At 49.4% G+C, this 121896-nt stretch overlaps 1 protein-coding gene and 1 long non-coding RNA gene across 8 annotated transcripts; one reads left to right on the top strand and one right to left on the bottom strand.

The window, feature by feature from the left end:
- Window positions 1-3919: 3919 nt before the first annotated feature.
- Window positions 3920-43221, bottom strand: LOC143651916 (uncharacterized). 2 transcript variants are annotated; one of them, XR_013160331.1, is made up of 5 exons: window positions 42958-43221; window positions 26342-26515; window positions 25034-25176; window positions 18155-19172; window positions 3920-4452 (listed from the first exon to the last, which is right to left on the bottom strand). It is a non-coding gene; the product is annotated as an uncharacterized LOC143651916 (long non-coding RNA). The 2 variants fall into 2 exon arrangements; XR_013160330.1 differs by lacking the exon at window positions 25034-25176.
- Window positions 9779-104383, top strand: ACTN1 (actinin alpha 1). 6 transcript variants are annotated; one of them, XM_077122823.1, is made up of 22 exons: window positions 9779-10184; window positions 60226-60345; window positions 63726-63840; window positions 69954-70040; window positions 72274-72361; window positions 72956-73034; window positions 75726-75807; window positions 78119-78204; window positions 85410-85502; window positions 86793-87023; window positions 90064-90211; window positions 93576-93726; window positions 94286-94394; window positions 94905-95045; window positions 95841-96023; window positions 96449-96583; window positions 97745-97924; window positions 98623-98769; window positions 99785-99865; window positions 100359-100424; window positions 101641-101799; window positions 103420-104383. In XM_077122823.1, the coding sequence occupies exons 1-22, from the start codon at window positions 10080-10082 to the stop codon at window positions 103576-103578; spliced, it is 2745 nt and encodes a 914-aa protein (XP_076978938.1). In that variant the 5' UTR covers window positions 9779-10079; the 3' UTR covers window positions 103579-104383. The 6 variants fall into 6 exon arrangements, with proteins under 6 accessions (XP_076978938.1, XP_076978940.1, XP_076978936.1 ...); XM_077122825.1 differs by lacking the exon at window positions 99785-99865 and having other exon boundaries at window positions 9780-10184; XM_077122821.1 differs by lacking the exon at window positions 100359-100424 and having other exon boundaries at window positions 9780-10184.
- The last annotated feature ends 17513 nt before the right edge of the window (window positions 104384-121896 follow it).

Here is a 121896-nt window from a genome sequence, read left to right as displayed (position 1 = left end):
AATAAATAAATTTTTAAAAATGAATCGTTATTTATTCAAGTTGTCAATAAGCCTATGAAAATATTAGCCTCACAAAAAAAGGCTACTACTCACCCACTCTAATAGCTAAAATTTGTTTTAATTGGCAAAATAAGTCTGAGGTTCGAAAGGACGTGGAATTGTTCGGCAATATCCACCTAAGCTAATTACATGCCTACCCTATAACCCAACAATTCTACTCCTGGGTTTACAACCCAGAGAAACGAATGCATATGTCCACCAAAACCATGCAGAAAATGCTCTTTTTTTTCATTTAAATGATTTTACTTTTTTTTTTGAGCTTGGCATAATGACATAAATATGATGCTAGCCAAAAAAGTTCTGTTGTGTTTAGAAAATTTTATAAAGGAAAAAAATGTAGAAGTCACTATGGTAAAAGGAAATAAAAATTCCATTGATATATAGCCCATGAGATTAAGGAAAGTATGCATTATCACTGACTGGTATGTGTGAATATATTCTAATTTTTTTTAACTTTTTTTATTGTATAGTATATATATTTTATACTATATATAATGTTATACTACGTATATAGTATAATGTACTATGTATATAGTATAAATGTTATACTATGTATATAGTATAACATATATACAAAGCAAAGAAATAAAAAAGCCATAGTTTTCAAAGCACTCTTCGACAAGTAGTTACAGGACAGATCCCAGATCATGGGCTACCATACGATCCTCTCGGATTTTTCCTTCTAGCTGCTCCAGAATATAGGAGGCTGGAGGGCTTAAATACTTTATCATCACAATCGACTTCTTTTCCCTTCTTTTTTTGTGAACAATAGCATACATACAAAAAAGCTATAAACTTCAAAGCACAGCACCACAATTAGTTGTAGAATATATTTCAGACTTTGACATGGGTTATAATTTTACAATTTTAGGTTTTTACTTCTATCTGCTCTAAAATACTAGAGACTAAAAGAGATATCAATTTAATGATTCAGCATTCATATTCATTTATTAAGTCCTGTCCTTTATGTATAATTCCACCATCACCTTTGATCTTTCCACACCTCTCATTGGGGTTGTTTGGGCTATGGCAATTCTAAATTTTTGATATTGGAAGGGTCTGTCACTAATATGAGGAAGGGAGATGGAACTATCTGATGTTCTGGAGAGGTTGGGCTAGGTTTCAGGACGACAAGGAACCCAACTGGAGGTTGTAGGTTTCTGGAAAGTTACTCCAGTGCCTGGAACCCTTGCGGAATCTTACAAATTGTCCTAGGTTTTCTTTAGGATTGGCTGGAACGGTACTGGTTGGGGGTTGGCAGGTTATGATAGGTAGCAAGGTCTACCTGAAGCTTGTGTAAGAGCAACCTACAGAGTAGCCTCTCAACTCTATTTGAACTCTCTCTGCAATTGATACTTTATTAATTACACTTCTTTTGCCCTATTTGGTCAGCATGGAATTGTTGATCCTATGGTTCCAGGTCTGGATTCATCCTTGGGAGTCCTCTCCCACGTCACCAGGGAGACTTTCACCCCTGGCTGTCATGTCCCACGTGGGGGGAGGGCAATGATTTCACTTGCAGAGTTGGGCTTAGAGAGACTGAGGCCACATTTGAGCAACAGCAGAGGTCCTCCACCAGCAACTCTTAGGCATTCCTATAGGTAGTTTAATCTTCCATGCTACCTACATAAGCTTCACAAGTATAAGATCGAGGGCATGGCCTATTGATTTGGGTGTCCCTTTCTCCCTCAGGGGAGAAAACAGCTTTATTCATAGTAAGTAACTCCAAACAATGCAAATGTTCATCAACAGGAGAATGGATAAATAAATTAGGATATATAGTGGAATACTTATAACAAAAAGAGAAAAGAAAAGTGAACAAACTACTGATACAAGTTATAACAACATGAATAAATCTCACAGGTATTAAATTGAGCAAAAATATCAGAGACAATACTCTATGATTCCATTTATGAAATTAAAAACATAAAAATAATCATAGTTGACAAGAAGTCAGAATAGTGGTTACCTGTGTGGGATGGGGTACAAATTGGGACAGGGCAAGAGAAAACCTTCTGGGGTGCTGGAGATGTTTTATATCTTGACCTGCGTGGTGGTTACATGGGTGTATGCACGTGTAAAATTTCACTGAGTTTAAGATTAGTGCACTTGATTAGTGCGCTCTACTGTATGTTATGTCACAATTAAAAACAGAAAAAGAGAATGGATGTTATAAACTTGGATGCAATTTAGACCACCTAAAAACAATCAACACTTTTAATAACTATATCCTGGGTCAAGAGGCTACTCTGGAAGTTGCTCTTACGCAAGCATCATTTAGACCTTGCTACCTATCATAACCTGCCAAACCCCAACCAGGACCATTCCAGCCAATTCTAAAGAACACCTAGGGCAATATATACGATTCCACAAGGGTTCCATGAACTAGAGCAACTTTCCAGAAACCTACAACCTCCAGATGGGTCCCTGGTCCAGATAAATCCTGAAACCTAGAAGGCCCAGTCTCTCCAGAACTTCAGATAATTCCATCTCCCTGCCCCATATTATTGACAGACCTTTCCAACATGAAAAAGTTAGAATGGCCATAGCCCAAATACCCTTAAACAGATGGCTAGAAAGATCGAAGGTGATGGTGGAGTTATACAGGAAGGATAGCATTTTACAAAGGAATATGAATGCTGAATCATCAAACTGATATCTCTTTTAACCTCTAGTATCTTAGAGCAGCTAGAAGTAAAAACCTAAAATTATGGAATTGTAACCCTTGTCAAACTCTGAAATATGTTCTACAACTAATTATGGTGCTGTGCTTTGAAATTTATTGTTTATATATATATATGTTATTTTTCATCAAAAAAAGAAAAAAATGATTGTGATGATAAAAAAATATGTCTTCTTTATAGCCTCCTATATTCTGGAGCAGCTAGAAGGAAAAATCTGAGAGGACCCTATGGTAGCCCATGACAAACTGTGGGATCTGTCCTATAACCTCTTGGCAAAGAGTGCTTTGAAAATTATTGCTTTTTTATTTCTTTGCTTTGTATATATTGCTATATTATACAAAAAAAAGTTATAAAAAAATAGCCATATTCCCTTAGGTGGGCTTCAAGGAGACCTATCTGTTTACATGTGTCTATAGAAGGTAGCATTGTAGTGGGATCTGGTATCACCAGTATCCTATGACCAGTATGAAGGTCACCAACGAATCCCGGATGGAAAGATTAGTCAATTCATCACCTTCAGTCCACCCGTCAGGGTCTCCTCCTTTACTGAGAAGACCAAGATTATCAGGTGGAATTTCAGCCCACTCCTTGACTCTCTTCCCACACACTTATGGACATCCTCCCCCATCCTTTTCTTCCTTCTTTCTCAGAACATGACAGTCCTCCCTCTTATTCACGGCCCACGCGGGGGCCTTGGAAACATGGTCTTGTCTCCCCAGGGACCTCACACCATCCCTTCAAGGACCTCACACCATCCCCCAACTTTCTTTTGCTTACCTTTTCTCTCTCTTTTTGTTTTAACTTTTTGAAAATTTTTATTTGAAAAAACACAGACTTCTTTCACTTCGGTATGTGGTGTGTTGCATTTTCCAGTCTGTTCAAACGCTTTAAAGCTCAAGGCTGCCTCTGTTTTCAGTTGTGCATAGGATGCACAGGCCTGAAGCATCCTGATATTTGGCAAGCAGGCAGGAGACGCAGCAAAAATCAAAATAGGAACAAGGCAGAGGAAATGCAGGGCACATTTGTAAACATATTATACATTTGAAAATTACAATATCAGTAAAAGTGACACAGTTTACAGGTAAAATGAAACTATCTGGCACTGGTCTAGGCAAGAACCTGGACTGATACAATTAGAATAATATGTGTACATTATGTATCAAAAGCTCTGTTTCCATCACATGGAATGGGTAATTCATGCTATAATTTTAAAATCTAAGCACAGCAGAAGAAATCCAAAGTAAAGGGATAAATTTAATTTCTCTACTCTATGTTGAGTTCAACAGCTTCTTTTATGAGCTGCTATTTAAAAGCCTTAACCAACAAAACAAGAGAACTCAGCCGTGCAATGCTCTTTCAAAATTGGACATTTCTTAAGCAAATGGGTAGAACAGAAGTCGTTACCTTCTCCCCCGAAATAGCCCGGGGGGATTCAGTCTACTTTTATTAGAAGACTATACCTCTCTGTATAAATGCCCTGCTATTTTAACCTGTATTTGACATACATGTATACACTAATTTCTGCGTGTGTGATGTGATGCTATGCCAGGCCAGAGAACTTGTTTTTTATGCCACTAACATCGCTCAATCCTCATTTGGACCCTTAGTTTCTGCACACATAAAAATTTTATTTTAGCAAGCTCTATACAAACAGCAGTGTAACAGGATGGAAATGTGATGAAATGACAGGGTTTCTGCTCTTCTCTGCCTAAAAGAAAAAATTCCAGAACCTCACATTATTTTCCTTAAAAAGAAACCATTTTATTTAGTAATAATATGTATTTGTTAAGATATAATTTGAAGCTAATGAGCTCAGGAGTATAATTTGCTTGAAAACATACCTTCTACAGGCAGGATCTATTGCCTCCTTACCAGATTAAAAATATGAAAACATTTTTATTTTCGTGGGCTTTTTCTTTCTTCTCCTCTTAGATTTTTCTGAGAAATTAAGACGGAGAGAATTTACCGAAGCATACGGAAGTTTTTCCTTTAGATGTTTGAATAAAATACAAGGAAAACAGCACATTTAGTCTTAGTGACAGAGAGCAAGTCTAGAGCCCCTACAGCTGAAAAGCAGAAAACATTTTTTGCTTCCAGTTACACAATTATACTAAAGTATTGGAAAAGGAGAAATTGTTTTATTGAATACCTAAGCCAATGCTTGTTCTGCAACTTTTCTTCAAATGACATTCATGGATTTTCTTCAGTTGTAAAAGTCCCATGTGTAACTGAAGTCAAGTGAACTATGTACAACGCACTATTCTAGAATTGTAGAACATCAATGCCCTCCCCCATTTCCACCCCCACAAAAAATAAAAGGAAAGGGCAGTGTGAAGGTGGCTCAGTGGCAGAGTTCTCACCTGTCATGCCAGAGACCCGGGTTCAATACCCGGTGCCTGCCCATGCAAAATAAAATAATAAAAGGAAAGAAAAGGTATTTCCCCGAGACCCCACAGAGGCTGCTTAAATCCTGGCAAGACATGTAAATCATATCTGCTAAAATAAATAAACAAATAAATCATCCCTGGCATTTATCCAACATTCTTGCAGGGTTTCAACGTAAAACCAAAAGATCAAGAGAGGAGTGGGGAAGATGGTGAGTCATTCTGGGTTCCACGTGATCAGTGTATCACTTTAGTCACAGGACAAGATACAGAGATCTTTTCTGTGGATTTGCCTGTCCAGTGGGTCATTTATTGTCCAAGCTGATTACAGCAGAAACTTAAGTACCACACTCGTTGGGGCTGCATCCATTAATCACTTGCATTCACTCTTCTTATTATTTTTTTTTTGAAATACCAAAAAACACCAAACGCAAACATTCGTAACTTTTGATCATTCCGTTCTACGTATATAATCAGTAATGCGTAATATCATCACACAGTTGCATATTCATCATCATGATCATTTCTTGGAACATTACTTGCATTCACTCTTAAAAACAAAAACTAACAAACGCAAACAAAAAGAGCTATTAGTACTGGATATTAAATAACCTTGTGTAGTCTCTCGAAATAAATTTTGATTCCTTAAGAAGTCTAATTACTTTCAGTTGCCATTTTAAAAACAACTAAATATATGTATCTGTATATATAATCCGGCGATTCTACTTACGGTTCCTCTGCTGCGTTGAAGGCTGAGGGGCGTAAAAGCCTCGGGGGTCCCATCAATGGGGGCGCCAATGCTGCAGAAAGGTGACGAGCAGGCAGTCTGACCCTGCCACCCTTCGCTGACCTGGACTATCATTGGCTTCATCGTGAGGGACTATCTTTTTGGGCTCTTGCTTCTGCAGATCCCAAATAGATTCCATTTCTGTTTTCTTCTTTCGGAGTTTCCTGGTGTTGCTGGAAGATGTGTTTCGGCTCCTGTTTCAGAGGCTTTGGCCGGGCCCTGGGGCTGCCCTTGGCTCCGTGCTGTATGGACGGGGACACGGTGGGGGACGGTGGTGGCCGGGTGGCCGTGATGGTATTGAGACTGTGGCTGGCCAGCTTCTCCACTGAGAGCAGCTGGGACCCCCTGGCTGAGGCTGCAGGATGCTGCAACGTCAGAATCTTTACCTTTTCTCTTAACTGAGTTGTTCTGCTCATGTCTCTCCTATTCTAAGGAAAATCCTCCTTTGACCCCAGCCTCCCTCTAGCTACAGTCTAATGTTTCTCTTTCTTGTCTTTATTTTTCCTTTTCTATTCATTGTCTCCATTTAGTCACCAGGTTCTAGCATCTCAAACTCATTGCTTTGGCCACTTTACTAAATTCCGCATGCAAAGGTCACCAAAGAATTTTCCACTGTCAAATCCAACAGACACTTTTTTAGGCCTTACTTTCCAGACCTTTAGATATATCTGATGTTGCCAATTGCACTCACTTGGAAAATTTGCTTCTTTGACTTCCATGACAACATATGCCCCAGGGTCTCCTTGCTCCTGGTTGATCAGGGGTCCTTGTTTTCCTTCAGGGGTTTTCCTTCGTTTCCCTCCCTTTCTAAGCTGCTGCTCTTGAGAGTTCTGCCCTTGGTTCTCTTCTCATCTCCATTTGCTCACTCTCAATGGATGGTCTCGTGGCATCAGTCTCTTCCTTTATGTGGATGATTCTCAAATCTCTGTCACTCCTGAGGTCAGGTCCATACAGTCACCTGCTGGCTAGGCAACTGAATCTGAACACCCTGAGGGCACCTCAAGTTCAATGTGTTCACCCTCAGTCGATGATTCTGTTCCCAAATCTGCTCCTGCTTCATTCTTTACCTCAGTTGGTTGTACTTTCACCACTCACCAGATCATCCAAATTAGAAACCCATGGTTAAAGCAACAGCAGCACTATTATCATTTGGGGCTGGATAATTCTTTGTCATGGGGACGGACGGTCCTGTGCAGTGTAAGATGTTTAGCAGCATGCTCGGTCTCTACCTACTAGATGCCAGCAGGATTCCCCCATTCCCCACAGTTGTAACAACCAAAAATATCTCCAGACATTGCCAAAGGCCCCTGGGGGTGGAGGGATGGGAGAGCAAAACAGCTCCCTGGGTTAAAAGCATGGGCTTGGGAGTCACACATGCCTGTGTGACTTTGGGCTTGTTACTTACCTCTCTGAGCCTTACTTTCTTTTCTCTGTAAATGCAGACAATTCTCACCATAGGTGAAACTAAATAAGATGGTAAAGTGCATGGACTTCCCCATATGGACCTCTCAAAAGAAAAAAGGAGCATCTATCATCCCTTACTCCTCCCTCTCCACCTCACATCCAGTCAAACACTGAGGCTTCTGTCTTACCTCCTATCTCTTTTGTATCTACTCATCTCTGTTCCTACCTAGATTATTGCAACAGCTTCGTAACTGGTCTCACTGCTTCCAACCAGCCTTGCTCCCTTCAAAGCTACCTTTCCCATGCACACAAGGCTTCCATGGTCTGACTGTTGCCCACCTCTCCAGCCACCCCTACCTTGAATTTCTAGTCCAGCCACACCAAAACTCTAAGTACTCCTTTGTAAACCAGGCAGTTTCCTGCCCCCACCCCTGGCGCATTAGCTCACACTGTTCCTTCTGCTTGGAATAGCCCCCTACATTCCTTTCAACTGGCTGCCTTTCATTCTGTCGAGTTTCACCTACTCCAAAAACTTATACCTGGCACCCTTCTTTCCCATGCTGGGTTAGTTGCTTCTCCTTTATGCACTCACAAAATTCTGGTCAGATTTCTCTCCTTGTATGCATTGCACTGTGTTATATTTTTGTTTCTGTTTCTAACACTGCTGAGCTGTGTGGGCCAGGGATGGTGTTTTTTTCATTGCCCTATCTATAGCATCCAGCACATTCCTTGATACAAAGGAGATGTTCAGCGAATATTTATTGAGCGAATGAATAAGTACCACACTATCATCACCTTCTATGTTAGGTTCAGAGTCACAGCTTAGATAGAAGTGGTTATAAAATAGTCCATAAATCGGCTGTCTCTGTAGCTCAGAAGATGGTTTCCACAGCCAGAGACCTGTGGCAGGCACAACGCTGCCAGAGAACACTTGCATAAACGCTTGGGGTTGACTAACAGCGTCAGGGAGCGATGGACGTGTGCTCACATCAGTGTCAGCCTGCTTTCCTGAGAGCACTTTCTTCACCTTTTCCCATGTCGAAGACTGCAGCTTTTCAGGGTCCTAATTCACCGCCCTTCCTCTAATTCCACTGTCTTCTGCGCTGACACACCTACATGTTTGCATTTGACTCGGGGATTCATCCTGAAAACGTGATTAAGCACTCCTACTGTGCTAGGCGTTAGGCGCTCTGCTACGGGATTAGCAAAGTCTGTGGTGGGCAGTGTGTTACCTACCCGAGGTTCACTTGCTACGATTCTTCAGATCCCGGATCCCTCAGGGGCGCCCACCAGAACGTGAGGCCGGCCTCTTCCGGGCATCTGTCTCGGCCCCACCAGCTCTTTTAAACTCGGCTCTTATTGAGCCTGAAGAAGGAAGCACAGGCCGCATTCCCAGAGAGCAGGGACAGAGCAGAAGTGAGAGGTGTTCTGTCGATCTTTCCCTCCTTCCTCCTCCAGTAACAGTAAAGCTCTGTTCGTCAGACAGAAGTTTACAGGGTTGGGCTGTGGAGTCTGAGAATGCGCTCAATCCCTTTCCCAGCTCAGCTCTTTGAGCCTCAGTTTCTCCATCTATCAAGTGGCAGGGGAAGGGATCAGAACGGGGGCTTGGAGTAGGCAGGTCACCCAGGGCCTTTCCTCCTAACTTCCAATATGCTGCTCGGGTATGTAAGAGAGGGACAGGGGACACGAAGGTAGCCTCGGGCCCGCGGGGACCAGCAGGGGATCCCGGGAAGCCGAGCGACACAGCTGCCACCGCGGCGCAGCGATCCCCTGAGCCCCAGGGCAGTTTGGAAAGGACCCCGAGGCGAGGCGGGAACGGCCGGTGGCTCTGAGCACCGTTTGCTGGTGAGAAACGCGGCTTGTGGTGGAGAGGGGTCGGCAGAGTCGCGCCGGGAGCGGGAGGGGGCCTGCGGCGCGGAGTCAGGAAATTCCCAGGACATTCCTTTCCATTCTGTCCTCTCCCCGCCCCCTTTCCTTGGATGCCGACCTGCCGGGACCCAGAGCTCCTAGGGAAAGAGAAAAAAAATGCTTTTCGGGTTTTTTTCGCGTCCCTTCACCACCTGCCCTCCCGGGGACTTGCAGCTTGCGTGGGAGCGCAGTAAGGCCAGCGCGCCGGAGTTCGGGGCCTTCCCGTGGGCGGGGAACCGGTCCACCCCCCCGGGGCTCCTGGGGCTCTAGAGCGCGCCGCTCAGTCCCCGAGCTCGGGAAGGCGTCCCCCGGCTTCAGTTCCGATCAGCTTAAGCTGGTGTCACATGAGCCTCGGGGGAGTGGGAACCTGGGGAGTGGGCGGGGGAGTGCGCACAGGGAGGGGGCCGCCAGGTCCACCTATATGTGCTGCAGCCGACCTGATGGATGCCAGGAATTCCCAATGAGAGGCGATGGGGGGAAGTTTGGGCAACTCGGCCTGGCCAATAGAGAACCTTGGGAGGGCCCTGCCCCTTCTCCCCGCCCCCGCCCGGCACGGCTCTCGCAGCGAGAGTGTGTCCGCCTAGCTCACTGTGCTTGGAGATTAGGTCGGAGCACCCGCCCGCAGGCAGGCAGTTGGCGAGCTCTAGCCGCCCCTGCCGCCGTCGCCTCTAGCACCAGCCTCCCGGAGCAGCGCCGCGGCGGAACTGGGCGCAGGGGAGTTAGCTCGGCCCCACCATCCCAGCCCAGCCCGGCCCGACTCCCTCCCGGCGCCGGGGCAGCAGCAGGAGCAGCCGCCGCCGCCCGGAGAGAAGGTGGAGGAAGAAATCCAGCCCCTAGCACGCGCGCACCATCATGGACCATTATGATTCCCAGCAAAACAACGACTACATGCAGCCGGAAGAGGACTGGGACCGAGACCTGCTCCTGGACCCGGCCTGGGAGAAGCAGCAGAGAAAGGTCAGCAACCCAGCTCGCCCGCCGCCGTCCCCAGTCCCAGCTCCCCCAGCCCTGGGAGCTCCCGGCTCCAGGCTCGCGACGGGTCCGGGCGCGCACCGGCGGGGGCGGGGATGCGCTGCCGCTCTGAGGTTGGGGTGTTGGGTTACAGGCGCGGGGCGGAAGGGGGAGCGCCGCTGCCCCAGAGCCCGCGAAAGCCGAGTCCGAGCGCGGAGAGGTGGGGCCGCCGGCGGCCAGGTCGCGGTGGGGACCGCCATCCGGCGTCAGGGCTCCTGCCGCACCGTTCCGCAGGGGTAGGGCGCGGGGGCGGTGCGCCCGAGGCTGGGGCTGAGACCCTAGCCCTGGAGGCTGCTCTCCCCGGATCGATTTTCCCTTCCCTTCCCCGCCCCTGGGCCGCCTCCCCATATGGCGTGCGGTGGCTGCGCGCTTTCCCGGCCGCCCTGGGCTCAGTACCTGGAGGGGCAGGGTGCCCGGGACTGTGCTCCCCAGCCCCGGACCACAGGCCGAGGGGACAGCCGGGAGCGGGAAGCACTGACGGCAGCCTCAGGGTTTTGTCTAGTGGTGGACCCGCTGGCGTGTCTTTGGAGCCGAGAAACCCGGGGGGCAAACGATGTGCCCCATCCTGCCCTGTGGGGGCGGAGTCAGGACCACAAACCGTTTATTGCTTAACTCAGTGGTTGGTAGCTGCGAGCCGCGGTTGGACCTGCCTCTGCGGCCTGCGCCTCCGACCCTCACCCCTTCCCCTTGTGTTTGATCTGAATCAGGGGGCTCCAGAGCAAGGGACTGTCCCTGGGGGGATCTGCGGGTCAGTCACTGGGGGACGGGGGGAGGTGTCCCTGCATAGCCACCACGCCGCGTCCCACGCGCCTTGTGCGGGGTTCGCGTCCCACCCCGGGGGCTGGACTCGGAGCTGGCAGTGGAACTCGGCACAGTGGCCGCTGGCAGGAAGAGGTCAGAAAACCACTCGGGGTGGGGAGAGGGAGTCCCAACCCTGCCGCCGCTTCCTGCCTTCGCTGTGAGCCCTTGCCCCAGGCGGCCACGTACCCTGAACCTTCCCTCCACCCCACCCCACCCCACCCCACCCCCGCCCCGCTCCGCTCCGCTCCCATCCGGTCACTCCCCACTTCATTTCGTACCCCCTTCCCCCCCCCCCCCCCCCGCTGATCTGGGAATGGGGGGGACAGGATGGCGCGTCCTTCTGGATAGTGCGGTTAGGGCTGGGCTTGAGGGAGAACGCTCATGTCCAAAAATGGTAACATTCATCCCTTTTTTAAACTTGAAAGGGGGGGAGTTTAGGGAGCCGACTGAAGTTTTTTTTTTTTTCTCTCAGCCAAAGGCATCCTGTATTAGCTCACTCAGGAATCCTAAGCCCTGAAACGGCGCCCTTTTACTCACTTCATCAGACAAGCAGAGGTAATTTAAAACACACGCACAAAGGGCTTCCTCAAAGCCGGCGTCCTGGGGCCCCGCGGCCTCTACCCCACCAGGCTCTACGCAGCTATGTCCCCTGGCTTTGAGCTGACTTCTTTGTAAAGACATTGCTTAACACACTGTCTTCCTGCTGGTCCCCTGGGGGAGAGCTGGCCTGGGAGGGGCTGATCAGCAGCCCCCAGTCACCTGGCTTACTCCTAGGAACCATTAGGCTGTTGGTGGTGTTGAAAATTGAATGGGTTATTTGGAGATGTCCATGAGGGACAACACAAGGGGGGGCTCTTCCCTCTGCCCCCTTGAAGAAGCGTTCTTGAGAATAGATTTTGAATTGGACAGGATGGGTGGGATTAAGGTGGATGTCCTGGGACCTTCCATGAGAGTGGAAAAGGAGCATCTAGTGTAAGCTCAGGCAGGGTGCCTGAGCCCCCCGAGAATCACGTCCCTTTAAGGACTGTGAGACTAAGTTCCTGAAGGGCAGAACCTCTTATCTCCCCTGTCTGACAGCCTGGCCTGCTCATAGGAGGTGCACAGTACTACTGACTGAATGAATGCAATTGGGGAAAAAATAAAGACCCTGAAAATTCTCATCTGGCTGGGTAACAGGCCTCTGGACAGCCAGGTAAGAACAGGGTCATCTTGGATGTTTGATTATTAATGAGCAAACTCAACAGTTCCAGGGAACTTGTGTTTGCTGAGCTCTTTCTGTGTGCTAGGCACTGTTGTAACCACATCATGTATATTGTCTCAGCTGATATTCCCAGCGGCTCTGTGAGCCAGGCACAGTTGCGGAGGGGGAAATAGAATGGCACACAGCGTGGTGTGGCTGGGACAGGCATCGTCTCCTCAATTGTCCCTCGGTGGTGAGGGAGGTAAGAAAGCTGGGCCAGACCGCCAGAGCCAGCGAGGATCCCTGGAGCCAAGACCAGCTTTGGTGGGATTGATGGAGGAGAATAGAGCAGAAGGAGCTCCACGTGCAAGTCAGGAAGTCTGGTCCCAGTTTGTTTTTTCTTGCCCTTAATTCTCCATGTTACCTTGCCGGGGCCTCGGTTTCCTCATCTGTAGAATTTCTGCCCTGCCTATTTCTCAGCAGAGCACTGGGGGTATCAGGAAGTGGTATGACATGTGGGGGACCAGACGTTGAGTAAATTGTTGCTTTTGACACCTTCTCAACTGACTGTGGGAGGTGAGGGTTGAGTAGAACCAGTGTCCTACGAGCAGACAGAGGCCGACAATTTCAGGCAGGGGTGTGAGTGTACACAAAGAGGAGGACCCAGTGCGATGTCATGTATAAGACCCCGTGTTTAGCCATCAGCGGCTATTTGTGAGACGGCCGGCAGGGCATTTCACTTTTCTGAGCTGCTCTTATTCATTCATTCAGTAAATGTTCTGTGAGCATCTTTGTGCTGGACACAGTTCAAGGTGCTAGGAGTAAAGCACTGAATGAGACATCCATGGTTTGTTCTTCTGTAAAGGGCCATAAGTCTGCCCTGCTGAGCCCTCAGGCTGCTACAGGATCAGCTGAGATGACGTGGTTGGAAGTACTTCCTTGGTGCAGATGCAGGCAGAAGTCCATACAAGGAGGAGGCATGACTCAAGAACCCCAGAGGGTTGGCCATGGCTTGTTACTTCTTCAAAGAATGTTGCAGTGCAGAATTTGTGGGGCTGGACTTGATGCCTCCAGAATTCCAGTTATTTTATGGGACAGAGCACGTGGATTGGAGGAATTTCCTGTCTTTTTCGCAATCGTCCCGACCTTCGAGGCTGAGCTCTGAAGTCATCTTTTCTCTGGCCAGTGGGTTTGAACGCTCACCTTTTCAAGATGCCCAGAGTCCCAGGTTTATTCTCTCATGGGGATCTCGCCTTCTTTATGATGATGTGTGCGCTGGGTAACAGCCAGTCTGGCATGCTGGAGAGAGCTTGGACTTTGAAGAAGACCCTGGCTGTGCATTTGCAGGCTTGTGAGCTTGGGCAAGTTACTTAACCTCTCCAGGTCTCCAATTCCTCTTTTGAAAGAGTCTAATACCCATCTCTCGGGGTTGGCATGAGAAGATATGTAAAGTAGTATATAATAAAAATTTATTTATTTTCTCTCTTCCTTCTTAAATCCTGGAGACTGTGGCTTAGGGTGTATCTCACAGGTGCCAGCCTTGAGGCTTTTTGCATGTAGGAGCTTAATCAGTATTTGTTGAGCAAATGAATGTTGAAACAGATGGGCTGGTGGCACTGGCTGGTGAATGCAGGTGGTTGTAAATAAAACCCGCATTCTGATTGTGCACCCATATCAGGCCAGGTCAAAGGCTTCCTTGTTAACAGACTCTCTTCTGGACATCGTGACCATCACAGGAGCTGACCCAGGCTACCCATCCATGGGGAGGACTGTAAGGAGGGGAGGGGAGGGGAGGGGAGGACCTGCTGGGGATGGGCTTTCCTGGGGAGGGGCTGGGCCATCTGCTCATGCTGATGGTTAGGCCCCCTCAGCCAGGGGTGATGGATGGGCTTGCCTTCCTGGTGGGAATGGAACTGAAAGAGGAGAAAATTGGCTTTACTTTCCATTCCCCCCCACTGTTCTGCTTTCTGTCTGTTTCATCATGCTGGTGGCCATAGGGTCAGGGGCCCGGCCAGTCCTGTTCTCTGCTGTATCCCTCCCAGGTATCTAGCACAATGTCAGACCTGTTGAAGGTGATCAAGTCATAACTACTGAAAAGTGGAATAAATGGCATCATGCATGTCTCCCAACTCTAGGCTGGGGAGTGGGGATAGGGCTGAAATCTGGGACTACACCCTGGCTCAGTCGTCTGCAAATAGATGAACTCTGGGCACACTGGGGGTTCCTATCCTGGACCTCCATTTACTGGCTGTGTGATCTTGTAACTTTTTTTTTTTTTGCGTGGGCAGGCACCAGAAATCGAACCTGGGTCTCCGGCACGGCAGGCGAGAACTTCTGCCACTGTGCCACCATCACCCCCTCTGGCCGTGTGATCTTGAGTGATCCCTGCTCTATGCCTGATGATGCTAATGGAGATTGGGGATAATAATAGTTCCTTCCTGATCAAATTGTATGGGGGTTTAGTGGCATAGCAGTTAGAGCATAGTGAGTGCTCAATAAATGTTAACTATTTTGAGGAACCAAAGTTTCTATGGCTGTTCCCCAATGCACTTTGGGTCAGGGCATATTGTATAAACACATCTTTGAAGGGCCCAACGGTTGCATAGGGATCTATGAGGGGTTTGTTATCTGTGATTTCTGACCCTGAGGCTTAGCTCCGGCTCGTTCTAATTCACTTGGCTGCTCTGGTTTCCCAGGCCCCTTCAATGTGGAGTGGGGATGAATCCCTTGTCTGTCCTTCCCCTACTTCCTGAAAAGTCCAAGATGAAATGACGGACGTCCAAGTGTTTAAAAGCCTTGTCAGCTTGTACAGGTAAAATTACCACAAAATACAAGTTTTCTCCGAAAGAGACTTAAAGCTGTGTTTAGACCCCACTGTTAAATAGCCAAGGACATTCTTTGAAGTCCACCCACACCTCCCGGCAGCTTAGCCTGTCCTACTTAACACAAGAACCTGCTGCAGCCTCCTTCTTTCCAAAGCCCGCAGCCGGTGGGAGAGCTGAGAGCAGGTGCCGCTCATGTTGAAGCGACTGACGAAGCCTGAAGGCGAGATGGAGGCGGGATGGAAAGGCCCTGCTGCTCCGTGAAGGCCAGCTGGCCCTGGACGGGGTCGGCTGGGGCTGCCTCTGGCTGTCTCCTAGGCTGACAGATGTGAGAAGGCCTGGAGAGCACTGAAACCCAGACTCTCCAGTTTTGACTAACAGTGGGAAGTAAAGGGGGCTGTTGGAAGATGGGCTTATAGGAGTAGGAGGTTAGCTAGCAGACTCCTGCAAAATCTGTGGTCACTGGCCTTTGCAAAAGGAGAGGGAATTCATTTCTTTAAATCTGGCTTTTGGGGGGAGGTGCTGCGATGCTGTTTTGGTGGTCAGTGGGGTGGGGTGAGTGGGTCAGGAAGCCCCTTCTCTGGGGGTTTCACAGTGTGTGTATGTGTGTGTGTTAGGGGGGTTCCATGCAAATGGGTGTGCTGTAGTTTGGGTTTCACGCAAATGGGTGTACTGTAGCTTGGGTTCCATGCAAATGGGTGTGCTGTAGCTTGGGTTCCATGCAAATGGGTGTGCTGTAGTTTGGGTTCCACGCAAATGGGTGTGCTATAGCTTGGACTTTCTGGTTAGAAGTTTGGCCTCCTCTTCCCATCTTCTTGAGAAAGTCCTGGAACTAGGCAACTGGTCAGGGGCCACAAACCATAAACCTGGCATGAGGATTTGTCACATAAGACCTGGTATCTTTGGTCGCTCTGGAGCCAAGGCAGGGCATAAGGGTAGCCTAGAAATGGTCCTGCTACTGGGTGTTGCTAGGAAAGAGCCCGGTGTTTCTGCTCCCCACCTTAGTTAGTCTAAGAATGTCAATGATTTCTCCTTGAGGAGTCAATCAGTAAATGTTAATTGAACACCCATTAGGTATCAGATGCTGAACTGGTTGTGTTGGAGTTACAGAAACCATGGTTTAGGTGGAGAGGGAACCAGAAAGACTCAGAGTTACACCAGGCTGTGTCAATAATGACCAGGGGTGCTGGCTGAGACAAATGTCACTCTCGGGCATGAGCCAGCACGGCAGCCCGGGGAGAACAAAGAGCGGGTGGAATTTGAGTTGGACCTCAAAGGATATTCAGATTCGAAGAAGGTTCTGCTGGGAAGTCTCATCTTTCTCTGGCTGATGGGCTGTGACTGTACAGGAGAGTAGGTCAGGGAAGGGAGGGGAGAGGCAGGAGAGTAGAAAGGACGGAGGGAGAAGACTGCAAGGGCAGAGCAGGGCTCGGAGTGAGTAACCCATGCAGGTGCAGGGCTCAGCCTTCTTGGGATTGCAAGCTGCTCTAGCTGGTAACTTTCCCTTCCATTGTTCTCCGGTTTTGTTCTTCTTTTCCATTCTTGCTGCCCTTCCCAGAGCTGAGCTCTCCCCCTTCTGGGAGGAAGTTCAGGCTTAGCTGTCTGTACAAGTCCCAGGTTGGCTCTGAAGCCCCACCCACCCCTCTGTACAGCTGCCCCCAGTGTGTAACCCATTCGAGGTTGGACAGAGTTTCCTGGGACATGACGAGGAGCCAGGGGCTGGAGTATCAGGGCATCTTCCCCGCCAGCCCTGCTTTTATCCCCTTTTGAATGTGGTTAGTGGGCCACGTCTCTGCAGGAAGAACCCCAGGGCCGAGAATCCTGGAAGAGGGTTGCTGGCAACTCAAGACTATCCATGAGCCGGGCTGAGTTACTCATCAAGGATACCGGAGGCATCCTGGAGCCCACTAGCCTAAACAGGAGAGGTTATGGGCAGTTCCAGTCTACAGGACAGGCTCCCCAGAGAGGTCATGGCTGAGAGGGTATGGGGAAAGGAAACCCCCTTATCCTGGCTCCTTAGTCTTGGTCAGTCTGGGTCAGCCCCGGGTAAACTCATGATTTAGCTCATGTCTCTCTCTGCTAAGTCCTGTTTACCCAAACTTGGCGCTGACTGAGGCAACAAGCCATGGGAGTGTACGGGGGGCAGGAGACCCTGCAAACCAGGGCTCAGAGCCACCCTAGAAGCCCACCTTCTCCTTAAGACATGGCCACAAATCTCCCCCTTGTTCCCAGGCTGAGTGGCAAGTCCAGGCTCCCTGGAGTCCTTCCTTCTCAGCTGGGAAGGGGCATATGTATTGTGGGTGGGGATGAGAGGGTCAGAACTACTCTTCTTTGCCTTGTCTGCTATTCCTTCCTATTATCTCCTGGTGGGGGGGTCATCTGGCAGGGTGTGATATGTGGGGCAACTTGAGTCTGGGCTTGCCATGTGTAGGCAGGCCCTAAAGCCACATGGGGCAGCTGCAATGGCCCCAACCTGCCAGACCCACCCCCCTCCCCGAAGAATGAGCACAAACTGTGGCAGCCTGTGCAGGGTCATCTTCAGATCCGGAGAAGCTCGAGACTGGATTTATGTTAAAGTAAATTATTTTTCTCATAGTAATGACAGTGGCTTGCCTGCTCCGCATGCGTAGTAGGCGTCAGGCACTGTCCTGGGTATCAGGCATTGTTCTGGGTGCTCCGCAGCTGCTAACAAGTCTGACCCTGGGAGGTGGCTGCTATCATTATACCCATTTTACAGAAGAGAGAGTTGGCTCAGAGCCGGTCACTAACCTAGCCATCATCCCGCAGCCACCACGTGGTGGAGCTGGGACTCGAAGCCGGTCAGTCCAGCTGCAGCTTCCACTCCTTACCACTTTGTTCTACTGCTTATACAACAAATTCTCATCTCTCTGGGAACATTTAACCAAAGACAAACATATACAAAACCAAACCCCAGTGATGAGCGTGTTCTGGAATTAGAGCGATGATGGTAACACAAGCCTGTGAATATCTTTTAAAAAAAACACTGAATTCCGCACTTTGAGCGGGTGGATTTTATGCTATGTGAATTATATCTCAATTAAGGAAAACACCTCAGAAAATACTAAATATGTAAGGGACAAAATAGCAATTACCTGCCACCCTGTCTCCTACAGTGGACATTCCCTGGCATGGCATTCATCATCCCTGAGCCTCTTTCTCTGATTTGTGTGTCCACCTGTTCTGTCTTGCTCACTGGCTGCTCTCTGGTCGAGTCTCATGGTGAGTGAGTGGAAATCAGTCAAGAACTTCAGCGTTCATAAACAGTAAGATGCATAATGGGGCCCTTTTCTTGGAAATTGCCTGCAGATAGATCCCACATAAGTACAAGCACACAGAAGTCGGGGTGGAGAAGAGGTAGGTTTCATTGGTTACCCAAATCTAAGTCCTTGGGGAAATGCTCCCTGGCTCTGCACCTATCAGCCCTGTTGGCCTGGGATGGCTTTTGCCAACACGCCCTCTGCCATCCCAGTGTTAATGGTGGGGCCCAAGTGGGGCAGCCTTTTCCCCAGGGCCTGTGAGGCAGCTACAACATCCTTGGAGGTTGCCTAGCAATAGTGGGGAAAGGTGACTTAGCCCACTACAGAGGCGGAAGAGAATAAAGGAAGCTGAGGATGGAAATCAGGCATAGATGTAGATGATGCTGTTACCCTGGAAACTGCCTGCCTGGTCCTTGGCATATGGAAGGCCACTTCTGGGCTGGGTTCCATTCTTCCTTGAGAGGGAACGGGGTCCTCTCCAGGCCTGTCACCCTGAGGGTGCGGGCGGGGGACTGGAGAATGCAGACAGACCCTTCTTGCCCGTGACCTGTGTGTTACACGCATTCTGTTGGTGACCTCCTTTAATGTTTGCAAAGCCTTGCAATGTATGTGGGGTGATCACACTCTATAGATGAAGAGCTTGAGCTCAGAGATGTAAAATAGCATGCTACAGGCTGACAGCGAGGAAGGGCAGGATTTGAAGGTGCTGGTACCTGGTCCTTAGAGGGAACTTTTCATTTTAGTTCAAGGCATATCACGAGCTCAAGATAGTGGGAGGTGGGGTGGATCTACCTGGCTCAGCAGGTAGAGTTCTCGCCTGTTGTGCTGGAGACCTGGGTTCTATTCCTGGTGCCTGCCCATGCAAAAGGAAAAAAAAAGATATTGGGAGGTGAGTGTAAATGTTGTGCATTTCCTGGGAAGAAAAGAAAAGAGGAAAGATGCGAGGCTGGAGAGGAGAGTTGTCTGTCTGACATCCAACTAAGAACCAACCAATATTCATTAAGAACATCTTGGTTCCCCAAATAAGTAGAAAGACTAGTCACTGACACTGATTGAAGGCTGAATGGTTCAGATTACCTCAATCTGTCAAACAGCCCTTTGAAAAAGGTGCTATTTTTTACCTTGTGTTACAGACAGGGAAATTGAGGCTCACGGAGGTTATGTAATATGCCTCAGGTCGACCAGCTGATAAGCCAGGCTATAAATGAATCCAGACCAATAACCGCAGAACTTGGCTCTTAACCAGAAGTACAGATACGTCCTTTGCTATTAGAGAGTTTATTCTTAATTCAGAAACAAGGCTTATATAAATGAATTAAGAAGAGAACAATTCAAGTGGCATATAGTAAAATACTTAGATGTCATGGTTTTTTGTTTGTTTTTTTAACATTTATCTTTCTCGTGTAGTTTTCTCCATTAATCATGACAAGCAAACCTGTGAGGCAGGTCTTATGCCCATTTTATGAGTGGAGAAAGTAAGGCTTAGAAAAAGTAAGTGACTTTTCCAGGGTCTCCCTTGCAGCCTGAATGTGGTAGCGCTGATTTTGAATCCAGGTCTTTGACTGGTAGGTCTGTGAGGCTAAGGGAGTGGGTGTGAGCCTTTGTGAAGTTATTTTTCTTCATTAAAAAGGAAATAGAGTAAGTTAGTTGTATTTTTTCACATTTTTCAGAAGTAGGAGTAAAAGTCAGGAATAAACCTTGGGACCCCAGTGCCTGGAAGCCCTCGGGTGTACCAGATGGTCTCTTTTAGGGCTGACTCCAGCTTTTGGGAACTGGTCTCCCCTGTTTAAGGATTCAGCAGGTCCCACTCCTTCTCTGCTGTTTCTGTTCCTTCATTTTTACCTGTTCCCGCCCTTCCATTTGTTTGGAGATTCTTCCTTTGTTGATTGTAGGGGAGCCAGGCAAGCTTTTGAACCAGGTAGGGCTGGGGCTCTGTTTGTGTTTATTTTGATTTTAAAAGCCTGTGCACATGAAACCCACAAAGATTGAGGCTGTTGTTTAAGCCTTTGAGATTGTTAAGAAAGTAGGTGAGGGAAAGTGGGGTTGGGGTAAGTGGGTTTGGCTTTCAGTGCTGCAGGGCTGGGAAGTTTTTGAGCGGGGGAACGAACTAAGGATAAATAATACCCTCTCCTGACCTGCAGTGTTGAACCTTGCAGGGCCAAGGGTCTAAATAAATTAAAAATTCGGCTCAGGGTGGAAAAGCAATCTTACGTGCAGGCACCGCCTCCTCCACCACCGCCTTGTTTTTCCTGTTTCTTGGTAGTTGGTACTCTGTTTGGAGCAAGTGTGGTCAGAAGCATGTGATTTGAGGCCAGGCCAGGGCTTGTAGGGGGAGCCTTTTTATGTGCCCAAAGATTTATTTTTTTTTTAAAGCCATCTGCAAAGCTGATTATAACTGATGGGAGTCAAATGGAATGGTGCTGAGCTCTATTTTCAAATTATCTGTAGGTGCAATGACATGATGGGAGGGAATGCTGAGGTGGGTGGCTGCTTTCAGGAGCCTCTCCTGATGGAACCCGGCTTTATATCTTGGAAGAGAAGCACCGAACTTTGAATGTGGGTGGGAGGGGGTGTGTGTTAAAATCAGACTCCATCTCTTCTCCTTATGTCTGATGGTGGAGATGTCCGTGCATAACAACTTGTGGTTTGGGGTTGGATAGAGAAATGCAGCTTTTAATTCTTCTAAATCAAATCTCAACATCACGAAATAGGATCCCCACCACCCTGCAGTTAGAGGACCTTGACCCTGGAAAAGGAACAGCCGCTACCACCGTGGTCCTGCTGCTTTGTGTCTACCAGGACTGCGTGTGTGGTGGTTTGTGTGTCCACCGCTGCATGCGTGCACCAGCACGTGTGCAGGCACATGTGTGCATGTGTATGTGGGGCCGAGAAGCCCCTCTGTTGGTTTTGGCCACTGCCTTCACTTTAGCAGGGGAGTGGTTCCCTTTCACACATCCTCCCGATGATATCTAATGGCACTTTCCAGTGGAGTTCCCGATATTTCGGAAGGGCCTTTCTTTCCAGGAACCCAGAGTGCTTTTCCAGACTTGGCCCTGGGACCTAGGAGCTGGAGGCGGCGGCGGCTCATGAATCCTGCTTTCCCGGAGGAGGGGAAACGGGGCCAGACCCCCCGGCTTCCTGCCTTCTGTCCCGGACAACTGGTGGCTGGGACTGTTTTGGAGTTATCTTTGCATGTATGAATCCCAGAGGCCCCTTTAAAATTTTTGAATATCTTTTCCCAAACTTGAGCTCCAATGAAAGCCACCTGTCTTTTGTTTTTGTTGTTGTTGTTAAGCAACAGTAATTTTAGAGATTTGTTGTGTATAATTAGCTCTTTAAAAAGTTAAGGAATGCCACATGGGGGTCTCAGTTCGGTGGAGCCCCAGAAACCCAGCTAGGGAAACTGCCCCATGCCACTCTCCTTGGGTGCTGCTGGGTCAGGAGAAGACCCAGCGGGGGTCCACCTTGCTAGCCCGGGAATAGGTCCTGGAAAACAGAGCTGAGCATCCATTCTTCCCCCTTCTCTCCCCACCACCCAGCAGGAGCTAACCTGATTCTGTGCCATGGGTCAGGCACATTTTTAAGTGTTTTACAGATATTAATCCATTTACTCTTTGCAATCCTTTTTTAAGATCATTTACCAGGAGGTAAAGGAAATTTGAGGGTATTTGGAAATTAGTTTGCTCAGGTTTGAAACACTCAGGCAGCTACAGCTAGAAAATAATTTCTAGATTTTTTTTTTGTAATTTTAAATTTTTTACATTGAATCCAGTTCCCAGAAAACCCTGTTGGCTTTAGGTTTTTATTTTAAGAAAATAATACATTACAGCTAGAATTGAGGCCCCTGCATACTTCTCCTTGATCCCGACTTAGGAGTTTTCACTCCTGGGCACTTGTTTATACCATTCCTGCATGTGTGGGTATCTGGGGTTTGTGCCTGTTTTTAACATTTTAAATCAATGGAATAATTCCCCAGGCAGTGGCCCTGCCACTCGCAGCTTTCCAGAGCCCTGGAGCCGGGGATATGGGCTTGGCAGGAGCTCCCCCCACCCTTTCACGGAGAAGGTGGCCCAGTCCTAGGGGATTGGGAGACGGAGAAGACACGTGGGCCGGTCGCACAGCTCCTTGCAGGAGGGAGGTGGGAGTGGACCCCTGGCTTCCTGCCCCTGGGGGTTTCCTTGTGTTTACACCTGCTGCTCAGAGCCCTGCCTGAGTTCAAAGACTTGCTGGTATTTGGTGAGGGCAGGCAGAACGAGTCAGCCTTCATTACTTATTTTCTTTCTTCCCACGTGTGTTTTTGGCACCTGGCTCTCATTCCTTGGGGGACCTGCCCCCTTGCCTGTGCCTTCTTTTCCTGGGGTCCTTGAGAGTCAGGTTCTTTGGGGGAACCCCACACAGCTTTGCCGTTCTTTCCCCTCCCAGGGTAGCATTTGTGCTTTTAGTACCCCTTGATGAAGCAAATGCGTAATGACAAAAAGCCACGGTGAGTTTGGGAATACTTCTAAATGAATTTGTGTTTTATGCATCACAGTGGCATCTTGCAGCATTTGGAAGCTATTTGCACTCTAAAAGGCAGAAGACTGTGCTTCGTTTCCACATGTGGCTTGGGCTGCAAGTAGAGGTTTGGAAGGGACAGAGGTTGGGGGTTGGGCAGAAGCTAAGTCGTCGTGTTCCCCCCCCCCCCCCCCCGGTTTCTTGGCTCTTGGCCACCCTGCCAATGCCTTGCTTACTTAGCACCTCAGCTACAGGATGGGCTGGAGAGAAGTGGAAAGGACAAATCTGTTTCGCTGCCTGCTGGAAGGCTTCAGAAACACTTTCTTTGGGCACGGTTGTGAAATTCAGTTCTAAGGACATTCGAAGGCATCTCAGTGGATTTCACTTATCTGAGAGTGGCCTGACTCTCCTTGGATGATTGAAGGGGTCCTTGGTTTGTGGCGTCTATTGGGTATCCTCCCTATTAAAGGGTCTGTTGTCCAGGCCCCCTAGAGGCTGTGCTGACTTCATCCAAGTGCCCCCAGTGCCCAGAAGGGCTAAGCAGCGTGAGATGGGGTGGTTTGTGGATTAGAGCAGAATTCTCTGGAGGGCTATTTAAAACACACTGCTTGTCCCTAACCTCAATTTCTGATGTCTGATGTGGCTCCTAGGAATTTGCATTTTTAACCAGTTCCCAGTCGAAGGGAGAAGGCACTACGGGGTGCTGGCTTCACTAGGCAGAGGTGAAGAATTGGAGCCATTTTTGCAATCAACTGTAAAGGTCTTGGGCTAGACTGTGACTTTGCTGGTATTTACTAGCCCCTCCCCTTGCTCTACTCCAAATCAATAAAAGCTCTGTTCTTTCCTGATTGGAGAGGCCCAGGCTTTGGGGAGGCACATGTGTACTTGAACCCTGACCAAGTGTGACCAACGCGTCCTAGCACCTCAAAGAGTCAGCAGGCAAGGGCTTGCCCAAAGTGGATGCTCACCAAATACCGGAGGTCACTGAACCACGATGGTGGGTGCCTTTGGACGGGGAGTGTGGGCAGCCACAGATAGAAACATCCGGCAGATGCTGGAGGTGCTGGGGAGTGATGGTTAGAGTCACCAAGGGCCACTCTAGCAATGGGCTGGATGGCTGGGCCCGGGACAGAGGCCCACGTTGGTTCCCCAGAACTCAGAGGTGTGTCCTGCGGTCAAGAGGAGGCCAGAGGCCAGAGAAGCTGGCCTTAAGTCTGGGATGGGTGGAAAGCCTAGGGTGGTCTCAGCTCCTGCCACACTGCTCGGTGATCGCCCCGGAGGGCCAGGGAGCCAGCCCATGGCCTCCCAACTCCCTATTCGGCGGTCCAGCTGCATCTTCTCCTTTGGCCAGCTGCCCACTTTGGATTCCTCCCCAAGGTGCTGGCCATCCTGACACGTCCCTCCACGCCCTGCCCTTTCCTTTCTGGAAGGTGGGGTCATTGCAGTTGATGGGGGCCTTACGTCAGAAAGTCTCAGGGAGTTTCCCCGTCCCACATCGAAGAAAGTAAAACCTGGGCTTCAGTTTTCCTTCTCCCTCTCGCCCCAAGCAGAGGGTTTGCTCTGGAGTGTTGATGTCTGAAGCCCACTCTCTTTGGCCACAGCATCCCGGGGCTTCTGGAAGCAGACAGAACCTCGGCTCTTCCAGCTCACCAGGAAGCAGGTTCCTGCAGGATGGTGGTGGACCTGGCTCCCCACCCTTCCTGTTGCCGGTGGAGAGGTGGCATTTGGAAGAGGGACAGATGTGGCACGAATGTCTGTTATGAACTCTTAGGCCAGAGAGCTGCTTGGTACAGACCTGTCCCCTGGGAACAGGGAAGACGACCATGCTTTTGCACCAGGCCCTGAGTTTCTGACTTAGTGCTGCCCACTAAGCCACCCAAATGACTACTGGGTGATATTGGACAGGTCACATTTGACCCTCACCTATAAAATGGGGGGTGTGAGTTGGGGCTGAAATCTATGATAATGGGGGTGGTGATGGCTCTGCTCTAAGAGTCCTACTTGGATTATCACATGGAGATGGTCTCTAGGGTTTGGCTCAACAGCAACATTTGGTGTTTCTGTCCCCTTGGTGAGGGGGGGCTGGGGGGGCAGGGGTATCCACTTAGCTGGGACAAGCTTGAGGCTTCCCAGCCTGGCCCACAAGCTAACATTTCCTTTACCCACATCTCTTATCCTCCTAGTCTTCTGTATCCTCAGCTCTCAGGAATTTGTTCCTACCCTCTGGGGAGAGCATGGGTGGGGTCAGGTAAATGAGCTCCCTTTTTGAACCCAGAAGCCACTTCTCTGTGTCTTCGGCCTCTTGCCTTCACTCTCTTGCTCTGAAAATGCCTCCTTTGGGTGTGGTCCTGGTAGTCCGAAGCCTGGAAAGGAGGGTGGGGGAGGCCGGGTTTAGAGTTGATGAAGAGTCCATAGGCCCTGTCTCCAAGTCTTCATGCTCCAGGCATGGTCTGGGAATTGGGACACCTGAAGACTCAGGAGGAGTGGGCAGAGGTGGCCACTGCAAGGTGGATCATTCACAACTGGCCCTTTGTGTAGATTTGGCTGACCTGTAGGCCTGGTGCCAGGGAGGCAGCCTGTCCCAGGGCTCCAGTGGTAAGAGAACTCTAGCTGGACCCAGGGAGAAGGATTTCAGCCTGGAATCTGCCCAAAGGACTGGTGTCAATAGGCAGCCTTGTCTTTCAATTTGTTTACTCCCAGAGCTCAGCTCTATCCCTTCTCTCCCTTGCAGAGATTTGAAAGAAATCAAATCATAGAATGCCTGAGCCAGAAGGAATACAAATTGTCACCTACCACGCCCCTGCCTCAGATGAAGAGACTGAGGGCCACAGTGATGATTTGTCTTGCCCAGGGCCACTCTGCTATGAGTTTATTCCTTGGGGAACTGGAGTTTTGGTTTTGTTTTCCTTTTAAATGGAGATCTAGTTTTCCCAGTACCATTTGTTGAAGAGACTATTCTTTCCCAATTGGGTGATCTTGGGGGAGTGGTGGCTGGGCCTCGCATTCCTGAGGGGCCAGGGGTACTGGCTGTGCCTTCATTGGCTGCCCTGAGCAGGGGGTGCCTTCTTGGCTGCGTCAAGGTTGGGGTGATTCTGTGACCAGAGGGATGCTTCAGACTCTGCCTTCTGAAACAGTGTGGTAGGGTTTCCCCCACCTCTTTGTTACAGGTTCTGTGCTGGCTGCCCCACTTGTGTTATTTTACTTCATCTCCACAACAAGGTAGGAGGTCTTAACCCCACTTATAGGTGAGACACCAAAACCCTGAGAAGGGAAGTCACTTGCTGAAGCTAGCAGGTGGTAGACAGATTCCCACCCAGGTCTATGGGGTTAAAGTGCCACCCCACGCTCAGGGCGAGGAGAAAATGACAGGCGGCTCAAAATCACAAAACCAAAACAACCACCACAGAACACCTCCCAGGCTGCCGGCCTGGTGGCAGCATCCTGGGCCAAGGCTGGCCAGGAGTGTCTTCCTGGTGAAGTGCCTTGTGGGCATTCCCTGGGGGAAGAGGCCAGATGGAAAGCGCTTACCAGACTCATGGGCACCTCTGACCTATTAGGCAGTCGCTGGATTTGGGACTGGGGCATTGTTCGGAAAAGCCCAGGCAGGTCAGCAGCAATGCAAGGACAGCCAGAAACTAGTCTGAGTCTGTTCTCAAACCTGGCCTTCCTTTCAAGGTGCGTTTCAGTGCCCATTGCAGGAGCCTGGTGGGGAAAAAATACGTAATAATAGTAATGATAACAGCAGCAGCAGTGTCATATGCTGACTCCTAATGCTCTCTGCCTGGCAGTGTCCTCAGCTTTCTCCATACAGGCACTGGGACAAGTGCTTTTCCTGGACCCATTCATGTACTTCTTATACAACTCTGTGAGGCAGGCACTAGTGTCCCCATTTTACAGAAGGGAAAATGGAGGCCCATGGTGGTTTAGCCCAAGGTCCCACAGCTGGTAAGAGGCAGAGCCAATGTTGACTGCAAGGATTTCCCATCAGTAGGACCGCGAGTCCCTTGAGAGCAGGGGCCTCCACGTGGCCTTTAGTGCCCGGCATAGCATCTGACACTGGGTGGGCTCCCAGAAAAGCCCACTGTCATGATAGACTGCAAGAGGGTTGGATCCTGCCCATTGAGGGAAAGTTGTCTTTAAATCAAAGGGATCCTGGCACAGTTTCCTGTAGGGTGTGAGATTGGCAGCTGTGCGGAGGCCACACCCATGGCTTCCTGCAGCCTCTTTCTGCCTGGGTGGAAGCCCCAGTGTACGGGGAGCTTCAAGTGTAGGTGGAGTCGGTACAAGTAGGGAGGCTTCCTGCTTCCTAATGTCCAGGAGACTTGGTGCCTGAAGGCGTCTCCCTAGCATTCCTTCCTTTGGAGAGGCAGCCATTGCCTTCATGTCACAGATACTATTAGGTACTGAATTCCCAAGGAGGAATAGGATAGCAAGTAATTTAGAATTCTGCAAAGTTATTAATACATGTGGACAGTGGGTTTTTAAAATTTCTTCTCGTTTCTCTCTTTAGCCATAGTGCCTGGTATGTTAAGGAATGTTGCACGAATAAATGGTTTTTAAAAACTTATGGAGGGCGGGCCGCGGTGGCTCAGCGGGCAAAAGTGCTTGCCTGCTATGCCGGAGGACCTCGGTTCGATTCCCGGCCCCAGCCCATGTAACAAAAACGGAGAAACAGAATACAATAAAACAAGAAAATGTTTAAAAATGTTTCCCTTTCTTCCTTCCTTCCTTCCTTCTATCCTTCCTTCCTTCTCTCTCTGTCTTTCCTTTAAAAAAAAAAAAAAAAAAAAAAAAAAACTTATGGAGGTTCTTGGCCACACGGATGGTTCAGTGGTAGAATTCTCAACTTCTGTGTGGGAGACCCAGGCTCAATTCCCGGACCATGCACCACACACACAAAAAAGCTTATGGAGTTTGTATAATTGTATAATGACATAGGTTTTGCAGTGTGACTGTGTGATTATGAAAACCTTGTGGCTGATGCTCCTTTCATCTTTGGTATGGACAGAATAAAAATATGGATACAAAATTAACAAATCATAGGAGAAACAGAGGTTAAAATGAATTGAGTAAATTGAAATACTAGGGGTCAATGAGAGGAAGGGGTAAGGAGTATGCTATATATGAATTTTTTCTTTTTTCTTATTTCTTTCTTTTGCTGGAGAGATGGAAATTTTCAAAAAAATGATCATGGTAATGAATACACAACTATGTGATGTTGTGAGCCATTAATTGTACATCATGTGTAGAATGTTTGTTTGTTTACAATAAAAATATTTAAAAAAAGAGACTTATGGAAGATTCAGGCACAGAAGAAGAGAGAGTAGTCTAGTGAATCCTCACGAAACCACCCCCCAACTTCAACAACTAGCAACTGAAAAAAAATGACTTCGTAATATTTAGCCATCTAGGTTATTTTACAGTGAGATTGGTGTTTGAGTACTGAATTGCCAGGAACTTCTCAAATGAAAATAGACAGGCGGAGATGAAAAGATACTACACTAATAATAAAACACACCCTTGTGTCACCAGGTGCCAGGCAGGTTGCCAGAGCTCATGTGAAGGATTGAACAGATAAGTTGATAACTGGCCAAGTGGTATACGGCTTCAGCTCCAGGGTTTGGGGGGAAAGTTCCTGAAGGATGAATTCAGCTGGGTACATGAAATTCTCCAACATATACAGTGGGGCTAAGGGTGCCACACAGCCAGCAATAGTTCATCCACCCACCTAACATTTACTGTGGATCATCTTTCTCTCTCTCCTTTTTTAATGACCTTTAAAGCATAAGAAAGAGTAAAACAAATACCCATGTGCCCACCATCCAGATTTAAGAGACATTAAGCCCTGCTCTTTCCACGTCCATGTACTGGCAGTTTCCCTGTAATGGACAAAGATGCCCCATCCAGTACAGCCCAGGGAGCCCCACAGAAGGGTCCCACCCCACCCTGGAGGAGAGAGGCAAGACTTCCCTGAGGAGGTGATGATGTGAGCTAAAAATGAAATTGGGCTGCCTGGAGGGATGGATGAATAGAGACTGATGAAGCAAGCAGAGAATCCCTTGTATGGGTGTTCATTGTACAATTCTTTCAGGTTTTTGAATTTTTTCCTGAGAAAATGAATTTGATTTGAATTTTTTTTCATCATGAAATGTTTTGGAGAAAAAGAAGTCTAGAAAATGTAGAGGTGAGTCAGGCAAAGAGGGCGGTGGTGAAGGGCGGATGGGAGGAGAGCCCTGTAGGCATGGGGCGGAGGGGGGCCGACCGGGTAGCTGAGGGAGGCCGCGGGCTGCGAGCCGCTGGCGGGGAAGGGGCGGGCGGGCTGCGCGGTGCGCGCTGGGCTCGTCCGCCGAGGACGCGTCCCGGCCATCTTTCGGGGCTGAGGCAGGGGCCAGGCTTGCCTGAGTCCTGCTCCACATGCGGCCCTCCGAACCGGACGTCACGTTGAGAGGGTCATTGGCCGGCGGAGACCGGTTTGGAGGGCGGGAGAGGGAGGGAGCCCGGCCCCGGGAGTTCTCGGGGAGCCCGAGCTGCTCGGAGAAGCCGGGCACGTGGAGACCGGCTGCGTTAGACCCGCTCCTGGGTGGGAGTTCTCGGTGGAGTTGTGCGGAGGCCGGGGGCTAGCTCAGACTAGAATTTCCCGAGTCAAAACTTTCCAGAGGAGGAATGAACCGTTGGGTTGTGAGTTCCGGGGTCCTGCATGTGTCGGGGTAGACCTGGAGATGTCCGAGCAGCAGGGGTGGGAGGGCTGCGGAGGGAGGAGGGCTGCGTTGGCCTGGCCTGCGAGGGCCGTCCTCCTGCCGCGTTCTGAGGATTTAAACTGGGGTGTATGTGGGGGGTGATCTGAGCCCTGGGTTCAGGCGAAAGGGTGCTCCAAGGAAGGCGGCAGCGGAGGAGGTGCTGGTCCGTCGCCATGGGAACCGCCTCTGCTGTGGGTTTCCAATTCAAAGGATGCCCTGGAAGGGAGGGAGCGCCCTCCACCTGCGAGGTGATGAGTCAGCCCTGCCTCTGAATGCTGCCGGGCTGTGGAGGCAGGAGGTGCAGCTGCAGACCCTACCTCTAGGCCCTCCTCGGGGCCCCCGGTGCTTCCCGGCCTGGGAGTGGGGCCGTTGTCATTCGAGAGGAGGTGGAGGCAGGAGGCAACCCTGCTGGCAGCCCGGGATCCAGGTCCCCTCCTGATGTGGGGCCCTCAGCCCTCAGCTGAAATGTCCTGGACCCGGGGCTCACAGTCCCGTGGTTGGATGGAGAGTAAGAATGCAATTACAGGTGTGCTGAGGACTTTTCGTTCTTTTTTTTATATATATTTTTTCTTCAAAATTCATTTCTTTCATTAGAAGAGTCTCCACGTTACCTCAAGTCTTTCCAGCCACAAGTTTCTTTCACTCTTTTTTAAAAAAAAGTTATTATTTGTTAATGCGGTCTTATTGAGATATATTCACAGGCCATACAGATCATCCAGAGTATACAATCACTGGCTCAGGGTGTAATCGCATAGTTGTGCAAACAACCCATGATCCATTCTCGAACATTTTCATTACTCCGGAAAAAAATTTAAAAAAAAAAAAAAAGAAGACCTAACCCTCCAATACTCCATATCCCCCTATTATTGACCTGTAGTATTGGTGTGGTACATTTATTACTGTTGATGAAAGAGTATTAAGATATTATTGTTAGCTATAGTCCATAGCTTGCAATCGGTACACTTCTCCCCGTATACCTCTCTATTATTAGCTCCCTATGATAGTGTCATGCGTTTGTTCTAGTTCATGATAGAACTTTTTAATGTTTGTACAGTTAACCACAGACATTGTCCACCACAAGATTCACTGTGTTATACATTCGCATGTTCTGACACCCAGCTTTCCTTCTGGTGACATACACGACTCTAAACTTTCTCTTCCACCACATTCACACACCAGTATGCTGAGGTTCTGAAGGAAACACAGGCTGTTTGTGTGTGTATCTATCCATCTGATGTGAGTAGGGGTGGTTTCTGGGGATGGATGGGGAAAGTTTCCAGGGGAGGGGCATTAGATCTGAGCATGGGAAGATGAGGACGAGCTAGTTTGCCAGCGAGGTCCTGGGCATCTGGGAGTCAGAGGTCATGGCTTCTGCACAGCTCCCCAACCCCTTACCATGTGTCGAGTTTGGTGTTCTTATGAGGTCGTGCTCAGAACATGTCAGCTACTGACAGGGGCTTGCAAGAATCTCAAACTGCTGTGATTTCAGAGCACCAGGCATCTTCGCCCAAGACCCTCAGCACACCATACCATCACCCACTGGTTTCCCGCTCCCAAAGGACCCAAATAGGAATCTGTAGCCTGTCCCCTCCCCAGCTCCACCCATTGTCACAGCCTGCATGATGGAATTGGAAGGCCAGGGAACTCTGCTTTTTGAGCATCTGCCTCACTTGCTTCACCCACACGGGCCTCCATTTCCACTTGAGAAGGTAATTTATACTTCAGGGGGAAAAATTGACAATTTTAACCTTTTCACCATTTTAAACTAAACAAAACTATACTTTCAGAAACGTATTTTTGCTTTTATCCTCATGCATGCATAATTTTGATAGGAGTAGTCATAGTATATATAAAACTTAGTTCTGTCCTTTTTATTTTCCCACTTGGTATTTGTCAAAAGAACATTTTTTTTCCCTGTATATTTATACAGGCTTTATATTCCTTCATTGGAGAAAGTGTGATCCAAGCATAGAGACTGTTTTATGATATACATTTATTTGTACTTTCCTGTCTCTTTCCAAAAAGCATTTGAGGTAGACACTAAAAGGTACGTGTGTGATAGAGTTTGCATTGGTAATTAGAAGATTGAGAATTTTGTCAGCATGAGGTGAGGTAATTGTTTGAGAAAACAGTGCTAAAAGGGGTTAGTTTTTGTAAGTCAGCACTAACTTTAGTTCTGAGCTTCCTGGCAGCCAAAACAAAAAGGGAAATTGGAAATATCATAATGTTGATTACCTAATAAAAGGAAGTGTAGCCGTCATAGGATAGAGACACTTTTTGTAAGTGCTAAAGTCTGAGGGCTTTGCCATTTTAGGAGAGCTGTGGAGCTGTATAGTGGCTGATATCATAAATATTAGTTTCATGAAATACCCAGAAAAACTTTTTTTTGTGCACTTGGTTCTTAAATCAACCCCCCCATAAAAGCCAAGGGCGTGGTGCTATCTCCCACTCCCGGGAAGGCATTTCTGTGGGGAGCTGAAGTAATGAAATCTAGTTCTACTGTTTCTAGAGGTTTAACCTAAGAGAGTAATAAAGTCCTTGGAGATGCTCTATAGAATTTCCTGGAGGCTCTCAAAGACTTGTATGACAGGAGCTGCAGAGCAGTGGGTTTCTGGCTCTACATTCAGAGGTTTTCTGAGGCCTTTACTGAAAAGGGGTCTATTTGCTGTAGGTGCAAAGCTGCTATTTTGTTATGAAAACGAGGGCTTAGCCTCGCCCACCTCTGCAGAAGGATGACTGTCCAGACCAAAATTGTCCTGGAGGCAGTTTTGGATCTGCTGTTGTGCGTTAACAGGACACTTCTGGCCCCAGAGCTCTTTGATACCGAGTGGGGTCAGGGTCATTCAGGAAAGAAAGAGTGTGGTCAGGCAGGGTCTGGGCTGTATGTCATTTTTTTAAAAAAATGTTTTTATTGATGAAACAAAACAACATACAAACACGAACATTCTTAACATACGAACATTCTTAACATACGAACATTCCATACTTGGTGTGTAATCAGTGGCTCACAATATCATGACATAGTTCTATATTCATCACCATGATGATTTCTTAGAACATTTGCATCACTCCAGAAAAAGAAATAAAAAGAAAAAAGAAAAAACTCATACATACCATACCCCTTACCCCTCCCTCTCATTGATTGCTAGTATTTCCATCTACCCAATATATTTCAACCTTTGTTCCCCCTATTTTTTTTCTATACCCCTTACCACTCCCTTTCATTGATCACTAGTATTTCAATTGACTCAATTTATTTTAACATTTGTTATTACTTATAAATAAATTATTATTTATTTTTAATCCATATGTTTTACTCATCTGTCCATACCATAGATAAAATGAACATCAGACAAAAGGTTTTCACAATCACATAGTCGCATTTTGAAAGCTATGTCATTAGTGTATGTCATTTTTAATCACTGCCTCAGGCCTCAGCCAGGTAGTATAATTCCCATAATTCTCCTGTTTTGGACATTTTTGTGGTTTCCAGTTTTTGGCTCTCAGAGACAATGCATCTATAAATAATTCTTTTCATGAGGACATTTTCCTTCATTTTAGGATTATGTCCAGGAGCTGGGTTAATCGGTCAGAGAAGCTGCTCATTTTTGTGACTCCTTTTACATATGAATTAACTTTTAACAGACTGAACAGTTTGATGTGCCAGCACCAATACATACCGTATTTTTTTTCCTAATTAAAAAGAAAAGTAAAATATTGGATGAATTGTATGGTGTGTGACTATATTGCAATAAAACTGCGTTAAAAAACAACAAAAAAGAAAAGTGATAGTTACAGGGAAAATGCAGCAAAATACGTAGAAGCTAATAAGGATTACTCAAATTCCCCCACCCCGTGAGTGCTGCAATGTGGGATTTGATGTGCTGCAAAAGTAAGCCTGCTACCCCTGTTCAGCCTGAGGCAGTCCCGCATGTGTGGCCTTCCCTTGGAACCTCCTCCCTGCTGGGCCACCTGATCTTCTTCGGTGGAAGTATCTTTTTGACCACCTACCTATCTGGCTCTGGGCTAACATTTCTAAAGTTCGGAAAACACAACTACCATTTTCTTCTCATGCTACGTGTAGAGAAGGCAGTTCAGAAAACTCAGAACTTTAAGATATTTAGGAGGAAAATATTAGAATATTTTACCCACTGTCAACTTAGCAGATACCTCAGTAGCTACTACATGCCAGCAAGGCCTCCATGGGTAGGGATGTCAGACTGATGAGCCTTAATGGGAGAAGTGGTCAAGAAGTGGAGTTTGTGTCTGAGACGGTTTTGCTCAGGCCTGGTTCCTGAGCACATTCCCCAAGTCCCTGTACATCTGTTATGTCTGTGAGCCTTGTCTGAAGAGCCACGGTGTTTGTTAAAATTTTGAAGGGAAGTGGGAGAAACCATAAATGAGAACCTAAACCTGCTGTCTCCATACCCAGGTCTCACTTCCCCAACTCCCTCTTTGCTTCTGAACCAAACATTCACCAATCCAGGTAGAAGCTGTTCTCTGCTCCCCTGATCTTCAGGAAGAAGCCTCCAAGGCAGGACAGAGATCCCCTCCTGTGCTGGCCAGAGACTCTACTGAACTCTTGACCAGGGTGCTGGCTGTGGGCTGAGGGGGGCTGGCAGCTCCAACCCAGAGTGTTACTTCTATTACTGGGTAGTTCTGCTTTCACTGGAGCAGGTGGATTTCCCAAAAGCTAGGGCAAGAAGAAGATGGTCTGTTCATGAAATTACATGACTTCAAATAAGGAGTGAGGCCTCAGTCCCTAGCAGCTCTTCGGAATTGACAAAAGATTTCTTAGGTGGTTTCAAATGCCAAAAGCGGTGATTGGTGCACATGGTAGTGACACACTTGGATGAATGTCAGCATTGAATATGTGGAGGGTGATGTAGAGGACTGTCCTTTCTCCTGCATCTCGGGCCCTTCCATTGAGTTGGGAGGACCAGGGACCATGACCAGAAGTCTACAGGTGTCTGCTTGGGAAAGAAGAGATGAATGCTTAAATGATAGCCTCTTATTAGGTTGGTTAAGTTTACCCAAATTTCTTGGGCTCACATATAGCCTCTCTTGGAGGTACACCTGGAAAATTCTTGAAGTCCCTAGTACTGAAATAGCTTCTGGCTGGCGTAACTGATGCACTCACATGGAAAGTTTTCCAGCTTCCAGGGGCTGGGAAATGATCCTAGTTTGGAGCCATGGGATTCACCCAAGAGAATCCTCATTTTGGGAAGGGGGGCAGTGGTAGGCCAGAATGTCTCAGCTGCTGTTCATGTAAAGAGCTCCCTGCTGGGGCCTCATAATTCATCTAGCTTGCGACCATGTGGCCAGGCTGGGGTTGATTTGCTCTGTCTTGTTTATTAGACACCCACCCCCTTTGTCTCTCTTCCACCCAGAAAACCACAATGAACTATACAGGCTGATCCAATTAAGATTCGTGGTAATTGAGAGGGAGAGAGGGCCTCTTGGAGAGACAGTGACTTTGGGCTTTGGTCTGTGAAGGAGAGGTTCCTGTGCCATATGTATGAAGAGTGGAGGTGGGTAGCAATTAAAGGCCTACCTTATTAATTGATCATTCACTCCAGATGACCATGACTTCCCTGTAGGTACTCTTCCCGTAGGCATGTCCACCCTCTGTCATTGAATCAGAACATTTCATTCACCATGGCCAGGTTTCTTAAAGGGTGGTCCATGAACCATCTGGGGTGCATGTAAAGATTTTAGCCTTCTAGACCTTGCCCAGGCCTTCCCAGCCAAATGCTCTGGAGTTAGAGCCCAAGAATCTGTGTTTTTAAACAACCTCCTGACTTATTTCTTAACTAAAGTTTGAGAACCCTCTGAAGGATTATCTGGGGGTAATATTATTGATTCTGTTTGAGTGGTGGGAGTTCATCTAAATAAAACTTTTCGTTCTTCCTTCAGAACATTCCAATGAAGCTTTGAATCCTTATAGGCATAAGTTCACCAGTCCTCTCAAATATGAATCAAATATCTCTGCTGGTCCCCAAACCTCCATTACTTAGGAAGGTAAAGAAAGGAGAGAAGGAGAGAATCTATCATTGCTTTCCTGGCTGTAAACTGTTACTGGCTTCAAAGCAGGCGGGCTGGTTGGCTATCTGCAAGGCTGCTTTAAACCAGTATTGCAATGGTAGTGGTAGAGGCCGTGTTTTCTCATCCTGGGGCATGATGGGCCATCTCTATCAGGCAGGTGGACCCATGCCCATTGATCCCTCACACCCTGCTCAGTGGGCCTTTCCCTGCCACTTGAGCACAAACATCTGTGTCCTTCAATGACCTGTCCAGCTCTGTTGTTTGGTTTCCTGTGGAGAGAGGGCTTTTCAGCATTCTGTTTCCTGCCTCACCCTGCTCTGCCTCCCTGTCCCACCTTAGTGACCTCTGACCCTCTAGTCTTATTTGAGCCAAATTTTACTGTGGCCTTTGTCCAGTTCTAGTTTTTATCCAAATGGCATGACACCAGGGGTTTAGGTTGGCTTGAGATTCTGAATACCTCCTTGTCATGATACTGGATCGTTTCAGCCCAGGGGTCTGCCAGCAGTGGAACTTTTTGCTGGTGTAGACTCAAATGGCCCCGTGAAACAGGGCCCAGGCAACAGGAGGTCTGAAGGCCTAGAGGACTTGATTTAACTGGCAGTCCCCTAAAGATGGCACACCTGTAGGATTCACTGTGGGAGCTATAGGTCAAAAAATGCTCTCTCTGCTTCTCTTTTAGGTGGGAGCTTCTCAGGGGTGATGTGGCACAGTGGGGCCCAGAGTGCAAAATGAGGCCAGGAGCTCAGGAGTAGGGGAGGCCAAGACCTGGGAGGAGAGGGAATTCAGTTTGGTAAGAAAGGCATTAGGGGAGCCCTGAAAGAGGGACTAAGATTATAAGAAGGATTGGAATGGAGGAGGTGGGACTCAGAACTAAAATTTAGGAAAAGGATCTCCAGCAGGTTTACGTGGTTGAACCTGGAGGCCTGGAGGGCTCTGAGAGGAAGATATTGTCTCATCCACAGGCAGGTGAGTCCTACTTAAAAGGAAAACATTCTGACCCAGTAAGGGGAGTGGACACTGATTTCCAATGATGTTGGAGATCGGTGCAGCCTCTGTGCTAACATCACAGTTCCTTTATATAGCAAAAGCCATGAAATGTTCATACCCTTTGGCCTGGTAATTCCACCCCCAAGATTGTCCTAAGGAAGCCATCCAACTGAAACAAAGAAATTCTTAAAAATATCCTCTGTGTGCTATCTAGAAGAGCAAAACTGGGACTAGAACCTTTCATGTCTCGCTAACATTAGGGGAAGAATTTCACAACCCATCATGGTGGTGGTGGAATGTTTTTTCAACCTTTAAAATGGTAATTAGGAAGATTATATAGGAACGAAATATTCAATAGATGGTTCAAGACATAAGAGAACATTAAATAGTGAGTACATCACAATTGGCCACAGCTGTAAAAGCAGTGTAAATGAGGAAGATAATATGCAATAACGAAAATAGTTACGTTAAGGTTGTAAAATTAAATTTCTTTTAAAAATATATATATACATTTTAAATTTTATAGCAAGACAGGGAATTTCCAGCTGAAGCCCTATCCCTCTTCAAATATTTTTCTGCTCTCACCTGCCCCTTTTCTTGAGTAACAGCAGCTCAAGGACATCTCATCATCCAACCTGAGCATATTTCCATGTGTGTTCTGCACTGCCAGGCCCCGTGGAGCACACAGATGGTATAAGATATGGTTGTTTGAACTAAAGGGCAGGCAGAGGATGTGTTCCTTTGCTGGGGAAACAAGATGTACCTGATGTTTTTATTTCTTAGGATTGCTGTAACAAGCACAAAAGATTAGGTGGCTTAAAGCAACAGGAAATTAGCGTCTCACTGTTCTGGAGGCTGGAAGCCTGAGATCAAGCCTGTGTCAACAGGGCCCTGCCCCCTCTGAAATCTGTAGGGGAGAATCCTTCCTTGCCTCTCCCAGCTTCTGGTGTTTGTCAGGCATCCTTGGCATTCTTTGGTTTGCAGCTACAGCACTTTATTCTCTGATTCCATGGTCACATGGCATTCTCTCCTTTGCCTGTCTCTGTTCTCTTCTGAGGACACTGGCTGTATTGGATTAAGGGCCCACCCTACCCCTGTATGACCTCGTTGTAATTTTTATGACTTCATTTAACTGATTCCATCTTCAGAGACCCTATTTCCAAATAAGGTTACATTTATGGGTACCTGGGATTAGAACTTGATTTTGGGACTGGGGGTGGGGGGTAGTGGGGGCTGTGGAGTAGCCCTGGGGGGAGGATGAGGTGATCCAGGCCTTCAGCTGGGGATGAAGGAAGGCTCTTTGGGACCAGGCGAGCTTTTAGGACAGGGAAGCGACCAGCCTGGCCCCAGGGGAGCCTGAAGAGACCAGCCGAGTCTAGTTCGTGTAAAATGGATTCTGTTCAGTTCATCACAGCTTTGAGTAAGATGGAGTTAAATGAGATGTCCGTTATTCACCCCATTGTTTCTAGAGACTGGAAACTGAAGTCCAGGAATCTCCAGAGCCCCTGGGGACAGGGGTGGTGTGTAGGCCAGCTCCCATCACCGTGCCCGGTGGTAAACCCGCAGACCTACGAAGCCACGTCTCAGAAGGTGGCGCTTTGAGGCCGGTGGCAGCGCGGGTGGTGGGGGGATCAGCCTTTCTTCTCCTTTGGTGACCCCTCCTTTTAAGTCTGCCCCTGTCCTGCATAGGTGTCAGGTGCTCCTGGGGGGCCACCCCATCCACCCTTTCCATTTGGGGGACTTTTGACATTTTGTTTAAACTGGGATGTGATTGAAAGTGTGTGAGGGTGAGAACCGGAGGCACTGGCCCTTTAAGACTCAGCTTGCAAGTGAATTTTTGGTGGAGGAAGCACTGAACATTTAATTTTAGGGCTGGGGAGGGGGGTAGGGGAGTCCCTACCACATCTGGTTTGTGTTAAGCCCTTCCTTGCAGAAAAGGGCCGTGTTTACGGTTAAAGTCCGGCAGAGACTGGGGAGGGAGGGACCCCGCTTTCCCCCACTGGGGAGTGTGGCGCAGGGACAATGCATATACCTCCTTCTTGTCTTTTGACCCTGTCCCAAGCAAAACAGTTCCAACTTTGAGAAAAGTGCAGCATCCATTTTTATCCCTGAAGTTAAAGCAGAACGTTTGCCTTCAAACAGCTGCCGGCAGCTGGAGCTTGCCAGGCCGAGGCTCTATTCCTTGTGAGCTGGAACTCCCCGGAGTTGGCTGGGCTGTCAGCTCAGGCTGTGTGGAGTCTGCAGGGACCCAGAGAGGTCAGCGTTGCTGCCGGATCTAAGGAGCCCGTGGAAAGCGACCGCCAAAGGCCTCGCGCCAACCCGACGGCCTCCCTCCCCACGTCCCCTTCAGGACTGAGGGGTGCAGCCTCAGAACCAGAAGGTCCAGCAGAGGCCAAATCCAGTTGCCTCTTGGAGGCCCAGGGGGCTGAAGAAGCCTGTCCAAGAACACACAGCAAATCAGCGGCAGCCTCGGGATGCAAACCCAGCTCTCCTGACTCTTGAGTCTGGTTCGGTGCTCTTTCCGTGACACTGTCTGGTTTTCGCTTCTGCCTTGATGTCGGTGTTAGCCTTCCACATGCTGCCGCCTCACAGGGCTGGCTTTCGGGTCTTGAGACTCAGCAGAAAAGCTCCCTAGACTGAGTGCCTTCCGGCATGGCTTGTTCACTGCTGTTTCCCAGCAGGAGCACGGTCCCTGGCATGGAGTAAGAGCTTAGAAAATATTGAGTGAATGGACACTGGGTGGGGGGTGGGCATGGTGGTGTTCCAGTTAGACCACTGCTTCTGGGATTGGGGTGGGGGGTGGGGGGTGCCAGACATAGATACCTGTTCACGAGGTTCTCGTTCCAAGCGTCCTGTTTCACCAGCCCTTTTCCATCTCAGCACATCACCCACTCTTAGAAAGCTTAGAGTTTCGCTGCAGGGTGCCTTAGACAATCAAATATTCCATTTGAGTTACAGGTGAGGAAACTGAGGCAAGGCTTTACAGCTTCATCAGCCAGTGCCCCAATGTGCTGGGTTCCAGAGCTTTCATGCATTCCTGCCATTTGGGAATTGAGGGTAGAAAGAGGCAAGGCCCCTCTCGTCCGTTGGGCCTCCGTCCCGACGTGCTGTTCCTCCCTCAGGAGGGTGAGCCATTCCTTTTCTCGCTCATCTCGCTCTGCTTCCTCTTCCCCTGAGGTGGCGGATGGTGGGGTGATTTCGCCAGAGCAGTCTGGGTAAAAAGGCTGGGCCTGTGGGGCAGGGATTGGGCCCAGTCATCCGCCTGTGCCTTCCTAGAAAGGGAAAAAGAGGGCAGGCTGGTTCACTTCCTGGGAAAGCAAAGCTAGTCATCCAGAGTCAGGGCGGGGAGGTGCGCATCAGTCACCCATGGCCTCCAGCCTTGGGAGATACTTCCCTTCTGCAGAAACTGGTTTTCGCCTCGGGCGGAGGGCATGGAAAGGCTCCTGTGCTGTACAGCTGGGCCGCCACCCAAGCCCACCTTTGTGATTTTTAGGGTACTGGTTCCCCTCCTTCTCGGCAGGGCAGGAGGCAAGGAGAGGAGCCCAATCTCTGGGCCACGGGGTCATCCTGCCCCATTCTAACAGGAAGTTCTAAAGCACCCTCATGAGTCACAATACATTTCTGTTTTACCATCTTCCATTTCTTTTTCTTTTTATAAAAATAAGGCATGCTCAGGATTTAAAAAAAAAGAAAGAAAAGAAAGAAAGCAGGTATGGAAAGTATCAAATGTTTATTGCCCACCCCAATCCAACTCATCACAAGTGACAGTGTTGTTTTTCTATGCCCTATACAAGATTTTCCTCTTTACATATTTATCTATAAATAGTGTATGTTTGATGTATTTACTAGGTGTGCTGCTCAAGGATTTTAGGAGCCCCAAGCAGGGCTGACAGGTCAGCAGAGGGCCCTGGACATCTCCCTCTTCCCTGGGCTGGGTCCCTGGCTGGGCCTGCCACAGTAGCTGTCTCAGAGGTGGGCGGGCTGGCTGTGGCACAGCTCTGTCTGGAGCCGCTAAGTCAATGAGAAGCTTCAGCATCTTCTGGCAGAGAAGGGCCTTTTGGGGCCAGATCCCTGGCCCTCCCCGCTCCCCACCCTCCTCCTGCAGCAGACTCAGGGTATCCTGGGGAGGGGGGAGCCCAGGGACAGCCGAGTTGCTGGCCCCACTCTCCACATTTGCCCTGCCCTGCCCCCCAGTCCTTCCTGTCCAAAGGCTGTTTCTCGTCCAGAGGCTCCCCCGGAGGGATGGTGTGTGATAGATTTTTGGCCAGTGAGTTACAGACACTAATGCAAAACTTCCTAGTTTCCTTTGGAGCGATTCTTGTCTGTTCTTGCTAACAGATCCCAGCATGTCCTTGTCTGAGTCCTGCCTCGCCAGAAGCTGCTGTTCCCGATGGCTGGCTGCCATGCGCCATGGCCCTGTGCGGAGCAGACCGGCCTCTGCCTGCTCACCACTGCAGCTCTCCAGGAAGCGCTGCTGACATCCCCGCAGGCCTCTGTGCATCATTCCCTCTTGGGTGCCCTGTCGGTGCCGCTCAGGGACACGTACCTTGTTGGCAGTGTGTGGAGTGTGTCAGCTAGATGGTAGTTCCCCGAGAGCTGGGCTATTTCTTGTTCATTCTTGTGGCCCGCTCCGGGTGGATCTAGAACTCTGTAATTAGTAGGTGCTCAGAGAAAAGCACACACGCAGAGAGGAAAGAATTTGGTATTGGGTATTAGGGAACTCCTGGGCTTTGGTTTTGCTCTGCTATTTGCTGGTTGGTTCACTTAATCCCCCGAACCTCAGTTTTACCATCTCTAAAATGGGATCAAAAAAAAAAAAAAAAAAGACAACTACCTCTTAAATTTGTTGTAAAGAGTAAATGTGAGAATCAGTGTAAAGTGCTTAGTAAATTGTCAATAAATGCCAGCTAGTGCTCACCCCAAGTGGGAGAGGGGTCCATGCCAGCTGAGCCTGGGGGAGGACTGTGCAGGAAGGCAGGGCCTCGTGGTGCCCAGGGTGCCTTCCCTGTACTTGGCTGGTCCCAAGCCGAGTTCCCCTGGAGAGGCTGGATGAGGGGAGGAAGGGGCTGTGCGAAGCTGTCTGGCTGGGTGGCGGCAGCTTCCTCTGCAGCAGGAAATTGTTTCCTCCCCAGGGAAATGGGAGTCACTGAACTCTGGAGTGGGGCCGGCATTATGGGATTATGAGGGGCGGGGTGTGAGAGAGAAGGGTCCCTTGGGCTTCGTTCCAGATGTGACGTGTTCTCTGAGCCCAGACACAGTGACCCTTCCTGCCGGACCTCTAGGAATCGTGCTCTCCAGCACCGGACGTTTCGGTTCAGAACTCCCTCCTACCCTGGCTTGCCGTAGGACTGTGTTCGTCAGTGTGTCCTACCTCCCCTTTGAGATTATAGCCTCTAGAGTCCCCATTTCCCTGATGTTTGGGGACAGAAAGTAGCCTCCATCTCCATGCAGTAGAAATCCCCTCTCCCCTGCAGCATGGTGTGACTGTGTCTGGGCTAGGGGAAGGGAAGAGGAGAGCGAGTCCTGCTTTTGAGCTGCCTGTTGCTGCCTGGGCTTCCAATGGGAGAGCGGATCTCACGCGGTGGGGAGGCATTGGAAGGAGCGCCCAGCAGCCCTGGGGAGGAGGGAAGCTGCCATCTCACTTCCTGTATCCTTGGGCAGGTTTTTATTCTGAGGCTCAGTTTCTTTGTCTGTAAAACAAGACGATCTACCTTGCAGGGCTGTTGCCAGGACTAAACGAGATGATGGACGTAAGCGACTCCGATAGTTTCTGCACCTCCTGGGCTCCTTAAGTGGTGGCAGTTGTCATTAGTGGATGTGTGGAGGAGGCTATGATTCTTCCTTGCCCTTCTTTCCCTTCTCTGCACAGAAGGCAATAAAGACTTCCTGTGCCTTTCTCTAGCCTGCAGTTGCCCAAACTTGCCTGATTATAGGATTCACCTGGAGTACTTGTTAAAGCTATGGAGCCTTGGGCTCTACCCCCAGAACTTCTGAACCGGAGCGAGAGGCCAGGCTGGGGAGTAAGAGGAATCTGTATTCTTTTTTCTTTTTTTTTGCATGGGCAGGCACCAGGAATCAAACTTGGGTCTCTGGCATGGCAGGCGAGAAATCTGTATTCTTTTTTCTTCTTTTTTTTTTGCATGGGCAGGCACCGGGAATGGAACCCGGGTCCTCTGGCATGGCAGGCAAGCACTCTTACCTGCTGAGCCACCGTGGCCCGCCCAGAAATCTGTATTTTTTTTTTAATCATTCCATTCTATATATAATCAGTAATTCTCAATATCATTACATAGCTGCATATTCATCATTTCTTAGAACATTGACATCAATTCAGAAAAGAAATAAAACGATAACAGAAAAAAAGATTATACATACCATAACCCTTACCCTTGACTTTCGAAATCTGTATTCTTAATGTCTCTCGTAATCAGGCGGTTTGGGGAGCACTGCTTCCCTCAGTGCTCTCGCAGGGGCTGTGTCGTTTGATCATCACAGCAGCCCACTGAACCCAGGCGGGGATGGCTGACTTCCCAGGTGAGACTGTGAGCCTCTAAGGGACCGACGTGGGGCCCCTCGGCATTCTGGGGGTGGAACCAGAATTGGAACTCAGATCTCCCAGGGCTACGCGCTCACTGTGCCTGCAAACATTCTACTGAAGCATGGAAAAGTGGGGAGATGGGGAGACGTGGAGTGACAGGAAGGAGGTGAGTCACGCAGACTGCAGTGGCGGAGAGGGGAAATGGGGCCCCCTTCTGCTGCCCGGGGCCGGGAGGAACCGGTCCTGAACCCCACCGGGGACACTCACCCAGTTTTACCTTCTGAAAGTCATGGACTACGTGCGTGCAGCTGGCCTTGGGCTTCTTCTCAGAAGAAGTGAGAATCACTTCTCACCAGTGAGAATCAACTGGTGTTGGATATAAGGTTAGGAAGGCACGACTTTAGTCCCAGGACATGTGGGTACGTAGCATCCACTGCTCCTTGCTCGTTAGGTCTGGGAAGCCTTCTAGAAACTCAAGCAGGGCTGGCTCAGCTGTGGGAAAGTGGCAGAGTGTACGGGAAGCGAGGAGCGGGTATTGCTGGGGTTGGCCGGCCACTCTGGGCAGAGGGGCCCGCTGCCTCGCCTGCTTCCCCATTCCCAGGGCTGTCCTAGACTATTAGAGAAAAACCCTTTTAGACCCTCTCTACACTTCCTGTTTCTAGTTTACTCTCAAGAGGCTTTTAATGATCATTTCAACCTGATCTTCTCCTAGATGTTGGTGGAGATGCTTCGGGTGGCTGGGAAAGCTTGACATTGCTCCATTAGAGAGGGTCCTAAGGCTGTGGTTGTCCACCTTGATGGCTCTTTAAAATCACCTGGGGATTTAAAAAACTGCCTCTGCTTGGCCTCACCCCCAGAATGTGACTCGATTGGTCCAGGATGAGGTGGCTCTGTCCAGCAGTCTGGGGGTGGATAGAACCCTGCCCCGGGCAGTTGCAGGAGTGTAGCTGGTGCCCACTGACCCCTGCTCAGCCTCAGGAGCCTCGGGAGAGAGGAGGGACAAGGGGGAACAAGTCTCCCCAGTCCCAGACTGCCCATGCCTGGTTGTACTGCTGGCTCCTCCGCTTACTGTTTGGTGTGACCTTGGGTGACTGTGAGCTTCTCTGTGCCTCAGTTTCCTCATGTGTGAAATGGGATTAATGACTGTACTTACATCATAGGGTGGCCAGGAGGATCCATGGAGTTCATCCTGGTGGAGCCCTTGGGACAATGGCCTGGGAAGGCGTCCTGAGCTCCGAAAGTCCTTCTGCTCTGACCTTCAGGTTAGATGGTCCAGCCAAGGACTTTGGACCCTCCCTTGTGAACCGTGGTGAGCCACTGGAGGTGTTTTGGGCAGACAGGACTGTGTGGAGTGGAAAGCTGTGTTTCAGTGAATGACTTCTTTTTCTATCCACTCATCCATCCCTTGGCTCAGGTCAGAAACCAAGGCATGACCTCTGATCTCTCCCTCGTTCTCACTCCTGAGTAGCTCTCAGATCCACCCACTTCTGTCTCCACCACCATGCCCTGCTCTGAGCTAACTTTGTCTCCTTCCTGGTCTTGCTGACAGGCTTGTCTACCTCCAATCTGGTCCTCACACCGCAATCAGAAGTCTCTTTCCAAGATGCAGGCGGAGTTAAGTTCACCAACACCCCAGCCCCACACCTGGCACTCTGCACCCGACCCGGACCACCCCACCCTCAGCTGCAGTCCAGCAAATCCTCTTCAGTGGCTTCCATTGTTCTTAGGAGAAATAATCAGGCATGCCTCAGGCATCCCCTGCTCCTGGGTGTCCTTTGACCTGAGCCTCTTGCTGTCCTTTCCTCTTCTCTCTGCACCAGCCCCTAGGACCATTTTTGAGTTCTTTGAACAGCCCTTATTCCCTTCTCACTGGGGCCTTTGTGGCACGGCCCCTGAGCTCCCCCCACCGCACGCATAGAGTGACTGTACCTCAGGTCTGCACCTGTTGTCCCAATATAATTATAGCACCTGTTACCATTTTCAAGTGCCCCAGTTTGGTAAATAATTTATATGGTCCCCCTTCGTATTTACAAATGCTTCATCTAATCAGCATCTCTCAGGCTTAGAAATTCAGTGGTTTCCTTGGGGCAGATGCCAGGCACACATATACCCTGGGCCAGGTGTGAGCCCATTTTTGTCTCACACCTTCTGGGACTTTTCCTGTGTGTACTTTAGTGCCGTGTTTGCAAACAAATGCTCATTTATAGGATCCGCTGATTGACGTTTATTTCCCCTATTAGACTAAATGTTCCATGTGGACAGGGTCTGTCTTTATTTGCCGGTGATGTAACCCCAATGCCTGATACCTGGTCAGTGTTGGATAAATGTTTACTGAAGGAATGAATGCATGCATGAATGAATAAATGAATGAGTCTGGTGCCAGCTCGCTGGCAGAGGAAACCTGGAACCTGAGACAAGTCAAGAGAATCTGCAGCAGCTTGCCGTGAGGGAGGCTGCTGACATGGGGCCAATCCGAGCCCAAACAAGCTGGCTGCCCACAGTCTGGCATACAAACGACCCGACTTGGCCACCCCTTTCGTTATTCATGGCTTCTCAATGGGCTTTGTGTTTAGAAAGCCAAAAGAGACAGGCATTCAAACTCTCATGCCACCTCCCCAAAACTGCAACTTAGAAGAAAAATGCCTGGCCCGTTTTGCATCTTCTAGAAGCCACAGGGTCCAAGGCTTTGTCCTGTGCACGAGGGCTGGAGGAGATTCCCAGTTTAGTGAGTTTCTGGGAGCTGGGGCCCAGAGGCTGTGGAGCTGTGTGTTGAGCTGCCCTTTTCCCAGCCTTGCCATGAACAGACCCCTGCATGGTTCTAGACCTGGGACTGTGCAAGAAGGCGGGGCAGACTGAGCTGGACACACTGGGACAGGTGATGCTGGCTGGTTCCTCGCTAACTCCCATCTGAGCAGAGATTTGCCCAGGAGAGTCTGTCCCAGCACAGTGGGAAGGGCTCAGGTGTTCATGTCCTCGAGACCCCCTTCATAACTTAGGTCTGCCTCCTACTACTGTGTGGCTATGGAAAGGTTGCTTAGTGCCTCTGGCCCTCAGTTTCCCTGTCTGTGACATGGGCTTGTTGAATGAGGTTTGCTGAGATGGGGTGCAACTACAGTCCCGGCGTGAGCACTCTCTGAGTGGTGATGATAATAGCCAACCTCTTTGAGCAACTCCAGGATCAGATTCACTATTTCCTCCCTTCCCCTTGGGGCTCAGAGAGGTCCACTTTGGTTTCAGTGTCCCTGTCTTTAAGTCAAGTGCGTAACACTTGTGCTTTTCTCTCGAATGAGGTAACACTGCGGAGGCGGCAAGCTCTCCTTGGGCTGCCCCTGCTCTCTGCCGTCCCCTCCTCCTGCACAAGTTCCAAGATAAAAAAAACCCCATGGATCGATTTATCATGGAGGAGGGCTGTGGGCGCCCTTACCCACAAACAGAAGCTCCATGCTGTGCCCCATGTAGAGGCCCCCTGGGATTCCCAGCAGAGGTGGAGGGTCCCGGTCACATTTTCCTGCAGCTGCATCTCTTCCCACCCTTCCGGAAACGTGGAAGTTTCCACAGACACATTCCTATTGCCCAGCCTCCTGCTCCCTGCTGCTGATTGCTTTGCTTCCCTGTTCCTGCAGCCAGGCTGGCCAGGCCAAGCCAGCAGCCTGTTGTGCAGGGCAGCTGAGGCCCCAGACTTCTGACGAGCCTGGTGGGCAGGCCTGAGGGCTGTCCCCGCCTAGGACCACATCGCCTCGGGCCTGGCTGGGGCTTTCCTTTGCCCACAGGCTGCCTACAGCGCCTCAAAGATTGTTTGGAGTTCTGTGCCGCTTTTTTATTGTGCTGGCATGTGTGATGTCGGTTTCTTCTGTTTCTGGAGATGAAACTTATTTTCCTGGACCTTTGGTGAAGGGGATTGAGTTGATGAGGCCCCCCCCAGTTCACAGCCCACTCGCATCGTTGGTCCATGCAAGGCCACTGTACATCATCACATTTTACCCTGTTACCCTTCCTGCGAGGGACACCCAGGTTGTCCCACTCATCCCTTCACTCGCAACACAAATAATGCAGTGAAGAGCAACACTCTCCAGTACATCTCAGTATTCACCCAGCGTATCTCACCCTGGGTGGGAATTTCTCTGGGAGGTGAATTGCTGGGTCGTAGGGTGGGTGCACATTGAATTTCATGGTGAAGTGCTGGACTCCTCTCCACAATAGCTGTACAGGCCACACCCTCTTCCTAACCAGGCAACAGGGCTTCTGGATCTCTGAACCCCACCACTATTTGGCACAATCAGCTTTCTACGTGTGTTTGCCATTCTGTTGGTTGTAAAGGGATAAATGACTGTTTTATAGTATGCGACTGAAGAGGAACTGTTGAAGTGTCAAGCCTCTTTTTCTCTTCCTCCACTTGGCTTTTCCACGCCAACTTCCGCTTGGGCATGGAATAATCGCTGTCATAGTTGATAATCTTTATGATCCTCTGCAAAAAGATCCCTGGTAGCGGCAGATATAGATTCAGCCTGTTGATGCCTTAGTCCCCTATAGGGAATTTTCTACTCCTTAGGGTATTTCCCCTGGTGCAAATCACTAAAACAGCTTCAGCCCTTGTGGCCTATGGCACTTCCACAGTAGCTGGACTCTGGGCTCTTGGGCTCACCAGGGTGTGGGCATCTCTGGCAAACTCAGGGTTCTGGGTTCCCTGGAGCATTGAGCTTTCCCTTGGGAGGCCATGCTTCCTTCCACCTGCGTTTGGAGTGAGGTCCTGTGGCTGCGGGGTGGCATCCCACAGGAAGGAGGTGGGGAGCATCATGGCATTGGGTTGGAGTCCGGGTCAGACCCATCCCGAGGTCCTATTGATGGGGTCAGGGCTTCTGGAGCCCCGGAGAGCTGGGGTGCAGTGCCTGCTGGAGCATGCCAGCTCGGACTCAGGAATAAAATGGGCATCAATGACCCCCATATCCCTCCAATGCTTCCTGGGCACCAGTTAGTAAACAAGGGCAAATTCCATGGGCCCTGGAATCATTCCTATGTCTCACTCCTTTCCCATCTTTTCTTTTCCCTTTCTCTCTTCTTTCTTGCACTTTAATAATGAACTCTAGATGCTACTATTATTTACTACTCTATGTGCTAGACTTTTTTGCATGTATTACCTTGTTGAAACCTCTTCTTCGCAGCCCAGTGAAAGATATTAGCCCTGTATTACAGTTGAGGAAACTGAGGCTCAAAATGTCTGAGAACTTGCTCAGCTCTCAAATTGCAGATCCAGTTTGAACCCCAGTCTTCTGTGCCCAAACCTGTCCTCTAACCACGTAGCTGGTGGCCTCAGGGTGTGGTCTTTGGACCAGCAGCATCACTGTCACCTGGACACTTGTTAGAAATGCAATTTCCCTGCTTGCCCTAGACCTGTTGAATTAGAAACTCTGGTGGTGGGACCCGGCCGATCAGTTTTGACAAGCTCTCCAGGGGATTTCTGAGCACCTTTGAGTCTGAGAACCACTGCCCTGAACTATTCTATCAGAGAGGTGCAGTGTTCTCATTGGGCCTGGGGCCTCATTGGGCCTGGGGCCTCCTTTCAGGCTCCCCAAGTCACTGAAAGCACTTGATTGAGCTGATGCCCCAGCTGCCTGCAAGGATGTGACAGTGGCTGTCTGTGTGCCCGGGTGCTGCACCGAAGGCCGTATCTCGAGAAGGCTGGGATGGCCAGGGGTGGCCTGTGAGACAGCGTAGAGCAGAAGTTCTTGTCTGCAAGGTTATTTTTTTTGGAGGGCTGGGAAAAGGGCACAGAGAGGAGACCTGGGAGCCCTCTTTGTCCTAGTTGTATCTCCTTTTTTCTTGCAAATTGGAGAGGAAGCTCCAACAGGGGCTTGGAATCTGCGCAGACTTATCTTTCCCAGTGAGCAGAGCACATTCAGAAAGCAGAAATAAATGACCTCGCAGAGAGGAAGGGAGCAAATTGTGTTTTGTTTTATTTTATTTTTTGAGCCTTCACCATAAGTCAAGCACTGTGCTGGGGCCCTGTATGTAATTCTTACTTCACTCCCAGAAGAGAAGGATTCGATCACTCCCATTTCACAGATAAGGCCCTGGAGGCTTTGAGCTGTAACGTGACTTGTCCAGGGTCCTGCCTCAATTACCCAGAGGAGCCAAGTTAGGAGCTCGAGTCTCCCAGACCACAGAGCTGCCTCCCCCACCCCCCACCCCTTATTTTATGAGTATCAGGCAGGGCCAAATCCTTGTCATCTGGGGAAGCTCTCTGTGGGATTGAGTGACCCATAGCTCTAGACGTCGTGCCAGAAAAACCAAATGACCTCACTTTTGGGTGCCTTTTCCTTCTTTGGGGAAGGAATGTGTGGGCCGCTCTGTGTGCTGTCAGACCTGCAAGGGCCAGACTTGGATTCCAGACGTGGGGGAGGTGTCACAGGCAGGGATGACTTCAGGAGGGTACTGGGAGAGGGCTGGTCTCCCACTGGCCACCCAGAACGGAGTGTCACTGCAAGGAGCATAACCTTTGTTTAAGCAAATGCCCTGGGGAAAGAGCCACTCCCCTGGGGAGGCGTCGACCAGGCCACCTACACTGGAAGCTCAGGGTTCAGGCCTGGCTCCAGTGCTGCATACACACAAAGACCAGTGCACCCCAACTCCCCATCCCCAGTTGTCACTGCAGCCTGCATATGGGCCCATTAGCTGAACTAGATCAGTTCATTGACATCAGCCAAGAGGGCAAGGGTCCAGGGCCTGCCTTTGAGATTGGTTTCCTACCAGTGGGCCTTTTTACTGTGACAAGAGCCTTCGTGGGGTCCTGGAACACGGTTGGCTTTGGACATCTCGTGAGCATTTAGTCTGTGCAGCACTGGGCTAAGCCCTTTCTGTTAGCTCACATAACCCTCGTCACAGCAGCCTATGGAATAGAGACTCATTTTTATCTCCATTTTACTGATGAGGATAACTGGGGCATGGTGAGGCCAGTAACTAGTCCAGGATTACAAAACCGACAGAGCCTTGAGATGACTGGACATTGCTGCGGTTGGGGGGAGCTGATCAGAAGGGGGTGTGGGAGGTGGTGGCCTCTCATTGGCCAGGAGGTAAGAGGACAGACCTTGCTTCCTCATGGGGATCATGACTTTTGAAACAGCTCTGAATTCTTGAGGAGCTCCTAATTGCCACCAGCATAGAGCAGGAAGGCCTCTGAGCCACCCAGGCTGCCTTCAAGAGGCCTGCGCCCCCTCTCCAGCCAGGGGATTTCGTGAGGTCAAACACACCCCCAGCCTTGGCCCTGATGACCCTCTGGTGTCCGGTGCTGTGCTTTCTACAATGGCCTGTGGACTTGCACAAAGCAGGAAGTGCAATCCTCCAACCCCAGGCCCTCTCCCTGACCGGGAGGCTGGTTTCAGCGTTTCCTAATCAGCAGCAAAAAAAATAGAAGAAATAACAGGATCTCTTTCTTTCCAACATGATGAGCTCTGTGAATGATTAACTCGGATTAAATAGTAAGGAGATGGAAGTGAGAGTATTAGGACAGCAGTGTTTATTGGGTTTCTGCTCTATCCGGGGCATCTGCTTGCTGTTTTGCTCCATTATCTGGATCTGGACAACAGCCGTGCAAAGCAGTGATGTTATTTATCCCCATTTGTCAGATGAGGCCGATGAGGCTTAGACGGGTTAATTGAGGTCACAGCCAGTGAGTGGCAAAGGCCAGCTGGATGAACGTTCATTCAGCATCTGCTGTAGACACAGCACCCAACTAAACCTTTAAATATGTGTGGTCTGATTTGTTCCTCTCCAGTTCCGTGCGGCTGTAGGTTTGCTATCCCCATTTTACAGATAAGGATCCTTATCTGTAAATAAGAGGGTCTATGAGGGGGTTAGGTTGGGTTGGAAGGTTGGGTCTGTCTGCCTCCCCTCCCCCAGCCCCCCACCAGCCCCCGCAGCCTGGGCTCTGAGTTTCCAGGACCCCAGGATTCACGTGACGTGGGGGGAAGCTTCCAAGCCAAGGAAATGGCCTGGCGGTGCTCGGCTTTTTCAGCAACCACTCCTAGGTGGGTGGAAAGAAAGCAGATCTGGGTGGAAATGTTCTGAGGCTCCTGCTTTACATTTGTGAGTGAACCAGCTGACAGGCTGCTTTGAAAGGCTGGCAGTCAGCTCTTGATAAGTTAACCAGATATTCTTGTTTACCTTACCAGAAAGCTCGGCATCTGCGATAACTTGTGGGCAGGTCTTTGCTTAGACAAACCACCCTGTGCCGGGCGTCCTGGCCAGGCTGGCCCCACGTAGGGGTGTCAGATGGCCTTAAGGGCGGCCCGAGGGAGAGAGAACAATCCTGGCTGCTGGGCAGTGGCCTCCTCCGTGTCGGCGGATGCTGCAGAGAACTCAACCCTGCCACACTTGTTTGCCCAGCCCGCTCCAGGGCCGTGGCTGGGGCTCCCGTTCAGCAGCCAGCGACGGCAGAGCAGGCTGCCTCGGGCACGGGGTGCTCGCCGAGAGGGGTGTTGGGCTGTGGGGGACCTGGTGGGTTCCTTTTGGACTTGACGAGCCTAGGCTAGGCTCCTGGTTGCTCTGCTCCAGGAAAGAGAAGCCCACGCAACAAGAGACCGGCTTTGTGCAGTACTCCGGAAGCCTGCACTGCCGGGAACAGGCTTAGGAGCTTGTTTGGGGGTTTTCTGGGGCCCCTTGGCTAGGGGGAGCATCGCCTCATCTTTCCCAACAGGTAGTTTGTCCTCTCACTGTTGGTATAGATGTATGCGTGACTGCTGGTTTAAACTCATGTCCTTGTCCTTGCTCCATATTATCTAAGACTTATTTTACACCTTAAGACCTTTTCCCTATGTATCTTATTGATTCTCTTGCTAATTCTTTCACACATTTATTTAAAATATAATGTGTCCCTTTTTTGTCTTGCTCTTGTTCCTTTTTATTTTGGAAACATGGTTTTTTTCTTCCTTCTGATACATGAATACTAAGCTCCAAACCCTCAACCCCACCCTGTAATCTCAGAGAAATGGGAAGTCCCCTCTGTCCTATCCCAGAAGTCTGATGTAACAATTCAATGTATGTACTTCCAGACTTTTCTTACATTTGCATAGTTAATTTTTAAAAATAGGTAATGATTAAACACAGTACAATATTCAAAAGAAACAAAAGCGTATTCAATGAAAAGCCAATGCCCCTCCCCCTGGAGAATCCACTGCGCCCCACGCCCCCACCCAGTCCTTGCATCCCTCCCAGGGGCATGCTGGCATGAAGCCTTAATGGACTGCCCAGTAGACTAATACAGGGGTCTGGTTTTGAGGGGTGGGAACTGGCAGTCTCTTTAAAAATATATTTTATTATTATATGTCTAAAAATTTTTGCCATTTTTAAGTGTACAATTCAGTGGCATTAATTGCATTTACTGTGTTGTACCACCATCACCACCCTCCATTACCAAAACTTTTTCATCACCTCAAACAGAAACTCTGTGCCCATTATGCATTGGCTCCCCTTCCCCTCTTCTCCCAACCCCCATAACCTCAAATCTACTTTCTGTCCCTTCTCCCAACCCCTGTAACCTCAAATCTACTTTCTGTCCCTGTAGATTTGCCTATTCTGGATATTTCATGTAAGTGGACTCGTACAATACTTGTCCTTTCGTAACTGGCTTAGCATAACGCCTTCAGGGCTCATCTATTTTGTCACATGTACCAAAACTTCATTCTTTCTGTGGCTGAATAATATCCCATTGTTTGCATATACCATATTTTGTTTATCCATTCATCTGTTGATGGACGCTGGGTTGCTTCCACCTCTTGACAACTGTGAAGAATGGAGCTGACCCTATTGAGAATGAAACACTGGCCACGCTTTGATCACCAAGATGCACCGGCCCTGTGGAAGCAATTGGCCTTCTCTGACAAAGAGCAGAGCCACCCGTCAGAATAGAGCCTACATAGGAACAGATGATGTTCCACTGGGTGCTCTGATTGTGTCTTTTAATTAGGTGCTTTATGATGGGAAGAGTTGCTGGGCTCTAGCCTGTGAGGAGCAGGGGGAGGTTGAGGGGACTTATCTGAAGTTGCATGCATGCTTAGCCGAGCCAGGACCGGGCCCAGGCTTCCTGATCTGCCTGAACAATAACTCCCCTGGAGAGAACCGTGGCTGAAGTTAAGCATCCATGACGCCGGGGAGTGGGAGGATGTCCTGGGAGGGTTGTGGTCAGCACATGAGGGCCTGGTCTAGTAGCCGGTGAGGTGACACCTCTGCCCCACCACTCACTGCACAGTCACCTCATTTGACTGCAGGTGGGACATCTGGTTTAGCCTGCTGCACAGCCAGTAGAAAAAACACCTTTGTCACCGGAGGCTTCTCTGGTGAGGTCAGCCAAGAGTGGACTTATGCACTAGGCGAGTAAACATTGAAAAAGGAGAGTGCTAACAGGGAGAAGAGGGAGGGAAGCAGTTCATTAAAACCAACCATGTTCACAGACAACTGGGCAAAGTAAGGGAGAAATAAAGTCATCGATTCAGTTATAGGAAGCACTGTTTGCATTTTGATGTGTTTTATTTTGGTCTTTTTTTTTTTCTTCTATTTTTGTGATTACTTACATAATTGTAGACCTGCAATTTTGTATCATGCTTTTTAAAATATGTAAGCATTTTTCCATAGCAATGTATAGTTTCTGGACCTTTCATTTTGGCTATGTAATATTCCATTAAAAGAATGAACCATGATTTACTTAACTGTTGCCTTATTGGTATAATTTTGGGCTATTTCTGATTTTTTTACCTTCAAATAGTGCTGGCAAGAACATCTTCATGCTCACATCCTTTTCTTTATTTAACATTCCTTGTCCGGATAGAGCTCCAGAATAGGGCTAGGGGTTTATGTGCCCTTTTTAGCTTGCATTGTTGGAATGAGTTCACCTTGGCAGGTTGTTTTCGGGATCTCCTGCTTACAGCGGTGTGTTAGGTCCTTTGTCATTGTACCCCTTCTAACAATGGGGATTCTCAAAAACTTTATCTGAAAAATAGGGAAATCAATAGTACCTGTCTCAAAGTGTTGTGAATATGCAAACGTGTTAAGGGAAGTAAACCACTTTAGAAGAGGATGTAGCACATAGCAAGTGCTCAATAAATGTTAGTTGCTATTGTGATTACTTATAGCATATATGTTTGTTTCCTCTAGAATAGGGCTCCATGGGGTAATTTCTGGTTGTCACACCTGGGGATGGGAGGTGTTGCTACTGCATCTAATGGTTAGAGTCCAAGGGTGCTGCTAAATGTCCTACACTTTACAGGACAGCCCCCCAGAACAGAGAATTACCTGGCCCAGATGTCAGCAGTGCTGAAGTTGAGGAATCCTTCTTAGACATATAAATGTGTGACTCTCTCTCTTGCTCTAACTGAACTCCTCAAACATGATTCTAAACCAACATTTTAAGGGCTGCCTCAGGCTCTCCTAGAATTAGAATCCATTCCCGAGTACCCCAACAAGCATGTACCTTTGGTGCAGGTAACTCACTGTGCATCCAGTTTTGGTCTATTCTTTATTATATTGAACTCTAATCTTCCCTGCCCTGTCCTGTCCTCTGTCCTGGTAGTAGTGGCTACCATTTACTGAGCCTTGTCTGGGGGATTGTGCTCAGCATTTCCCATGTGTTATTGCTTTGAATCCTTACAACCTTCTCAAGTAGATTCTATGATTGTTCCCATTTTACAGATGTGGAAGTTAAGGGTTAGAGAAGTGAAATCACTTGCTCAAGGTCACACCAGGGCTGAGCTGGGCCTGGATCCAGACTCTAGAACCCATGCCCCTCACCTTTGGGTTGTGCCACTGCCTCATTCTGCCCTCCGGCTGCCAGCAGCAAGTTGATTCGCTCATCCACAGGGGCGGGCACCTGAGCCACCTCTTCTCTAGGTCAGAGGCCCAGTACCTGGAGTTGATACTTCAAAGGCATGTTTCTGATCTGCTCATCATCTGGAATGGTCTCCTACTTCTTGACAATGACCTGCCTGCCTCTCCCATGGCCAACTCTACTGATGTTCCGTTAACTCAGATTCTTGCCCGGAACTACCCAATTTTCATCCAGTCACAGTGATCCCCTTTCTATGATACCCATGAGATTCAGCCCACCCTTCTGGTCATTTAGAATCTCAGCTTTGGTTTTGCCTCTACCTTCCAGCTTCCCACCCTTATCTGTACCTGAAGCCTATGTCCCCCAGAAAATTCATGGAGCTGGGAGTCGGGAGCCTGAGTTCTGGGTCTAGATGTGAAAATATCCAGCTGTGTGGCCTGGGAAAGTAATTTGCCCTCTCTGGCCCACTGTTATAAAGTAAGGGTTTGACCTTGGTGATGGCTAAGGTCTCTTCTGGCTCTAAAATTCTCTGATGAAATGTATTTCATAGCGTGGACAACAGTAAAATAATAATTATAACTCTCTAATTTGCAGGGTTGTATGGCATGCTAGGTGTAGACTCATACTTTTTCCACTGAGCTGTAATGGTTTTATTGCTGTGATAGTAATAATAGGTGATTACTGAGCAGTCATTATGTTTCAGGCTCTCTTCATTGCTCTAAGTGGATTGTCTCATTAAATCCTCCAATAACTCCATGGGATAGGTGCAATTATCACCCCCATTTTACAGGTGGATACATTGAGGCAGAGCCAGTGTTAAGTCTCTTGGCCATGGTCACTGGACTGGCCATTGATGGAGCTGGGCATTCACTCCTCTTTAGAGGGACTGAGTCCTTCTAGTCTCATGAATTGTTGCTCTGTTGAGTGAACCTGAGTAAGCCCTGTGACCCTCCCATGCCCCAGCCTCTGGCATTTTACCAGCCCCCTAATTCTCCAAGCCCAAGGCTCTGAATGCTGCTTGACTTTAAAGCTCAGTCCCTGACTCATGATTATGGGATAATCCTCTACACCCCAAATCTTTGCTGGGTATGATTACTCAGACATCCTTTCAGAATCCAAAACTTACACAATAATAGTGGTGGTAACAACTGCTTCTTGTGGACTTACTATATTTCAGACACATTAATGTTATATTTTGTTACTAATATAAACTAGCAGTATTAATATATTAATATTATTTTATCTAATCTTCATTACAGCCCTACCTGATAGATGCTGTTGTCCCCATTTTACAGATGAGAAAAGTGAGGCACAAAGAGGCCTGTGTGGCTAGTGCCTCGGAGCTAGGGAGCAGGAAGAGCCTGTTCTCAAAAGCTATATGGCTTTTCAGCACACTTTAAAGGAAATATATCGTCATGGTGCTTATTAAGAAAATAATGGAAAGATGTTTGAGGAATCTGGGACAGCAAGACTGTGAGGCCCACGGAGATGGTAGACAAAGGTGCTTCTTTCCATGCCCACTCCATGGACCCCAGCCTGGCCTCAAGCCCCCTGTTGGAACTGGCCTGGCCCATTTGGAAGTCTGCACTGTAGCACTGGAGAATTATACTCTTTGCCACTAAAATTACCTTTATTCCAGATTAGACATGGGGAGATGCTTCAGGTTCAGCAAGAGCTTCAGCAGGGTGTCCTTTTTTTCTCCCAGCTGCTCTCTCTCTGTCCAGGGTCCTGGGTGAGGCTGTGCAGCCTGGCTGGCGGTGCGCGAAGGGTGGGAGGGGCTGCTGAGAAAGGAAAGAGCCGCAGCCCCGCAAGCTCTTTCCAGCATGGACTTTGACCCCAAAGACTCTTTCTGAGACCCCTCATCATCCCTGAGGCCATTTCTGAAAGAGAGTGGGCCCATTGAAGGCCCATTATCTCCTCCTGCCTTCTTAGCCTGTGATCCTGAGTGTGGCCTGAGGAGGGTGACCAGGATGAGGCTTTTAGAGCAAGAAAAAGGTCAGATAAGGACAAGCCTGGGTGGGATTGAGGCAAAAAATGAGGCCTATACCCTTTATTTCAATGTAGCTGGGCCAAAACCTTGGGTAGACAGCTGCCCACTGCACTGGACACCCAGGCCAGCGGCATGGGTCTTGCTGGACCCTTAGGGCCATGTTAAGGGGCAGGTACCCCCTTTTTGTCATAGTGGGGAGGGGGTGAGAACCAGAGCCCGAGCCTCCCCAGCAGGCCTGCCCTGTGCCCGGGGAGAGAACGTGGGGGCGTGGTGTGCACGGAGGGCCTGTGCTGCCTCCACTGAGCTCTCCCCACCCATGTGTGCCAGTGCCCCCAGCCGGGGCCCCCCAAGGCCACTGCCACCAGCACAGCTGCCCACCCCCCACAGCACCTTTCCAACTCTCTCCCATGAACACATCGGCAGTCATTCAAAACAAGTTCTTCAGACAAACCAGTTGTCATCTGAGAAGCAGAGGACTGGAGCTTTGAGGGGCGAGAGCTCAGGGCAGGCGGTGGGGGGCTGGAGGCAGGGAGGAGCTGCCGGTGGGTGTAGAGGGACCACGAGGCTTCCTCCTCAGCCCTTCTGAGCCCTTCCTAAATGAGTCCTGATTTTTATGAAGTGCTTTCCTATCCCCATTTTGCTGTTAAGGAAACTGGAGCGTAGGGAGGTTGATTTGCAGGTCACACGCTAGTCAACAGCGGACCTGGGAACCAAACCAGAGCTGGCCGACCCCACAGTACATGTTCTCAGTCTCTTTGTCACCTCCACCTGCTCCTGCTTTGGCCTGAGCTTCGTGGTAGGTGCTGCTTGCTGGGGAAAGGTCCTTTTCCTGTTGGGGAGGGGCTGGGGGCCCCTCTTTGGCATCTGAGGCAGTAACCTGCTGTGGGGGCCGGAGACGAGGGACTGGGGCTTTTTTTTTTTAAATGTATTTATTTATTAATTAAAAACAAAATTAACAACAAACATACTAAAACATTAACATGTGATCATTCCGTTCTACATATATAATCAGTAATTCACAATATCATCACTTAGTTGCATGTTCATCATTTCGTAGACCATTTGCATCGATTCAGAAAAAGAAATTAAAAAAAGACAGCAGAAAAAGAAATAAAACGAAAACAGAAAAAAAAAAAGATCATACCTACCATACCCCTTACCCCTCGCTTTCATTGATCACTAGCATTTCGAACTAAATTTATTTTAACATTTGTTCCCCCTATTATTTTTTTTTATTCTATATGTTCAACTCGTCTGTTGACAAGGTAGATAAAAAGGGAGCATCAGACACAACGTTTTCACAATCACACAGGAGGGACTGGGGCTTTTAACAAAGCTCGGTTTCCACCATGACCCCCGAACCAGCAGGGCTTTGTGTGTGAGCCTTGAACAAACACAGGTGTGTTTTTGCCTCCCAGGGCTCGAAGCCCGGCTTCCCCAGGAAGTGAGGCTGGCTGCTTTCAACAGTACTTTTCCTCTTTCAAAAGCTTTTACAAAAGCAGCCCCTTCTTCCTTCTTCTTGCCGCCAACCACCCTTCACGGCTGGGCAGTAAATAGTAAAACAGCCTCTACGTGATGCCAGGCGCTTCCCACCCGAGGCTGGCCACCTCGGACCTCAAGGAGTCCGTCTGCATCGCTGGGACTGTCCCCATGCCCCTGGGGTCAGTAGAAAACCCTGGTTGAGTGTGGGCCTAAAAGGTGTGATGAGGGCAAGCTAGGTGGTAGTAAATGAAGAAAAGACACCCCCTCCCACTGTGAAGGTACAATGTGATGACCCCTGGATGCAAATGCAAATGTGGACAGACAATCTCTGGGAGGGAATATGCAAAACATAAAATACTTATCTTAAAATGTTTAAATTTTTAAATATTGTTTTACAACAACAAAAAAGCTATGAGATGAAAATAAAAGCTAAGTATCAGGTTTGCAATGCTACTGCTAGAAGAAGGGGTCCCCAATCAATACCCGACCTTCCTTACATGCTGCATCCTTTTCTTCTGAGGCATCCTCTGCTTCCAGAGGGACCCTAAGAGTGCTGTTTGTTCCATTGTGCCCCTACCCTCATATCACCCATAAGGTGTGAGTTGAGTTTCCTGGGACCTCACTTACACCTCCGCTTAATCACCACATTTTTACAGCTGCTAGAAAGCCGATCACGCAAGGGTGGGGATTATTTGCTGTTCTCTTCATTGCTATATCCCTGACTCTTTGCCTGGGCTCTAGGGAGATGAAAGCAAACCTTAAGTCCCTGCCTTCAGGAGCTCTCAAGTGGAGAAAGGGATGGGGGAAAAGGGAGAGAGCTGGTGGGGCCAACAGTGGGCCAGGTAATCCTCATGCAGTGGGATATGGGCAATGATGGGTTTAGTGCAAAGTGCTTCGGTTTCATGCATTCAGCCTAGACATGGCAGGGGATTGTCAGGAAGCCTTCCTGGAGGAGGTGATGTTATAGCCCAACATTGAAGGATGAATGTGAATTAGTCAAGCAAGATGTAAAGAACATTCCAGGCTGAGGAAGCAATATATGCACCCTGCCCACTTCCAATCTATGTGCCTGTCTTCCCAAAGCTTTGACATAAAGACATATACACCCCTATTCTATTTATCATGGGAGTGGGCTACATACAGAATGCAGGTGTTTGCAGGGAGAGAGAGGTTTTCTTGTACTGGTTAAGTTCCTAGTGAAAATGACTGAAAGATGAGGCCCAAAGTTATGGGGGGTGGGGGAGTGTCACAGCTCCCTACTTATGTGGATCGATATCTCCCCATCTCTCTGCTCCCCCTTCTTCTTGGTCTCAGGCTCTTCAACACTTGCTCATAAGCCTTAGCATCCATTTCTTCACCCCTCATAATCACTTGTGTGCTATTCCTCCCAACCCCTGCCCACTGCACTTTGGAGTTCCACAGGGCAGGAGGAAGTGGTAGGTGGTCATGAGTCTGGTGACCTTTCCTAGGAGGAGGATTGTTTCTACTGTGGCTGCTCCTATTATGATGAGTAAATACGCTCACCCTGGGGACTCTGCAGGACAGGTGGAGGAGAGTAGACTGACCCTGACTTTGGGTGAACTGAATGTCAGTCTTGAGCATTTATGGGCCCTACTGAGTGGGTTTCCTACCTCCTCAGGACCCATTAGATGTGTTGTCCATTGAGATGACCACACCAGTCTGTCCATGTGCTGTGCAGAACAGCTGGAAAAGCGGCCTGAGGCAGGAAGGTTCTGGGGACCCATCGAGGCCCTCGTTGGGGGCCGCTGCCCATGTGACTTGGGGAGAGACTGAACACTCGCTCTTCTTTCCCTTGTGCAGACATTCACGGCGTGGTGCAACTCCCACCTCCGGAAGGCAGGCACGCAGATCGAGAACATTGAGGAGGACTTCCGGGATGGCCTGAAGCTCATGCTGCTGCTGGAGGTCATCTCAGGTGAGGTGAACCATTGACTGTGGGACTCCCAGGGCAGAAGTGATGCTAAGTGAACCCCTGGCCCAGGATAAGGAGCTGCCTGCTGGGTTCTGCAACGTTGAGATTGCTGCCTTGATACCTCTGCTTCTGCTCTGAGTCCTTGGCTCTGGCTGGCTTTGGGTCATTTGAAGGAATTGAGGATGACATAGATTACTCAGACCAGGAAACTCGGGCTCGTTCCAGGCTCTGCTGCTGGCCATCCGTGTGTCCTTGGACAAGTCACTTTGCCTTTCTGCCTCCACATTCTCCTTTGCAAAAGGAAGGGATTTGAGATGGTCATGGAGGTCTGAGGTCCCTTGTCATCTAAGGTGCTAGAATTCTATAGTCAAGAACTCAGTCACAGGTGACTTAGTAAACCTTGGCTCCACTACTGCCTACCTAAACTGAAATAATCCCAGGCCCTTATCCAGTCTACAACTAGGGATTTGGATATGCTCCACTTGAATGCACATCTCAGTTTTCTTTGCAGATATCCTTCTCCACTGTCCCTTAAAAGTTGATGATTCTCAAGATTCTAGCCTTGGTTTTTACACTGGGCAATCTTAGTTACTTTCTTCATTTTTCCTTCCTCCTTGATACGGTGAGTCCCAGACTTAGTCTCAATCCAGACCTCTCCCATAAGCTCCCTCTTAAATACTGACTCTTGGGCTTCTCTATTCAAACTTGACATGTCAAAACTACTCACCACTCCTGGCTCAAGCAAACCTCCTTTTCCTCCTGTAGCCTTTATCTTCTTCTTGATAAATGGTACCACTGTCCATCCAGTCTCCTATTCCTAATCTAGGAATCATCTTTGCTCTTCCTCGCTCCACTTTCTAGCTTGGCATTCAGGTCTGGTACATTCTATTTCTTTTTTCTATAAACCGTGGCATCAGTGCAGGCCTTTGTCAGCTCTCACCTAGATGATACCACAAAGGCCTCTCACCCTCCTCCCAGCTCCTCTCTTTCCGTTGTAGTCCATCCTCAATACTGCAGCTGGAGTGATTGTTTGACAACCCAAATACGGTCATGCTATTCCCTGCTGAAAACCCTGTAGTGCCTTCTCAGAGCTTTGAGCACTCAGTCCCAACTCCTTAGCATGGTTTGCCAATGCTTTGTGAGCTGGCATCTGCTTTGTTTCCAACTAACACTTCCCCAGAAAATATCAGATCCCTGCCAAACCAAGAGACATGCAATAGTCCCCAGATCATGTGCCTTCCTCTGACCTCTGTACCTTTGCACAATCTCTGCCTTCTAGAATGCCCTCCCCTACCTTCTTCTACAATACCCCATTGTTTTTTTTGTTTTCGTTTTTTTTTTTTTTTTTTTTTTAACTTGGCATTACTTTTTTTCATCCTTCAACTCAGCTCAAGGGTTTCCTTCTGGAAGGCTTCCCAGACCTCCCCACCCCAAATCTGAGTTGGCTACCCTCTGCTGAACTCCTATAACACCTCACTAATTCCTCTCGTGCCATTTATCATGTGGTATCATCACGCTTGACTCACGTGTTTTCTCTCCCCCTCCACACTGAGCACTTTGGGCAGGGGCTGTCGCAGCTCTGTGTCCCATGTGCTTCCCGCTGAGGCTGGCCGATAGGCAGTGCTCAGCAATGTTGGAATGTCGGACGCGTGGAGCTGCGTTTCTCTGGATCACCCGCAGCGCATTCCCACTGAATGGGCTGGATTCCCAAGGGGAATCCATGTACTTCTGTGCAGCAGGTTCGTCTCTGTCTCTGGGCTGGGGAAGACCTAGTTAGTGAGGTGTTGCCTTTTCTTCCTTTAAAGCGTCGCTGGAGCTGGATGGGGTGCTGTCTATAGAGGTTTTCAAAGTGTGGGCCTTGGGGGACCCACAGCAGAACCAGCCGGGCTGCTTGCTCAAAATGTAAATTTCCAGACCCCGCCTCAGACCTCCTCACTCAGAAACTTGAGGGGAGGAGAAGGGGGTGGGCACTTACAGTTAAGTTTCTCCATTTTTTTTGGAGATTTTGGAGCTGGGTGAAGTCTGAGAGCCGCTGTTCTAGGCCTAGGAAGCCTCCATTGTCTTGGTTAGAGAATTCCTGTGCAACAGAAGCAGATTTCCAGGAGGGGTGTGGCACTGCTTCCATCCCTCCATGCAGCATCTCCTCTGGACAAAAGTAGGGTGGGATACCTTATAGCTGCCGTAGTTCTGGAGAGGCAGGGCCTTGGAAAACCATGGATGGAAAGGCTTAATTTAATAATATAAAAGCCATCTGTGCTTCCATGGTTGCTAGGGGCCAAACCCCATCTGTGACAGGAAGTCTGCTCTTCTCCAGAAATTGGCAGGGCGCTGGGGGCTGGAAGGCCCGCTGCGGAAGCGCTAGCTCGGACTGGGTGGGCCTGGCCCAGCATCACAGTCCCACCCTCAGCGTGCTGGGATGGCAGCTGGGTGGTCTGGAGATCATGGCAGATGCAAGGTCCTGAGATTCAGGCTCTCAGATGATGGTTCTTAGCTTTTTGGAGTCTCTGACCTCTTGGGCACCCTGGAAGCCTTGGGCCTCTTTGCCAGGTGTGGACACCAGCGTTGCATATATAAATTTTCCCAGAGTTTTAGGAGGTCCTGGATGCCAGTTTAACCCCTCTGTTCTGGGATAATAGTGCACATAATGGAGTGTTCGGAAAACCAGCTCCTCTACCCATTTCCTGTAGCTTCTGACTTTGAAGCCTGAGCAACAGAAGCGTCTGCATGGAAACTGGAGGCCTGGAGAGGTGCGGGGGGTGGGGTGGTGGGGAGGAGCAGGAGTGGAGAGTTGGCTTGGCACTGACCCACGGGTACTCGAGAGAGGCTGTGTAATAAGACAAGAGTGTGGTTCCTTCCCATCAGGGATGGAGGCTCTGTGGGCATTGCCCATTTAAACACCCAGGAAACTTTTTAGAAATGCTCGAGAGTGACTCACACCCCATCTCAGGGCAAAATAATCTGAACTAGAAGGAGTTCAGGGGCTTTGCATGTGCTGTTCCTGCTGCCTTGCTTGTCATTCCCTGCAGTCCTTGCCTGGCTGCCTATTCAGAGGCCTTTCCTGACCACTGTCTCAATTCCTTCTTCTATTCCCCTCTCCTCCTTTGTAAGAGCATCGAAACTTTTGATATTTGTTCAATTGTATATATTTATTTATGTACTTCTCTATTGACGGTCTCTCTTCTCTACTGGACTTTATAAGTGCAGGAAGGCAAAGATCTTTCTATTTTGAGCTGCACCAATGCCTGGCATGTATTCACAGCTTAATGAACACTCTCTGAGGGGGTGAAAGCAGGATGTGCTTTGGATGTGCGTGCTGTGAGAGCATCCCTGGCTCCTGCATAACAGGATCTCAGCTGCCCTTTGCTCCCTCTTGGTCGAATCAGGTGAGCGCTTGGCCAAGCCGGAGCGAGGCAAGATGCGGGTACACAAGATCTCCAACGTCAACAAGGCTCTGGACTTCATCGCCAGCAAAGGGGTCAAGCTGGTGTCCATTGGAGCTGAAGGTGAGTAAGGCCGGCCCCTGGCTGCTCTGTGGAGCCTGATTTCCTCGGTCCTTTCTGCCCCTGACTCCTGGGCTGACACATCACTGGGCACTTTTGGAAGCAGAGCCCCGCGCACCTCCACCTGGTGATCTAGGGGGGGTCTTCATTTAACAACTGCACTTTCCATCCAGCCTTTACTCCTTCCTATCCTCACCCCCTACCCCCGTTTGTTTATGTATCATCAGTGGCTGCTTTTGTGCTCCAATGGTCACAGAGCCAAAAATATTTACTATCTGGCTCTTTACAGAAGAAGCTTTATGGGGGACTTTAGGCTCATGTTTGAAGCAGGGACAGGTAGTGCCTTACATCTCCCAGCAGTCCCTTCAGCTGGGAGCCTCCAAAGGGCAGAAGCTATATCTTCTGCATCTTGGGGTTCCTATCTCCTGGCCGTGTGAGCACAGTGATGCTCAGTAAATGTTTGAACCAAGCAGGGTAGTTTGCTTTGTGATCAAGAAATCATTCTCTGCCTTTTAATAGGAAGAAAAGAACGATTTGTTCTGTATAGAGGAATAAGGACTTGGCATAAAAGGTTTTCACTTAGTAGGCTTTGAAGGCCAAAGAAAATTCCGCTTGGGTGGTCTGATATAAGTTCAGATACCATGGGGCAGGGAGGTGAGCAGGGAGTGAGCAATAGGGCTGGGTGGAGACTGTGGTGAACTGGAGAGAGCATGTCCTTCTAAGTGTGCAGCCACTACATACATCTAACCAATTGTTGCTGTGTGGGACTATAGGTACAATGTTGCTACATCTTCCAGTTTTTCAAAAGAAGACAGAAATCCAGGTATTTGGAAAGGAAAATTTGGCAATAGCTTTGGAAAAAAAAAAGACTCTCTGAGCACCAAAGAGGAGGAAGGGAGAAGAGGTGGAAGAAAATAATATTTACTGAATATCACCACCTCCATGACTGGCTAGATGTGATACTTCACATGTTTTTTTTTTCCTTCAACCTTCACAGTGGGCCTGTAGGATGGGTATTGCCAACGACATTTCACAATGAGGGAAACTGAGGCTGAGGAAACTCGCTGAAATGAGACTGGTATGCTGTTGAGCTAGGTACTGGAACGAGACTGCTTCTACATGACAGAGCCAGGATTAAACCCGGGCGTTTGGGCTCCAGAGCTGTGGTTTAACTTCCCATCACTTCCAGGCATTGCTGCCTTGCCTGGCAGGGGCCGAGGCCAGAGCACTTGTCCTCATGTCTGACTTTCCTAGGCTATAAAATGACAGATCTGGTCTGCCACGCTTGCCAGGGCAGAGGAATGAGGAGGAAAGACAGACCCTGGCATAAACTCTAACATGCTGGGGAAGTCTCTGACCCTAGCTGGCCTTGGCTTTCCAGTTTCTTAAACACAAGGCCTATCTTCTCCAAAAGATTTATTAAAGGATTCTTGAATATGAGGTATTCCTTACCTTCTCACTGCCCCGGGGAGCCAGTGCTTTTAGCTGAAGCTTCCTGGTTTGAAATCCCCTACCTTGTTTCAAGCTGTGCACCAGAATCAGCTGGGATGGCTGCACTGTTGAGTCGGAAAAATAGAGAAGGCACCAAATGGGTGGTTTATGTTTTTGTTTTTTAATGAAATGAGGTTTCCTGCTATCAGCTACAAAATAAAGGCAGTGGAGTGAGTGACCTGAAATGAGCTCTCCTGGACGGCTGGGGTGCCACTTATCCTGACCTTGGGGGCCAGGCCTGACAGGGGTCAAGAGACCCTCAGACCTTTGAAATATTATCACATGGTAGAAGGACGAGACTCTCTGATTGACCCTAAAGGGTAGAACCAGGACCAGAAGGTTGAGCCCATGGGCAGACAGATTCTGGATAACATGCAGCACCTTAGGGAAAGGGTAGGGAAAGGGATGGGTGCTTTGGGAGGGTACTGAGTTCTCTGTCCCTGAAGGTGTTCAGATGGAGGCTAGAGGCAAAGAGCGTCTATGAATCAAGAAGGGGTTAGAATAATGATAGATCCTTCCATTTTCTTCTAAGTACCTGAATCAAGAATGTCTACACTTGATGGAATCGGAATCGAGACTTGACCTGGATAAGTGGCTGTGATTTAAGCAGGGGAGAGGACTGAGAGAGTTTTTTATTTTGAGCGCTCTGAGCGGGGAAAGGTTAATGGCTCTGGGTGGCCCGAGTTGATGTGGTCTCTGACTTGGGGTGGAAGGGGTGGCAGGTCTAATCACTGATGTTCATCGTGGGGGGGGGGGGTGACTCCCTGGTTCTAGTTTCTGTCATGTTGAATTCCTTCAGCATATGATTCAGTCCTGGCATCGGAAGAAGAGAGAAACAGGTTCTAAATAAACATGGGATGTAAATAGCATCGTAGCCAGCTGTAGACCAGAACGGCAGGCATGTGACACACATGCCACTGCCTCTTCCCACACCCGCAGCAGGCAGTGTTAATCTGTCATCACGCCTTTTTGCCACTCAGCCCATTGGTGGGCTTCAAATTCTCCTTTTGGACCCAGGGTTCCAGGAGGCCCCTGAGAGAGAACTGCCTGTGGGATAGAGCTGCCTGTTCCTGCTGCAGGCATAGAGGTCCCTGGGAAAAGGACCAACCATTCCCCATTTGGGAAGGAATACCACCTTGGGGAGACTTATATGCAGGACGGGGAGTCGGGTGGGAATTGAGGCTGGGGCGGTGCGTGGGTTGTTAAATGAGCACACCCAGTCTCTTTGCCCATGCGCTGCTCCTCTGGAGTGAAATGGCTTTTCTGTCATGAATTAGAATTCAGTAAGCAAAAATCTCTTGGGGGAGGGCGGGTGGTGGTTTAGGAAATGGAAAGAGGAGAAGTAGAAAAGACCAGAAAAATGAAGCCGCTTGCCTCCCACAGTGCTGGGAGGGCTCCTGGGAGGGCATCTGTGGGCACCAAGCTCAAGGCCAGTGTCAAGTGGGAGGCTGAGGGATTTGGCCTTCACAGAATGAGGCAGTGTGGGAGGGCTGCTTGGGCAGGTGGCAGCCAACACCCACCTCTATGCTTGTTGGAAAGTCCAGCTGCATTACCACACAGAGCCTCTTCTAGGCTCGAGGAAGATCTTCCCTCATTTGGGAAACCCTGTACGTTTTTTTTTCCCACGAGCCTTCCATGTTATAAAGATTCTCATGGCTGTGTTCGTAAGCTCTTTTCTGAGCACAGCTGTGCTGTGTCCCACATCTGGGCCTGTCCTGGAGGGCAGTGGGCACCATTTATGCTCTCGGTGGGGTGAGAGCCTTGTGGCCTTGTGCCCGGGTACCCTCCTGGTAAAGCGTTCTCCTTTTATTCATTCATTCAGTCAACAAATACTGATGGAGAGCTTTCTCCATGCCAGGGCCCATGCTGAGCTCTAAGCAGGCATGCAAAGCACAAAAAATCCTTACCCTCATGGAGCTTATGTTCTGGAAGGAAGAGAGAGAAATCACACAAATATGACATGTCCGATGGAGAAAAATGAAGCAGAGGTGAAGTGGATGGTTGAGGTAGAGCTTGATGAGAAGTTGTTGTATGAGCAGAGATTGGAGAGAGGCGAGGTGAGGGGTGAGCCACATGGCTACCTAGGGAGGGGAGCTGCAGGGAGGCCAGAGTGTCGTGGTGGGGGGCCTGGAGTAGGGGCTCCAAGGGGTCTGCGGGCCAACCATGGGGGCCTCACCAGCCACTGGCTTTGACTCTTGAGCGAGGTAGGGGCCATGAACATTCTGAACGAAGGAGTTTTGAGCCAGAGGTCTGAGGATTTACTCAGTCATTCCTTGTACAGTGTACACTCACTCAGCTTCCCATTTGGGATTGTTATAAATAACCTCACACCAAACACTTTTATAGAGAAGCATTTTTCTGCATTTCAGATTGTTGGCTAGGGATAGATTCCTAGATAGAAAAGTTGCGTTAAGATGCTTGTTTTCTGTTGCCCAGCTATTTCCCAGAACTTCTACTTTTATTTCTATTTTGTCAGCCAATTGCACTTAGCTGCCATGCACCAGCCTTGTTAGCATCCAGATGTGTACATGTGTGTAATTTTGCTAATATCTGGGAAATGGTATTTCTTTGATTACAAAAGGGTTTGAACATTCTTATGAGTCATTTATTTTGTATTTCTTGGTTTGTGAATTGTCTATTCATGTCTATTTATATAAATGTCCTTATTTTATATAAATTCTTTAAACATTACAGATGTTAAACCATTGCACGGCACAAACAAAAGTGCATTTTTAGGATATCAGAACTTTAAAATGATTCTTAATAGGAGATGATCCTACCCCACCCCTGCCCCCCACCCCACCCAAACCTGACATGTCCTGCAAAATGCTGACTGCCTGACCTGTTAGCGAAACTGGTTGCATGTTGCTACAGCTCCCTATGTCTCTCCGACACAAGCCCTTGGACTCTGGTCTGTGCCTCTTTGGTGTCTGGAGCATTTAAACCTCCCCCTAGCAAGAAGTTACATGAGGTCCCATGTATAAACTGGGAGCTTTTCTTACCTTGCTCAGGACCCTGACACAGATTTAGCAGAATCCCGACTCCCCAGGAAGCAGCTGTGACCAGGCATCACTTGATGTTCCTGTTGGTCATAGAGCAGCAGGCAGTTTTGCCCTCACTTTGAGCAAAGAAATAAGATCTCAGAGTGTAAATTACTGAATGGAAATCTACTCTTGCTTACAAGGTTTTGTGGGAAATAAACCCTATGCACCTGAACTCAGGGGTGAAGGACTCCCTGGAAGCTTCCTCTTCTCATAGTTCAATTTGGCCGCCCCTAAAACTAGACTGTTACAGATAGAAAAAATTAAGGTATGCTTTGGGTGCCTTGCCCTTAACTGAGAGTGCCTCATTTACAGTGGAGCCAGTTATCATCTCCTGATCTAGAAGTAGGTGAGAGTAAGGGGTTGACATTTGAATGCCACCTTTTCAACCCACAAAACCATAAATAGCCTTTTAAGCTCCTTGAAGACGGGGCTAATTTGTTTAAATTCTCTGGCTCTAGGCCTGGTACCAAAAAAAGAGAAAATGGAATTTGTTGCATTTAAAAGTCTTAAAAAGGTTCCAGTAGCCATGTTTCTCAAGGATGATTGAATAATGATATAGCTGTCACAATGTGACTGTGTGATTGTGAAAATCTTGTGTCTGATGCTCCTTTTATCTACCTTGTCAACAAATGAGTAGAACATATGGAATAAAAATAAATAATAGGGGGAAAATGTTAACATAAATTTAGTTTGAAATGCCAGTGATAAATGAGGGTGAAGGGTAAGGGGTATGGTATGTATAATCTTTTATTTTCTGTTATTGTTTTATTTCTTTTTCTGTTGTCTTTTTATTTCTTTTTCTGAATTGATGCAAATGTTCTAAGAAATGATGAATATGCAACTATGTGATGATATTGAGAATTACTGAATATACATGTAGAACAGAATTATATGTTAATGTTTTTGTTTGTTCTTAATTTTTTTAATTAATAAATAAATTTTTAAAAAAAAGTCTTAAAAAGTACAAATTGGCCTCAACATAGTGGGGTACCCTGTAGATCTCATTTTGAAGCTGTTGGTTGATTTTCCCAAAAATTTTGTAAACACCCGACTAATTAATGGCATTATGGGGCTGATTAATGAGTTGGTATCATTTGAGATGGCAGTTTACAAAACCTGACGTTTATTAGCTTCTGTTTTTCTCACTGGCTTTTGGTGTGTAGGTGGCTGTTTTGAGAGCTGCGATTGCCTAGAGGTCCCCAGCTTGCAGAGCTGCCGGAACATTTTGTTGGCTTAGAACCCCGCTTCCGTCCTGCCCCATGGCTCCACCCACCCTCACCTTCTCTCTCAGCCTGCCGAGCACCATTCATGTTTTATGAATGTTTCCACACCTTTTCTGTTGCCTTTCCTGATGTACCCACCCTCTCCAAGTAGAATTGACTGCACCCTCTGTGCCCCAAATTGATTTCTCTCCTGATACCTGTGGCATGTGATTGCATTCACTTTTTTACAAAAAACATCTTTTCCTTCTGCAAATGGAGCTGCATAATCTTTGAGTCCTAGCTTGGTGGGTGCTCAGGGACGGTTCAGTCTGTCCCTGCTACCACCCATTGTCACGTGTCCTGCTGCTTTTTCTGGTAGAAATTGTGGATGGGAATGTGAAAATGACCCTGGGCATGATCTGGACCATCATCCTTCGCTTTGCCATCCAGGACATCTCCGTGGAAGGTAGGTCACTCCTCTTTCTGCTCTGTGTCATCTCGGGGCTACGGGCCATGTCCTGAGCTCCTTACCCATTTCAGGATATCTGCCCCCACTCCAGTCTGTGTAAAGAAGTAAGAGCTGTCTGGGGCTCTGGTTCCCACAGTTGTGTTGGCCCCAGGGACACTCCCCACATTGGGAAAGTCCAGGTAACTACAGTGGGCGAGTATATTGGTAGCCCTATTCCTAGTGTTTCCCAAGGGGCTCTTGGCTTGTGAATTAGAAAGGGCAGGGAAATAAATAGCTAGGAAGGTATGTAGGGAGGGATGCAGGGCCCCCACTTTGCTCCCGTAGCTCCCTCTGGGGGCCGCTTCGCAGGTTTGCGATTGTCAGCCATGGTCCAGGGCAGTGATCCCGCTAAACTTTTGTTCCAGTGGTTTTTAAGCTTTATATCGGATATGTTTGTGTTCATATTGCGATAAATTATATTTACATGTTGCTATACACGTGATACAACACATAATAAAACAAATTTTAAAAAGATGAGATGGAGATGAAAGAATTTTCGAGAACTTTTCATGGTGCAGAAATCTTCAAAATATTTTTATTCAAAGTAATTTTTGGCTTATTTATTGGAATAACTATTTATGGCTGAAGTGTTTGAAAAGACCCACAGTGGTCATTTAGGACAGGCTTCTTATTAATGATAATGAATGTGAATCAGCTTTTCCAATGACCTTCTTGTCATTTTGATTATTTTGGGCTGATTTCTCATTAAATCATCGTTGTTTTTACCTGATGAGGTAGCTAACGAAGCATTAGCTTTGCCACTGTTTTATTGTTTGCCTGTGCTTGGCTTATATTATCATTTCATATGAACCCATTTCCCTAGGTGCTGTGACCTGCAGGTCCCAGGAAGTGACTTCATGTGGGGGGTACAGTTCACAGCCCTTCTGAGCTGTGGGGCTCCCCGGTCCACTCAGTTGCCTCCCTTATGTTATATGCGGTCCCACATAATGGCACTGGGGGCACCAGTGTCACTCCATGTATTAGACATAAGGAAACTTTATTTTTCAGATGAAAACTAAACATGAACAGGAGACATAATGCTTTGTTCCCACGATGCTGTGTGCACTCCGCAGGGTGCATGAGCTCCTATCTGGAGATTCCTGAACTTTTTTAGATTTCACTTTTTCTCGCCACATGGCAATCTGACATAGGATGCCAATTTATTTTGTATTCCTATCATCTCACTGAATCGAAGGGGGTGGTGGGAGATATTATGAAACTTCAAAGGGCCAGAATCTCAGCATTTAAAAGAATAATGTGTCTAGTGTTTCAGAAGACTCCCTAGTTAGTTTTCCTCTTATGCAAGTAACTTTTCAGATGTTGTTCTAGTTTGCTAGCTGCCAGAATGCAATAGATCTGAAACAGAATGGCTTTTAAAAGGGGGAACTTAATAGGTTGCTAGTTTAAAGTTCTAAGGCTGGGAAAATGTCCCAGTTAAAGCAAGTCTATAGAAATGTCCAATCTAAGGCACCCAGGGAAAGCTACTCTGGCCCTTCGAGAAGGCTGATGATGTTCAAGGTCTCTCAAGTAGAAGGGCACATTGCCAACACGGTCAGGGTTCCTCTCTCATCTGGAAGGGCACATGGTGAACACAACGTCATCTGCTAGCTTATTCTCCTGGCTTCCTGTTTCATGAAGCTCCCCAGGAGGCATTTTCCTTCTTCATTTCCAAAGGTCACTGGCTGGTGGACTCTGCTTCTTGTGGCTATGTCATTCTGCTTTGCTCTCTCCGAATCTCCTTCATTCTCCAAAATGTTTCCTCTTTTATAGGACTTCAGAAACTAATCAAGACCCACCCCAATGGGTGGAGACATATCATCACCTAACCAGCTTAACAACCACTCTTGATTAAATCACGTCTCCGGGGAGGTGATCTAGTTACTGTCTTAAACATACAGCATTGAATAGGGATCAGAAGAAATTACTGCCTTTACAAAATGGGATTAGGATTAAAACATGGCTTTTCTAGGGTCCATACATCATTACAAACCAGCACAGATGTCAAGGAAATAGACTTGATGGTCACGTGTTCATCTTTCCTTGGGGGCAGCAGTGATAGAGCCCAGGGACCCCCTGCATGGACCACCTGTTGAAAGAGCATGGGCCTTGTGATCCCTGGGGGGGGTTCCGTGTGCCCACACCCCTCCACGGAGCCTGCCCATGGACCTCTCGGCCCACCCCTTCCCCACAGAGACTTCAGCAAAGGAAGGACTACTCTTGTGGTGTCAGAGAAAGACAGCCCCCTACAAAAATGTCAACATCCAGAACTTCCACATAAGGTGAGTGGCCAGGGGCTGAGGGGCTCTTGCAGAAGATGGGCCAGCCCCCCGAGGGACCTCCAGGCCTCCAGGATAGAGCAGAGTTCCTTGTGAGAAGACATAGCTGTTCTCAGGAAGGAGATATCGAAGCCCAACCCTCCCATTGCCCAGCAGTGTCTTGGACCTGGCTACTGCCTGATAGATGTTTGGTTAAGGCTCAGGCTATTGATAAGATTCCCGAGGTAAAGTATCTGTGAAGTCCCAACCTGGGGCTTGGAACACAGCAAACTACAGCCACTGGCCTCGGTAGGATCAGACACAACACATTTATCCCAACTTGCCAACCCCCTCTACCAAGTCTTGACCCTGGGATTGTGGCAGGAAAGAATGTTCCTTCCCATTTTGACTTCTCCTGACTCCTGCCCCGAAGAGTTATACATTCATCTCTGGACATAAAGAGACCTCTGCTTAGAGCTTTGTACACAGTTGGTGCTCAGAGACAGTGTGTTGAAGGGATGCAGGGATGGAGGCCACGTGGCCCCTTGAGAGGTCCCTCCTCTGTGCTGCCTGTTCAGGCATTCACGGGTTTGCCCATCCTCTCTCTTCCCTGGGCAGCTGGAAGGACGGCCTCGGCTTCTGTGCCTTGATCCACCGACACCGGCCCGAGCTGATCGACTACGGGAAGCTGCGAAAGGTATGTGTGCTTGCCTGGTCTCCCGCTGCCAGCTCCCGGCCCTGTGGTCCCTGCTGGATGGATAGACAGAGCGGGACTGGGCCCTCTGTTCTGAGAGCCCATGGCCTTACCAGCCTGAGGCGTGTCGGCGTCCTTAGACTAGCCACAGAGACCGAGCCCCTTGCAGGAATAAGCAAGGACATCCCTTGGCTATTAGAGCTACGTCATTACCGTGTATGCACAATACATGGGTCCCTGTGGGGACACTCACAGGCCAACAGGAAAACTGTCAGGAACGTGGCCTCGATTTTATTAGGACGATGCAATAATAAGTGGTGTTCTTACTATTTTTACAGTTTTTGCAAGGTGTATAGGCTACTTTCATAGTTCAACATATTGCACATTTTATGAGGCATTTGATCCCAGCCTCATCGTGAGCTGCTGGGTGGTCTCGGGTGGGTTGCTTCACCCATGCATTCGAGTCTCTTCATCGCTGAATTTTGGCTGTGATTTTCTTTTGATGCGGCTTGATTGTGTTTCTGCCTCCGGCATGAAGCTGCTGGGTGATTTTCTTGAGCCTTGTGTGTGTTTCGAGGGGGCAGATGAGCAGGTAGGAGCTGTGTGTTGAGTTTCTAGCCTTCAAGGTGGTTCTTAGTGTCTGGGCAGGTTAAAGGGCACTTGGTCTAGACCTTGGAGAATCCTGTCCTGGACCACAGTCTTCCCTCGCAACCTTTCCAGGGCGTGGGGGCCCCCGTGGCCAGGGTATCTTGGGGGAAGCCCTCCTGGGCCCCCTCGCCCCCTCCCCCCCAGTTTGGGATGGCGCCTGCCTGTGCCTGAATCTCTTGGCAAGAAGGGCATCCAGGACAGACCGACACCAGGTTTCTTCACTTCACCTTGAACCTTGTGTTCACCAAAGACCTCCATCTTGTCTGTGCCACCAGGAAGGAGCTTTCCTAGTTCCCAGCGGCTAATCAAAGCCTGATGTTGCCAGTCCAGGAATTGCTGTGGCAGCTCGGGGTGGTGTTGGGATCAGCATTTTGGGGGTGTGCGTGAGTCAGCTGCCAAAAACAGATTTCTAAGGAGGGAAGGGAGCAGATTCCCAATCCTTCCATTCACCCTAAGCCCAGTTGAAGCGCAGGGCCGAAGCTTCCAGCCACCTGGAAGGGCCCCTCTGCAGAAGGGGAGGGTGGCCAGAGGAGCCCATTGTCCAGCCCTGCACATGGCTGTTTCAAGGTCGGATGGTTGGGAGAGGGACCTGCTCTTCCCAAGCAAACCTCTTGGGGATGGGTGAGGGGGGAGCCCATCCCTGTAGCTCAACTCTTTGCAAAGGGAAAAAAAAAGTCAGTTTAAGCACCTTTCTGCTCTACCTGAAAATTGGGTGGCCAGACCAACAGCATCAAGAGGCAGCTTGTGTTACTTTTTTTTTTTCACATGGTCCAGGAATTGAACCTGGGAACTCGGGTCTCCTGCACGAGAGGCAAGCATTCTACCACTGAACCACTGGTGCAACCTTGTGTTTCCTTTAAAGGCATCACTTACCTCCTTTCCATTTGGTGATGTGCATATGTGCCGGCGCCCCTACCTGGGTGTGCTAATATTTTCCAGAAGCAAGAAGGTGCCAGAGGTGCCTAGGAGCAGGGGAGAGCCGAGGGGCACTGGTGAGAACCAGCTAACCAGGAGCTCCTCCTCCACCAGGCCCTGGGGTTACTTTCATACTTCAAAATATTGCACATTTTACGAGGCATTTATCCCAGCCTCATCGTGAGCTGCTGGGTGGTCTCGGGCAGTTTGCTTTGCCCATGCCTTCGGTTTTCTTCACCGCTGAATTTGGGGGGTGGGGGTGGGTCTGGTGGTCCCTGGAACTTGATCACCGCCTGGGAATCAGTTCAGCAGGCGGATGCATACCTGGGGCCTGAGAATGGTGGCCGTGCATGGTGGCTGCTGATTAAGGCCCTGGATGGAAAGAGCCTTCACTGCTTGGCAGTGTTTTTTCTTATCTTGGCAGCTGACAGAGACTTTCCCAGAAAGACTCCACCTTCCCTATTTTGAGCAGTTTCCTCCTGAAAGTGTCCCAAGTGAATGCAGTGATTCCTTTGCTAACTTGTAATGCTCCCTTTAGCAAACAGGGAAACTGAGTCCTGGACTGGCTAAACTCACTCTTGTTTTAGGTCTGGGGAGTCAAGAGTAGAGTGTGTGTGTGGGGGGTGCTCCAGCAAGGACCTCGCTCCACTGCATTTTCTTGAGAAGGTAGAAAAGGCAGAAGAAGCCAAAATAGGCAAAGGCTGTGCGTATCTGAAGGAACTTCTAAATTCCATGGGCTTGAGATGTCCTGTTCCAGCTCTTGAGTTACAGATGGGGAAAGTGATGCTTTCCCTTGAGTCCTGCTGGCTTGTGGAAGAAGCCAGACCAGTGTCCTGCTCGCTGCATACATTTCTTAGCAGTTCTTTCCTACCCCCCACCCTCCAGGGCTGGAAACTGGTTGCAGTTTCCAATATCCTTTACCCCGTTTCTTCTGGCAAAGACACTGAGGCTTGAAAGAATAAAACGGTATTCTAAACCCACTGCCAGTGCGCCCTGGCTGTGAGGCCGGAACTGGTCCCTGAGGATGGAGCCTGGGAGAGGAAGCTTCTAGAGAGCACCCAGTCGGGTGTAGCCCCTGACTTTTGAGGCTCTCATTTTTTTTATAACCCCTTCCTCCTCTTCTCCCTCCAGGATGATCCACTCACAAACCTGAACACGGCCTTCGACGTGGCAGAGAAGTACCTGGACATCCCCAAGATGCTGGATGCTGAAGGTGAAAAGGGGCTTTCCTGCTGGGCAGCCGCCTCTCCTTGCACCTCTGGTCTAACAGGGAGTGGGTCCCAGCAGCCTGTGAGAGGAAGGAAGAAGCTCTAGTGTTCTGTGACCTTATGACCCCACTGGCTGAGAGGTGCCCTGCAGAGGCCAACGGCCCCACCTGGGGGCTGGGAGTCGTATTTGTTCCCAGCATCATCAAAGTCTTGTAACATCGGAGTGCGTGACTTCTCCTGCCTTCTCAGGAGGGGACAGGAGAGCCAGGCCTGGAGTCCTCCGGGTGTAGGGGTTTTTAGCTCAGACCCACCTCTCTGCAGATCCCGCCAGAGAAAGTGGTGTAGGCAGGGTAGGAGGGATGGGGCAGGAATGAGCATTGATTTCCTTGCTTCTTGCTGGCTCTTGTGTGTCCTGGACATTCCTGGCCAGGCCACCTCAGTAGGGACAGGTCAGGGTTTGCCGTAAGAGCATTCTTATCAGAGACGTGGCCCTAGGGCTGGGAACTCAGTGCACCTTGGCCGTGAAACCCAGCTTTCTACCTCCCGCCAAGTAGAGCATCTCCCAGGGTGTGAGGAGATGTTTGGGGCATCCAGGGAGTGGGTGGGGCCACGTGCCTGTGAAGGGGCGGTCATCTGCCTCAAGGCTGGGAGCAGTGGAGGTCATCTCGTTCCCACCCTTGCCCCATGGCACACGCCCAGCACACCATGGTCTCTTTTCCTTGACTGCCTTCCCTGGCCCCAGCTGTTCGGCCGCCATTTTGAAATACTCCCTCTTGGTGTTGAGGGCTTGGGAAGGCAGTGGGGGGCCAGAAAGGGGCTGCGTGGAGCCCAAAGCCCCTCTCCTCCCCTCTGCTCCCTGCTTCCTCCTCCCACCAGCGGCTTTTTTAAAAAATTTGTTTATTAATTAAAAAAATTTAACAAACGTAATAAAACATTAACATAGATAATCAGTAATTCACAATATCATCGCTTAGTTGCATATTCATCATTTCTTAGAACATTTGTATCCATTCCGAAAAAGAAATAAAAAGACAGTAGAAAAAGAAATAAAATGAAAACAGAAAAAAAAAAATTATACCTACCATAATTATACCTACCACACCCCTTACCCCTCGCTTTCACCGATCACTAGCATTTCGAACTAAGTTTATTTTAGCATTTGTTCCCCCTATTATTTGTTTTTATTCCATATGTTCTACTCGTTTGTTGACAAGGTAGATAAAAGGAGCATCAGATACAAGGTTTTCACAATCACACAGTCACATTGTGAAAGCTGTATCATTATTCAATCATCCTCAAGAAACATGGCTACTGGAACACAGCTCCACATTTTCAGGCAGTTCCCTCCAGCCTCTCCATTACATCTTGAATAACAAGGTGATATCTACTCAATGCGTTAAGAATAACCTCCAGGATAACTTCTCAACTCTGTTTGGAATCTCTCAGCCATTGACACTTTGTCTCATTTCCCTCTCCCCCCTTCCGGTCGAGAAGGTTTTCTCAATCCCTTGACGCTGAGTCTCAGCTCATTCTAGGATTTCTGTCCCACATTGCCAGGAAGGTCCACACCCCTGGGATTCATGTCCCACGTACACAGGGGAGCCACCAGCGGCTTTTTTAATTACAAAGTTTTATTAAGAACAATTTTCAAATATATACAAAGTATACAGAATAGTAAAATGAGTTTCCAAATACCAGATATGACAGTTATTGAGATTTGTCATACCGCATCTGTGTTTTTTTCCTTTTTGCTTTCTTTGTTGAAATCCTTCAAAGCCAGCACCAGACATCCCATCACCTCACCCTGACATACTTCGGAATGCCTGCCTTAAAAATACGGTGATTCTCTTACATAACCACCTAACAGATTAACAATAATTCCTTGCTATGTTTACTGCTCAGTTCATAGTCAAATTTCCCTGGCTGTGGGGAAAAAAAATGTCTTGTTAGAGTTGTTTTGTTTTGATCATGTTCCAAGCAGGCTCACACCGTCAGTGTTACAGTTCTTGGGTCTTGTCTAATCTTCAGCACGTCTCTCCTCCCATCTACTCCTTTTATCCCTGCCGTTGGGTTTGTTGCAGAAACTGGGTCAGCTGTCCTACAGAATGCGCCTTATCCTGTCTTCTTGGGGCCTATCCATTTACCGCATTCCTCTTACGCACTGTCCTGGAAATGGGAGGTTGACACCAGAGAACTGGTCAGATTTGAGCCCAGCATATTGGCTGAAAGACTGGGTAGCCCTGCAAGCTCCTTTCCGCATCCGGAGATGGATCATGTGTTCATGAGCTGCCTTTAACTCCAGGTTTTTCTTGACAGACATTGTCGGAACTGCCCGCCCGGATGAGAAAGCCATCATGACTTATGTGTCTAGCTTCTACCACGCCTTCTCTGGAGCCCAGAAGGTACCTGGGGCCCCGAGCTCCTTCCATGCCCAGCACACCTCATGCCAGACCCCATACCATGCCTTCCCGCCTGCCCCTTGCCTCTCCTGGTGACAGGTACCTGGATGGTTTGGTCTCTTTGGGAGAGTTAGCAGCTGGTTCTAAAGTGGTGTGTTGCTGTTGCTTGGCTCCTTTCCCACCCTGCAACTCTCCCCTCTCTCTCATCTACCTCTACTGTCTCCGAGAAAATTGGGCAAGAGCTCACCTTCTGGGACCTGGACAACTGGCTTAAGGAGGAGAACTGTGTGGGTGCAATCAGCCCAGGGTGGTGCAGAGGCCTGGCAGGCTCTGTGGGCAGCTTTCCCTCCGTGCCCACCTCTGTAGAGGCAGGTCTGGGGTGGGGACACATTTTCACAGGGAAGGAAGAGCTCTGTCTTCAAAAGCACCATGAAACCTGTCTTGCTGCCCACAGACATGATTTAGCAAACCCGTCCATGGCCCCTTTGGGCCTCGGGATCTTCTACACTCTGCCTGGGGTCCCCATGTTGGTTGTTCTGCACCCCACGGTTCCCTCTCCCCATTGTAACTGGAACCCCCAGGAGAGAGGGAGGAAGAGGAGAGGTTGGGCGATGGTGGGCCCTTCCCTCAGTTTTGCTCAAGGAGGCCTGGGGTTAGATCCAGGCTTAGCTCAGGCAGCAGGTGCCGCTCCCCCGGGTCTCCCCGCTGGTGGGACCCAGAAGCAGGACAATCTCCAGCGGGCCCCGACCGCAGAACCCCAGCCTGCCATTGGCAGCTCCGATCCGTGGGCCCGTCACCTGCTCACCCTCCGCATGGAGTCTGAGTGACCTGTCTTGACATGCATGATGGGAGCGTTTCCCCACCTGCCGGGCCTCCCCTGCTGCCGTCTCATGCCTCTCTTGGTCTGTCTCTTGCCCCGTCTCAGACTCGCTCTCTCTGCCCATCTCCCCTCCCCGCCTTTGTCTTCCCACCATCTCATGTTTTCTCTTTCTGCTCGTTCCCTTATTTTCAGTCCGCCCTGTCGGTCCTGTGTTCTCTCTGTGTCCACTCTGGCTGTTTTGGTTTATTCTGTGCTGTGGCTGCTTACTTTCTCCTCTCAACCTCTTCTCCTTCTCTGTGCAGATGTGTGGGCACGCTAAGGCTGGATGGGAAGGCCGGGTGGCCTAATGTCTCATGTCACTGCCACGCCTTCTCGGGCGCGCAGAAGGTGAGCTCTCCCTCGGCCTCGCCCACCCTCCCTGCCGCCCTTTTGCCCGTGTCTTTCGTCCTTCCTGGGCACCTGGAGTAGAAGGAGGGATTAGAGGAGCCCCCTCCTCCTCTCACAGAGGGCAGCACATTCCCTGAACCTCGCCAGAGAGTCCCAGCCTCTGGATGGCCTCCTGCGTCACTGTCCCGCCTCCCTGGGCATGGTGGGTGTCACAGACAAGAAAGCAGCTTCTTGTCTCAGCTCCTTTCCTGGACCCCGAATCAAAGTGCCCCTCTCTGTGGCAGCACAGCTCTTGGCTACTCCTCCCGACCCTTTCCGTAAGCATCTAGGACCCCTTCACTTCTCTCGGACCCTCCTTCCTGCTTGGGCCAGGCATCATCTTAAATTTAGCTAGTAGCCAGGGAGGGTAGAAGACTTTCTGCCTTCTCCCTGATGGCCGGACAGCCGTTCAGAGCCCTTCCTGATCCCGCCCAGCCAGGCCTGCCACAGACAGTCGTGCAGGTTACGCATTACACAAGGGTGCCACAACCAAAGGGCACCAATCGCACTGTAGACACTGAAGAGTTGAATATATATTACGATGGCAGTCAAAGTGTCCTCTAACAAAACCAACATGACAGCTTTCAGACAGGAGTGCCTTGAGAAAGAAGTGCTTTAAGAAAGCTACCCAGAGGCACCACACGTGCCCGCAGTGGTCCTAGTCCCTGCCTGAGTGAGTGCTCAAGACCCCCTCGCCTTCTTCCCAAGGCTCAATGGCTCTGGCTGAGGGTGGGGAGAGCAGCTCCCGTCTGGAGGCTCCCTCACAGGTGCCCTGCCCCCCACCCCAGGCTGCCCAGCCCTCTCAGCCCTGTCTCTGGCCTGCCTCCTGCTTCCTCTTTCTCTTGGTCCCAAATCTGCTGTTGCTGTTCTCTCTTCTCAACCCCCTCCGGCCCCTCTCAGCCTCTCCTTTATTGACCAGGTGGCAGGCAGCAGCTACCTACTGGCCTTGGCTGCCCTCCCAGCCCTGATGACCTCAGAGTCTGCTGCCTGTGTCCATGGCTGGACTGAGCTCTGTGCTGTGGCCTTGTCCCTTTTTCTAATTCTCCTTCCTCCTCTTCCTCTTTCTCCCCATCTCCTCCAGGGGCTCTGCCCAGGGCTTCATGCCCACGGACATTGGCCTTTCCTGTCTCCAAAGCCTTCCCTGTGTCCTGGCTGATGACAGTGCTTGAAAGGGAGTGTATGTGTGCGCACGCGTGCGTGTGTATGCGTGTGGCAGCCTGCTTTTCCTTACCCAGCCTCATACCGTCTCTCCCGTGCCTTCTGCCCTCCCACCCATCCCTGTTGCAACCATTTCATGCTCCTTTTGTCCACATTAAGGACAAGGTCTCTTAAAGGAAAACCAGCTGGTTTTGGGTGGTGGCCGTGGCACTGGTGAGGGTGGGGTTCCTCTCAAGTCCCGGGCCAAGGACCTTACCCAGACTTGCCCCCAACTGCTTTGAAGACTTGGATTAACTGCTTAGAGCTCAGCAGGCCAGTGGGAGGGGGGTCCCCACCTCTCATTGCAGGGAGAAGGAGGGCTCTTTGTGACTCACTCACATGAGTGAGTTCTTCTTGTCTTGACTGACTCCATGGCTGGATCCAATGGGGAAAATCTTCCCAAGGCCATGCCCAGTGCTTTCCATTCTCTCCACTGTCTTTCTTCTGCCAAGCCTTGGACAGAAGACCTAGAAAGGCAGTAGAGTCTAATGCATGTGTGTGCAAACGTGTACACACGTGTGTGCAATACGTGTACCCATACAAGGTGTGTGAGTTTTGTGTGACTGATTTTCTTTGACAGATGCAGACCATCTGTCTGACAGTTTGGTTTCTGTTCTCGTTCTTTCTCAGCTCTCCTCTCTTCCTACAGGGATTGAGAAGGGGTAGATAAAGAACAAGATTGTATTATGTGGTTTGTGCTTGAAAGTTCATGGTCTCCTGGGAACCAGAAACAACCCTTTAAAGCACATACTTGATCTGATGCAGATGGTTCTGGATGCTTTTAGGAGTCCATTTGCCCATCAGTTACTTTATTCACTATTAATAATCTTGTAAGGGAAAGAAATGCTGTTCCTGCCCTCGAGGAATTCATGGTCCACCTGGGTAGACCCAGAGTTGCCCCCAACCACTTTTGAAGATTTGGGATAACTGCTTAGAGCTCAGCAGGCCGGGGGAGGGCATAGAAAAGGAAGCAGCAGCCAATAATGACTGCAGTCTAATCAGTGCTTCAAGGCATGGGAAGAAGGGCAGGCTGGAAGACTGTAGGACATGGAGAAGTTTTCCTGAGTAGGAGGCACTTGAGCTTGAGGGTATTAAGATTTGAGTTGGGGCCACAAATGAAAGGCCTAGTGAGGGCTGAGAAGGGGAAAGCCTGCTGTTCAGGAAGGTGGTCACAGCTTGTGCAAAAGCTTAGAGGTGTGAGAGAGGAAGGCACATGAGAGGAGGGAGGGTGAGCTCCAGGCTGCACAGGCCAGGCTCTCCTCCAGGCTGACGTGGACCTGAGGTCAGCTGGAGAGATGGGCTTGAGCACCTCTCTGTCCTGTTACCCAACCCTGCCCGTACCCACCCTGGGGATGCTCAGAACCTCCGTCTGGGGTCTGCGGGCCTCATTAGCAGGATGCTAGGGTTGATTGCTGATTTGGGAAAAGAGGAAACACTAGGCAGTGGGTAGCTGTAGGAGGAAAGAAATGGCAGTTTTAGCTAAATTGAGGGAAATTTTGACTAAAAATGCCAGTGATGATTTATCCATGGCATCCATGTGAATCTGTCAGTTGTGGGTGACAGAGCCCGGTGGATCCTTTGATCAAATTTGGATGTATAATGTCCCTTCACTGAAGATGGTTCCTTTCGAGACTACACCCATGCTGTGTAAACTGATGCTGAATGTCAGAGTAGCAGTTTGGCTTGGTTTTCTGTTGGGATAGCTAGTAGCCCATAACTTAAAAAATAATAATAACTTTTTAATATAAAATCAAATGCATTTTTCTACTATTACAACTTAAAACAGATCATGAAAATACAAACCAAGGACGAGGTACAACATTTCTAGAAGTCTTCTGCTTTGGAACTTGAAAGTAATCATTTTGTCTATCCCTGCAGAATTTTTCTCAATCCCTTGGTGACTCTGTGCTCACATTACTTCATCCCATGCATCAGAAACCTCTAGGTGTTCTGGTTCTGCTTCTTGCTTGGGTTTCAGAGTGGATCACTTCCTCTGCAGGAATAACCCAAACCCACAGTTTTCCTAGGGATTTTCTGGAGTTGTTTGAGTCTTTCTTCTTCTAGGACAAATCTCTCCTTTTTGCTTTGGAGCTAAAGCTATCTCTTTGGGATTATTTTATAGTTGGCAACACTGAGTACCTCTCTCCTAAATCCCCCATAGTGCATGGGCTTCTTATAGCCATGGGAGAAAGTAATTAGAAAACTAGAAAATTGGAATCCTGGCTCCCACCATCTAAAAAGCCTGGCGTTCCACTCCAGGGATTCTAACCTGGAGGCTTGTACCACGCTTGAACTTCATGAGCTCATATTACCTTTTGGGCTGAGGTTGGGGATTGACTAAACCCTTCTTTATAAAAGGACCAACATGGAAGTGATTTTTAACCCTGTTTCCTGAAGGTAACAGTGGTAACTGGGCTGTCACTCCAGGCAACCCTGACCAAGTTTTCAGATCAGGCCGATTGCCTTTTCTAAAGAAAGAACTCTATTGTTTCATGATACCTGTGCTTGATTTCCAAAGACAATTTTCTGGGTTAGAGTGATCTGTTTTCTCAGCCTCTCCTTCTAGTGAGCCCAGCCTGGTAAGGGGCAGGCTGAGACATAGACTTGAGAAAAAAGTTGGATCTTAATGAAAAGTCCCCAGGAGGCCCGCTCTGGAATCTCCCTGAGACTTCATCCAAATGGAGCCCCCTCTGACCCCTAAACAGTCAACAGGTTCTATGGGATAGACAAGGCTCGAGGCCCAAAGGTCCTGTCCCCTAAAATCCCACGAATGCAGTCTTCACTTAGTCCATCAATTTGATAAGCTACCTCACAACTCAAAGTTCAAGGCCCAGGAGGAACCCAGAAATTCAGGATGAATCAGGAACATAAAGGGTAGCCTTTATTCCAATAAATTCATGGAGGGGACAGCTGCTTCTTCCCTGCGTGAGTGGGTACCTCTTGTTCTCACCCTCTGCTTAAGCACATTGGGCAGGTGTCTCTGCAGCCACCCCTGTGCTCGTGCATAAATGTCAGCATAGAGAGGAGAGTGCATTGGCCTCCCCCAGCCCCTTGTCTCAGCCTTGCCTTCAAGGGAAGCAACCTTGTTGACTCCAGGGAGAGAGCTGGTCACAGCCAGCCTGTGTGGGCACATCAGCTTGGTCGCCCAGGACCCTGTTCTCTGTCTGTCTTTCGGAATAGGCTCCAAGGAAGGAATTTCCCTCCTCGATGTCTCTTGGAATTCCCCGTGGTTACTTGTTGGCTTTCAAGAGGCATATCAGTTCTGTGTGAGCAGTAGTGTGGTATCTCCAGGACAGAGTTGAGTGGGGGTAAGGGGATGAGGGTCTAAGGATGTGATTTATGGCCCCAGTTTCTTGAGCCCTGGGGCTGGAAGCCCCATTTCAGAGGACCCTTGAATCACACTCCCACACTTGTTCTTGTGGAGTGCCAACCCATGCTGACCTGCACACTGTAGGACACTGTCTCTTGACTTTGTACTTAGAAGGACCTTCGAGATTATTTCATTCCCTCCCCCTGCACATGCATACACCCCAGCACAATCACATGATCTGGTGGGTGCCTATCTGAATTGCAAAATTCTCCGAGGAAAGAACATTTATATCTTCTTTAGTCATTTTTCCCAAAGACTCAGCACGCTCCTTCTCAGGAAGTTTTTCCTTAACACCCAGCCTTAGCCTGTTTTGCTGTAATTGAAACACATTCTGTTTATCAATGAATTGTGAGGCTTCATCTTTGTACCCCTTAAACCAGACATCCTTTGTCATCTACCGGGCCAGCCCTCTTCAGGGTCTCAGGGTGTATATCTTTCTCCTCATAAGCATGATCTGTTCCCACTCCCAGGCTGTCTTCCTGCCCATCTACCCACCCACACACACACAAAATAGACTAAGTTCACCTCCCCATAGCGTTGGGATGGGAGGTACACAAGAATACAGCTGAATTTAGAGACCATGCAAGTACAGTGGATTTAGGAAGGCTAAGCCCTCACTGTGGGACGTGCCCAGCATTGGGAAGCACTGTCTGCTGGGGTTTCCGTGCCATTGCATCTGATAGCCATTCCCATCCCCTTTCACTCCTCTTGCTCCCCAGGTCCACTCTCTGGTCTCTGCTTGCCCAGCACTTAGGACACACTGTGTGCTTAGCTTTCTCAGAGGGGCCCGTGTTGGGTGCTCTGTACATCCTGCCCATGCTGGGTTTGATCTTTAAGTCTTGCCCTCAGTGAGACTGGGCTCCCTTGGTTTTCTCTGGAGTGTTTCAGGTTTTGGCCAGGAGCCTTGAGAGATCCTTTAGAGGTCCCAAGAAGCCCCACTGCCAGTTGGTCAGCATCTTATTCCAAGACTCCCAGATTTGAATTCCTATGTCTACAAGAGCCTGGCTAGCCCAGCTCCTCCCTGAGCCTTGGAATCCCAGAGCCTCCACTTGGCACTCTACGATGGGCTTGAATGGTCTCACCTCCCCACCCACCCTGAACATGTTGGGATTAGTTTCTCCCCAACATGCATGTTGGGACTCAAATTTGGGCCCTTCCCCAGGGGCCAGGTTCAGCCACTAAGACCACTAGCCGGGCTCCCAACCCATGGGACCTGGCCATGCTCCAGCAAAGAGGATGGTTAGGAGGAAAGAGGAGGGATGTGAATTCCAAGCCTTGGCAGCTCCCTTCCAACCATGTGGAGCTGCAGGTGTGAGGTGGCTTTGTCAGCACAGGTGTGTACCTGGTGCCCAGTGCCAGGGTGGCTCATGATGACCGTCTGTGTCTTCTTGCCAGGCGGAGACTGCAGCCAATCGCATCTGCAAGGTGTTGGCCGTGAACCAGGAGAACGAGCAGCTCATGGAAGACTACGAAAAGCTGGCCAGCGATGTGGGTACCCCCTAGGTTCTTCTGGCCTGGTCCCAGCAAGGCCTGAGAGCAAAGGAAGGAGCCCCCGGAATTGAGCCTCCAATCCCATCCTCAGGGCGTCGTCCCTGATCCCAGCACCATTAACCCAAACAGCGGGTCAGGGAAATCCCTGCACCTTTTGGGGCCTTGGTTTTTTCACTTGACATGTGAGAGTTGAGCCAGGGGTGCTCAGAGGCCTTTCCCACCTGGCCTGCTGCTGTTGTTGTGTGATTGTCACATAAACCTGGGAAGAGTCACGTCTGGTTCTGAGAGGGTGTAAGCCAGGGGTGACTCAGCGCTGGCTCAGGCTGCCTTTAGCAGCTGGCCCCATCTAGGGGACAAGGAGGGAGAGTGTTGGGTTTATAGTCCATCATTGACTACGTTTGGGTTAAGTTTCCATTTGCTTCTTCCCCATACAAGTTCAGCCCTTTGAACTGCTCAGCTGGCTTCTTGCTGGACCTACCATCCAGCAAAGCAGTGAAAAGTCTAATTTTCTGGAGCATGAGTACCTGGGTATAACTCCAGTTCTGTCATTCAGGCTGGGTCACTATGGCAAATCACACCTCGTACCTTAGTTGCCTCCTCCAATAGCATGGAGCACTTAACCCCATAGGACTCCTAACTGTTAATGAGTTAGTTCATGTAAAGCCCCTGATGCCATGTAAGTGTTCAACACGTTTCCTTTCATCACCTCCACTCCTCCTCTGTCCTCTGTCCCCTCCACCACTGCCACCTTGGCTCAAGAAACACAATCCAGGCTATTTCCTGCCTGTGCTTCAGGCCAGCTCTCTGCCCCAGAAGCCAGCCTCTTCCCTTTGAAGTCAGGGACTCATATTCTAGGATCCTAGAAGGCCAGATGTCAAGGACATTAGAGGACAACTTCTTACCCTCCCATTGTATTGATGAGGAAACTGAGGCCCAGACTATTGGTAGGGGACCTAGAAAGAGAACTCCAGGTCTCCTAACTCTTGGTCAAGCTGTCTTCCCACCAGGCTTTTGGGTTCTTCCCGCAGCAGAGAGGGAAGAGGTTGAGAGATGCTGCCTGCGTGTTAACAGGTCCTAGTAGTCAGGCTTCACAGAGCCTCGGGGTATCAGAGGGAACGTCCTGGAACCTGGCCTCAGCCTGGGAATGTCCTAGGATGCTGGTTAGGAAAGAATGAGCAAGACGAGGAAGAGACCACTCCCGGCCCACTCCCCGTGTGGGAAGGGCCCTCGGGGTCGGGGGGTGCTGGCCCTTCCACACGCCCTCCCAGCTTCCTCGCACCCTCCCAGCTGCTGGAGTGGATCCGCCGCACCATCCCGTGGCTGGAGAACCGGGCGCCTGAGAACACCATGCACGCCATGCAGCAGAAGCTGGAGGACTTCCGCGACTACCGGCGCCTGCACAAGCCACCCAAGGTGCAGGAGAAGTGCCAGCTGGAGATCAACTTCAACACGCTGCAGACCAAGCTGCGGCTCAGCAACCGGCCCGCCTTCATGCCCTCCGAAGGCAGGATGGTCTCGGTGAGCACAGTGGGGCAGGCCCTGGCCCCCAGGCCTGGAGGCTGGGCCACCAACCCGCACTGCCTCCATCCCTGAGCTGCCCCTAGCCGTGATATGATCTGTGGCAGGAGGCAGGGTGGGAGGCTGTTTCCTTGTACCCACAATGCACTGCTCCAGCAATGACTGCCCAAGCCCTGTGGGAAGGCCGCCTGACCTCACCCTTGCAGGATACCACCTGCGCTCCGGCCTGACCTCTGCCCTGCAGGGTGGGGCGGCCCAGCCCTCCTCTCCCCTGGTCTCCCTGGTCTCCCTGGGTCAGGCTTGCCCTTGCAAACCCCTGCGCACCCACCCCGACTGTCCCGGCACAGCCCACTTTATAAACAAAATGCTCTTGACATTTGGCACCAATAGGGTATAGCTCATCATCGGTAAAGTTCATTTTCACTTCCATAGAATCTTGTTTAAGCACTTAAAAAAGAAAACAAAAAAACTCGATCACCTTAAACATAACAGAGGTTTTTTTATAGGCTATTTCAAAGACAGATATAGACACAATACAGAAATAGGAAGCGGCCCATAATTTTACCACCCAGTATCACCTTTTTAAAAACATATTTTGAAAAATGGTTCTTTTAGTCTTTCTTGTATTAGTGTGTTTTTAAAAGAGAATCCTAAACATGTATTATTTAATGAGCTGCTTTTAAAAAAATCTAACATTATATGTGACTAGCTTTCCATGTCATTAAATTATCTTTTCTTTTTAATTTTTTTTTAAACATAACAACATACAAACGAACATTCTTACCATATGATCTTTCCAGTCTTGATATATAATCAATAACTCACAATATCATCACGTAGTTGTATGTATATACATCACCATGATCATTTCTTAGAACACTTGCATCAATTCAGAAAAAGAAATAAAAAGAAAAAAGAAAGAAAAACCTCATACATACCATACCCCTTACCCCTCCCTCTCATTGATTGCTAGTATTTCCATATATCCAATATATTTTAGCTTTCGTTTCCCCTGTTTATTTTTCTATACCCCTTATCACTTCCTTTCATTGATCACTAGCATTTCAATCTACTAAATTTATTTTAACATTTGTTCCCCCATTATTTATTTATTTTTAATCCATATGTTTTACTCATCTGTCCATACTATAGACAAAAGGAGCATCAGACACAAGGTTTTCACAATCACACAGTCACATTGTGAAAGCTCTATCATTATACAATCATCTTCAAGAAACATGGCTACTGGAACACAGCTCTACATTTTCAGGCACTTCCCTCCAACCTCTCCAACATACCTTAACTAAAAGGTGATCTCTATATAATGCGTAAGAATAACCTCCAGAGTAACCTCTCGACTCTGAAATCTCTCAGTCATTGAGACTAATTTTGTCTCATTTCTCTCTTCCCCCTTTTGGTCAAGAAGGTTTTCTCAATCCCTTGATACTGAGGATTTCTCTTGATATCTAGGATTTCTGCACCATGTTGACAGGAAGGTCCACACCCCTGGGATACATGTCCCACATAGAGAGGGGGAGGGCAGTGAGTTTGCTTGCTGTATTGGCTGAGAGAGAGAGGCCACATCTGAGCAACAAAAGTTCTCTGGTGGTGACTCTTGGGCCTAATTTTAAGTAGACTTAGCCTATCCTTTGCAGGGATAAGTTTCATATGAACAAACCCCAAGATTGAGGGCTCAAACTATTGCTTTGGTTGTCCCACTGCTTGTGAGAATATCAGGAATTCTCCACATGGGGAAGTTGAGTTTTCCCCCTTTCTCACCATTCCCCAAAGGGGACTTTGCAAATACTTTTTTATTCACTGTTCAAATCACTCTGAGATTTATCGGGGCATCACTCTAGACAAACCTACAAAGTCTCATGCCCTACTCAAGGTCCATGTACTTATGGTGTTCAATTAAACTGTCCACATAAGTTATATTAGAAAATGCACTAGTCAAATTATAAATTTTGTACCAAATAAACATTTTTTGCTCTCATCTTACATATAAGTTTTAAAATAGGAATTACCATTTATTTTCAACATCTTGCAATATTACATTCCTTTGTTCTTCCTCATGCAAAAACTTTTTTTTTTAATTATCTTTTTTTATATCACTTTTTAAATGTTCTTTATCCCCCTTTGCCTTGTCCTCAAGACTTGGGGCCGGGGCTGGGGGGAAGGGGGTTGGGATTTTGTGAGTCAGAGAAACATGCAGAAGGAAATGTAATAAATTCACTGGGATGGAGCTTTTGTCCTTTAGAACAAGGACTGATGAGAACAAGGGGATAAAAGGGCAGGAAGGGAAGGGGAAGGGGCAAGGTACGTAGACAGCGTTTGTTGGAAAGGGCCATGATGGGGGTGAGCAGCTTTTGAGGTTGAATGTGCAATACAGGAAACTATGCAGTCCTTTCTCAGATTCCAAGACTGAATCAATAGCTTTTAGGTGGCCAGAGCTGCTGGTAGCCAGAGGGTGCTCTGTGCAAATTAAAACAAGCCACCCCCTCCTTTGGGTAGATGCAGGCCAGATTCAGCCCCCATCGCCCCTGGGCTCCTGTACTAACTGTATGGGGTGGCCCTGTAGGGTCCCCCTGTCTGCAGGGCAGTATGCATTTGTGCTCAGTATCTGTCCCTGTTCTCTTGGAATCTCAGCCGGCTTGCCCAAGTCAGGGTCCCCCGCAGGCTTGGGGTCACCCACAGGCTTGGGCCCACCCATCAGCTTGCCCAAGCCCTGAGGCCAGCAGTGGATCAGGAGTGTGGTGAGGCTGGGAGGTTCCGGTACCTGCTTGCCTCATTCAGTTCATTACTCTGATTCCCTGGCTGGCCTTGTGACCTTCCAGAAGCCAGTCCTGAGCAGAGGAACTTCGGTTCTTCTCCCACAGTCCATGTGGCCTTGGCCCCCACTCCCTCCCCGGGAGGCCGGCACCTGCGAGAAACCCAGGGAAATCCCAGTGGGAGCTGGGAGATGGGGTCGGGGACTCGGCTCGCGTGGGTGTGGCAGAGAAGATGGGGAAGCGTCTGAGCTGCCCTCCTGTCCCCGCAGGACGTCAGCAACGCCTGGGGCTGCCTGGAGCAGGCCGAGAAGGGCTATGAGGAGTGGCTGCTGAACGAGATCCGGCGGCTGGAGCGGCTCGACCACCTGGCAGAAAAGTTCCGGCAGAAGGCCTCCATCCACGAGGCCTGGACGGACGGTGAGCCAACCGGCGCCCTGCCTGCCCCCTGCAGGCTTCTGTGCCCCCTAACCCGGCCGCCAGGCTCCCGTGCCCCCCTAACCCGGTTGCCAGGCTCCCGTGCCCCCTAACCCGGCCGCCAGGCTCCCGTGCCCCCCTAACCCGGCCGCTAGGCTCCCGTACCCCCCTAACCCGGCTGCCAGGCTCCCGTGCCCCCCTAACCCGGCTGCCAGGCTCTTGTGCACCCCTAACCCGGCTGCCAGGCTTCCCTGCCCCCCTAACCCGGCTGCCAGGCTTCCGTGCCCCCCTAACCCGGCTGCCAGGCTCCCATGCCCCCCTAACCCGGCTGCCAGGCTCCCGTGCCCCCCTAACCCGGCTGCCAGGCTCCCGTGCCCCCCTAACCCGGCTGCCAGGCTCCCGTGCCCCCTTAACCTGGCTGCCAGGCTCTCGTGCACCCCTAACCCGGCTGCCAGGCTTCCCTGCCTGACTAACCCAGCTGCCAGCCATGAATCAGTTCTGCTCTTGCTTTTTGTTTAGTTTAGCCTGGTCTTTGACTACTTCTGCGACATTCGCCAAGTTCCTTAGCCTTCTGGTCACCCCAGATTCCACACCTATAACGTGGGGAGAATAATGGCACCCCCCACACCCCCATACAGGGTATGAGAGTTCAGTGAGCTAACACACGAAGCACTGAGAAGAGTTCCTGGCCTAGTGCAGCGCCATTTAGGTGCTTGTTCATCGTTCTTCTCATGTCATCCTAATTGTCTCTCCCCCCCACCCCCACCCCACGTCAGGTAGGCAGGGGGTTCAAATCCCAGCTCTGCCTCTTAGAAGCAACATACATTTGAATCAGGGCTGAACCTCTGGGCTTTGGCTGCCTCACCCGTAAAATGCAGACAACAGCGGTTCCCTCCTCATCGGGTTGCTGTGAGGAACATTTTATGCCTAGCGCAGCGCCTGGCACATACTACACACCCAGTCGATAACAGCTCTTGACATTTTTCTTCCCTCCCTAGAGCCCTTGCGTTAGCACATGTACCCACTTCACACCCATGGCAGAGCCTGGTGACTGCTCATTGGCAGCCAGGGTTACCTCTGAAGAGAAAACCATACCTGGAATAGTCCTTTTCTCAGAACCGGGCCAGGGCTGGAGATGGAAGGAACCGGCCATTTCAGCTGGAACCCCTGGGGCAGAAACCCTTGACTTGGCTGAGGGAGCGCAATGCCCCAGAATGCCCATTTGACCCTGCTTTATAATCCTCAGACCTGGAGATGAGCACAGAGGCCACACCCGATAGCACCGGGTGGCCTTTGGGGGTTTGGCTAGGTGGGGAATGGGACTCCCCTTGACCCAGCTAAGGGGGCTTGGGCTTAGCTCTCCACAGGAAGGACATATGCTGGGCTTGGTACACGGGGATGGGAGCAGCTGTCCCACCTTCCACTGTGCATGTCCGGAGTTATCTACCCAGGCGTCGGTGGTGCAGAGTCAAAGGGGGATGTGGGGACTGCCCTGACTCACCCCCATGCTTCTGTCGTGTCTCCCCCGAGCCAGGGAGCAGCTAACCAGCCACCTGGAACGGTGTGAGAAGTGCCGGCACCACCACTGGAGAAAACAGTTTGGCTAGATGTATCCATGCCTAGTGATTTTCTTGCCCTCTAACCTGGGAATTCCATTTCTTGAGCCTGTAGAATTGCCCCTAATAAACACAACGAACACCCTGTGCACAGAGATATTCGTGGGGCGAGCCGGGGGACCTCCACATCCCACAGTAGGGAGGACAGTGAGTGCTAAGTCGGTGGTTTTTCAGCCACCGGACAGGCCGTAAAACCCTAGCATCGTACATGTGAAGCCCACGGAGCCAAGGTAGAAATTCTGATCATTTGCTGTCGAAGATTCTGAAAGCAAGAAGTGTAATTTATATGTACCCCAGGGTTTTTACCTGTGACAGCAGGCAGGAAGAAAAGGCTGAAAAGGAATACAGAAGGAATTTGTGTCATTTAAATTTTTTTTAATTGTAATCGCATCTTTAACTTAAAATTTGTCATTTTTAAGCGTCATTGGAGGGTGGTGCAACAGTGGCTTAGTGGCAGAGTTCTCACCTGCCGTGCCAGAGACCCGGATTCGATTCCTGGTGCCTGCCCGTGCAAAAAAATAAATAAATAAAATAATCAGTGGCCTTAATTACATTTGCAACATTGTCCTACCATCACCACCATCCATTACCAAAACTTCTTTATCAAACAATCTCTGTACACATTAAGCAATAGCTCCCTCAGCCCCCCAGCCCCAGCCCCTGGTAATCAACCCCTAATCTACTTTTTGTCTCTAAGAATTTGCTTATTATTGGTATTTCATATAAGAGAAATTATATAATATGTGTCCTTTTGTGTCTGGCTTACTTCACTGGACATGTCTTGAGGTTCATCTGTGTTGTCACTGTCAGAACTTTGTTCCCTTTTATGGCTGAATAATAGCCCATTGTATGCATATCCCACATTTTGTTTATCCATTCATCTCCCGGGGAACGTTTGGGTTGCTTCCACCTTTGGGCAACTGTGAACCGTGCTGCTGTGAGCACTGGCGTGCACGCTTCTGTTCCAGTCCCTGCTCTCAACTCTTTGGTACATACACAGAGATGGGACTGCGGGGGTCACGTAGTGATACTAGGCTTAACTTTTGGAGACATTTACAAAGTGTTTCATCTGATTTTCTCTTTCTGTTTTCTAAACTTGTTATGAGGTTGTATTATTCTGATGTAAAGTAAAAGAACAGCAGAAAGGTGAGAAATGCCATATTGGGACACAGCCCCACCCCCACCCCTGCCACCCAGCCAGCCTCCTTTTGCCGATAGGAGCTGTGCAACTGTGCAGGGTGCAGGGACACAGAGTGGGCATGTGGTACCAGTGCTGCCCCTACAGCCCCTACAGCCCCAGTGTAGTGTACCTGTGGTCAGGGAGGCTCTGATCATGGGGTGGGGAGGGGACGTGCAGAAAGAGCTGGAGGTGCCGACTGCGCTGGGTCATGGGAGAGGGTGGGGGCTGCATGGTTGCTGGTAAATTCTAAAGGCGGGGTCCCCCGAGGCCCTCTGCTGGGTTTTTTCCCAGCTAGACCACAGAGCATGGATCATGTTTCCAGCTGTTTGTAAAGCTGACGTGGTGCCCTGTATGTTCCCACGTGTTCCTGCACAGCCTTCACACTTACCCATTTTTAATGACCCTGTCAGGTGCTGCCTCGAGGGGTAACTCTCCCCATAGTTGGATATTCCGGTGGCTCACCTGCTTTCTGGTGCTGCTGATAATCCTCTGGTGACTGCCTCCTGGGGAGGCACCTCGGGAAGTGGGCTCTGGCTGCTGCTCAGCCCCGCGCCTCCCTCTCTCCATCCAGGCAAAGAGGCCATGCTGCGGCAGAAGGATTACGAGACGGCCACTCTCTCGGAGATCAAGGCCCTGCTCAAGAAGCACGAGGCTTTCGAGAGCGACCTGGCAGCCCACCAGGACCGCGTGGAGCAGATTGCGGCCATTGCACAGGAGCTCAAGTAGGCTACACCCTCCCCAGGCCCCATCACCAGCGGGCGGCGAGGGGCCGCGGTGTCGCAGTGGGATTTGGGGATGTGGCTGTGAAAAGTGAGAAGGGTGGGAACACCCAGGTGCCTAGCAGGAAGGGGTCCGTACAGAAGGCAGAGGGCACCCCCAGGAAAGATGACTTGGCAGCCTCCAGGTGGGCAATGAGCTGTGACTGGGCCCTTGCTGTCCCAGGCCTGCCCCCTAACCTGTAAGGACCAAAGGATGGCCAAGCTTTGGCTCTGAGCTCTGGGCCTCCTCGCCCCGGGCCTCAGCAGCCCCTGCCGTTGGCCATCGGGGTCATGGCTGGCACCATCTCCAGCTGAGGCTGGGTGGGAGCCCTTAGAGAGGAGGACTGTTGGCTTTCTTTGGTGGCCTCTCTGGGAGAGCCTGGGGAGGCCCTGGGACACAGTGCACCCTTGGCCCTTCCAGCATCCATGAGCTCACACTGCAACCCCAGCCCTGGGGAAAGGGAGAGCAGGCCATGGAATCAACCCAGCTCATCTGGCTCTTTCTTGTCTCTTCTCTCTCAAGTGAGCTGGACTATTATGATTCACCCAGTGTCAATGCCCGATGCCAAAAGATCTGTGACCAGTGGGACAATCTGGGGGCACTAACTCAGAAGCGGAGGGAAGCTCTGGAGGTGAGAGCCCCTGAGGAAGACCTCAGCCTGCCATTCACAACTCTGGGTGCCCCTTCCTGTTTCTTGAGTCTCTTTGCTTTGAGTTAAAAGACTCCCTTGGGTTCCCCAGAGCTCCCTGCTCCTGGTCTAACTGTGGAGGAGTCACAAAGATACTGATTTGGACTCTGCCCAGATGGAGATGCCACCTCTGTTGCCCTGACCATATCTCATCCTCCCAGTCCGGTGCTCTCATGAGCTTAACCACAGCCATCGGAGAACGTCCTTATTCTCCAAGCACTCTATGGGACAAGACTGGAGATTCCAATGTGGGGTGGTCTGTAGATCCCACATAAGAATCGTGGTCCAGAGAGAGCCTCCTCTTCCTTCCTGGGCTGGTCCAGTGCTTCTAGACTCAGACCTCTTGAGACTCGTCAGAAGGCTCTTGGAGGCTATTGCAGGGGGCTGGGGGTGGGGAATTCTGGATATCACTCTGCTGAATTCTTCCTGCCCTTACCCCATCCGCACTCCCAGAGGACAGAGAAACTTTTGGAGACCATTGACCAGTTGTACCTGGAGTACGCCAAGCGGGCTGCGCCCTTCAACAACTGGATGGAGGGGGCCATGGAAGACCTGCAGGACACCTTCATTGTGCACACCATCGAGGAGATCCAGGTACGCCTCAGCCCCGCCTGGAGGTCTGTGAGCCCACATTCTGCAGCGTGCATTCCCTGAGGACCAGCCCTGTAGGGTAAACTGAGGAAGAGCATCCCAAAGCTGCCAGAGATTTGAAACTTTTTCATTTTATTTATTTTGCCTAGGTAATATATGCACACAGCACACAACCCCAAAGATACACATACCATGAGGTCTCTCTCCCACCCCTTGTCCTTAGTGTCCCTCCCCTGAGATAAGGGAGGCCAGACAGTCTCTGCATATACAAGCAAATACACATATTAACATATGGCCTCCTCCCTTTTTTTTTTTTACACAAGGAGTCACTTTTATTATGTGCTGTGTCCTAAACTTTGAGTTTTAATTTATTTAGCAGTTACCTTGAAGCTCATATCATATCAATAAATAGCTTCTTCATTCTTTTATATAGCTCCAGAGTATTAGTTTTAAAACTTTTTTACAAAGAACTGAGGACACCAGGGTTGGGGGACATCACCTGGGAGGCAGACTTGCCAGGGTCCCTCTTGTTCACGGGATCACCATGAGATGGTGAATGCCCTAGGGTGGTTGTTGCCAACTTTACCCGCCCCAAGGATGAAGCTGTTGCTTTGGTGGCTCTGCCTTCAGTTTCCCAGGACCAACTCTGCCATGCTGGTTTTCAGCCATGAGACTCCTTGACTGGTGCCTCTGGGGCTCCCAGCTGGGGTGAGATTGGGCATCTAGTGGCGCTTCCCCCCACCTCCACTGTGGTACCCAAGTGACTGTGCTTCTGCTGCCTCCCCCATCTCTGCCCAGGGACTGACCACAGCCCACGAGCAGTTCAAGGCCACCCTCCCTGACGCTGACAAGGAGCGCCTGGCCATCCTGGGCATCCACAATGAGGTGTCCAAGATTGTTCAGACCTACCATGTCAACATGGCGGGCACCAATCCCTACACCACCATCACGCCTCAGGAGATCAACGGCAAATGGGACCACGTGAGTTGAGTTGAAGGGCTGGGTGGGGCCTGGGCTAAGCCAGTTTTAAGTTTCATAAGAGTGGACTTTTTGCATCTATTTTTTTTTTCACTGATTGGTTTTCATTGATTTCACTTTTTTCACTGTCACAAAGTAAATCATCATTATTTGTCAAATAAAGGGATGACCAAATTTCCAGGACAGGTTGGGTTCTTCACTCCTCTTCCATTACCAGTGACCCCTTCTCCTCATGGCTCCTCCATTTTCTTATCTGAAATATGGAGCATGGGTGCACGGGTGGTTCAGTGGTAGAATGCTCACCTTCCACGCGGGAGACCCACGTTTGATTCCCACGCCATGTACCCCCAAAACCAAAAAATGGTCAGGTGAAATATGGGGTAGGTGGCCAGCCCATCCCTGATGTCCCCTGGTTGTTCCCTCCCCAGGTGCGGCAGCTGGTGCCGCGGAGGGACCAGGCCCTGACGGAGGAGCACACCCGCCAGCAGCACAACGAGCGGCTACGCAAGCAGTTTGGGGCCCAGGCCAACATCATTGGGCCCTGGATCCAGACCAAGATGGAGGTAAGTCCCCCATGGGAAGCAGGGTGGGGGTCTTCCCCTCACCTTTCCAGTACCATCCCAGCCAGCCAGGCTTGGCTGGTCTCCTCCCGGGGGCAGGGTCCCTGAGGACTGTGGTCCTGAGCCCACAGAGGGGCGAGGAGGTCTATGCAGGAGAGGCCAGATGAATTGATCCCAACATATGCTTTGGGAGCAAAGACCAACAGAGGGACACCACCAAGGAGGCACACAACGAAGTCTCGCGGTGGGGGGGGGGGGTGGCTCTTGGGATAACTGATTCAGCTTAATCCCTTTAGCTCATCTGGTTGACCAGGTCTCCCCTTCCTCCATGACTGCACCTTCTAAGCAACGTATTTGCTCACAGGAAATGGTATTCCCCAAAAGAGAGCCATACCTCGATCAAGCCTAGAATTTCACACTCAATTGCATGGGCAACAAAGAAAGGTGCTGTAGAAGAAGGGAGGGATGCCACTTGTGCTGGAGCATGGGCTCTGAGCTCCTGAAGGGCAGAGACCATGTCGAGTTCACATTTGTGTCTCCTCCAACCCCACCACCTCTACGTGTGCTGTAGATGCTCAGAATGTTTCTTCTGGATTGAACTGGTGGACAGAAAATCCTTTAATGAACAGAATTGTTTACATGGATGAAGGGCAGACAGACAGAAATGGAGATTAGGCCTGGCCTGCAGAGATGGGTTGGATTCTGATGGGCCAAGACAGGCACTGCTAGAACGGGAAGAACCAATTCGTTGGGTACAGAGAGGGTCCCTGGGGTGGGCAATGATTGGAAACAAACCTTGCGAAGGGGGTTTGAGTGCCAAGCAGAGGCATGGACATTTAAGTTAAAATTTGCCTTCAAATCTTGGCCTTGCCTCTCCTTTCTGCAGTTGACAGATACTGGAGAGACAGGAAGTATCTCACCCAGGGATAGTTCTTGTTCTAGGCCTTTATGAAGCATATACCAGACATGCCAAGGTCACCATGGCCTTGCCCATGCTAAATAACTGCTCTGGGCTTGTTATTTATGAGTAATGGGCTCCTTAGGGCTGAGGTGGGAACCGAGAATCCTCTGAAGGGTTGACCCACGACCTTGGAGGCCCCAGTTTCCACCCCAGTGGCAGGGAGTGGCATAGCCTGAGAAGGTGCCTCTTCCCTGGATGAGCAGGAGATCGGGAGAATCTCCATCGAGATGCACGGGACCCTGGAGGACCAGCTCAGCCACCTACGGCAGTACGAGAAGAGCATCGTCAACTACAAGCCAAAGATTGACCAGCTGGAGGGCGACCACCAGCTCATCCAGGAGGCCCTCATCTTTGACAACAAGCACACCAACTACACCATGGAGGTGAGTGGGGTGGCCTTGCTTCTCCAAGCAGGGAGCCCTGTGTCCCCTTCGGGGCAGGGGACGGGGTGCCCATCGTCCAAGGAAACTGGCCTGAGTGGGTACAATAAACTCACACTTTGGAGTGAAGAGGCTGTCCCTAAACTCTTCACCCCGAAACTCTTGGTCTTCAATCTTAACACCTTCTTTAATTACCCGAGGTGCTTGACAAGAAGGAGGGTTTCCAGCCCCATGCTCAGAATTTGATTGACTAGGTCTGGGATGGGACTGAGAAATCTCCAGTTTGAACAAGCACCTCTGGTGATTCTGATGCTGATTTCCAAACACTGGTTTAGGAACCTGCTTTCTAAAATGACTACTTGTTTTGACCATGAAGGAGTGTGTGGGGGGTGGGGGTGGCAGCAGTTGGGTTTAGGTGTTCAGGGAATCACCCGTTGTTTTGTCTTTTAATATTTCCCACTACCAAATCCGCCTGCTTCCTGCCTTAACCCCCTACCCATATTCCTGGTCTCTCTGCTGTCCCAGGCAGTGGCCCCACCCCATCTAGAAGGCTGCCGCACCTGCAGGTTTCTCTTCCCCTTGGTGACCTCTGCGAATCAAGACGAAGGGAGGAAGAGTTGGGCAGGGGCAGCCCAGGGTCCTGGCCTGGGTCCCCTTTGCTAACAGGCTCATCTTCTGCCCCCTTCCTCCCCTTACCCCAGCACATCCGCGTGGGCTGGGAGCAGCTCCTCACCACCATTGCCAGGACCATCAATGAGGTGGAGAACCAGATCCTGACCCGGGATGCCAAGGGCATCAGCCAGGAGCAGATGAATGAGTTCCGGGCCTCCTTCAACCACTTTGACCGGGTGAGAGTCCCTCCCCCTCGCTTGCTTAGAGCAGCAGCCCCCAGCCCTACCTCAGGGTGCTGGAGGGCCCATCCCTTGAAGGGATGGTGCTCAGGGCTTGGGCTGATATGCAGGGGTCTGCTACTGGTCAAGTGCTGAGGAGGAGGAGGAGTGCGAGGGAGGACCTGCCATCAGCCTGTCCTCACGCATTGTCCACGCACGAGGGCTGTCCTTGGAAACCCTGCTCTGTTGTCTCAACCTTCCCTGCCTTCCCGGAGAAGGTCCTCAGAGTGTGGGTAGAGACTGTGACCTCTGACCCTTGCTTCCCGCAGCCCCAGGGGAAGGCCCGCTGCCCACTGGCCTTGGGACTGCCCCTCGCCTTTGCTTCTACTCAGGGGCTGCGGAAATGGACGGAGGGGTGGCAGAAGCTCCCTCCTGCCCCCTTGAGGCAGTGTTTGGACATGTCAGGATCGTCGGTCCTGGGTTCTCATCCCAGCTCTAGGACAGGCTGGGATTTAGGTGGCCTGTTCCTACCCAGGACCCCGGGAGTAGGGGTGGGGGTGGGTGGTGTGGGCAACCAGGAGGGGTGGGAGCATGGGGCGAGGTGCTGTCCACCACCCCTGCCTGCTTCACTGCCCTCCAGGCACCTGGGGTGGTGGTGGGGATTGATGAAGCCCTCAGGGTAGCCAAGGTTAGGATATCAGGGCTGGGGGGTGGGGAGACTGGGGGGCACTTTCGGGGGAGCTTCTCACCTTCGTGGCTCACCGTGCTCCCCTCCGGCCCTGCTTCCCAGAGCAGGGCTGCGTGTGCTGGGGAGAGGACACCCGCTGGGACCTCGTCCGTGTGTCTAACCGTGTGCACTTTTATTTCCCCTCCTCCCCACCCTCCCACCCTCCACCCTCCCCCTCCGCATGACTGTCCACGTGTCTCCCCACACACGCCCCCCTCCGCCTGGGGCATGGCCCACTCCCCACCCCTCACGGCCTCCACCTCCCTGGCACCGCATGGCTCGCTGCCTGGCGCACCGCGGCCCCAGGATCACTCCGGCACGCTGGGTCCCGAGGAGTTCAAAGCCTGCCTCATCAGCTTGGGTTATGATATTGGCAACGACCCCCAGGTACTCGACTCCTGCATGGAGCACGCTCAGGGGCAGCAGCCGGGGCGAGAAATAACGCGTGTTTCTCCTTTTTTCTCTTCTCTCTCTCTCTCTCTGTCTGGCTCTCCCTGTCCCCCCCTTTCCTGTGGGCCGCGGGCCTTGTCCTCTCCTGCCTGCCCCGTGACGGGCACCTCCTCCCACTACTCCGACCTCTGAACTCTGCCCTCGGTTGTCTCTCATGGGAACCCCCTCGGTGCCCGCGTTCCTCTCTCCTCGCCGCGTTCCATCATGGACGGATTTTTGCATCTGCCCGCTGTCTTCCTCCTTCCTGTGGACATTTCCCCTGGATACGTATTTGCATCTTCTCCTACGTTCCTCCTCCCCTTCCTGACTCCCCAAAACCGTGAACCCTATCCTGCCCCGTCCTCCCGGCCCTGGGCCGGCCCTTCCTCTTCCCACCTCTCTGACCCCGCCCCCGTGTCTTGGCACCACCCCCCCACCCCCATCCCCACAGAAGAAGACAGGCATGATGGACACGGATGATTTCCGCGCCTGCCTGATCTCCATGGGTTACAACATGGTAATGTAAACCCCACCCTCCCTGCTGGGCCATGGCGTGGCCCGCCCTGGTGAGGAGCGGCCAGCCAGCTGGAGACGCCAAGTCCTGGCCATGGCAGGCTGGAGGCCCTGGTGCTGCCTTCCTTGGAGGGGCCTCAAGTTTCTGGTCCTTGCAGGACTTGGCACCCTGAAAGCCAGGCCCGATCCGAGGGCCTTTGTGCATCCCAGAGACCTGGCTGTCTCTATCAGTCTCTGTGCCAGTTTATCTTCTGGTGCTTACTGTGGAGACCAAGGCTTTTCCATCATGAATGGCTGGGCTGACCCCAAGGCTAGTGGGAAAGGTTGGTGTTTTGGACATTCTGGGTTTGGAGTTAGCTCTGCTGCATCTCATGTGAGGCTCCAGCCAGGCGTGCTCCCCTCTGCCCTTGGCCCAGGCCCAGACACCTATCCAGCCCTCTGGATCTGCCCTACTCTCTTACAGGCCAAGGCCTTCTGAGCAAGCCAGGGTGGGGACTTGGCTGGGCAGCTGCTGGGCTATGGGACAGAAGTCCAGAACCTACAGGCTGCCCTACGCAGGTGCAAGGGCCCAGGTGCAAGAGGCTCTGAGGCCCGGGGCTTAAATCCCAGCTCTGCTATCACCAGTTTAACAGGATAACAAGCTTGTTATCAGGGTTAATGAACAGATGCAAATTGCCGAGCACAAACCTGGCATGTAGCAAATACAGTGTGGGGGGCCAGAGTACAGATGCTGGCGGCAGACTGCCCGAGTTCAAATCCCAGTTCAGCTACTTACTGCCTGTGTGACCTTAGGCAAGTCACTTAGCCTGTCTGGGCCTCAGCTTTCTTTTCTTAAATAGAGGGAGTAAGATACCTACCTCAGATAGTTTTGGTAAGGATTAAATTAATTTCAATTAAAATATATAAAGCACTGGAAATAGTGCCTGGCATATAGCATGTGCTACATGGACATTAGCTGTGGTGATTTTTACTATTTATGGCATCACCATTATTTGCTCTAAGAAGAACCCAGGCATCTATAGTGAGTGGGAATCCTGAGCTAGGTCTTCACTGTTGGGTGCTGTGTCCTTTACACTGTTAGGACAACCCAGGTCAGGGCAGGGGGCCACTGTGCCCTCCTCTTTCACCTACAGTCTACTCTGAACCCCCAAGGGCTAGATATTCCCGGAAGGCCATGGGCTGAGAGGCTGACAGGTCCTGGGGCTGGCTCTTCTCTCCAGGGAGAGGCAGAATTTGCCCGCATCATGAGCATCGTGGATCCCAACCGTCTGGGGGTAGTGACGTTCCAGGCCTTCATTGATTTTATGTCCCGCGAGACGGCCGACACAGATACGGCAGACCAGGTCATGGCTTCCTTCAAGATCCTGGCTGGGGACAAGGTGGGTTTACTACAGGTGCAGATGCCATGCTGGGGTGGCAGCACTGACTGGACTCTGACCTGGAGCAGAGAGGGTGGGATTGGACAAGAGCGCTCCAACCCTTCTTTCTTCCCAGGACCCACTTCATCTCTCCTTGCTACTCCTCTCTACCTATTTCTGTAATGCCTTGGGAGTTAGGACACAGTTTTAGCTTAAGGGTATCCCCTGCCTGGGGTACTGCATGTCAACGAGGAACTCCTTCGCGAAGTGTCTGGGGATGAAATGACAGTGATGGCGGGGTGAATAGTGGGGTGGTGTGTGTGACCGGGACATGGAGAGGCCATCTGAGGACCCCTCAGACTTTACCCTTACATCAGCCTCCAGCACTGGTATGGGGACATAGGTGGGCACTAGGATGAGGAACTGTGGGAAGCAGGAGGGGGGCGTGGCTTTCATTTTTCTATCTTGAGCAGCAGTCAGCTCTGGGTTTCCAAATCTCCCAAGTGTACCCTGCAGTGCCCTGCCTGCCAGTGGAAAAGTAGGAGGTATGCAGAGGGGCTGTCTCTATAGAAGCCCAGAGGCCCAGTTCAGCACTTGGCTGTCTGAGATGATCACTGTGGACCTGCATGTTATGCAAACATCACCATCTCTAGCCTAGAGAGCTGAAGGGATTTGTAGGAGCTTCTAGTATAAGGCTCAAGGAGCATCCAGAGAAAACTGGGGGCTCTGGGACCAGGCTTCTCTCTGAAAAATTCACAGGCTCATCCTTATGCCATCCTTCCCTCAGGGCTGAAAAGATTCAGTGTAAACAGCAAAAGCCAAGAGGAAGCATAATTTCCTAAATGTCTCAATCTACAAGTTCATAAAGACTGAAACTACAGAGAGGTTCTCGAAGGTCTAAGCCTAAGGACACCCTCCTTAGTTTCATAGGACCGGTCCTTAAAATCATCCCGTTGAAATGACTCATTTTGCAAAGGAGGATCCTGAGACCCAGAAGGGGGATTGTTATCCTGACTTTTAGGGTGACATGTGGGCAGCCTCCTCTCCCTCAAACTGGGCTCTAGGGGATTCTGGCAGAAGGGCATGGGGTTCCTGAAATAGGCAGCTTCCAAACAGACCTGGCAAGCCTGAGAGGAGGGGATGGCAGAGATCCAGGCTGGAATGGGGCAGGGGCCAGCCAGACTTCGGATGCTGTCTATGGCAGAGATGCCCAAACCATCTGGATACTTAGTGAAATCTGCTGGAATGCACATTAAAATTAGACTCTGGCCATGGCCTCCGGAGAGACCATTTGAGTGGGTGCAGGGTCCTCTAGAGACGCAGTTTCACAGGAACGCCTAAACCTGCTCTAGGACGTTGTTACTGAAGAGTACGGTGATACATGAGATTATAGGTCTAATTAGCACGTTAAACTATCCTGGAAGAAGGCTAAAGTAGGTATTGAAGTAGAAAACATGCGATGAAAAATATCTAAGCCTTAAAAAGAGGGGGAAAGTTTTCCCACGCACAAGAAGGGGCCAAAACGGGGACAGGGTACCTGAGGTCGTAAAATGCCGTTTACGGCCGCCGAGTTTTACGGCCGCCGAGTTTTGCGGCCGCGCCGCTTTGCGGCCACGCTGACGGTGCGCTCCAATCTCGCAGAACTACATCACGGTGGACGAGCTGCGCCGTGAGCTGCCGCCCGACCAGGCTGAGTACTGCATCGCGCGGATGGCCCCCTACACCGGCCCCGACGCCGTGCCCGGGGCTCTGGACTACATGTCTTTCTCCACGGCGCTCTACGGCGAGAGTGACCTCTAACCCGCCCCGCCTAGTCCGGCCACCCTCGCCCCCGTTCGCCGTGCGAGCCCCGCCCTGCGCCTTCGCTGTCCTCCTCACCCCACCTCCCGCCCGGTTTGGTTTCCGCTCTCCGCCCCGCTGGGCGCGAGCTGGGACTCACGTGGCATCCAGCCTTCCTGCCCGCGAAGTGACAGTTTATAAAATTATTTTCTGCAAAAAAGAAAAAAAAAAGTTACGCTAAAAAAGTTTAAAAAAATAAAATTTAAAAACCACATATTTTATTATAGAAAAAGTATTTTTTTTCTCCACCAGACTTAAGTGGAAAAGAGGACAAATTAACTGTTTGCACCGAAGTGTTTTTCTTTTGTTGTGACGTAGAAAAATAACCAAGCACAATGTTATAGTCCATCCTTTTTATTGACTATTTTTTTTTTAATTGCTCTATCCGTTTCATCTGCTGTATTCATTTCTCCAATCTCATGTCCACTTTGGGGTGGGGGTGGGGGATAGGGGGTGATCTTATCAAAAGGCACATTGGTGCATGTGTGTTTGCTAGCTCACTTATCCATGAGAATATTTTACGATATTAAAGAGAATCTTTTGAAATGGCTGTTTTTTAAGGAAGATAATTTATGTGGCTTGTCTTTTCATTTTTAAGACTAGGGGTACGATTAGCCTCTTATTGGCACACACGTGCTTTATTTTGTTTTTATTTTATTTTATTTTGTTATTGCTTTTTAAAAATGGCCAGGACAAACTTGGAGAATGTGGACAATTTGATAATGCTTGGCACAAACCGTATTAAAATATGGACGCTTCTTTCACAGATCTTTGCTTGTTCCTTGCTTGCTGTTTTCTAGAAGTTGCTGTGGAGTCTCGGATGGGATGGGGCACCTGAACTCGCTGTTCACATGCTTTTGACCCCAGTGCAAACTTCTTATATTTCACTTTCATTTTTTAAAGGAAAAGGTGTTTCCGAACAGGGCTTCTATGAGTTGAAAATAAGGTCCTAGCCCCACCTTCATTTGTATTCTATCCGGAGTTAACAGAGGGCTTTGAGACACCTTCAACCCCCTACCTCCTTTTGCCACAGGGGATAGATTCATTTGTCACTACAAGAGTTATCTCACCCCCCACCCAGGCTGCTGCACAACGTGTGGACCCTCAGCATCACCTGGGGGGCTTAATTGGAAATCCTCTAGGGATTCAGTACTCCCCCACCCCCACCCCCAACCTACTAAATCCACCACCCCTGTTCTACTAAATCGGAATCTGCGTTTTAATCAGATCCATGAATGATCTGTCTGCAGGGCTCTAGTGTCTCCCATTCTTTCCTCACCTCTTCCTGTTCCCTGAGGCTCTTACTCAAAAGTGCAGGGCAGTGGAGACTTACTAATTATGTTAATTTGGAAGCTGCCAGAATGTGATACACCAGACCTGGAAAGCCTTTTAAAAAGGGAGATTTAATAAATTACGAGTTTACAGTTCTAAGGAAGTGAAAGTGCCCAACTTAAGGCAACAAGAGGTTACCTTCACTCAAGAAAGGCTGATGGGTCTGGACCACCTCTGTCAGCTGGGTAGTCACGTAGCTGGCAACTGCTGGTACCTTGCTCCTGGGCTCTGTTGCTTTCAGTCTTTGCACCTGTGGGGGTTCCTCACTTTGGTTCTCCCTGGCTGGCTTTCCTCTCTTGGCTTCCCTTGGCTCTCTCCAGGTTCTGACATGCTTAACATCTCATTGCAACCGTCTGCTGGGCTCCAAGCACCTCCAGATATCCGTGTCTCTGTGCTTCAAGTATCAGCATCTTTGTCAGCTCTGGGTTCTGTTGTTTCTAAGGTTTCTTCAAAATGTTCCCTCTTTTAAAGGATTCCAGTAAACTGATCAAGACCCACCTGGAATGGGTCTCCATCTAATCAAAGGTCACACCCACAACTGGCACCATATCAATGTGGAGATGATATAATCTGATGAGTCCAACCTATAGTATTGAATCAGGATTAAAAGAAATGGCTGCTCACGCAAGATTGGATCAGGATTAAAACATGGCTTTTCTGGGGTACATAGTACTTTCAAACTGGCACACCAACATCTCAGGGTGCTACAGAAAGGCAATTTAGCAATTGAAGCCGTAGATTTGTGTTCAGCTTAGGGCTGTGTCTAGAAGTGAAAGGGTTTGGTGTAGCAGTTGCAGGGAATTGGGTTTGTAGAATCAAGACTGCCAGAATTCAAATCTGTGGCTGCCATTTCCAAAGACGCGTAAAGCGTAAAGCGTACCTTGCAGTTACCTCATCTATTGAAGATAATAGTGTTGTGAAGTTAATGCTTTCACACATGCAGCTCATTGCAACGTTAGCTGTGGTCAATTTTATTTTAAGTTTTGAGGGATTTAGTTGAATCTCTTAAAAATAGAAGACTCCTTAACATGATATATCATGTTAAGTTATATATTGAAATTTACTGAGCTGGGGCCTTGATGCAAGGCTTTTTGTTTAGAAATTATTTCAATGAGTTTCTGGAACACCCAGTACTGGGGAAAAGGGCTATTGGGGAGGGAGCCCTGGGAAAGAAGGCTCAGTGAGCATGGAATTTGCTTTGGGAAACCTTCCTATAGGTTTTACCACTGTCTGGTAGAAGTTCTGTAAATTCTCATTGAGGGGCCTGTTGTGGGTGAGGCTCTTTGGGGAAAAAACTTGAAGCAAGGCCAAAGCCTGGTCTGTAGAGGGTTAAAATCTGAGAGAGGCCAATATGCAAAGTATCTTGTTTTAGCTGTTTGCTAAAACCAAAGACAAAGTGGTCTGAGAGGGCAGGAGAACCAGAAATGTTCCAACCAAAAAGGTTCTTAAACCCAGAGTGCAAGCACTCAGAACATGCCACAATTTCCAAAACTATTATCAATCAGCTTTCTTACCCGGGTACAGTTTTCTAATGTGTAAGAGGCATTTGGACAAAAACGTGTCCACTAAGATATTCCACAGTCTTCAAGGCTCTTGCATGTGAGAAAATGACTATAGTTAACTAATTTTCAACTTGTTCAAGAGGTAAAAATTTCAAAACCTACTTCTTAAGCATTAAAGGTCATCACATATCTTTTTTTTCCCCCATTATTTATTTTTATTCCATATGTTCTACTCATCTGTTGACAAGGTACATAAAAGGAGCATAAGACACAAGGTTTTCACGATCCCACAGTCACACTGTGAAAGCTACACCATTACACAATCATCATCGAGGAACATGGCTACTGGAACACAGTTCTACATTTTCAGGCAGTTCCCTCCAGCCTCTTCATTTCCTCTTGGATAACAAGGTGATATCTACTTAATCCGTAAGAATAACCTCCAGGATAACCTCTCGAGTCTGTTTGAGATCTCTCAGCCATTGACACTTTGTCTCATTTCCCTCTTCCCCTTTCTGGTCAAGAAGGTTTTCTCAATCCCTTGATGCTGGATCTCAGCTCATTCTGGGATTTCTGTCCCACGTTGCCAGGAAGGTCCACACCCCTGGGAGTCATGTCCCATGTAAACAGGGGAAGGGTGGTGAGTTTGCTTGTTGTGTTGTCTGGAGAGAGAGGCCACATCTGAGCAACAAAAGAGGTTCTCCTGGGGGTGACTCTTAGGCCTAATTTTAAGTAGGCTTGACCTATCCTTTGTAGGGTTAAATTTCATATGAACAAACCCCAAGACTGGGGGCTCAGCCTATAGGTTTGATTGTCCACATTGCTTGTGAGACTATCAAGAATTCAACTTGGGGAGGTTGAATTTTCCCCTGTTCTCGCCATCTTTTTATATGGATAAGGTAAGTTTTTCTGTAAAACTAAAAACACTTGTTATTTAACATGTAATCATTTATACATTTAACAGTTAAAATTTCTCAAAATAATTACCCCCATTTACAAGCTTAATTTAAAATTCCCTTAAACATTTTAAACCATATTTACAAGTTTCAGTAAAGTTAATTCTCTCGAGGACATCAAACTCCTGACCTAGGCAGATTGAAACCCAAGTAGCAAAATCTTGCTTAAAAATATTATAAAGCAGTAAGTCAGTTTCTCTTGAGCTGGCTGTTTACCAACAATCAGATTCTCTTATGTCCCCCCAAATTAAAATCATCACAATTCGATGGCACATTTCAGATTAAAACCGTAAAGCTAATATATGCCAGATTTTCTAACGGGTTCATATACAGTCCTCAGGTTGTCATAATGGGTATAAAACCCCTGAATGGCACTAAAGGATTAAATACTTAGTGTTTTGCTTACTTCGTCTGTTTACTTATTTCCTCCAGAAGGAAGTTTAAAGTCCCCTCACCATGGGGTTTGACTTTTTGGGTCAAAGATTCAGAATTGGGATATGTATCCCTTGGAGATTCGAGGCCAGGATACAAGATTAAGGCACTTACACGCTTCCAGGGTGATTTTCCTCAAGGACGCATGAACTCGCAGCAGCATCTCTAATAGTCGGACGCTGTCTGCCATGTCACCAAGGTCCCTAAGCCCTGTCATCGCCTCCCCATTGGAGACAGGAATGTGAGTGTGGCGGGAGTCTGAGACACCTCCGTTAACACCTTTGGCAAGATGAGGCACATTTTCAGAACTTGCAGAACAGGTAAAGGCACACTGAAAAGAAATCCCAGAGGTCACAGTGCAGGACTCTCAAGAAATGCTGCAGTTATCAGTGCTCTTGATGACACAGGGGACAAGCTGCTGTAGAAACAGACACCTGAAGACCACAACAAATAATTTCAAACAGTTGGAATCTGTATTTGATGTTTTAGAAAATTTGCTTTGCTTCTAATTTCCTTCTTATCTATGCACAAGTATGATAGATGATAAAAATGTCTAAATCAAAGCTCTTTCAATGAATATATAATGAAGTACATAAAATACATGATACGATTCTGAGTGACAAGAAAGCATTGTGTCCGTTTAATTGGTTACACTTTTTTTTCTCTTTTGGTGCCTCATACAGTAATGGAGCATCGTAAGTCTGATGGTGTCTTACTTATTGTTGTAATGAAGTAGCACAGACTAGTTGGCTTAAGAAATAGGAATTTATTGCTTCACGGTTTTGGAGAAGAGGAGTCCAAAATCAAGGTGTTGACAAGCCACACGTCCTCCTAAAGGGAGAATCTGTTCCATCCCTCTCCCCTGATTTCTGGTGGGTGGTTGGCATAGCATGGCATTCCTTGGCTTGTGGCATTACTCAGTCTGTGTCCAAATTTACTCTCCTTATAAGGACGCCAGTCATATTGAACTAGTGCCTACTCTAATGCAGTTTGCCCTCATATTAATTAATAACCTCTTCAAAGATCCTATTTCCAAACAGGTTCTCACTCACAGGATAGGATTAGGGTGTGATATCTTTTGGGGGGACACATTCAATGTATAATATGCATCTTAGGCAACAAAATACCATTTACCATATGGATTTGCCTGTAAAGTCCTCAAAACCTTCTGGGCTCTACTTTTTTGGGAAAGGAAACAAAAACTTCATTCTAAACTTACTTTATGTATTCAGCTAGCTAAAAGATCCAAAGGAAGTATAAGACATCCATTCTTAATGCAGATTACTTTAACTTGTATTTTTCAATAGCCCCCATCTAACATCTTCTGTTCAATCAAACTGCTTTTTTACTCAAAAATCTCTTTAAGTTCTACTTTCCAAATAAAACGTACAAGGGAGATTTTGAAAACTCCAATAGAGTGAGTTGGCATCTAGAAAAGCTATTTAAAAGACAGTTGGTGAGTAGTTACAAAAGGATACAGTTGTCATGCCCGAGGACCCGGGTTCGAGTTCCGGTGCCTGCCCATGTGAAAAAAAAGGATACAGTGATCTCTGGGCCTGGTGCAGTTCTGTGAAAAACAGGCTCTGCTTGACTTACATGGTCTTTGGGGGCTGGATAGATGGTTCTGTGGTAAGAGCAATACAGAGAAATCTCAATACTTGCTGAAAATCAGACAAGCAGCATCTTGTCTAGTGCTTGTAAGAAAGACGGGGCAGAGAGGGTGGAGGAGAGTCCCGCTGGAGGTACGAGTGAGTGCATGAGAAACCGCACGCTGTGCGCTGGCATATGAACCTGCCACCTTGCAGGGAAGTTTCTACATGCTGTAGGGACCAATTGTTGGGCCTTTTCAGTCTTTTCCCTAATGACTTGGACTCATCAAATCTATAGCTGTTGTGAAGTCTATTAGGTAAATGAGAGAACAAGGATCTAAAAAGTTCTCAGCAGTCAATAATGATGGGAGTAATCGTATAAGACTAAATTTCATAGGGATAAATATAAAACCATGAAACTGTGTATTGTGGATTGAGTCGTGTCCCTCAAAAAGATATGCCTCTCTCAAGCACCTGAACTCAGCGTCGGAGTATCAGAGCTTCTTACTACAAGCAGCAGAAACCAACTCTGCTGCCGTCCAAAACTCAGGTGAGGAGTGGGCCCCTCCAGATGCTGGTGCTGGCCATTGACAAGCATGACAGATGTGCGTGACTGGGGGTGTTGGTGAGAGGCTTCTCACCTGAAAAAGGGGGCTATTGCTGGAGGAGCGGAGAATTGGTGCTAGGGCAGCGGGCAGCCTGTAGGCCCCAGAGTCAGAAGTGAAAGCCACCTATAACAGCTGCTGCCACTGCCCAGCCCAGACACTTCTGAGCTTTCAGTGTGCCCAGCATCCTTCCACCAGCTGGTACCTGCATCTCTGTGCATAGGGACCTCCCCACCCTACCCCACCCCCGAACCACAGAGGGCCACTCTGCCTGAGGTTGGGGCAGATTCCTGAGGAAGGGGTCCCTGTGAGCAGGCCTCAGCTCTTAGGGGTTGGGGTATGAATACGCCCTTGCCCCTTGGGTGGGATGACTCTGAGGTGTGGGTTTTGCACTGTTCCTCGGCATTTCCCCCCAGCATTAAGTCCCATCCCCCACTGATGGGGGCTGAGCTCACCTATGCACCCCTTACCAGCTGCTTGCCCCACCCTGCATCACTCCCCCACTTCCCCTCCCTTTCCCACTAAACCTCACTAGAACCTTGGTCTAGGGGATGCTTTGGGGGTAACTCAAACGAAGGTGCAGTCCTCCCCAAGGACATGCCTGGGGGGAGTAACTGACTTGCAAGCCTCCATTCAGACTCTCCGGATGTGTTCTGACGCAGCCCATGCCTGGTTCTCAAACAACACTAGGATGCTGGTGAGGGTGCATTGAGAAGGGAAGTTGGCATTTAATGCCCCAGGGACCAAGATATGTGTGACTTGGATACAAAGAGGCCAGCAAAGGAGCTGTCACCTCTCCTCAACTGCCTCCGTGTCCTTTTGTGTGCAGCCAACAGCTGGGAATATGGGGGAAATAGAGAGCTTCTAGTGTGCCGTGGAAAGAAAATGCCTGGGAGGCGTGTGGGCACTGGGTGGGGTCAGAAATCTCTCTGGCACTGAGCACCTGTTGAAAGACTTCAGGTTTAGGAGCAAAATTCTCATTTTCTCACTCAAAGCAATGGAAAAAGAGGGTTCTTGAAACAAAACTTCCCTTTATAGGTTATAATTTAGGACACATCTCCTCACTGACTAAGGGCTTCCTGGAGCAGGGTGGATATAAACACAGCACTAGAGTAAAGCAACTAATCCAGTGTCAACTATGGATCCATTAGGAATTCTACCTTCCCCGCCAACTGCTACCAGGAGTTGCGGCTTTCAAAGTGGCCTGTTCTTAAAAATGAGCTAGGTGGATGCTGCCATCCAGTGGCTGAATGTGTCATTACAGCATTCCTGTTCTGAGAGGAGAAGGAAGTAAATCTCCCTTTGCATCTTCCCCTCTCCCGTTTCACCTGCTCCCAACAAGCCCCACCTGGGTTATTCCCAGGATCTGTGCCACAGAAGATTATCAGAAGGAACCAGGGACACTTAGCAGAAGAAAAGGAATGGCTAACATGTTTTGGGCAGACTGTACTGGCCCAAGTTTTGCTTAATGTACATGCATCAGCTCATTTAATCTTCACAAATATTATTACTATCCCCATTTTAAACACTAGGAAACTAAAAGCATAGAAATCATACGTCAGTGGCAGAGCCGGGATTTGAACCTAGGTCTCTCTAGTACCCAGAAGCAGTGTTTTATCCACCTTATCTGAGGTCCTCAAACGTTGCTATGTACGAGAATTGTTTAGGGAGCTTGTTAAAGGATGCACTGTCCAGGGCTATATCCCCAGAGATTCTGATTGGGTAGTGCGTTAGTCAGGGTTCTTTAGAGAAACAGAACCAACAGGAGGTGTCTGTAAATATGAGTTTTATAAAGGGGTCTCATGCACCTGTGGGGATGGAAGAGCCCCAAATTCGTAGGGCAGGCTATGAGGCTGGCAGCTCCAATGAAGGGTCTGGGCGAGTGCCACAGGAGAGTCTCACTGGCTGAAGAAGCAGTGAGTTGCTCTTCTCCCTTAAAAGCCTTCAATTGTTTGGATTGTGTCATTGTGGGAGACCCACCTTAGTTGAGCGTGGATGTAATCAACCACAGCTGCAATCCACTGACTGATGATTTAATACCCCAGCCTTCCGGTTTATCAACCAGCCAGGAAATGTCCTTGCTGCACCGGTCAGGTCAGTGCTTGCCTGAGCAGACAACTGGGCATTAGCACTTGGCCAAGCTGACACCAGAACCTGACCATCACAGGCAGGTATACAGGGCATAGACATCTGAGATAGTGTTCCAAGGATGTTCTGGGTGGCACCTAGTAATAGAAGCAGGTTCATGGGCCACACTTTGAAAAGCTCTAGAATAAAATCTCATTATTACCAACTGGGAGATTTTTATGAAAGAAATTTCTAGTAATCATACATTCTGATTCAACTAACACGCATACGGCAGGCCTTTTGATAGGTGCTTCCGCATGCACACTCTCATTTCCCCTCCTTGACTCTTTGAAATAGACACCCGCAATTTGTAGCTAAGGTTACTAGGTCCCAGACCTCCAAGAAAAAACTAATCTCTCCCTTCTTTCTCCTAATGTACAGCCCTGTACCTGCTTCCACTCTGCGTCCCGGTGGGCATCTTCTGCATGTCTCCCCTGTAGAAATTAATTTAAGGACCTTGACAGCGGGACATCTACAGTAGCCTGGCAAGTGAGACCATACTGCATGGCAGCAATTGTCCACCTGAAATGCCCCATCCGCTAGGAACGGGCTTGCGTGAGGAGGGCCTGGTGGGCCTTTAGAGTCACGTAGGTGACACGGATTCAGTTGTGTGTGTGACACGGATTCAGGTGTGTGTGGCAGCTAGTGGGGGAAAGGCCCACAGGGGGATGAGGCCCTGTAACTGGGTGTTTGTGGGGCTGCTTTTCAGGGGAACCTATGGAGCGCTGTCAGATCACTTCAGATCCTCCGAGGGGAAAAGATGCCCTGAAGGTAAATCCAGAGTTCTCACAGGGCCCCAGGAACCAGAGCAGCAGGAAAACTCTGGAAGGCTGGGAAGTTAGAAGGCCGATTGTTGTCACAGTTCTGGCCCCACTGCGGGGGCACGCACAACTGAGCATCGGACCAGCCCAGCGGCTGAGCAAGTGACCCTACCGGAGAAGGGAGAGCCCTCTGGGGCAGGGCTCACAGGCCTGATGATTTCCCAGCACCCAAGGCCTTGAGGGTCTTCTACCTGGACCTTCTCAGTGGTATGGGAGAAGCATGGACAGAGACAGAGGCAGGTCCGTGGGAGGAGGTGGTTCCATGAATCCTCCAAGCCCTTTGCAGAAGAAGGATTGAGTCTAGCCTGCAGTGGGCGGTTCCTTGGAGGCTGTGGTGGGGGGAGGGACTGGCTGGGTGGCTGGGCCTGAGGGGCCCAGAGGACAATGTGCTGACAACCTCTCCTTGTGGCCCAAGGAGCTCAGGCCCTACTGACTGAGATGACCCAGTGTCGGGCCCTGGAAGGGCAGGTGTTTTTTTTGAGCTGTGTGAACGGGAGAGGAGGGGCAGGCATGGGCACCCCACCATAGCCCAAGGAAGGCTGTAGAAAGAAAGCAGCGTACACAAACCACCTAGAGCAGAAACCACAGAGTTTTCAGCTTCTGCGTTAGGTGTGAATAGTCTCTGGCAGTGACCAAGCTTTGCAAACTTTACACTGGCCTTTGGTCGCTGCCAAGGGGGATTTCTGGGACCCTTGGCCCTGGAGGGTAAGGGGCTTGGGTTGGTGGCCCCTCCTGCTGGTCCCCACAGAGGCAGTGAGCCCTTTCCCAGGAGCAGTGGGGCTCCCCCCACCCCCGCCAAGAGTGCTGCTTTCTTTAGTGTCCACAATTTCTTCTTTGTACCATTTTGTATTGTCTGGTTTTTCATTTTGTGTGTGTGAAGCTAGTGTTACTTTTATGATCACACGAAACCAAAACAAAACCTAACACTCTTCATTTGGGGAAAACTGCAAATTGGATGATCCTCAGGAAAACAGGCTCATTCAACCAGAACCATAATTTCATTTAAAAGAAATACATTCTCAGATTCCCGAGAAAACATCCCAGAGCCCAGTTGGAGAAATTCTAATTTAGAAATGTAAGGTCTTATTCTATTAAAATGCCTTTCAATTGTGAAAGGTCAACATAAAACTTCATCTTTAAAACTTAAAAACTTGAGGTGATTTATGAAAGTAAAAAAAAAAGAAAAAATGTTAACGCTCCTAGAAATGCCAGTTCCTGCAGGTGAGCGTGCCAGGGGCCTGGCGTGGGAAACCTCAGGTGAGCCAGCTGGGGCACGCCGCAAGGGGCGCTGAGAGGGCCTTTCCTTTTCTCCGTCTGGCTAAACCTTGCTCACTAAGAAATTAAGTCTTGTCAAGCAGCTGGGAAGAACACGTGATGGCATGAAAAAGTGCTCTTAATTTTAGCCCAAAGTAGGATGTAAAGTCAATTGTGGGTTGAAGTAGAGTCTTCAGAGTTTGGTGGCTGGGTTCCAATTCTGACTCAGTTTCTTTCTAACTGCAGGACCCTGGACAACTTAATTCTCTAAACTTCAGTTTCCTCATAGGGTTAAATAAATGGGGTTAAAAATAATCCCTGTTTTACCTATCATAACCTGCCAACCCCCAACCAGGACCATTTCAACCAATCCTAAAGAAACCTAGGGCAATATGCAAGATTTCACAAGGGTTTCATGCGTTAGAGTAACTTTTCAGAAACCTACAACCTCCAGGTGGGTCCCTGGTCCAGATAAGTCTGAAACCTAGCCCAACCTCTCTAGTACATCAGATAGTTCCATCTCCCTACCCCATATTAGTGACAGACCCATCCAATATAAAAAATTTAGAATTGCGGTAGCCCAAACAGCCCCAGTGAGAGGTATGGAAAGATCAAAGGTGATGGTGGAATTATACATAGAAGATAGGACTTAACAAATGAATATGAATGCTGAATCATTAAACTGGTATCTCTTTTAGCCTCCAGTATTTTAGAGCAGCTAGAAGTAAAAACCTAAAATTGTGAAATTGTAACCCATGTCAAAGTCTGAAATATGTTCTACAACTAAATGTGGTGCTGTGCTTGGAAACCTATAGCTTTTTTGTATATATTTTATTGTTCACAAAAAAGAAGGGAAAAAAGTCGATTGTGATAATAAAAAAGTATTTAAGCCCTCCTGCCTCCTATATTCTGGAGGAGCTAGAAGGAAAAATATGAGAGGATTATATGGTAGCCTATGACAAACTCTGGGATCTGTCCTGTATCCACTTGTTGAAGAATGCTTTGAAAACTATTGCTTTTTTATTTCTTTGCTTTGTATATATGTTATACTATACAATAAAAAAGTTTTTAAAAAAATCCCTGTCTTAAGGCTATTTGAAGGACTGGATGAGAAGAAAAAAAAAAAAAGGCAACCAAACGTTTACTTACTTACTGGACCAAAGAGCAAGCTTTCAATAGTAAATGCATCTCCCCTCCACCGTTTATGGTATTTATGAATCAACTATCGCTGTTTATTCCTCAGGGTAGGTCGTGCTGACTTCACTTTTTCTCTATCGAAAAAAAAAAAAAGCGTCCTTTTAAAATAATAATTTAGAACAATCGGTAACTCGCTTTTTCTTTCTTCTTCCCACAGAAAGAAACACCAATTCTTGCCGGCCTCGCAAAAGGGGTCACTTTCTGCAGTTATTCACCCGAAGAGCTGCTTAGCTAGATCTAAGAGTTAAGAGCGAGGGCTCTGGTGTGAGGCCTGGGTTCAGATCCCAGCTCAGCCACCTTCTCTAAATTTCCCATTTCCTGATCTCTTCTCTAAAACTGGAATTCGAATACCTCAGCGGGGTTCCGATGAGGATTAAGCAAAATAAGGAGTGTAGAAACAATTAGCCTGGTCCGCGGGGATCCTGTTTTCATTAGGATCAGGAGGGCTCCTTTCCATTCATTTGCAATTTGTTCAGCCAGCCCGGAGATGGGGCGCGGTGCCTGTTTCTGAGCGCCCGGAGCTGGGGCAACCGGGTCGGGAGTGGGGGTGGGGGTGGGGGTGGGGGCGTTGCCGGCTGGTAGCGTGTGCGGAGCTGGGGGTTTACAAGCCTTCGAAGCCCTGAGAGGCTACTTTCAGGCGGAAACCAGAAACGTGGTCCTTTGGGGAGCCCCTGCTCTGGAGCTTGGCCCCGGCCGGCTCCCCGCGCAGCCTTTGGGTCCGCGGCTCCGTCCGCGGGACTCCCCGGGGGAAGGAAGGCACTGGGGCCGCGGGCTCTTCTCAGCAACCGGGGTGCAGGGACCGTGCGGTTCCCGACGGCGCAGCCGGGTCCCTTTTCTTCTGCAACGACAGCCCCCAGGGCCGGGTGCCGCACCATCCTTGCACCCATCATTGCGCCCATCCTGGAGGGGACCTGCAGGAAAGCCAGCCGGAGACCCGGGGCCCGCCCCTCACCGCTGACCTGGACTCGGAGGACTGCGAGGGGCCCCGGAGCACTTGCATTGAGAGAGAGGGACAGACAGACATACCCTGGGGCTACATGAAAAAAAAAAAAAAGCCCACGTTTAGCGTATGAAATGCATCACAGGTCACTGCAGGGTAATTAGCATTTTAATTCAGAGCATGCAACAGGCGCTGTCATCCCATAATAGGCGGCAGGTTTCAATTGTTGGGTGAACTTCTTTTCCTTCAATCTTGCAGACTATCTATAAGCAGAGTAAAAAACCCCAAATTCCACCTGAGGCCCTAGCCTCGGAGCCCTTTGGCCTTCCCCACACCTTGGCCTTGACCCAGGTAATACAGCTACAGTGGACATGGGCTGATCACCTGGGGTGGGGCAGAGACAATGCGGGTGCTGGGTGTAAATGTCACCCCCCCCCCACCCAGGACAGCTTAAGAGGGCACTGTGGGTGCCTGTGTTGAGTGGGTGGGGGAATTGCAGTAACTGAGCACTAGAGAATGCCAGGCATCTCGCCTGGGACCCCGGCTGGAGGGACACTTCTGGGGAGGTAAGAGTGCACGGCAGCATCCACTGTTCCATTCTCCAAATGTTGGTACATTGAGAGCTACCTCACTCTTCAACTGTTTCAAAACCCATAGTGGGGCTATTGTGTAGCTGATTTAGCCATTCCCTTATTAGAGGGTATTTGTTGCCAGGCTTTCCCTATTGCAAACAAGGCTACAGCGAACATCCTTGTTTCTGCCTCCTTGCGTTGGCACAAGAGTATTTAGCTGGTTCCAGATACCAGCATGTCTCATTGTTTGCCGCCTGTAAAGTAGGGCCGCCAGCTTACACTCCCAGCAGTGTGTGAAGATACCTGGCCGCCGGCCGGCCATCACCTAACTCGTTTCTCCCGGCCAGGCACCTGCGGGGTAGAAATTGCTCTCCGTTGTGTCAATTTGCATGCTCCTATTTACCAGTGTGTCGTCATGTTTGCGGTGATGATGGGGTTTGGGTCCCAGTGAGTCTGGGCACCCTGCTGAGACTTTATTAAGCAGTGGGGATAAGGAGCTCTTTTCGAGTCCAGGAAAGTGGCTGGCTTAAAAAGCATTTTCTATTACACCTTTGTAGTGGGATTGGGGTATTTTCTTTCAAATACCAAACGGCACCCTTGGGCTAAGTTGCATATTGTCATGACAAAGATTTACTCTGTTGGCGCTGCCTCCCTGGGGCTGGGCTGACTTACACTCTTTTTTTTGGGGGGGGGGGGGGGTACATGGTCTGGGAATCGAACCCAGCTCTCACAGACCCACCCTTGAGCCCTTGACCTGCACTCTTCAGGAAAGCGGGGCATTGTGAGGAGACTGGGGTCCAAATCCCAACTGTACTAGCCTTGGACAAATAATTTTACCTCTTTGGGCCTCCGTTTCCTCATCTATAAAATGGGATTGTTGAAAGAAATGATCCTGGTATGTGCGGTACTCAGTTGGCGTGCTCAACCAATGTTCCTTGTTTTTAAAGTCTCCAGCCTAATTCTCAGAGAACCTTTTCTACCTGGTCTCCACAATGTATGTGCAATCTGCTCCTTTGAGCTGAACCCATAATGGTTCTCAAACTTTTTAGTCTCGGGACCCCTTTACACTCCTAAGAAGTATTGGGGACTCTGAAAAGCTTTTGCTTATATGATGGGTTATATCTGTCAGTGTTTACCAGGTTAGAAATGAAAATTCAAAAATATTATTATTCATTAATTAAAAATAACAATGCATGCATTATATGTCAACAATGAACTATATTTTAAGAAAAATAATATTTTTCAAAACAAAAGAAAGAGAAGATTGGTATGATATGTTTTGCAAATCTCTTTAATGTCTGGCTTAATAGACATTAACAGCTGGGTTATCATATTTGCTTCTGCATCCAACTATTGCAATCTCACACATCATGTGTCCTCTGAAATGCCCCACTGTGCACTCATGAGAGAAAGAAAGGACAAAAGGGAAACAATGTCTTATTATTACATGAATAGTTTCGATCTCATGGATTTCCTGAAAGGGTCTCGGGGGTCCCAGTGGAAAGAAGGATAACAGAGTCTTTGATCTTGGGGTATGTACACTCAGGGGGAGTCGGGGTGGGCTCCCTATAACACACTGTTGGACCCCACCCAAGAGTCCTTGGCATTGGCCTCCAGGTGAAGGCAGCTTGCTGTGAATACCTGCCACTCTTGGCTGGAGCAGGTGGGGGCCAAGCACTGAACTGGCTGGGAGTCCCAATGGGTCCATGTCTAACCCCAGACTGGGACAGGGCTCCTCACCGTGACAGCTGAGGCCTTCTCCAGACCATCCCCAAGAGAATGGCGCTCCAGCTGTCCACAATGGTCAAATGGCTTGATAACGCCCCTTCAATAAGCTCCTTCTCTTCTCTGTCTCACTGCTGGTATTATCTGAGTTCACTTTCCTAATAATTCTTGCAAATCTTTGTCACAGGGTCTGCTTTTAGGGGAGCCCAAATCAAGCCAGTGACCCTCCCTGGGTTTTTTATAGTCCTCTGTCATGCTTCTCCTGGCTCTCTGCGGATTGGCGGTGGGTGGGGAGAGTCCTGATTTGCCATACTTGCTGATTTCCGTGGTGTAAATACTTCCACCATGGCTGATTTCAGGCTGCCAAGTGGGTGTCGCTGGAAGCAGAGCTGGGGAGACGTGGGTCCCTTGGGCCTCTCACCAGCTGGTGTGTGCTGCTTCCGCTGCCTCACTGCCACGGTGACACTTGCCATCCTCCACTGCAATTATCCGCCTACTTGTCCGTGTCCCCTCTTTGAGGTCTTGTCACCTCAGCAGTTAGCACAGAGTCTACTCATCAGACGTACAGATTCTTGAGTGGGTGAGAGGACGCGTTGATATCGGCTGTCAGGCAGAGTACCGGGACACCTTGGGCGCGTGGAAGCCTGCCTAGAGGCAGCCCTCCAGCTGAGATGAGACTGGAAGCATAAGCCGGAGGCCACCAGGCTCAGCAGGGAGAAACTGAACATACAAGGTCAGGCAGAAGCAAAGCCTGAAGCCAGGGAGGGTGGGTTTGGGGACCCAGGTCTTTGCGGGGCCTTGGCTACAGCACGAGGTGGAGAAGGAGACAGGTCCCGCTGGTCTGGCCTGTGAGTGGGCAGGCCTGCGCTGTCCCCAGGCTGCAAGCCAGACGGGCCCTTTCTGTCAGCAACTGTTTAAAAGCGGGAGCCCTGGCCTGACCACCATGCTGCCAGGTCCCGTCTGATGAGGGGGCATGCAATTAGTGTCTTTCCCATCACCGCCGTCTTGGGGACAGGTTCCTGTGGCCTTTTTCCCCAGAGCGTGGCATGGACAGAGGAGCAGGGGGCAGGTTTGGCCAAGAAGAGCTCAGTGAGCCTGGGAAGGCAACGGGAAACCCCCAATTAGAGGTGGAGAAAGTGGTGAGAGGAGACAAGCCCTAGAGGCCAAGTTTACTGAGCTGCCCCAGAGCAGGGTGAGTTGTAGGCCATGAACCAGGGCTTTCTGGAAGCTTCTGAACTTGTAGCTGAATAATGAGGATCCAAACAGAACTGACTGGCACATGACCTATCCTGGAGAATTACCTGGGACCGAAAGACCTGAGGGCAAAAATCACAAACTGGCTTTTGCCTTGCTCTCCTTGCTTCATCTGGAAGGAAAGGAAGCTAGGACAGTAGAGTGGGAAACGCAGGAGTGCTGGGGCCCAGCAAACCTTGGTTTGAAGACCATCTCTGTTGCTTACTAGCTGTGTGACCGGGGGAAAGTTACTTAACCTCTCTGAGTCTCTTTACTTACCAGTAATGTAGGGCTCTTGGAGTGTGTAAAGGTTAATGTGACAATGTGTGCTAATTGACCAATAAGATGCCTGCAGCGTAATTAGGAATCAATCAATAATTAGTACTGCATTCATTGAATTTAAATGTCATTTTTCATAGACACCTTTATTTTATGTTCCTCTAAGGTAAAAAAAAAAAAAGCCAAATAAACTGAGTTGTCATCAATTATAAGATGCACCCAGATTTTAGAGATAATAAAATATGAAAAATACATACATCTTAGAATTGATGAAATGTACTAGTTGTTTTTTTGTCTCATTTGTGGTTTTTATGCTTCTGGGCTTTTCTGCCTCTAGGATACAGTACGGGTGCAATAACCTCTTACGGACTGCATGTGCTTCCTAGGATTGTCATAACAAATTACCACAAATTAGGTGGCTTAAATCAACAGAAATTTTTTCTCACAATTCTGGAAGCTAAAAGTCTGAAATCAAGGCATCAGCAGGTGATGTCCTCCCCTATAGTTCTAAGGGAGGATACTTTCTTGCCTCTCCTAGTTTCTGGAAGCTGCTGGTGTTCCTTGGCTTGGTGGCAGCCCGACTCCAGTTTCTGCCTCCATCGTCACATGGCCTCCTTCCCTGGCTGCCTTCACAAGGCCTTCTTCTCTGGGTGCCTCTCTGTGTCCTCTCCTCTTCTTATTTGGGCATCAGTCATTGGATTGAAAACTCACCCTAACCCAATATAACCTCACTTTAATTTAATTACATCTGAAAAACCCTAATTCCAAATAGACCCCCGTTCTGAGGTTCTGGGTGGACGTGAATTTCGGGAGGCACCATTCAACTCCCTGTGATGACCAAGTGGTCCCACTCAGAAAGCCACTTCTGCCTCTCCATCCCATTCCATCCCCATTGCACATCCTCCAGCCCCTGAGGGACTTGTGCTTGAGAGCCCAGGATATACCTGTGGTTTCTGGTTTCCTTGAGAGTCTGTCTTGACATTCGAGGAGTTGGTCAGCCCTCTTGAAGCTAGGGAAACCATTGTCTGCCTCCTTGGTCCCTTCTGTAGTATCTGGGGCAGAGATGAGCACAGAATAGTTGCTCAGGACCTGCCACCAGCCCTCTTGTTCGCAGAAGATGGAAGGTGGAAGGGTAACTGGCCATGGGGAGGACAAATGTGCCTACCCCCTACCTTGCCATGAGGCCCGTCAGAACATGTTAGCAAGCTCCTGAATTGAATTGTTGCCTAGCCTTCAGGCCCTGGAGGAAGGTAGAGCAACCACAGGGCTCCCCTTGTTATAGGTAAGGGGTAACAAAGGCTCAGTGAGCAGCCTCTGCATGCGAAGCACTCTGTTGAGAGTTGGAGGCGGATGTAAGATGTAAGAGAGACATAATGATGCTGTACAGGGCAGGCAGAGCTTGGATTACAGCATTGGCATGCTCAGTGAGTGTTAACCGACAGGTTAGTTTTATTAAGGCGTTCTCAAGTAAGTATGCTAGAGGCATTAGGATTAGGATGATGGAGAAGTGTGAGATTGATGCAATTTAGACGATAATAATGAATGGAGCCAGAGTCTAGACCTGCACTTCCAATGTGATCATTGAGTATTTGAAACTGTGGCTGGTTCAAATTAAGCTATAATGTATGTATAGATACACACTGGATTTCAAAGGCTTATTATAAAAATAAGAATATAAATTTTTCATTGTTCACTCTCACCACTTCCATTCACTC

The sequence above is a fragment of the Tamandua tetradactyla genome, chromosome 12 (genome assembly GCF_023851605.1).
Source record: "Tamandua tetradactyla isolate mTamTet1 chromosome 12, mTamTet1.pri, whole genome shotgun sequence".
Lineage (NCBI taxonomy): Eukaryota > Metazoa > Chordata > Mammalia > Pilosa > Myrmecophagidae > Tamandua > Tamandua tetradactyla.
The sequence above is the reverse complement of the archived record's forward strand: the minus strand, read 5'-3'. Positions and strand labels throughout refer to the sequence as shown.

Coding starts and splice junctions, on each gene's coding strand:
- ACTN1 (XM_077122819.1), top strand. CDS start 10,295: ATGCGCTGCCGCTCTGAGGTTGGGGTGTTGGGTTACAGGCGCGGGGCG. Junction 63,841..69,953: donor GGTGTCCATTGGAGCTGAAG/GTGAGTAAGGCC, acceptor TTTTTCTGGTAG/AAATTGTGGATGGGAATGTG. Junction 99,866..101,640: donor ATATTGGCAACGACCCCCAG/GTACTCGACTCC, acceptor TCTTCTCTCCAG/GGAGAGGCAGAATTTGCCCG.